Raw genomic sequence first — 124,940 nt, forward strand, 5'->3', positions numbered from 1 at the left:
GGCTCTTCTGCTATGAGCCTGCTTCTTCCTCTCCCACTCCCCCTGCTTGTGTTCCTTCTCTCTCTGGCTGTCTCTATCTCTGTCAAATAAATAAATAAAATCTTTAAAAAAAAAAATAAAAAAAATAAAAAAATAAAAAGCCACATCTGAGAGGCACTGTAATATTTACGGACAAGAGGGAGCATGCGCTGAAGGAAATCTTATTGAAATCTCAACATTTAGAGGCTTTAAAAAATGCTGATGTTCTGTCGTGTTAATCCAGTGCTGTTAAGAGCAAAATTTAAAAAATCTTGTCATTTCTATATGTTAAATGCTGGCCTCTTTCCTGAAGAAAGATTCTGGCTAAGGGGTTGTCTTTGAGTCCTGACTTATTATGGTAAGTATGTCTGGATACTGAACAAAGCAAGTTTTTTGCTTTCTCAAAAAGAGAAAAGCAGTACAATACTCAAGGTGATTAGATAAATACCTATATGAGGACAGAGAGATGGGCGGACAGAATGGCAGATGAGCGGAGAGATGAGCAGAGAGCAGTGTCAACAGCTTTTGGAGAATAACACTCTCCCACCTTCAGACTACCAGTTCAACGTGGTTTTTGCTCAGAAAAGCGCAGCCTACTAACCCCGAGAAGCATTCTTGAGTATTCTTGTCCAAGAACTCAGGGAAATGGGGCTCTATCTTACAAAAGCCTTCAGGATACTGAAGGCAGACTGTGAAAACTCCACTCATCATTCACTCAACCAGTAATTACTAGGGTGCCTGCTCTGTGCCAGGGCCAAGCAGTGGCTCTTGCAGCCATGGATTCCAAGTGGTTCATTCCACTTTCTATTTGCAAAATCTTAAATGGTACTTCCAGCTTTCGAACAAGAAAGCATAAATTCACGTATCCACCTTTTTTCTCCCAAATACAATTAAATAGCCTGGAAATAATCTGACAGAAAATGGCAAAGGGACTCTGAGAGTGGAAAAGAAGAAGGGGGACTGGTTGGGGACCACAGGTCTTCAGGTGTGGTGATGCACTGAGGTCTTTGATCTCCCATATGCCTCACATGGGTGCCAAAGAGGCCTGAAGCCTGGAACTGTCAATGGGGAGAGACAAACAAACAAGATAGGCCTGGCAGAAGAACCAGAAAAGGAGGAGCCCAACAGAGCCCAAATGGGGGCTGCTAACCAACCGTTCACAAGAGGACACAGCAGGGAGCCCGATTTGCCTTCAAAGCCCCGGTGGGCTGACCCAACCCCCACTCCGCACTTGGGAACTGCCTGGTGGGCTGATCCCCCAAGGAGGCAGCCTTGGCACAGTCCAGCAGGTCTGTGCTCTGCACCCGGTGGCAGGAGAAGACCCAGGCCCAGTGGCTTAAGCCCCTCCCACCTCCCATGGCAGAAGGTGGCCTAGCAACACAGATTGCCCAGGAGAGCAACTTCCACCCTTTAAGGCAGCAACAAGGAGGACTGAGCGAGAGCCCCAGAAGTGCCAGAAGAATGAGCCCAGCCAGTAGCACCATAAGAGCTCCAAAAACTAACCTCTCCCACAAAAAGCAGGTCAGAATCTAGACAGTAAATGTAAACGGGGACACTTGCCTGCTAAAATAGAAGATTTAAATAGCATTAAGAGTCTCCTAACACTAGAACCAAAATTTTGTCCAGGATACAATAAAAATTCACTCATCATACTAACAACCAGGAAAACTAGTTTGAGAAAAAAAAATCACCAGATGCCAATACTGAAATGAAAGGATGTTGAAAGTATTTGACAAGGATTTTAAAACTATAATTAAGAACATTTCAAGAGGGGCACCTGGTGGCTCAGTCCGTTAAGTGCCTGCCTTCAGTGCAGGTCACTCCTGGGATGGAGTCCCACATCGGGCTCCCTGCTCAGCGGGGAGCCTGCTTCTCCCTCTCCCTCGGCCTGGTATTTCCCTTGCTTGTGCTCTGTCAAGTAAATGAATAAAAGTTAAAAAAATGTCTCAATAAACAATTACAAATTCTCTTGAGAAAAATGAAAAAATAAAAAATCTCTGCAAAGAAATAGAAGTTAGAAAAACTCACTGAATGAACTCAATAGTAGAATGGAGCTGACTTTGGATAGGATCCATGAACCTGAAGACAGATCAATGGCATTTATTCAGTCTGAACAAAACAGAGAAAACAGACTGAAAAAAATGAATGGAGTCTCAGGGATCTGTGAAACAGATGTCTAACTAAGTATCCAAAATATCCAACATTTATCATCCAAGTTCCAGAAAAAAGAGAAAGAGGGTGTGGCTGAAACCGTAGTCCAAGAAACAATAGTTGACATCTTCCCAAATTTGGCAAGAGACATAAAACTACAGATTCAAGAAGCTGGGGGGAATCCAAATAGGATAAACCCAAAGAAATTCAAACAAAGACACATCATTATTAAACTTCTGAAAAACTAAAGACAAAAAAAAAAAATCTTAAAAACCAGGGACAGATGATGCATTACCTGTACTGGAAGACAGAATTAATAATACCAGATTTTGGGGCGCCTGGGTGGCTCAGTCGTTAAGCGTCTGCCTTCGGTTCAGGGCGTGATCCCGGCGTTCTGGGATCGAGCCCCACATCAGGCTCCTCCGCTAGGAGCCTGCTTCTTCCTCTCCCACTCCCCCTGCTTGTGTTCCCTCTCTCGCTGGCTGTCTCTCTCTGTCAAATGAATAAATAAAAATCTTTAAAAAAAATAATATCAGATTTTGCTTCTGTAACTTTCAAGGCCAGAAGTCAGTGGTACATTTTTCTAGAAATAAAAGAAAAGATCTGTCAACCACGAATCCTATATTCAGCAACACTATCCTTCAAACATGAAGAAGTAGACTTCTCAGATGAAGGAAAATTAAACGAATTTGGTGCTGGCAGACTTACCTTTAAAGACTGGTAAACAAAACACCCCAAACATTAAAAAAACATGTTAGGGATTGAATTGTGCCCCCTGCCCCCCCCATTCATATGTTGAAATCCAACCCCCAGTGTGACTGTATTTGGAGATAAGACCTTTAAGGAGGTAGCTAAGGTTAAGTGAGGTTCTAAGGGTGGGGTCCTAATCTGATAGAGCCAGTGGTCTTCACAAGAACAAGAAGAGGGACGCCTGGGTGACTCAGTCATTAAGTGTCTGCCTTCCGCTCAGGTCATGATCCCAGCATTCTGGGATCGAGCCCTGCATCGGGCTCCCTGCTCAGCCGGAAGCCTGCTTCTCCCTCTCCCATTCCCCCTGCTTGTGTTTCCTCTCTCGCTGCCTCTCTCTCTGTCAAATAAATAAAATCTTAACCAAAAAAAAAAAAAAAAAAAAGAGGAAGAGATTCCAGGGGTATGTGCACACTGAAGGCATGTGAGGACATAGGAGGGGGCAGCCTACAAGCCAAGGAGAGAGGCCTCAGGAGAAACAATGCCTTGCTGACACTTCACCTTGGACTTGCAGACTCCAGAACTGTGAGGGATGCACTTGGGCTGTTAAAGCCCCCAGGCTGTAGGATGAATCATGGCAGCCTGAGCCGACTAAAGCAGAAAATGACAACAGAAAGATGGTGGGACCTTCAGACAGGAAGACAAGGACAGTGGAATGAGAAGATACAGAGACAAACATAACAGACTGCTCTTCACCTCTTGAGTTTCTTTAATTATACTTTATGTTTGAAGTCAAAATTGTAACACCATTTCATGCGGTGCTCAATGCGTGCAGTGGAAACACTTAAGACAACTACATTTAAGAAGTGGGGAGGGTCGGGGCGCCCGGGTGGCTCAGTCGGTTAAGCGTCTGCCTTCAGCTCAGGTCATGATCTCAGGGTTCCTGGGATTGAGCCCCATGTAGGGCTGTCTGCTCAGCTGGGAGTCTGCATTTCCCTCTGCCCCTCCCCCACTGCTTGTGCTCTCTCACCCTGTCAAATAAATAAATAAAATCTTAAAAAAAAAAAGGACGTGGGGAGGATCAAAGATCTAAAGGGAGGTAAGGCTTCTACACTCAGAGAGTAAAACATGGAACGAGCACAGGCAGTGGTATAGCACAGAGGTATCAGGTCACAGCCAGGGAAACTGGCAGTAAAGTTACACAAAGTGGCATGTAAAAAAATATTATAAATAAAGAAGAATCTAATGCTGAAAAATGTTCAAGTAATTGACAAGAAAGCAAGCAAAAAAAACCCCTAAAAACAAAACAAAACCAACCAGAGGAATGAAAAAAGGGGACAAACAGAAAACAAAACACTAAAGCGGCAGACTTAAGCTCTAACATATGGAGGACTATTTTAAATACTAGTAGTATAAATATACCAATTAAAAGACAGAGATCAATTATTCTTCAGTAAAACTGGAAAAAATTAAGAGTGAAAAAGGTAGAGATAGAGTGGGTAACACACATGACTCAATCACTCGCAGTCTATAAGAAAAATGACTTCACAATAACGCCATAGATACGTAGGAAAGAAAAGGATGGGAAGGCTGTGTCATGCAAATATGAATTAGAAAAAAGGTAGAGTGACTATAATAACAAAAAAGGGCATCACAGAACGATAAAGGGTCAGTCAACCCACCAAGATCCAGCAATCCTAAGTTTGTGTGTAGCACACAGCAAGGTTTCAAAACACACGAAGCAAAACCTGGTGGAAAAGAAAAGACAAACACGTAAATTCACAGTTGTAGCTGAGGATTTCAAAACCCAGCTTACAGTATTTGCTAACCAGCATGGCCCACTGGATTTGCCTGACGTTATCAAATACTCCACCCGACAACAGCACAATACACACCCTGTGCAAGTCTCACCGAACACTCACTGGGAAGAAAGGCCATATCCTTGTCATATAACTAACCTTAACCAATCTAAAAGAATTTTAGTTATACAGAGTATGCTTTCTAATCACAATGGAATCAAATTAGAAATCAGTACGTTGGCTAATAGAACATAATAAAAATTTTTAAAAAATCAGTAAGTGAAAGACAATAGAACAATCTCCAAATTCTTGGAAATTCAACAACACACTTCTAAATTATCTGTGGGGCAGAGTGAAAGTCTCAAAGGAAACTTAAAAATAAAAATGAATGAAGTTGAATGAAAATTGAAATGAAATTGAAAATACAACATATCAAAGTTTGTGGGGTTCAGCTAATATGGTGTTTACATTAGAAAATAAATGTTTACATTAGAAAAGAGAAAATATATCAATCAATAATGTAAATTCCCAGCTCAAGAGGTTGGAAAAAGAAGAGAAAGGAAAAAATACAGCAACAAAAAAGGAAGGAGAAAGAAAGAAATTCTTAAAAAGGGCAGAAAGCATTGAAAATAAAAACATAAAAATGAGAGAATTAGTGAAACAAAAAACATATTTGTCAAAAAAAATCAATAAAATTAACAAACCTTTAGCTCAGCTGACAAGGATAAGAAGAGGGAGAAGACAAATCACCAGTGTCAAAAAGAGAGAAGGGCACCACAAAGGATCCTATATATAAATCCTATTATAAATCCTATTATAAATCATAAATTTGTCACACGGGTCAGAAATTTGACAACTTAGAAGAAATGGACTAATTCCTTGAAAACCACAAACTACCAAGACCCAACAAGGTAAAACAGATACATGAATAGTCCTATAACCTTTAAAAAATAGGATCTGTAATTTAAAAGTTCCTGAGAAAAGAAATTTCCAGGTTCCAGATGTTTTCAAACAGAGAATTTCTCCAGCATAAAGAATTAACACCAATTTCACAAAACGTCTGCCAGTGAAGAGAAGAGGAAGGAACACTTCCCAACTCATTTTACAAGGTCACTATTACCTTTTTTTTTTTTTTTAAAGATTTTATTTATTTATTTGACAGAGAGAGAGACAGCCAGCGAGAGAGGGAACACAAGCAGGGGGAGTGGGAGAGGAAGAAACAGGCTCATAGCAGAGGAGCCTGATGTGGGGCTCGATCCCATAATGCCGGGATCACGCCCTGAGCCGAAGGCAGACGCTTAACCGCTGTGACACCCAGGCGCCCCCACTATTACCTTGATACCAAGCGACAACAAAAAGGACCTACACATAAAGCTATACATCAACATCTCTCATGAATAGATGCGTAAATCCTCAACAAAACGGTAGCAGAATGAACCCAGCGACATATTAAAACAACTATTCACCATGATCACGTGGGCTTTGTCCCAGGGATCCAAGGCTAGTTCAACATGCAAAAACCAACCAATGTAATCCATCACATCAATAGGCCAAATCAACTTGCGTGCCTTTCTGTCTTGATGTCTGTTTCCGGGGGATCCAAATTTCATTCATTTGCTAAGGGTTATATCCCAACAATTCGGCAGCAACTTAAGTTGAGAAATGTAACAGAGAGATTTTAGATGGGTTTTCTTTATAATTCATTACAAGGTAAGGATGCCCAGTGCCGCTGCCACCATTCAACACTGTTCTGGAGATCCTGGGCAATGCTGTGTAACAAAAGAAAAGGAAGTAAGAGGTATAATGAACATCTACCTAGAAAAAACCAAAAGCAGCACCAAACTGCAGTTGACCCTTGCACAACACGAGGGTTAGGGACACTGACGCCTCTGCAGCAGAAAATCCCCATGAAACTTCAGACTCCCCCAAAATTTAACTACTAATAGCCTACTCTTGACCAGAAGCCTTACTCAACACAGCTGATTAACACATATTTTGTCTATTATGTGTATTATACACTGCATTTTGACAATAAAGTAAGCTGGAGAAAAGAAAATGTTATTAAGAAAATCATAAGAAAAATACATTTATAGTACTGTGCTGTATTTACTGGAAAAAATCTACATATCAGAGAACCCACGCATTTCAAGCCCATGTTGTTTAAAGGTCAACTGTAAACTGTACAGGAGTTCAGCAAGTTTTCGAGATCAATTTACAAAAATCAGTGGTCTTGTGCTCACTTTGGCAGCACATATACTAAAATTAGAACAATAGGGAGATTGGCATGGCCCCCACGCAAGGATGACACTCAGATTAGTGAACTGTTCCATGTTTTTCTTTTTTTTTTCTTTTTTTTTTTTTTAAAGATTTTATTTATTTATTCAACAGAGATAGAGACAGCCAGCGAGAGAGGGAACACAAGCAGGGGGAGTGGGAGAGGAAGAAGCAGGCTCATAGCAGGAGCCTGACGTGGGGCTCGATCCCATAACGCCGGGATCACGCCCTGAGCCGAAGGCAGATGCCTAACCGCTGTGCCACCCAGGGGCCCCTGTTCCATGTTTTTATTAAGGAGGGAGCTTGTGATGAGTACCGTGTTGTATGTTAAGTGCTGAACCACTAAATTCTACGCCTGAAATTAGTATTACACTGTATGTTAACTAACTGGAATTTAAATAAAAACAAGGGGGGAAAAGGAAAAGAAAAAACTGATGGTCTTTCTCTATGCCAGCAATAACTGTACTGAATATAATAAAAGACACAAATTATGATGATAAAGTATAAAATAACTAGAAATTATCCAAGAATCCAAAATCCTTCTATGGGGAAACAAAAACTCTAATACAGGAGATTGAAGATCTGAATAAATACAAAGATATCCTATGCTCTTAGATAGGCACATTTAATATTATAAGATGTTGATTCTTCCTAATTTAATCTATGAGTGAAATGCAGTATCAAGATTCCAACTATTTTCAAAGGAACTCAACAAAATTATTTAAAAATACATACAAAGACATCAAAATCTATGACTATTAAAGTGAATTTTAGAGAAAACAAAGGGTGGGTGTGTCCTGCCAGATACTGAGACATGCTACAGGGCCATATTTTATTTTATTTTTCATTTTTTAAAGATTTTATTTATTTGAGAGAGAGAGTGAGAGAGTATGGGTGGAGGTGGGCAGGGGGAGAAGCAGACTTCCTGCTGAGCAAGGAGCGGGACATGGGACTCGATCCCTGGACCCTGAGATCATGACCTGAGCTGAAGTCAGACGCTTAACCAACTGAGCCACCCAGGCACCTAAGGGCCGTATTTTAATAAAGACATACTGAAATTGACACAAGAACAGATGAATAGACCACGGGAAAAGGACAATTTGGAGATGACCCACGTTTGTGTGAGACTTGGTATAAGATAAAGTATAAAAATAGGGGCGCCTGGGTGGCTCCATCATTAAGCGTCTGCCTTTAGCTCAGGGCATGATCCCAGCGTTCTGGGATCGAGCCCCGCATCAGGCTCCTCTGCTGGGAGCCTGCTTCTTCCTCTCCCACTCCCCCTGCTTGTGTTCCCTCTCTCGCTGGCTGTCTCTCTCTCTGTCAAATAAATAAAATCTTTAAAAAAGAAGAAAAGATAAAGTATAAAAATAAATTAATGGGGAAACAACAGACTGTTTATAGAGAATGACTTGGGAATACAGAATACAGAAGAAGAAAAATAAGATTGGGTCCCTACCTAACCTTGGACCCAGGGGCAGACTCTAGATAAAATCCTGAATGTGAAAAACGAGAGACTGGAAATCAACAGAGAGCAAAGAATGCTAAAATGGGCTCAAACAAAAGCATAAACTGTAAGGAAAAAAAAATCAATGGCTCTCATTACATCAAAATTTAGGCTTCTGCTCAGTGAGAGAGATACAGCTGGCAGATCTTAAACAACATGGCTGCATGAAACTATGTGAGTTATTGCCTAGCATAAACTGGGAGCTAATAGAAAAATAAACCGGGGGGGGGGTAACTCAAATAGAAAAATGGGGAAAGGAAATGTACAAAACATTTTCAAAACAGGAGATTCTAATTATGACTTTGGGTTGGTAAATGAGGAAATGGGGGCATAGAATTATTTAGACAAATGTTTTATTCTCCAGAAGGAACAAAAGGGAAATGCTTTAAGGGGCTGCCTCCTGATAGCGTGGCTGAGCATGGGAACTGCTGGGGTGGAAATCCTTCAACACAATTTGATTTTTTTTAACCATGTGCACGTTTTACTTCGCTGACATTTTTAAATTTAATTTTAAGTAGGCTCCGCGCCCAGCATGGAGCCCGGCGCAGGGCTTGAACTCATGACCCTGAGATCAGACCGGAGCAGAGATCAAGCGTTGGATGCTTAACCCACTGAGCCACCCAGGTGCCCTGACATTTTTCTATTTTAAAATAAAAGGAACTAACAAATAGTCCATGCACATCGTTCAAAAAGTAATCTCACTCAAGAGTCTCCCTGACTGAAAACGTTGCATAAGAATGAAAATTTAAAAATATTCCCCAAACGATGGCAACATATTCTTCTTCTCAGGATTATATATAATCAACAAACAGAAGCAGCACAATGAAAATGTGATCTTGCATAAAAAGCTATGTAATTTGGTGTTTTTTTTTCACTTAGCAGAATGTTTTTATTTTTGAGATTCATCTATATTTTAACACATTAGAAGTAATTTCTTTTTAATGGCTGAATTGTATTCCACTGTATAGACATACCACCTTTTGTTTGCTCGTTCATCAGTTGGCAGACATTTGGATGGGCTCCAGTTTGGGTCTACTACGAATAACAGTGCTATGAACATTCACGTGCAGGTGTTTGTGCAAGCATGTTTTCATTTCTCTTGGGAGCAGAACTGCTGGCTCATATGGGAACGTTATGTTAACTTCTTAAAATACTGCTAAACTGTTTTTCCAAAGTAGTTGCACCATTTTACATTTTCACCAGCACAGTGTGAGGTTTTCATTTTTTCTCTATCTTGCCAATGGCTGGTATGCTCTTTTTTATTATACTCATTCTAGTGGGTGTGGTATCTAGTGGTATCTTGGTAGTTTCGTTTTGCATCTTTCTAATGATTAATGATGTTGATTAGGTTTTCATGAGCTTTTTAGATACTAAACCGCTCTTGGTGAAATGTTTTCCACCATTTTAAAATCAGGATTTTTGATTTCTTATAATTTCTTTATATACATAAATACACTCCTTGATTATGTATGATTTGCAAATTATTTTCTCACAGTCGTGGCTTATCTTCATTTCCTTCATTCTGTCCATTTGAGAGCAAATTTAAAACATTTTAAAACTTTTTTTTTTTGAGAGAGCAAGAGAGAGAGCAGGGTGGGGGGTAGAGAGGGAGAGGGAGAGAGAAGGGAGAATTTTAAGTAGGCTCTATGCCCAGCACAGGGTTTGATCTCACAACCCTGAGATCATAGCCTGAGCCAAAATCAAGAGTCCAATGCTTAACCAACTGAGCCACCTGGGCACCCCGGGAAATTTAAAAAATTTTAATGAAGATTATCGATGGTTTTTTCGACCCATGCTTTTGGTGTTCTACATAAGAAATCTTTGCCTAACCAATGATTTAAAAGGTTTTCTCCCATGCTTTCTCCTAGAAGTTTTATAGTGTAGCCTGATACTTAGGCTTCTGGTCCATTATAAGTCGATTTTTGTATATAGTGTGAGATAAGGGTCTACTTTATTTTTAAAGAATTTGAGAGAGCAAGCAGGGAGAGAGAGCGGACACGAGAGGCGGGAGGGGCAGAGGGAGAGGCCGACTCCCTGCTGAGATCCCAGACTCTCCTGGGATCATGACCCGAGCCGAAGGCAGACGCTCTACTGACTTAGGCACCCAGGCGCCCCATGAGGGTCTACTCCACATCAGGGTGTCATCAAGGCAACACTCCGTCTGATGGCTTTGAGGGGGGACTCTGTTCCTTGCCCCTTCCGGCTTCTGGTGGTTGTTGGTGTTCCTCTGTTTGTGGCCACTCACTGCAGGCTTTGCCTGTCTTCATACAGCCTTGTCCTCTGGGGTGCTTTCCTCTGTGTGTCCAAGGGTCATCTCCTTTGGCCTCTATCTTAGAAGGACACGTGTGATGGCATTGAGGGTCTTCCTCATTTCTGATACAGGCATTTAAAGCTACAAATTTCCTTCTAACCGCTGCTCTGTGTCACATAAATTTTGTTGTATTTAATCAGTTCAGAAGATTTAAGAAGCTTCCCTTGTGATTCTTCTTTGATCCATCAGTTATTTAGATACTTGGGGTTTTTCCAGTTTTGAGGCTCTCTGACTTAATTGTGTTGTGAACAGGGAACATATACTTTATGATTTCAGCCTTTGTAAATTTATTGAGATTTGTTTTACAGCCCAGCATGTGGTTTATCCTGAAAGCTTTCATGTGCAGTTGCAAAGACTATGTGTCCTGGAGCTTCTGAGTAGAATGCTCTACAAACGGAGGTAGGTTTCCTCAAGTTGGTTGATACTGCTGTCCAGGCCTTCTTTATATACTAATTTTTTTGCTGGTTGTTCTATCGGTTATGTAGGGTGGGCTTTTTCAAATCTCCGAATATTACTGTTAAATTATCTAGTCTTTCAATTATGCCAGTTTTTGCTTTATGTATTTTAGGACTCTGTTTTTAGGAGCATATATACCTGTTATATATTCACTATGCATTGACACTTCTATCATTCCAAAATGTCTGTATTTGTAGTAGTATTTCTTGTTTTAAAAACCCATTATTTTTCTAATACTGATACCGGTGACTCCAATTCTCTTAGGTTCTTGATTGCATGGCATATTTTTCATCTCCTTACTTTCTACTTATTTCTGGCTTTGAATGTGAAGTATATCTCAGCATAGTTAAAATTTTTTAAAAAAATTTAGTCTGCCAACCCCAGCCTTTTGAATGAAATGTTTTGTCCATTGACGTTCTAATGCAATTATCTATATGGTTGGTGGGGTTTTGCTATTTGTTTCGTATTGATTTTTGTACCTCTGTTCTTCCTTTTACTGCTTTCTTTTGTGTTCAATATGTTTCCGTTTACTACTTTAATTCTAACTTCCCAGTTATTTCTTGATCAGATGGGGCTGTCCCCTAACAGATTCCTCAGGAAGCCTTATGAACACAGAGCTGAGCTCTAACTTTAAATTGTTTTTCTATCAACTTCTTACTTGAAAGACTGTTCTTCTGGTTATTTGATTCACATTTCTTTTCCCCTCAAATCTCTTGATAATGTTGCTCCACTCGTTTTGCTTTGTATGTTGCTTCTCATAGGTGACTTGTTTTATGTGTGTTCCACCATCATTAAACTTTCTAGCCCATTTTCCTCTTTACAAGGCACTAGGTAGGAAAATGAAGTTTAGGTGCTCTCTACAGAATAATCCATACCAAGGGTGTGAGTTATGGATGATTTTATTTGATGTCCTCATAAGGACAGTGTTTTGGGAAGACAGAGATAACTGAGATGTAGGTGGCCATCACTGTCCTCACACATTCTGTCTTCCGGAATTCTACGGTTTTACATCCACAAGGAAAGAGGGCATCAGGCCTGCACATCCGATGATTACTGTCTTATTTCATGGATTTAAAGATGCATCTGTTCCACACATGTAATATTTCTGTTATGACTGGCATATTACATTCCAGTGGTACATAAAACAAATGCATATTGTCCCGTTTGTGGAGTTCTACCTTTGAAATACTGCTCTCTTTTCTGTCCCAACTTGTTCAGAGCCCCACATTTCCTGAGTTGGAACCTAGCTGTAGACAAAAGAAAGGGAGCAGTTATTTGGCTCTTCTCACGACTGGGCAACTGTGCCGAATGAAAATGGTCCCCAAAAGGCTTCTGCACTGCTTGCCCCAGCTGGGTCACCAACAGAGCCCTCCAGAACCTTCTCACTGTTTCTCAGAGAAATGTGTGCCCTGCTTCAGATTGGAGTTTTCTCTCAGCATTCCACCTCAGTTTTATACAACTTTATTGCTCCTAGCATATATTTTTTGTGGTGTATATAACTGGATGTTGGTCACTGTGCAGTTTTAATAGAAAGACTTCAGTTTTGTTTTTTTTGTTCAAAATGCTGATGTTCCCAGGGGCTGAGGTTCAACACCGTGTGTTGTTTCCACCACCTTTCCAGGAGCTTCTATCATTTTAAAAACGTAGCAATGAATATGTAGATGTTGATATGCTGACTCAGAAAATACGATAAAAATAGCTGAAAAGTTGCTGTCACTATCTGCTAATGCAAAGAACCGTTCAGGCATCCGTGCTGTCGTAGTGGCCCCGGCTCACACCAGTAGGAAGCTAGACAGCTCCAAACACTATATACTGAAGAAAGGCACTAAGAGATTTAATTACTATTTTCTAAACGCAGACACCGAGAATACCACCCTACACATGCAGAAAAGTTAAAATCAAGAGACTATCCTATTGAATATATTACACATGGGAAGAGAAGGATTATCAGGAATGTAGGTTTATTTCATCAAAAAATAAAGCAAAAAGATTCATCCCCCAAACAGAGTACTGTATCCTTTAAAGCAGCAGCAATCACAAGGCACATACGTATGAAATACCTCAAGCAAAATAGAAACTAAACATTAAAAAATGTGTTATTTAAAAAGATGCTGAATATCATTTGTTAATATGAACATAGACTATAAAAATGGCATTCTTATACATTTTTAAAAACAATTTTATTCCTTTACCTCTACTAAGAGAAGAAACAATGGTGTAATATGTACACACTACCCTATGTGACCCTGCACAAACATTTACACAAACGAACCTGGTCTGCTAAAGAAAAAACAGATAGCTAAAGTACAGCTTAAAAACTTTATTTTTAGTGCGTTCACATTTTCAGATATTTGAAATTCATAAGCTAAAAGGAAAAGTAATTTTCCTTAGCTTAGAAAAAAACTGTAGTTATATGTCCCTAGGCAAACCCACTTCACAAAAAAGGAATACATTCAAGATAGTCTAAAATATCAAGGGCATGATTTCTATTCTAGGAACATCGCAGTAACCCTCCTCCTAAAACAGATTAGAAGTCAACACATAATAAATGCGAAGGTCAATTATATTAAAATAAAGTAGTATTTGATTTAAATTATCGATCACTTAGGAAATACAATGACTACTCATTCTCTGGTCAGGGATGTTAAAATTAGCTATTAGAAATGGTGTAACACCAATATTTAATATATATAAAAATGCTAGGATTCAAATATATTACAATGAAAAGTTTATCATAATCGCACAGAAAGTGTTTCCTTACATATTAGCCACCACTGAGCTGCACAGGACGAAGGCTGAGAAAGATGCGGTTGAATCAGACCCCCAAGAATAGGTTCTGAGTCCTAGACGATGAAGTGTCCTTCCAAGCTCTCATGCTGCACAGACGTTATTCTAGAACAGTTAAGGGGTGCTTGTACGCTCTTTACTACCAGAGGGAGAGAAGATAAACTGAAGCTCCATTTTTAAACAACAAAAAAAGAATATAAAATACTAGTATAATAAAACATTTAAATAGTACTAAATAGCACAATTTAAATACCAGTTATACGCTGTCATTAGTTTTCTTCTTAAAAAAATCAGTTCCTGGGCTTTTAGATGTGTTTTCTTTTTAAAAATAACCAGCATCCTCCTCGTGGTTGGGCGCCGTCCACACCCATGCCGCCCGGTGGCCACCCTCCAGGTACACACAGGCTTCTCCCAGGTCACAAGGCAGTGACCAGAGGCCTGTGCGTGTGCCGCGTGGCAGCCGCCCGTCAGGCCCTAGGACCCGGCCTACAGCAGCACAGCCTGGGCCACCTCCTTGATCGTGTGCGCGGCTCTCTCCAGTTCTTCGTCTGTTTGTTCCACTGTGACCACAACCCTAATGCTGAGAAATAACGACACAGAAAATCGTCAAAGGAGAGTCTGTGGCACCTGTTCTTGTAAGTCAAGTTCTACTGGAACACGGCCCCACCCATTCGTGGTCCTACTGTTTACAGCCACTTCCTCACTACGCAGCGGAGTTGAACAGTCGTGGCAGGGGCTCTCCGTACCACAAGCCTGGACACAGACCGGCCAGTTACAGACGTCTGTCCCTCCTGGCCTCACTGGTGGTGCACCTAGTCAGGGAACCTCGTGGCGGGGCTCTGCCTGGGGGTTGCCGGGAACCCTGCCCTTTACCTCGTCTACTGCAGCATGCAGCATCAGGCCCAAGTCTGGAATTCAACATTTCTCAGATCAATGAGTGCCTGCACGCCCACCCTCACTCACAATTCAGTAAGTCATGTGGAAGCTCTGTAACACTTTGAGGAAAGGCAGAAATTTTTAGGTTTTCAGGAAAATGAAGACCAAAACTATCAGTCTGACAGGGCAGTTCAACCTCCTCTCCCCCACTTCCCTCTGCAAACATCTCTATCATCCACTGGACACTTTGACTGAGCCGTACTGTGCTGGGCAGGGAGCCCCGAGGGCCCAGAGCAAGTGCAGCTCGTTCTCCCGAAACACAGGATCACAGCTTCGCCTGGGTGTAATCAGTCATGAGAGGGCAGGATCTTTAGGGCACGTCCGAGCTGCTGCCAGTGGTCTTCCAGAATCCCAGTCTGGCCCTGTGTGTCTGCAGTGCTCGGGACTCGAGAGTCGCCCCCGACCCCCTGGGCCTTCCCCGTTCTCCAGGGCCCCCTCGCGTGTCCCTCTCACGCCTGTGCTCTAGCTCCCCAGATGCACCCAAGGGTCTCCACACCACTGCACACCTGCTAGAAGGTGGTACCGACAAGTCTGTCTGACGTACTTGACCCTTTGGGCTTGGTTTGAACATTACCTCCTCTCGGAAGCCTGAGTCCCTTCCAGGCCAGAATGAACCATGCCCTCCTCCTCTGACCTCACCGACCTCGTGCTGACCCTGAGCGCTTCGTGCTCTGGGCGTCGACCTCCTTCGGCTATACTTGAAGTGCTGATGAATGACCACCAATCTTAAATCTAGACTCCAAGGGCTCTCCTCCCACGCACAGCTTCTTGAACCTCTCTAGATCTTCCCCACTGTTGCTTTCCTTTCCCCGGGTGCTTTATATATGTTTGCCAGATGAGTACCACGCGGCGCCCCAGCCAGCAGTGGGGTCAATGCCTCCATCCGGATGTGCCCCTCCCACAGGACGGAACTCACGGCGCACATGGCCGGCACAGCACGTGCAGCTTAGGGTCATGGCAGACTGCTGCGGCTCAGAACTTCAGCTGTCCCAGATCAGCCCTGGGGCCTCAGACACTTCTCTGAGTTAAATGGAGGGTACAGTGAGTCCTGGGGGGGCTTTCCAGTTAAAAATTTAGAACGGCTAGTTTAAGAACAGGAAACATGACGTACTATACTTTAGTACACATTCTTCCTCATCCTGTGACAGTCTTTCCAACGTTTTCAGAACAAAATACATTTTATACAGAGTTCTGGAAGTAGGAAAAACAAGTCAGGTCACATTTTAACATCCACCAACCTTGGAGGAGGGAGGCACTTCTCTTCCTTCTCCAGGTAGCGTGCCTGGGTTAATGCGATGCTTCTGTCCATGCACTGTATGAAGAAGAGGGACACGTTGGCAAGCTGGGCCGCGGACACTGTGCTCATTACAACAGGAAGGTACTCTGAAATGCTATCCCTAACCACAGCGTTAATTCATTTTTCCAGTTACATCTGCGAGAAGGCAAAACGGCAATACCAGGACACCGTCCAGAGCAGCCCCAAGCGGCACGACGGTCCTGCTGCAGCGCCCTCCACTCAGGACCGCCCAGAGCACCACCGCGAGCTGTGTAGCTGTCCAGCATTGCGAGACAGGGCTCGTGCCACTGCAAGACCCAACTTTTAATTTTACTCAATTTAAATAGCCACCGTTAGCTAGGAGTTTCCATTTTAAACAAAGCAGAAGTAGGACATGTGGAAATAGTACCAGCAAAGCCCTGGAAACTAACCAAAAGTTGGACTTAATAGTAACACCAGGCGAACGGTTTGAGAGACAAACTGTTCACACTTCAGATATTAGCAATTCCTCTGATTTCCACGGGCTACCTTCGAGCTGGTGCTACCAGGCTAGAAGAGTCTGGGTCCGTTTTTTGCATAGCTTTTCCATACCTTAACCACTGTCAATATTTTTTAAAAATTCAAACATTCTCTATCAAAATAAAGAAAGTATAAAAATCAGACTGAAGTCATGGCTTATCAGGGTTTTTTTCAGGTTGATGAAAATGCTTTGGAATGAGGTGGGTGTACAACCTTGTGAGTGTACTCAAAACCACTCAACTGTATTAGTTTAAACAGGTGAAATTTTTGGGTCTCTGAATTACATTTAAAAAAGCATCAGTCAGAGCAAGGGGACGCATACAGAAAGGGACAAGCATCCCCAGGGCCGGTCAGTGAGGGTGTCTGGCTGAGGATGGGCCACGCCGTCCGCCGCCAGGCTGGCTTCCCGCTGCCAAACCCCCTTCGGCAAACACCAGCAGGGAACACGGCAGACTCCTACTGATGCTACATCTGGAGCGTACGCTTCCCGAAAACATCTGGACTGGCTCTGTTCCTAGCCCTGGCTAGCTAAGAAACATTATAAACCATCGCTCAGTTTGTAAAAACAGTGTCTTGTCAAGCAATTCAACAAGAACTTGGCAAGAGCTCTGCGTTCTGCAAAGCTCACGCGAGAGTCTGCACCACAGCCACCTCCTCTCCCCAACACGGACCAGACAGTGAAGCACAGCTCAAGAGGACGACGCAAAGACACTGCAGGACCTCTCTTTGTTACGCAAATGCAGTTTGCAGACTGTATTTTGTCCCCCGAACCCCAGGCCCTGCTCTCTGATTCAGCTCTCAGGAGGACTGCATGGAGACAGCCGGCCTCGGGCTGGGGCCTCAGATGGAGACGCATCGGTGAGCTGTGCAGACTCTCACTTTCTCTTCCATTCCAAGGACAAGTCACACAAGTGTGGCCTGCGTATTCCGATGCTTCTATCGCCTGCCCTCTTCAGTGTCTCTGGCACAAACAGAAGGAAGACCCCACTGCTAAGGTCTCTTGAGGAAGAACCGAGGGGGCTCTCATGTGGAATGAGCGCCCTGGCAGCAGGGATGGCGCACGTCCCACGGCATGGAGCAGGTGCAGAGAGCTGTCCCGAGGGGGCCGGAAGAGACTGCGGGGATGGGGCTCGAGGCTCTGGGAGGCTGCTCTGTAGCGGTCCATGTCGGGCACCCACCAGGCAATCTGCTTAGCGCGTAAGCTCAGCTGTCACACAAAGCCAGTGTGATGGCTCTTTCACTGCTGTGTCCATTTAGCTTGCATTTAATTAATAAACTATCTGGTGCCACATCTGTGTAAGAACCCTAACCACAAGGATGATGTACTTCCTTTTACATCTGCGTTTACTCACTGACATTACAGTAAAAGTGCCGAGGCGGTAAAGATTGCCTCTGGGATGTTTCTTCCCGTGAGAGGGAGTCTGGCTTTCTTCATGCTTGCAGAGCTGTACCCAAGGGGACACCTGTGGCACCTCTGCACTCAGAAGGCGAGAATCACTGCAGCCTGACTGCTCATAATCTCACACATTTCTGTAGTTAGGAATCTCAGATTCTGTGTTTGGTTTTGTTTTATAAGATGACTGACTCCAGAAGGCCACAAACTGCAGGAAGCTCTCCGCTATCCGTCCTTCCAGGTGAAGTGGTTCACGCTGTAGGACGAAGGACAGCTAAAGCAAGCTGGGAAGCAGAGGCTGGCATCACCCCTGGTCTCCATCCTGAGCAGCTATGCGACCAGGGAGAGAGGCCCGACCCCCTGGCCATGGCCGGGCAAAGGCACACAATAGAGGACAGCCATCACCCTGACACCCGGTGGCAGGCCTCGAAGCAGGAGTCCCTGGAAGGAACCGTCAGAATGAGCAGCACAGGGAGGCAGAACGAAGCCTGCGCTCATTCTCAAACGCATGCTAGCTGTACTGAAGAATCAAGTAAAGGCAGAGCCACTGTGAGGGGCAAGGAGGAGCTGCACGGAGGCAAGCGAGCGGAGCAGGGCTCCAGGAAACACAGCTCTACTGAGCACAGAAGGGCAAGTGGTCTTCCCCAGAAAGGCATTTCTCAGCTAATAACTAAGTTACAATTAGTAGTAAAATCATTTCCAGGAGAGAAAGATATTTAAATCAACCTCCAAATTAGGCCTGGTAAAGGAGTGAGTGGTCTTTCTTCCTTCCTGTTTACAAGAATACTTTGACCTGTCTCTGGGCTGTGTTGGGGGTTCAGCCCAGACAGCTGTCCAGTGCTCTGTGGGATCGTGACTCATAATGCCACCCCACCCACATGTATGAAAGCCTGGCTTTGGACGTGCTAAGCAAATGGGTTTTCTGGAAGGCCAATCATTATAGAGATTTAAACACTGCGTGGGTTCAGGGTAGAACAACTACATACTTACATGCTTTACAATCTCTTGAAGGAGTTGAACGTCTTTGTCTCGAGACCCAGTGCTGTCTGTTAGTTGTAGGTGGAATGCTGGAGAAAGTGACTCCCCCACAACTTTTAACCCAGAAATGCTGAAAGGAAACACACACGCAAGCATTAAGTCCCTTCCGGGCGCAAGGATATCCCACATCTAAGTAACTGTACAAAGTCTGCATTAATGAATGGAACAGAAGCTTGTGGCTTTTCCAGGAGCATCAGGTGGTGGCTCCACTCCCAAGAGAGACAGCTGCAATCCATGCTCTGGGCAGGGCTCTCTAGTCTAGGATCTGCCGGCAGAGCCACTCTGGAGTGTGGCTGGGAAGGCGGTTCCCTGTCCTGGCGGACACCTCTGACTCGCACCTGTGGCTCACACTTGCAGGCCCATCCCTCCTCCCGGGCCTGCAGGCCCCCTCCTCATCTGCCCCTCTCCCAGTGTCCTGCAGCTGGCCAGTAAGCCAGACCCCAGCCTGAGGACCACCTCCTGGGGCCTCCCTCCCAAATCACTCCTCTAGGGAAGCATCTACACCACTGTTTCCTATTACTGTTTCCTTCATGGCTACTTACTAATGATAATGTTCCCTTGTTCGTTATCTCAGTCTTTAGTTATTTCTTGTCTTTCATAAATTTATAGGGATGAATTCTGATATTAATAACACTGCATTTTGACCATAAGAAGTATGTTTAGATTGTATAGTTCCCCTCTTATTTGCATGTTTTCTGTTAAGTTTTACTTGAATCATGACTATTCTCTTCTTTCTTAGGATTTAACAGCACAGACATCTGCAGCTTCTCAGGGAGGGAAAGAGATTTCTTTAGGGGTGAAATTCTGTATTTTCAAATGATTATTACAGATGTCAAAAGAACTGCAGGTCAGGTTCATTTAAAGTTCATTTTTATCCGACACTAATAATAGTTTGATTTTTGACTCATCTCCTAGACTACAAACGGTGACACATGGCTATTTGAAATTGAGCTAACCATTTTTTAATTTTTTAAAATTAAAAAAAAAAGCTTATATTTATTTATTTGAGAGACAGAGAGCGCATGAACGCACATGAGCAGGGGGAGTAGCAGGCAGAGGGAGAAGCAGACTCCCTGATGAGCAAGGAGCCCGATGTGGGGCTCAATCCCAGGACCCCAGGATCATGATGTGAGCTAAAGGCAGACCCTTAACCATCTGAGCCATCCAGGTGCCCCTGAGCTAATCATTTTAGACTGCCTCCATTTAGCTAGCTTCACTTAGAAAGATTTGCTTTTCCCTTAGAATGAAATTAGCACAAAAAGCAATTCACAGCACATTTGATTCCTTAAACACATTTAGGACTCACGGAGCTTTACTGAATGACTACTGTGTGTCAAGCACCACGCGAGGTGCCAGATGCCAACTTCACCCGCCTTTCAAACCACTAATGAGCGCTATAATTTGTGTCTCTTTCCTAAAATGTAATGCATCCTACTAGGACCTCTCAATAAACCAGGCTGCAGAACAGTGCAGAAAAAAGACACTGTAATCAAATAGGGATTTACTCCAGAAGGCAAGCATGGTTTAACACCAGAATAATTAAAACAATGTAATTCAGCATAAGACAAATCTATGATTTTTTTTAAAAAGCCTCCAAATCTAGGAATAATTTAATAAATACCACTTACAAGAAACCTTATAGTATGATATTTCACACTTAATGAAGAAATGCTTTTATATTGTGAAGGACAGATATATCACTGCTGTGACAAACGCGTGTCAGGGACCTGCACCAATGCAGTAAGGGAAGAAAAAGAACTAAGATGTCTAAGAATCTGGAAGGAAGAGAGAACCATTATTCAGATAACGAACTTTTATATACATCATCCTAAACAGAATGAAACAAACCACTAGAAGGAGTTTGGAAAGACTGCTGGATATCAGGTCATGAGGACAAAGTGCAAACTCCAGCTACACGGAGAGGCAGCAACTGGCTAGCAGCTGGAGGAGAAGGCGGGGTCTTCAAGGGAAAACGGCAGTGAAGAGACAAAAGGGTGAGATGTACTCAGTGCTAATCAAATGACTCTGGAAAGGATGACAGAAGAGAGGGGACAGAAAAAGGTACTGGGCGCTTGAGGGGGCAGAGCTATGATGGCAGGAGGCAATTTCTTTTTCTTTTTTTTTTTTAAAGATTTTATTTATTTGACAGAGATAGACAGCCAGCGAGAGAGGGAACACAAGCAGGGGGAGTGGGAGGAAGAAGCAGGCTCACAGCAGAGGAGCCTGATGTGGGGCTCAATCCCAGAACGCCGGGATCACGCCCTGAGCCGAAGGCAGGCGCATAACGACTGAGCCACCGAGGCGCCCCAGGAGGCAATTTCTTCAGCTGTAACTCAAGGGAAGACTGGTTTGGATGCCTGCGTGTATAGTGATTTGTGAGGGAAGATGCGGGAGACCGAGTGACAGCAATGAAGCCAGGCTGTCTGCTGACATGGGTGGAGTACGGACAGGGGGCTGGGGACCTGGGAGGGGAGAAACGTGGGAAAGAGTGGGGACGGTGGAGGGATGGGCTTACAAGACGGACATAGTAACAGCCCCAGACAGAATGAAGGGCACCTGAGGCTGGTGCTCCTGAATTTACAGTGACCCCAACATGCTGTGCTGTGCTGGCGTATTAATATTTTATAAACCAAAGTAACTGGAACCAATACAAATAACATCTCCTAACCATAAATCATGCAAGAACTTTTGTCACTATCATGGAGACACACCCAGAACTTTAATTATTTCTGCCCCTACTTTATCTGGAACAGCTGTGATCTCATTTACTCACTGTCCTTGTCCTTTAGAGAAGCTTCGAGGTTCCACATCTGTCAATAGGCAGGACTTTCATGATTGAAAAGACATGTTTCCACCTTAGGAAAGGCAAAAGGAAATACCTCGGGCAACATGAGACCATTTTCTGTAAAACCAGGAATCTGCCTGAAGGTGTCACCAACTTGAATTTTTTCTCCATTCCAGAGGAATCTTAAAGAGCTACTCTTGTGTAGTCAAGAGAAACACAAGTAAAAACCTGTAAGGTTCATTTCAATTTCACCTGTCTTTCTTTTAGTAAATTAAAATAAAACTTAGAAATTTTCTAAAAAATATGGCCAGGATGAACCCACTGTCACCTAATTCCATAGCATATAATGGTATCATTTTATCTGTACAGATGTGGAGAGATTCTCCCATGTTTACCCGAGCTATTTCTGGTGGTAGCATGTCTGGTGGTTATTTTCATCTTTGTACTTGTATGCACTGCTATAGTATCAGTGAGCTTGTATCCTTTCTAGAAAAACAACGTCATGGTTCTTCAACCACAAAATGGATGTTCTGGCTTCAAGCCCACAGACAAATCTGACTGAACAGAGTTTCTCCTTCCTTGTTGTAATTCAGTCAAACTGATCCAAGCCTATTAAATATACTCAAAACCAAAGAGGTGACATGCAAAATTTTTCATTAATTGTTTAAATGTGGTATAGAGTTTAAGCTGGTTGAAAATACATAAAACTCACCCTTGTAAAGCTTTATGAATTCGCGCGCATTTTTCCTTCAACACTAAAAAAATACCTGTATGAAAAAAATGCACTTGTTAGTATATCTGGAAGATCTGATATTATTAAAATAAAAATATTTTTAAGATATTTAAAGTTCAAGTTCACCAATTTAAAATGTCACAAGCCCTCCTACAGACTACTAGCACACAGACAGAAATACTTCTGAAGGCCCAAGCCCCAGTTTAGCACACACGTCCTGGCAGCCCCTCACCCACTTTCTGCAGAATCTGGGATGAGGTTTTTCACAACAAAAAAATGGCTCTTGTTCTCATCGGATTCTACAAATAATCCGGCTAATAAAAGGGTACAAATATATTACTTATTGCTGGACCCTTAACAATTTGGTAAAAGACACTATAGGAATGTTTACTATCTTTTCCTTGATATTTTCACTTTATTCATGGAAAATTAGAAAACTAAAATATATAATCAAGAGGCAGGAGGGCCAGGCCTTCTGACAAGCAAGCATACGAATGTGCACCCAGAAACAGGCACATTTCCTGATTCTCTGAATTAAAACTATTAAGAATTTAGAAATTTTAAAAATTCTAAATTTAGAAATACCAGGTAAGACTTGCTTTTCATTTGTTTTAGGATTTGTGAGGAGTGGTATCACAGCCTAAAGGCACATTTGAAATTTAGTCAAATTGGCCCATTAAGGAAGCTTTAAGGGTTGGTAACTGGGTTTGGCTTTAGTACCAACTCATGAGTCAAAGGCTGAAGGAAAAAAAAAGGATAAGCTATAAATTATATGTACTGAGAATCAGTAGCACACTTCAGCTAACTTCTCCAGTGACAACTAGTCCAGAGGTGACTCCTCCTCCTGGCATTGCTGCCCATCCTGGCAGCCAGCCCCACTTTGGCTCTGGCTTGTCTCCTGGGTGGGAGAGAAGCTCTACACTGAATTCCTGAGGCAGGACGATGTCTTCACTGTCACCGTTCTATAAACCCCAGGTAACGTCATTCAGAGGCTCTGTGTGGGAAACACTTTCCCTCTAGCGAATTCCTTCAAAAGCACTCCAGCAGCCTGGCTGACGCCACCTTCGGTGCCTGGTATCCTGGGTTCAGAAGGTTATACCTGGATTTTCCTCCATGATGTTGAGAGCCTCGATCGCAGCAGCAGCCAACAGCGGGGGTAGCGAAGCTGAAAAGCAGTACCCCTGGCCAGAAAGTCGCTGAGAAGAAACGAACAAGTTAAAGACATAAACACACTTTTTTTTTTTTTTTTTGCTAAAAAATCTAAAGGCACCGGATCTGCACCAACTCCGAACGGTGTGTACCAACGGTAAGGTGCTAAGATCCACGCGTGTATACGAGTTATACGTGTAACACAAGACTTTTTTTTAAAAAGGGAGATCATTTCAAATGTAAATATTTTGAGTGATTCTACTAACAAATCAACTTTTAAATAAAAACTGTGGTAACCTAAGTCAGAATGAAACTCTGTGACTGGACGTTACATGCTGAGTAACTTCTTCGCATGACCAGTGGAACGACTAGTTTCAGTTTCTGCTTTTGGTTTTTAAAATGAACCCACCTGATGGTCAATCACAAAAGATCTGCCACAGCAGAAACCTCCGATAGAGGCGAGGGAATTCTCCATGTTGGCACTGATAAGATCAATATCATCAATCTGCCAAAGAAGTGGGACAGCAGTAGTCATTCCTCAATTTAAAGAAAAAATAAAGAACAACGTCAAGTCTGCAGACAAAATTTCAGCACCAATCATGTCAACGTTTCGGTTCAAACAAACTACCTACATGCAAATAACGGATAAACCATATAAAACTTATTGCTACAAGGACTGATGTTTCGAAGTGCACTGCTGAAAGGGTCTCACTTTACAAGTTTTGGCCATTTCGTCATGCACACACAATTTATTCATAATGGAAGAAGAGAGAGAAATTAGGAGAAGATGAAATCCAAACCTGCTTCGTACTGAAAATATTCAGAGGTACAAAATAAGACCATTTCCTTGCTTAAAGAGCGGTCCAACTGGCCTTCCCCCAGAAGGTACTTAAGATAAATACAAACAAACCTATCAGAGTTTTGAGCATTTTATCCCTACATTCAATTTACCTTTCAACTTTTCAAAATAAAATCAATTACCCTGTGCCCCGTGGGCTTCTGAGTCCCCCACCATCTTCTCAACTCAGTGACCCTCACCTTCCGCACCTGGCAGCCCGGCACACAGCAGCCATTCAAAATCACTCACTGATGGCTGTGATGACAACTGGCCCAAGCACATCTGGGCGTTTCTAAATGGTCCACAGACCCAAAAAAGAAATCTGTGCACTCTTCTTAAAAAAACCTTTTATTATGAAAAATTTCAGTCACATACAAAGGTAGAGAGAATAAAAAATTCTCATCACCAGATTCAGTAATTTTCACCTCGTGGACAATCATATCTTGTATAGCTCCCTGCTGCCCTCATTATTTCTTTGGAGCAAATGCCAGACTTCATACAGTTTCATCTACAAATATTTCAGTGTGCATTTCTAAAGGATACGGACTCTTTCAAAAACAATCACAAAACTATTACCACACCTAAAAAAATGAAAAATTTCTTAACATCAAATATTCAGTGTTCAAATACTTATCTCACGAAGCTTGCTTTCTGCAGTATTTGCTGGTCAGGATCCAAACAAGGTCCACATATTCTGCACTTTTCCTCAGTGCCTTTAATCACCAAATGTCAGTCTGTCTTTGAGGAATATGTGTCAATCTAATTTTGTGTGATATTCCTTCTGCTCTCCATTTTTCTCTGGACCATATCGGTAGTGGGATGTAGATAATCTAAGGTGATTTTCATGTTCTTTAGTTCAACTTTTTAACATTAGGTTGCAAACTTTTATGCACAGGATTTGCAGAAAAGTTCCCTTCAACTCAACCGGGTACACAGTGGTGGGTGAAGACAGGTCCTGCAGACAGGCTGACACTGTTCCTCCCTGAGGCTCCAGGGGCACAAACCATTAAGACTGGGGGCAGTTGGGGCTCATTTCCCATCAGCAATAGAACACATGACCAACTCACTCCCGTTGTCTGGAACCTTGAGGCTTTGCATAATCTGTGCCAGCACTGTTTCTGACACATTCTCTCTCTCTGTCTAAAGAAGTCAGGCTTATCTAACACCCCACACATGGAAATAACAGAGGATTCAAAATTCTAAGGACTAGAAAGAACATCTTTACACTGCCATCATAATACATTCGAAAGGACTACTTTAGGCAATTCTTACTGATTTTAAGAAAAACATGTTTCTAGAGAACAGACATTGAAAGCTAAGATCAAATGCTACCAAGTAAACGGACTGCAATTCTGTGAGTAGCCACTGTGAGTTTACAGGCTCCGTGGTCTGGCTGACCTGATTCTCTATGGGTTGAGTGAAGTGACAGACCCCAAAGCTGCATGACCTGCACGCTGATGAGGAACGCCGTCTTGTGCCCATGAAACGTGTCCAGCAGGATGGGACCGCATGTTTTCTGTACGAGGAAATGTCCTTGAGAAGGAGAACTTACACTGATTCCGAAATGTTCAGTGACTCCTCGACCATACTCCCCCAGGACTCCGAATGAAAGGCTTTCCTCCAGAAAGATTCTTGCTTTGTATTTGTATTTTAACTTAACCTAAGCGGTAAACAAAACACAACTTCAAAATACTGATTATTAGCACACTAGAGAATATTGGGAAGAACAAACCTAAACCTAAAATAAAAAGAAAAAAAAGCACATACAGCTGACCCTCAGCACTGGTGGGTCTGTACCTGTGCGTCCGCCCACTTGCTGAAGTTTCTCTGTAACCAACACACATGGCATAGAGAGGGCGGCAAAATCTCTGCACATCCCCAGCTGAGTCTGACTACTGCTTCCGCTCACACCGTAAACAAGTGTCCTTCTTCATCAGGGTTTCTTTATTGCCACATTTTTTTGCGTTTTGTGCTCTTTGCTGGCGATTTTGTTTAGGATGGCCCCGAGCACAGCGCTGAAGTGTGCTGTCCAGCGTTCTCAAGTGCCAGACGGCTACGATGTGTCTCACAGAGAAAACAGTTGTGTTAGATCAGCTGCATTTCAGGTGTAAGTTACAGTGCTGATGGCCCTGAGCTCAATGTGAATGAATCAACAATATGTTGATTTAACAATATGTTGATTAACAATATGTGTTAAACTGGGGCACCTGGGTGGCTCAGTCAGTTAAGCGGCTGCCTTCAGCTTGGGTCATGATCCCAGGGCCCTGGGATCGAGCCACACGTCTGGCTCCCTGCTCAGTGGGGAGTCTGCTTCTCCCTCTGCCTCTGTCCCTGCTTGTGATCTCTAATAAATACACAAAATCTTTAAAATATAATAATAATAAAAAAACCAACCCCCCCCAATCTGTGTGAAATAGTGTCTTTGAACAAAACCACATAAAACAAGGTTATGTACTGGGCAGCTGATGAAAATGCTGTGACCCGAGGCTTGCAGACAATGAACTACATTTGCCTGAGGAACCAGAGTTCAGTATCTGCAGCCTGTATATAGAACATAAGTATGTACGTGCACTTTCTAGAACATAACTACAGGTGGCACTTGAACAGCACAGGCTTGAACTACACAGGTCTGCTGAGATGTGGATTTTTTCAGTAAACACAGTCCAGCACTGTAAATGTATTTTCTCTTCTTATGATTTTCTTAACATCTTCTTTTCTCTAGCTTACTTTAAGGATACAGTTTAAGGAGACATATGACCTACCAAGTACGTGGTGATCAGCTGTTTATATGTTATGGAGAGGGCTTCTAGTCAACAGGAGACTACTGGTACTTAAGTTTTTGGGGAATCAAGAGTTACATGCACTTTCGACTGTGTGGAGGTCAGTGCCCCTAACGCCTGCATTTTTCAAGGGTCAACTGTACCATGATGACGAAAACAGGCTATACTTTAGATGCTCTGAATTTAACTCGATGTAGACAGCACACTGCAAATTTTTAAAGATGGAAATATTAAGATATTATGAATGAAGACATGAAATCTATCTGTTAAAACTCCTGAGGAAATGTATATCATTCTTCCCTCAGTGGCTGTGTTTTAATTTGAATTCATGGCATTTTTTTTTTAATTCAGAAAAAGCTTTCATTAATATGCTTTCAATTTGTTTTTCTCTTTGCTTTTGGTCTTAGAATAAAGTCTTTTCCCAACAAAGATTTAGATGCATATCTATCTTAGGTTCTTCTAATTATTTCATGTTACTTTTTTGTTTACACAGTGGGAAACCTATGCATGCTTGTATACAGCTTCCCCCCAATGTTTAACTAATTTACCCCTAAATGGTATGAACGTGATCAGTTTCACAAGTGAATTAAAGTACAGTGATTATCAACCACTAAATTTAGATAATTTTTATTAATAATGAATAAGCTAATTTGGGGAGAATTCTACCTTTTCAACACTGACTGTTTTCCACCTATTAATATGTATGAAACATATGAAATATTTTCTAAAAATCATGTTTTAGAAAATTTTTAACAATATTATGACAGTACTGGTACACAAATAGACAAATCAGCGAAACAAAACAGGAATCCCAAAGTCAAACCCTAATTTGCATCCCGTAATCTTTACATACTCAATGCTAACATATACTCGACCTGTTCCTACACTTTATATTTTGCTTCATGGCTTGGCTGTATTATCTACCCATCAGCCCTGCTTCACTAGTATAGTCCTAACTATGCATTTCCGCTATCTTTTGGCCCACTATCACCCCCATATGCTTCTATCAGTCTTTGACATGAAAATAAGAAGAGGAAAATGAATACATCTTTTTCAATGACATTTAAGATGTATTAAGATCCTCAAGAAACAGTGAAAAACTTTGAAAACAAGATAGGAAATCCTTATTCTGAATCCTTATTCAATTGATGGACTCAGTTTCAAGTTTCAGTGACTGAAATCAAGAGTGGTTCAACATAGGAAAAACAACTATATTAATAGGATGAAGGAAAACCACACCATCAACTCTTCAACTGATACAGAAAAAGCATTTGACAAAATCCAAACCTCTCATGGTATAAACAACTCAACATAGTAGGACGAGGGGGAACTTCCTCAACCTGATAAAGGGCATTTATGGAAAACACACAGGTAGTATCATACTCAATGTGGCAGCCTGAAAAGCTTTCCCCTCTTGCAACTCCGAGTCAACACTGTACGGGAGGTTCTAGCCAGAACAATCAGGTAAGAAGAAATAAAAGACATCCAAATTGGAAAGGAAGAAGTATAACTATCTCTATTCATAGATTACAGGAGTTTATATATAGAATATTCCATGATACAAGATCAAAACACAAAATCAGGGGTGTCTGGCTGGCTCAGTTGGTGGAGCATGCAACTGCTGACCTCCAGGTTGGGAGTCTGAGCCCCATGCTGGGTGTAGAGATTACTTTAAAAATAAAATCTTATAATAAAAATAAAATAAAACACCCTACAAATCAGTTGCATTTCCATAAACTAGCAGTTAACAACCCCTAAAACAAGTCCATTTAGAACTGCATCAAAAAGAATAAAATACTTAGGAATAAATTTAACAAAGAGATGTCAGACCTGTAGAGTGAAAAACCAGAAAACACTCCTGAAAAAAATGAAAGAAGATCTAAACAAATGGAAATATTTCTGTGTTCATGGACTCAGACTTAGCATCATTAAGATGGAACTACTTCCTAAAGCAATCCACAGACTCAACACAATCCTGATTCAATACAATCCCTACCCAAATTTCAACAGCATTTTTTTTTTTTTTACAGAAATGGAAAAGCTGATTCTAAACTAAAAATGGAATCTTCAGGGACCCCGAATAACCGAAACACTCTTAAAAAAGAACAAAGTTGGAGAAGTCATATGTCTTGATTTCAAAATTTACTATAAAGCTACAGTAATTGAGATGGTGCAATACTGGCATAATGCTAGACATACACATGGAACAGACTTGAGAGTCCTGAAATAGAGCCCATCTCTCTATGGTCAATGGACTAGGACCATTCAATGGAAAACAACAGTTTCTTCAACAAATGGTAAAGGGACAACTGGGAGCCACATGCAAAAAAATGAAAGTGGACACATTCCTCATAGCACATATAAAAATTAAGTCAAAATGGATCAGAGGGGGTGCCTGGGTGGCTCAGTCGGTTAGGTGTCTGCCTTCAGCTCAGGTCATGATCTCAAGGTCCTCGGATCGAGCCCCGCATCAGGCTCTCTGCTCAGTGGGGAGTCTCCCTCTCACTCTCCCTTTGTGCTCTCTCTCTCTCAAATAAATAAAATCTTTAAAAAAGCAAACAAAAACAAACAAAAAACCAAATGGATCATATACCTAAAACAAAGCTAAAACTATAAAACTCTTAGAAGAAAACACAGGGGTATATCTTCATGACTCTGGATTTGACAACAAATTTCTTAGCTATGACACCAAAAGCACAAGCAATGACAAAAAAACTAGATAAACTGGACTTCACCAAAATTAAAAACTTCAGTGCATCAAAGGACACTAATCAAAGAAATGACAAGGCAACCTACAGAATTGGAGAAAATATTTGCAAATCATGAATCTGGTGAGGGTCTAGTATCCAGAATATATAAAGAACTCTTATAACTTAACAAGAAAAAGACAAACAACCCAATTTAAAAATGGGCAAAGGACTTGTAAAGACATTTCTTCAAAGATATACAAATGACTTGTACAGACATTTCTTCAAAGATATACAAATGGCCAACAAACACAAGAAAAGAGGCTCAACATCATTAGTCTTTTGGGAAACGCAAATCAAAACCATGTGTTACACATCTACCAGGGTGGCAAAATTGAACAAAACAACTGAGCGTTGGTGAGGCTGTGGAGAAACTGGAATCCTCCCCCACTGCTGGTGGGAATGTAAAATGGTACAGCCACTGGGGAAAGCAGTCTGGAAGTTCCTCAGTAAATTAAACATAGAATTACCATTTGAGCCAGCAATTGTACGGCCAGGAATATACACAGAAGAACTGAAAACAGGGATTCAAACAAATACTTGTACACAAATGTTCATGGCTGCACTCACAGAAAGTGGAAACAATCCAAATCTCCATCTACAGATAATGCAACACGTCCACACAGTGGACTATGACTTGGCACTAAAAGGGAGTGAAGGATTGATACAGGCTACAAACTGGGTGAACTATGAAAATACGGGAAGTGGAAGAAACCAGGCACCACAGGTCATAGATGATATGATCCCATTTATCAGGAATATCCAGAAGAGGTAAATCCAAAGAGACAGAAAACAGACTGGTGGTTGCTAGGAGCTACAGGCAGGGGAAAATGGGGAGTGACTGGTTAGCGGGCAGAGGTCTCACTGGCAGAGAACCAGACAGTTGATGGCTGCATAACACAGTGCCTGTGCTCAATGCCAGAACTGTACTCTCCGAAATCTTTTGTGAACTTCACCTCAATGAAAAAGAAATTTCAACATTCATGGTTTCTAAAAACAGCATATTGCTTTTCCTATTAAAAAAGCTGTTTTGGGGACGCCTGGGTGGCTCCGTTGGTTAAGCGTGTGCCTTCGGCTCAGGTCACGATCTCGGGGTCCTCGGATCGAGCTGCCTGCCGGGCTCCCTGCTTCTCCCTCTCCCTCTGCCCCTCCCCACTGCTTGTGCTTTCTTTTGTTCTCAAATAAAACAAAAATCTTTAAACAACAATAAAAACTGTACACTTGAAGTAAATGTATTTTATTAGTGTATCAATTACACCTCAATAACGTTGGTTTTAAAAAGCTGAGTCCTGATTTTTCTTTAAAGACCAGGGTGAGCATGTAATGTTAATCTACTTCCCTGACACGGTCCGAATGTATCTGTGGTACCTGTTATGCAAAGCAATGCAGACGTTAGACATTAGAAGTGCTCGTAAACAAACAGCGTGACTGCTCCACAGTCCAAGTACTGAAATACTGGGTAAACGTGGTTGCTTACCAGTTCTGGAAGAGGACAAATAGTTCCAGTGTTCATATACAGCCCTTCCACTACGATGAAACGTCGTGTGACCCGAGCCTTGCGAGGATTCTTTAAAAGGAAAAAAAAAGACATTTTAAATTTCAGTAACTCCAAATGCAGAATCTGTGAGATGCTCCCTAACGCTCCACCTGACAAGATCTATTCATCTGAATAAGCAAACAAATAGTCTGGGTGAGTTTCAAGTTCAAGGTTTCATACCCTGTTACTTTGAGATGAAGAACAGTGCATTCTTCTCTCAGGTTTTTCTGTTCACACCATCAACTAGGTGACCACATGCACGCGTGCACACAATTTAGGTGCTCTGAGAATACTGAAACACAAACAAAACCCTCCAAATCCAGAATGACTGAGAAGGAGCCCAAGGGAAATTTCTGGGAAGATGGGCACATTTTAGGTCACAAGGGGGCCGTGATACCGGGGTTATTCATCGCGCAAACGCATGGCTAGGATTCTTCACTTCAGTGTCTACACTGATGGTGGCAATCATCACAGAGATGGGGAGGGAGTTCGGCAGAGGCTCGGATGACACGAGAACGGCAGAATGTTGGTAACAAAGCTGGGAGAAGGGTGTGGAGGCTTCTTGTACTACCGTGCCCTCTTGGGACGCACCTGAGATTTTCTATGATAAAAAGTTAGACATACCCTGCTCTCCTTCACCTGCCAAAGAGCAGATACAACCCTCTCCTTCCTACCTACTGGGTCAAGTAAAACTCAAGCACGACCTCATCCAGGCATGCCTGAGGTGGAGGTGGAAGGGCTGCTTCAAACAACACACCACCTTCCTGCACCCCACCGATGGCAAGTCACAAATAATAAACCGCTCACACAATGCTTCAGGCGTGCGAGGCTGAAAAAACACTGAGGTCCGCAGGTAGAGCTGGCACCATCTTCCTACTCAAAGGTTTCTTGCCTCTGGGCTTCTCGTCAGGGACATTCTAGAGCCCACAGCTGTGACACTCAGAAAAGTGTCTGTTCAAGTATGCGGAAGTACATGCCACTGAGTGTGCTTGGCCATCTTTACTGTTCTTAACCCAAACCCGACTGCCATGGGTGTGCTGGGGGTCACGGGTGAGGAAGTGAGGAGAGGTGAGCCTGTCCCTACCCTTCCAAAATGAAGTATTTTTATTATGACTTAAAAAATATTCAATGGAGGAATTTTGGGAAATGGGAAAGTACACAAATTTTTTAAACAGATTAGCTAGTTACAATTCTCATTGATAACTGCTGTCTTTTTTGTAAATATGTATCTTTATAAATGACTTTGCTCAAATCAGGATTTTACTGCAATAGTGTTAGGACCTGAGTTTAAAAAGTTATTTTAATTAATAATTACTGGAAACATGATTTCAAAGGAGATATACTATTCTACCTGTGGATATACCATATAGTAACTATTCCCCCAATGCTGGACGTAGGCTGTTTCCCTCTTTTACATCACATTGTGACCATCTTCCAATCTTTAACATCACTTCTGATTCTCTCCTAAAGACAGCATCCCAGATACAGGTGCAAGGTTATAGACGTGTCAGAATTCGGGAATATCTTTGCCCATTCACCTTCTAGAAAGGCTGTGCCAATTGGCACTCTCCCCAAAGTTACAGGAGGGGCCTGTTTCATACACAGATCAGTGCTGGCACCGGTTATTAACTGTGAAAAATGTTCCCTCATCAGACAGGTGAAACCCCCTTGCCTAATTTCACCAATTCTTAGCGAGGCCCGAGTATTTTTCACTTGCTCACATTTATTGGTATTTCTTCCAAGAACTGTTGTTTTTACCTACTGTCCTTTTTAATTTGTTTTTTTAAAAGATTTTATTTGTTAGAGAAAGAGAGAGCGCATGCAGAAGCAGGGGGAGGGGCAGGCAGAGGGAGAAGCAGACTCCCCGCTGAGCAGGGAGCCCAACACAGTGCCCGATCCCATGACCCTGAGATCATGACCTGAGCCGAAGGCAGATGCTTAACCGACTGAGCCACTAGGTAGCCCCCTACTGTCCTTTTTTATTTTTTTATTTTTTATTTTTTTAATTTTATTTTATTATATTGTGTTAATCACCATACAGTACATCCCCAGATTCCGATGTAAAGCTCGAATGCTTCATTAGTTGCGTATAACACCCAGTGCACCATGCAACACGTGCCCTCCCCACCACCCATCACCAGGCCATCCCCTTCCCCCACCCCCTCCCCTCTGAAGTCCTCAGTNTTCTCTTTACTACGTCTGTATCTTTGGGGTAAACACCCAGTAGTGCAATGGCTGGGTCATAGGGTAGTTCAATTTTTAACTTTTTAAGGGACCTCCACACTGTTTTCCAGAGTGGCTGTACCAACTTGCATTCCCACCAACAATGTAGGAGGGATCCCCTTTCTCCACATCCTCTCCAACAATTGTTGTTTCTTGTTGTCTATCTTTGCCATTCTAACTGGCGTAAGGTGGTATCTCAGTGTGGTTTTGATTTGAATTTCCCTGATGGCTACTGTCCTTTTTTAAAAGACAAATTAATATGGAACAAGAGAACCTTATATGACAGAGAATGAAAAACATCTATGAACTACTTGAAAAACTGACACCAAAAAATCTGTTCCAAACCTGGATGAAACCGCAATATTTTAATTCACTTTCAAATAAAAGGTAAGCGTCTAAGTAGAAAATATTAAAACGCTGGGCATTTAGTATTTACTTGGAAATAGAAATTGAAAAAAAAATTATTTCCAAAAACCAAAGTGTAAGGTTATTTAGAAAACCACCCCTACCAAGAAAATGTGGTATAAATTAATTAGTAAAAAGGTAAAAACTATAAAATGGAAATAAATTTAAGATAATTTTCTCATCATTCATAAAAAAAGTTCTACAGATTATAAATCTCATAAAACATGCACGCAGCGTGCACACACACACAACCTATCTTCCAAATCCGTACAAACTCCCTTGGGAAAATAAACTCTACGGAAGACTGGTTCATTGGTCACACTGTCAAGTCTGCCTTCTCCAATCTGGTAGCATTCTATGACTGAATCAGAATATGGGACATCTTTTTACAATCTGTCAAAAGAAATTACTCAGTGGAACGGTGTCAATTTTAATATTTTCCCAACAGATTTTTCTAAACGATATGACTGCGCAACGCTGGCCTCAGCACATGTAGCATCAAACAGTGAGAGTCTCTGCGTATTCATCACAAGAAAGTGTGTATTCTAAGTGCTGCTCTTGGGCTGTCACCTAAGTAAAGAGGACAGAATCTTAAACAAATAATGCATGCGTCTGGAAGAATAAAAATTACAAAATTAAGGACCATGATGAGCATTTTTCGTCAGTGACTCTGGTAATGAATGAGTTGCACTGGGAAAGCCCTCTTGCAAGTGGTGTTTGCAACGAAGGATGTAGTGCCCAGGTCCGTACGGCCCACACGCAACGGTCAGAACTGCCTTTTCCACCCGCGTGGTCAGTCAACAAGTACAAGCCCAGTGATGCTCTGGGCACCTTTCCTCCGCTGCACTCTCTCACCAGAACACCGAGGAGCTGGGGCCCCCCACTCCCCACCCCTCAGGGATGCAGGTACAGGTGCTCGGGAAGGAAATCAGGCTGGGGTCACTGCTGCCCACAGACAGCAGCTGCTCGGAGGGACAGAGTCACTTTGTTCATAAACTCATACATTAAGATCTGTTGCCACTGTTCCTTCCAGTTAATTGATACGTGATTTATTCTGACATAAACAAACTTGTCTTGAATCCACAAGGTACATCCTGTCACCACACTAATGCGCTCTGGTGTTATTTCTGGAGAGTGGCGATTACACCCCCAGCCCCCCAACACGCACACCATTTTTCTCTTTCAGAAAGCTGCCTCTGTTACCTTCCCCCAAAGCTGCCATATGTAATTATGGCAATGATGAGCAATTACAATCAGACCTGGCTCTCCAACACGGAGTGCATTTAATAAGCAGGGATGCCCTCACTTCATATCCAAATGTGATCCGCAGGCAAGTTTTCATGACAAATTACCATTTCATATATAATTTAGCTGGTTAGCAAGTACAAAAGAACTGTATAATTTTCTTCAAAAGAATCATACCTTTTGATCTTCCATCTCTTGTTCTTTCAGTAGGCGCTCCAGGTCAGCCATATCATTATGCTGAAACAACTTAATGTCACTACGTGATGCCTGTAATCCTTTCTGAATGGCAAAGCAGGCAGCTCTATCTCTGCAAGGAAGAGAGACCCACCAAATTGGGGTTTTAAAAGGCCTTGTCAACATTCTCAAAAAAGGAATGCTTGCTTTTTGTAAGCTGATCAACATCCACTTGTTAACACGGCAAATCAATTGAACACATTTGACGGCTTACACACCACTGTTTGCACTTCCCTCTGCATGTGCTTTTCACAGAGCTACCATGTTGATTCTGCTGCACGAAGCACTCCCCTGCCGCATTTCACCCTCTCAGAAGTCAGCACGCAAGTCCGCTCACCCACAGCAATCTTCTCAAGAAACACGCACAACGCCGGTGATCTCACCCTCGGTGGCGTCTCGGATTTGACCGGCACACACTCTGCCACTACTTGGCCATGACAAGTACTACTGACTGTTGACTCTGGTTCTTGCAGATGAAACTTCAGTAAGATCTTCCAAACTGAGTTAGTTAGGGAGGGAATATGTTTTTGAAATTAAGTTGTACTATTTAAAAGTATACCCAAGACTTCTTCTGCAAAGATGGAATGGTCTTATTTTCCCTGTTTTTTCTAAGTACAACCCCAAACTTTGGACGTTTCATGTAAAACAAACATAAGAAGACTCGGAAAAGTGGAGAGAAATGACAGGCTGGCTGAGGACCTAAGAAATGACGTCTCATGGACTTCCCTGACTTGGAGCTGATGAAGTTGGCCAACTCGAAGTGCCAAGGGGCCTGGCCAAAAAAGCTCACAGAAGCCTGCTCTTTGTAGCCAAAGGGAAGGAAAGGGGGCAGCCCAGCAAGTAGAAATGACTCAACTGCAGCCAAACCACAGAAAAACCTGGGCCCATCGCCTCCACACCAGCGAGGGCTGAGGGGTAGCTAGATCCTGACCCTCGCAAAGCTAAGAAGCACGCCGACAAAAGCCACGGTGGCATCAGAGAAGACAGCCAGGACTTTTATCTTCACAGGATGGGAACAAGTGGCCCTCGTTGTGGTGTCCGTGAAGACCACGTGGACAGCCCCAACCTCCACTCCCCTGCAGGGAGGGGCACCCTCCTTTTCTTGGCTCGGGCGGTGTCAGAGGAGGCTCAGGGGAGAGCAGGACTCTCATTAACACCAGCGGAAAAGAAAACACCCCCACCCTGACGTCAGTGGAGGCAGAAGGGGGACCCTGGCCTTGAACCTCTTCCTGGCAGTAATGAGGCAGCAGTGCCCCCCTGCCCCGAATGGAAGAGTGACAGAGAAAGCCAACTAAAACATAAGGTTTAAATAAAGCATAAACTATAACAGCAGAATATGAAAATGTCCCAATTTCAAATATTACTCATCATACCACGAACCAGAAAGATATCAAACGGAATGAAAGAAAATAATCAACAAATGCCAATATTGAGCTGACAGATGTCAGAGTTATCTGAAAATTTTTTAGAGCAGTCATGATAAAAATATTTCAATGAGAGTTTATGAACATGCTTGGAACAAGGAAAAAACAAAGCCTCAGCAAAGAAACAGGAGACAAAGAATCCCACGGGGAAACTAAAACTGAAAAACACAATGACTACGAAAAAAAGTACAGTGGATGGGCTGAGCAGCAGGCTGGGAGGGACGGAGGAAAGACTTGGAGAACTGACAGACCTAACAACAGAAACTAGGCAATATAAACCAGAGAGAAACACACGGCAAAGAAGGAACAGAGCTGCAGGGACCTGTGGAACTACAACAAAAGATGCCACGCTGGCCTCAACCGAGTCCTGAAGGACGAGAGAGATGGCTGGGCTGAAAAGGTACTCAAAGAGAAAAGGGCTGAAACACCTCGAATTTTGTAAGAAGCTGAAACCTATAAAGAAGCTGAGTGATACAGGTACACCCAAACAGATATACACCAAAATCACAGTAAAGCTTCTGAGAACTAATGATAACGAAAAAATCTGGGACAGCAGCCCCACTAAAATTACACCTTACACAAAAGAGAAAAATATATGAATGACCGATTTCTCATCAGAAACCACGGAGATCAGAAAGTGTTACAGTATATCCAAATACTTGGAAGAAGAGAACTCTCAACCAAGAATTCTAGAACAAGCAAAAAGATCCTTTAGGAGTAGAGAGGAAGAAACCAAACCATTCTCAGCTAAAGGAAACCCAAAAGAAGACGACCCCAACAGGCCGGGGGAAAATGAATGGCTAAAGGAAGCTCTCTACATAGAAAAAAATAAGTAAAGAAGACAAAAGAAAGAATCTTAGATTATCAGAAAGGAAGTAAGAACACAGTAAGTAAAAAGTATGACCAAACACACTAGGCTTTTCTTACCTTCCCGAGTTTTCTAAATTATTTTGGATGTTTTTTGTTTTTTTAAGATTTTATTTATTTGACAGAGAGAGACAGCCAGTAAGAGAGGGAACACAGCAGGGGGAGTGGGAGAAGGAGAAGCAGGCTTCCCACCAAGCAGGGAGCCCAATGCGGGGCTCGATCCCAGGACCCTGGGATCATGACCTGAGCCGAAGGCAGATGCTTAATGACTGAGTCACCCAGGCGCTCCTATTTTGGATGATTTAAGTAAAAATTATAACACTGTCTGATGGGGTTTTCAATGTATATGCAGGAAGTACTTAAAATAATTAAAAACAAGGAGAGTACAGAAATGTAAAAGAAGGTGGAGGCTTCTCTACCTGACTTGGTAAAATGACAAGACCAGCAGAATGCGAAAACTTAAGTGTATACATAATGTCATATTTAGAGCAATGACTAAAAACAAACAAAACTATGCAATGAGGAACACTCAAAAACACCACAGATTAAAGTAAAAATGGAATTCTAAAACATGCTCACTTAACTTCCAGAAAGGGAGGAAAAAGGAAACAGAAAAACAGAAAAGAGATATTAAGAAACAAAAAATAAAATGCCCTCACACACCCAATAATTACTTTATTTTTTATTTTAAAGGTTTTATTTATTTATTTGTCAGAGAGAGAGAGAGCACACACACGCAGTGGGAGTGGCAGGCGGAGGGAGAAGCAGGCTCCCCGCTGAGCAAGGAGCCCAATGCGGAACTCGATCCCAGGATGCTGGGATCATGACCTGAGCCCAAGGGAGACACTTAACCGACTGAGCCACCCAGGTATCTCTCCAATAATTACTTTAAATGTAAATGGCCAAAATATACAATTTAAAGACAAAGACTGGTAGAATGGATTAAACATGGCCCAACAATATAAGAAAATACACAATAAGATATAAAATAATATAGTAGTGAATGTATATGTAATATATACAATAAATAGAGCATGAAAACATTCATCAAGAGAAAACAGAAGTGCCTGTGTTAAAATCTGATAAAGTAGGGGTGTCTGGGTGGCTCAGTCGTTAAGCATCTGCCTTCAGCTCAGGTCATGATCCCAGGATCCTGGGATCAAGCCCTGCATCGGGCTCCCTGCTCACTGGGAAGCCTGCTTCTCCCTCTCCCATCCCCCCCTGCTTGTGTCCTCTCTCTCGCTGTGTCTCTCTCTGTCAAATAAATAAAATCTTTTAAAAAAATAAAATAAAATAAAAAAATAAATAAAATCTGATAAAGTAGAGACTTTGGAACAAAGAAAATGACCAGAGATGGAGAAGAACATTATATAGTGATATGATCAATTAACCAAGAAAATATGCACCGAACAATAGAGCTACAAAAGGTGAGAAGGAAAATTGAGATAAGTGAAAGGAAAAACAGATAAATCACAATTACAGTAACTGTAGGACTACAAGACAGGAAACCAGCAAGGGCAGATTAGACTTCAACACCACCATCAACTAAGAAGATCTAATTGTCACTTATAAAAGTCAACTGAGCAATGGCCGAATACTCTTTTTTACGTGACTAGAGAAATATTCCAACATAATCCACATCATGAGCCATGACACAAACTGCAACAAATTTAAAATCTCCCAACACTTGGAAATTAAACACACTTCTAAATAATTTGTGGGTCAAAGAGAGTCTAAAGGAAACGAAAATATACCAAACTAAATGAAAATAAGCAGATCAAGGTGTGAACATGTAAGTACTGCACAGCACAGCACTAACACATTAGAAAAGAGGAAAAGTCTCAAGTCAACAATCAAAATTCCCAACTAGAAAAAGAAAGAGCAAAAAGAAACCAAGAAAGAGCAGAAGGCAGGAAATAATACCAGAAAGTGACAGGACTGAAAACAAAAACAGAATGGAGAACAATCAATGAAACAAAGAGCTGATTCTTTGAAAAGATAAATAAAATTGACCACCTTAGCAAAACTGACCAGAAGGAGAGTAGACAGATTACCAGACAGAAATGAAATGTGTTATCACTTCAGGCTCTGCAGACATTAGAAGAATAAGGAAATATAAAGAACACAACATACAGAAGCTTGACAACTGAGAAGAAATGAACCAATTCCTCGAAAAACACGAACCATCTTAACTCAACAATATGACACTGATAATTTGACCAGCCTTCTAAGTACTAAGGAAATTGAATTCATAATTAAAATACTTTCAAAAAATAAATCTCCAGGCCCAGTTGGCTTTTCTGGAGAATTCTACCAAACATTTAAGGAATTAACAATAATTTTACACAACTTCTCCAGAAAATACAAGAGGGAATCCCAACAGATTTTATGGAGTGGTCTCCTAATGCCAAGACCAAAGCCCAAAAAATGTAAACATCATTTGCCTTCAGGAAAATATAAATTAAAATCACAAGAAGATGTCTCTACACACTATCAGAATGGCTAAAATTAAAAAAAAAAAAAATGACACCACCAAATGCTTCTGAGGATGTCAAGAAACTACATCACTTATATACTATTTATGGGGATGTAAACTGGTACAGCCACTCTCGAAAACAGTTTGGCAATTTCTTAAAAAACTATGCAATGCCATATGACCTAGCAACTATACTCCTTGGCATACATCCCACAGAAATGAAAAGTTAGTTTTAGAGAAAACCTGTACATAAATGTTCACAGCAGCTTTATTTGTTATAGCCCCAAACTGGAAACAACTCAGATGTCCTTCAGAGGTGAGTGGTCAACCAACAGTGGTGCTTCTGTACCATGAAATATGACCCAGCAATCAAAAGGAATGAATTCTTGATCTACATGTGCATGGATCTCCAGAGAATTAATGCTGAGTGAAAAAAGTGAATCCCCAAATATTCCTCACTGCATGACTGCACTTGTATTAACCATCCTGAAATGACAACATTACGATAGTGGTAGCTAGGGCATAAGGAGTGGGGGGGGGGGTCGACCATGGGTGTGGTAACCCAAGGGATCCTTGTGGTGATGGAAATGTTCTGTGTCCTGACTTTATCCAAGTCCATATCCCAGCTATGAAGTAACCACTGGGGGAGACTAGGCAAAGGGCACACAGAATCTCTATGACTCGTCATAAACAGCGACAGACTTAGCACATGAGCACCCACTGAGCCGAGACTACTGCTGGCAAAGCTTACTACCATCTACTAAAAGGAAGAAATTAAGCCCTGGACATACTTTCTAGGCCTAATAAATTTATCAAATAATTTATTAAACACCATCATTACCTCTGGTGTTCCTACCTCTGAATGAATTCTGGGCAGAATATTTAAAATTATGTGTCAGAGAATAATTAAGCTGCCTAACTGAACAGCAACAGAAGCTCTTGATGCAGTGAATAGCATGTGGGAGTGAGTGTGGCCCGGGCTTCCCGGCAGTTAAAACGGAGAAGACAATACCGTGCTCGTGATCTGACAAAGGAAGCAAACAAGCCCAGCGTAGGCCGTGTGTTGGTGCTCCCAGGCTGCCACGGGGCTGTGGGGCAGGACGGGCCGCACACGCACCCTGCCCCGAAGCCCAGGCAGAGCCGGTGCTGTGGCGTGAGCTCGAGCTTGCTGCACCGGCAGGAGCCCGCCAGTGAGACTGGACTCTGAAGCCCTGTCGCTCGGACCCCTGTTCTAAGTGCCAATCTCTGTTCGTTTATTCACTGAGCTGGTGTGTACTGAGCAGAGCCGAACGGCAAACGCTCTCCTAGGCAATACGCTCGTACAAACCGAGGAAAGCGCAGCGAAAGAAGAGCACGGTGAGTGTGAGGCAGGATGAGCAGAGAGCAGAGGGGCTGTGCGGCGTGTGTGCAGGCGTGTGTGCAGGCGTATGAGCGTGCGCACATGCGCGTACAGGAGGCCTGAGAAGCAGAGGGACTTTGACAGGCAGCCTGAGCACCCACGTGACCATGGATTCCTCTGGCTGTGAGATTTTCTCCACATGCGGCAGAGCTCTCAGCTTGGTCTGAAAGGTTAAGGAGGGCTTCCCTGCAGAGGCGGTACACGTGCAGGGTGAGCAGGGGTCAGGTAGGAGAGCTCTCCGCTCTTCCTCTCCAGAGAGGGGCCAACGCCACACAGCTAGTGCGCGTGTGCTCGAGTGTGCGGATTTGCTCGTGGCTTCTAAGATCCCAGCAAGCCAGAAAGCAACGTCAGCAGAGACCAGGACTCGGGGTGGGGTGGTGAGCAATGAAGACTCCACCAGGCAGTTTGAGCGACTGCGTGGGCGGTGACCATGGACTTTTGAGGACACTATGCTGTCACAGAACTGCAGAGGGAAGGGAGATGATGGGCCTCACCCAGGGTAAGTTTGGCTTTCCCGACATCAACAAAACCAATCAATAACAAAAAAAATGTTTTAGGCAGCCTTCTAGTGACGGTCTCGTCAATGCTGCACAGGTACTTCATGGAAGTTACCATGTATTTCTTTAAACAGAAAGTCAGTATTACCTAAGGCAGAAAACCTCTAACAAAGGAATTCTCCAGGAAGATCACCACTATCTCCAAAGGAATTATGATTAGAAACACAGTAAAGCTACTCACACAAACACAATGTCCCCTCTCTTAGAATAAGCAGGAATAGCACTGGCTATGGTGGCAAATCCGTACGAGTAGATAATGGCTTCTTCTGTCTTCATAAATTTTGCCAGGCGGTCTTCCAAATCCAAGTGCACATCTATAATAAGATGTTAAATGGTTAAAACATCTTCTAATGCTTTTTAAGAATAAAGAAAATAACGTAAGAAGTTTAGTTAGTAATACTGTCACTTTATGGCCAAAACGAAATTTTTTTGAGTTATAATTTAGATGAGATCAGTGTAGATAATTCTCAGCCGAAACGATTCCTAAAGCCTGTGAATGGACTCAGCTACTCCTCTGCCCTCCGTGTGTTAGTGGGGCGGCTCCAGTCCTGGGCTTGGCTTCCGCATCAGCCTAGCGCGGCAATACAAGCCCGGTGACTGTACCTGCTTTAACTTCCCTCAACCAACCGCACCGGGGCTTTCCCGACGTGTGACACATTAATTTATTAAAGGCTTTTTGCATTTTAGCAAAAGGTACCACAGCAGACATTAAGACAACTGTTAACCAACTTTTAAAAGGAAAAGAAAAAGAAGAGTAAAAGAACCCCACATACTCTGCATCAAGACAGTGCTCCCTTCTCTGACAGCCGTACCTGTATGCCCTGTGCACCTGCTCTCACTCGGCAGCACTAACTTCTCTGTCTGAATTTAAGTGTACTGGCGACTTCAAATGAACAGTACAAAGAGAAATGCAGTATTTTACAGAAGCCCCTTGAGAAGAATGCAGACGTAACAGCAGGAATGGATTGCGCCTGTTAACCTGGTACCTCTCCTTCTCCTATCGTGGTTCCTTACTACCGTTCACCTTCCCAGGCTCAGCACGAGTCTGCGCACCCTGGCATGGAGGGCCCAGCGATATCGAGAATAAACAGTGCACGGACCAGTTTTGAAACTGAAAACTTCAAAGTGGTCTTAAAACGAGGCATTACCCAGGAGAGAAGAGGACTTTTAGAACTTCCTTTAGCTCTTTTAACTACACCAGGACCCAGGCTTGAACAACAAATCAGGGTTCTGCCACATGCCCTGTCAAGGGTCAGGTAAGCGTATACATAAAGTGGGCTTTAGTTTATTTTCTGGGTATTGCTGCTCAATTTTCGGATTCCTCACTATTGGTCCTTGCCATCAAATTGGGGTTGAGCTTAGGGCACCTGCACCCTGCCTCCTCTCACTCGGTGGCTAGTTTCCACCTGCACCCCCAGTTCACAACTGAGTGCTCTCAGTCTTCGGTCAGAAATCACCATGCATGTGTCGTAGAATGGACCGAGGTACTTCAGGCCAGTAGACCGAAGGCGCGACTTGGCCTAGTCCCTTCCTCTGGGGTTGGAGCTCTGGAGTTCTCCTATGTCAGTGGCTATCTGCTTCTCTCAGCTGTGTCGCTTTGTCAGGTGGCACAAACCTGGTCTTTCTCCCTGACTCTGTGCTTATCAGTGATAGTCACTGCATGTTTGATTAATAAAGGAACTAACTGAGAACATTAATGGACTCCCCTCATCTAACTACTTTTTAAAATATATTTTTAAAAAGTCCATTCTTTTATTATTACTTGATTGGAATGGGATAAACAGTTCATTTTCACAATTCCTCCAAGACGGGTATGCACAAAAGACCAAACATGCTTCTTCCTACTTACAGTTAGAACGTACACTAACATAGTCTACTACGAAAAGCACACGAAGTGACATCTGATTCCATTCCCGGAAGGTCTTAGTCATTGTACAGAATGACATCGACATTAAATAAGTGTGGGATTTTATAGTAACAAAGTTAAGATGACTATATCCCATTTGATCAAAATGGTATCAAAGGGGTGCTTAGGTCTTCAAGCATTAGATCTGTGACATCATCAGCACAGAGGACACGACCCTGACCCTGACTCTCCCCCCTCTGCTATATGCTGCCAGTGAAAGTTTTCGGGGAAAATCGGATGAGAATGAGGAAAGCGGCCACACACCGGAGAACCGAGCACCTCCCACGCTGAGCAAGGAGCGCCAGCCTCTTCCTTAGAGTGCTCCGTGCACCCTGCCTACAGGCAAGTCCCTGTCACCCCCACTTCTGATCAGAATGAGGGCAGGTACCCTTCCTACAAATGACAATGTGGCCTCTACATCGGGACTATGTACCCCAAATCTCCATAATTCAGCTAGCAACGGACAATCCGAGCCCCAGACCTGCTCTCCTCCAGTACAGAAACAAAAAACATGCTATGAGCACAAACTATTTTTGTTAAATACAAAAAGGATTTTAAATCATTCTGTAGGCTCCACTTTAAAGGACTCATTTTTTTCACTGATGAGCCATGAGAAAGTAAAACAATCCTGGCTTAATTTCAGGCTTTAGCGTTAGTTACCCAGTTGATGAAAATTGCATGCTAGAAACATTCTCATCGTTGTACATACTCACAACTGTTTTTGTATCACTGCCATAAAGTGGTTAAGAAGAATCTACAGTAAGTCAGTGACTTACTGATTCTTGCCTTTCCCAACAGTTTAACAAAGACTGGCTTTTTTCTCCTGGTACCTGAAGACACTGGGTTTGAGCTGACCGCAGCCTTGCAAAGCAGGTTTTGTGACAGGCAGATACGGAGCGCTGCCTAACTCCTCCGGATGTGTGAGAGCTACTCCACGCAATGAAAAAACTCTCACCCCTAGGGAGGGGGAGGCAGCAAACAGGGAAAGTGCCAGGCCGCGTTCTCCTGATGTCTCTCTTCTGTGCAGATGACCCATTCCACCAACTGTTGCTACAGATCTGCAAGGAGTGCCAGCAAAGCACTACATCCTCTGATTCCTGGTAGGAACAAACACTGTAGGGAAGAGGCCATGGAGGGAAGTGCCCAGAAAGCCTCTGTGTCCCTCCCAGCACTCGCTGCCCTTTCTTGCATCTTTTCCCTAACCAGAACCTAAGAAAAGGGACTCAAGGCCAGTATAGGATGTCTGGCACCCAGGGTGGGGCCTGGCCATGGCAGTCACTGCAGAGGGTTCCAGATTTGGCCTCCTGCCTCACCGGGTGTGGACCCAGGGCAGGCTTGAAACTGCTCCGTGCCTCTCAGGTCCTTCGTCTGTCAAACAGGTAACAGTCGGACCTGCCTCAAAAGATTGTTACCAGAACGACAAGTCAATGCCTATGAAACACTCAGAGTAACGCCCGGCATGGAAAAACCAATACACCATTTAAGTGCTTGTATAATTAAATCAATATTTATGAAATAAAAGAAAAGGTTTTCTTTTAAAAGGAAAAAAGCATTTACACTATTTTCTAATTAAGTTGTCCAAATCCCAGATATTTAAGAACTTCATGTTATAGTAACTTGTTCACTCAGCTTCCCACTTATATACTGTCTCCTCTTGTATTCTGCTGAGAGGTATTTCCATTTTCTTGGTTGTCTTCCAAAGGAAAGACTATAAAACAGTCAACTTGAGAACAGTTTAAAAACAACCAACTACATTTTTTCTTAAGGCTTCTACATTTTGTGTCATACACTGTTTTCTTTTTAATCCCTTGAGACTTGGACAACTTTTCTTAAAAGTACAAATAGTATCACTTATGCACTCATTAGAACATAAATACAGGGCTGAATGTTTTCCAGAATGTTTTTATGTGCAGCATCTTATGTGATTCTTGCCAAAATGTTCTAAGCTGTGCAAACAAAGACTCTTGCCCTCCGGCACTGCAAAAACAATCCATGACCGGTTGGTAGAAAGAAGTGGCAGATCTAGGAACTTTATGACCAAATGTTCTTTCTAATAAAACATGCAGTCATGATTCAGTTGACTGCTCTAAAATAAAGAAAGAATATATTTTGAAAAATAAACAACTGAACAATTTACTTGTTTACTAACGGCTCTTGAACACAATTAAATGCCACTATCCCTCACCATGAAATCCTGCTACTGACTACATTCTGATTTAGTTTAGAACAAAGAGTCAAGTAGGCGTTGTATATGCAAAGCGGATCCTGGGGAACCAGTGACAAACCTCAAGCAAAAGAGATCTGAACGTGGTCAAAGAAAACAAAGAAGCTGGAAAAGAGAAAGTATCAAAGCACATGGGACCCGTTAGCTCTAGAGGAAAGTACGCTCTCTAACCTGACAAATCCACTCGCTCCGTTCTCAAACACACATTCAAACAATAAAATGAGAAGGTGGAAAAACTCCTAATCATATGGTCCTTATATGATTATCAGAAGAACTTGTGGAGCTCTACCTACCAAAGGCAAGAGAACATCCAGCCTAAGAAGCTAGACGAATTTTAACTCAACTGTTGTTTGATTTTTTTTCTGTATTAATCACATAATGTCATCTAATATGTTACTATGAAATAATAAAAAGAACATTTTAAAAAGGAAATTTACTTTTACTAGTGATTTACATTCATTCTTGAAAAGTTGAGAAAAGAGCTAAACAAGGAAGTATTTTCATCTTTGAAAACAGATGCCTGAATGTGTTACTTCCAGGAAAATTAAAAATAACCTTTTGGGGGGCCGTGGGTGGCTCAGTCAGTTGAGCATCTGACTTTTGATTTCGGCTCAGGTCATGAACTCAGGGTCATGAGATCGAGCCCCACGTCAGGCTCTGCGCTCAGCAAGGAGTCTGCTTAAGACCCCTGAAAATCAGCAAGGCACAGAACACATGCAGGCTATGTTACCATTTTTGTAAAAATAGAGGGAAAATGTATGTATGGAAGTGGTTTGCATTTGCTGGAAAAAGTCTCTGGAAGAATTAACATGGAATTACTGACAGTAGCTGTCTTTTTTGGGGGGAGGTGTGGGATAATGGTGGGGGAGAAGACAATTTTCACTCTCTATAAAACCTTCCGAAGCTTTTATCATGGGCTGAATTATTTAATCAAGAATATTAACTTAAAAACCATTCACTGAAGACCTCATGTCTGGAAGCACACAGCCACCTATTACTGCATATTACATTCCAGGTAATCCAAACAGAAAGCTGACTGGGCTCTCTTCTACCAGCTCTGGGAAAACTGGTTTTGAGGAGCTGAAGCCTTTCTTTTTCACGACTTAATTTAGCAATAAATCTGCTATCTGTTTTCTCAAATTAATTCCCAAGCAGAAGCCAAGGCCACACATGCAAATAAAATCCCCTAGAAAGAAAAGCTTTTAAGAAAGTAATTTTTTTAACCCCAGCAAGCAAATCATAGAAAGTCCTGTTGATCAGATTACAATGAACAACCCATAAAAAAATGTCTTTCCTAGCTTTCTAATACTACACATCTAGGAAATAATTCCTTACCGATAAAAACCAAGCAAACAATCCATGTTTGCTTTACACTGGGGCAAAAAGGGAGACTGATTGGCGCTCTGTAAGTCTTTGATCTTGCCATAAAGTCTGGCAGTCAGGATACTTGGTTTCTAGTCACAGGACTGAAATTAATGAGCTGTGTGACTGTGAGAAAGTCATGTAACGTCTCTGAACTTTCTACGCCGCTTCTGAATGGCTGGGATGCTGGAACGCAAGATATTTCAGATCCTTTACACCTTAAAAATGCACAGACACCTACTCTGTTGTCTGTTTCCAATACAAATAATTTACTAAGCTAGCTAAGGACTAAAGAAAGGTGCTCCCTTAAATAAAAGCACCTTAACTATTTAAGCAAAACACAAAGGCCTAAAGACGGCAATGCGAGAGAAGACAAAAAGACTTCCCTGGGCTCTATTTTCCCCACGTGCTGACATGTGTAAGCCAGAAAGTTATTTGCAGTAACATTCATTTGAACAATGATTTAACATTTTCTCTGAGGACTCTGAGTTAGGGACTTTGTAGTGTTTGAAACCACACTCATCCTAATACGCAGCTGGAAATCAATGACCCTTCCTCTTCATTTCAGAAAGAAAAGAGCTAATCGTCACTCCTTCACCACCCCCCCTCCTAATCTGTTCTTGCCTTCCTTCCGGCAGGAGGTGGCTGCCCAGCTGGAGCCATCTCCCAGCCCACTCAGAGGGAGGCTTGACCCAGGTTCTGGGCTCGGCAACAGAATGTGGGCAGAGTGCTGTGCAATGCCCCCTGCCTGCCTCAAGGGGTACTGCAGCCACGCAGCCTGCACCATCCCCCCCCCCCCCCCCACTTGCCACCTGGCTGCAGCCTAGCGGACAAGGACGGTGCCCTCAGTACTAGAGGAAGAGGACAGGGAGGAACCAGGTTCCATGACTATGAAGAGCAGAGCCACCTGCAATGGGACTCCCCCTTCCCCTTCCAACAGTCATGCCGGACAGAAACAAACCGGATCTCCTCATACCACCACCCTTGGGGCGCCTGCAACAGCAGCTCAGGCTCCACCCTACTGACATGGTGCCCCCAAGGCAGCAATGCCTTTCCTCTACGAGCGACATCCAGTCCCGGACCAGGGCAGCTCACACAAACAGCACTCACCCACTCGACATCACAACTCATCAAGGACATCTCTTCCAAGCAGTTTTGAAATCAAATTGAATCAATCCTTAAAAGCAGTTAGTTTGAAAAAGACAGCGGGAACATACCAAACGTGCCATAAAATCCTCTAGGTCCACAAGTCCCCACGCCGTACTTCTTGAGAGACGCCAAAGCTGCTGCCTTTGTGGGAGAAACGTCAGGTCTTAATACTTTATCTCTCAGGTTCAAAACTGACATTTCCTATTCTTTAGTCCCCCCTCCCCCGACTAGGTTCCTCCCGTTCTTAGAACCATGGCAATTCTAACAACAGGATATAAAGAGCAGACACATGTAAAGATTTAGGGACAGAACTTAAAACGTGGGAAAGTTGTATTGGTTTGATTATCCAAACGTGGTTAACTCAAGGCCTTTATAATTTTTGGCATTTCTGGGCAGAAGTCTTTCCTCAGAACGGTTCACTGGCTCACAATCCTCACAGGAGACGGAGCAGTTTCCTGGACACACCTCTGACTATTACCTGGGGCTGGCTCCCATGGGTTTCTGGATGTCACCGTCACTAAGCCACACCAGACACCCTGATTGCCCACCCTTTGTCGAAACCTCCGTCACAGCTCGGCCAAGAGGAGTCACGGCAAATGGCCAGCAGAGAGAGCCCTTTCTGATGTTCTCCATTTGTCTCTTATCTCGTGCCCAGCTTCTTACGTAATGGTGCCATCTTCCACACAGGTGCTACTTACCTTGACCCGAGGGTTATCCAACAATCCCAGAAAATTAAATGAGGCAAAGTTCACACATTTTTTTCCATTCACCACAATGTTGTGGCTGGGAGGGCTGGGGAAAGAGAGGACAGTGGTGTACTTGAGCAGGCATTCACGTTACAGGGCCCATACTGTCACATCACCCGGGGGGCACGCAAGACACAGAAGTGTTACCTTACCCTAGCTGCACACCTAGTTCTCTATTCTAACAACTGATTAATTATTTTAAAGGTTTATTTATTTCTAGAGAAATAAAAGTTTCCGTGAGTGTATGCACGGAAACGGGGAGAGACAGAATCTCAAGCAGACTCGGAACTGAGCACAGAGCCCACCATGGGGCTTGATCTCATGACCCTGAAACCGTGACCTGAGCCTTAATCAAGGGTCAGCCGCTTAACTGACGGAGGCACCCAGGCGCCCCTCTTATTTTTAAAATGTAAAATTAGAAAGTGGTGTATTACAAATCAGGCTAACTTGTAGTACTTAAAAAAAAAGTGAGCTATAATTCCAACACAGATAAATGGCAAATCTTATTGGATTTTAAAACTCATTAAGAAAGAAGTAGCTAAATGAAGTACCTTGGGAAAAAAATATGGAATAAGACAGACAAGACAGAAATATAAACACATCAAGATCAAAAGCAAGAATGGGCAGAAAAACATATGGCTTTACTGTTAAGTAGTTTAAAAATACATGTAAACTATAGAAAGACACTACAAAACTCAGTGGGCTATGTTTCCAAGTTCTACAGTTAGTGCTGGAATACTATGTAAGAGGGATTCCTCCCCTGCCCCTGGGGAGAAACAAAGACACAGTGTGGCCAGGAGCACAGGTCTCAGTTGGACTGGGAGAGGAGGCGGGCTCTTGAGATCACCAAGTGCTCTGCTGACAATACTCCCACAGGCCAGGCTTCAAAAACACAGGGCCAAACCGCAGGTCATGAGGCCAACTGGTCACAACCAGCCTCTTCTAGCTGAAGGAAGCCGTGACAAGAGTGGCACGGAACCATCAGAGCACCCGGCACAGGGCTGTGGCACGAAGCTGCTTCCCGTGTCCCCGTGTGCTGCTGTGCACGTGGGCTGCTCTGGAAGACACCCTGGGGCCAGAAAAGCCTGGGAAACCTGTTCTCAATACATGTTCACAGAACTGGTGTTCGAGAAACAGAAGATGCTGGGAAACCCGGGAAGGAAGAGAATGACCACGAGAAGCAGGTGGACCCATACAGAAGGCAGGAGGACTCCGCGAAAAGACCATGGGCTGCAGTGAGGCAGACAGCCTCCACCGGCATCACGGCTCCTCCTGGCTTCAGGAGCTCAGGGAGGCTCCCTGGCCTCTGTGAGTCTCTGCTTCTTAATCTAGGAAGTCGGGAAAGAACCCCCCTCTCAGGGTAATTGCTATAAAAGTGCCTGGTCCATAAGAGGTGCTCTCTAAATATTCCCTCCCACTTCCCTCTGGCCTCAAGGGCCCAAGCACCTGCTCTGATTCCGAACCCACCGTGTCACCTCGTTTCCTACTTCTCGGGCTTTCTCACGTTTCCCGATCCTCCTGGTGTGGAGGTGCTGGCGCTCACAAAGAGATGAAAGACAGAGCCCCTATGGAGACAATGTTATACTAAAGGCTGCTGCTGGAAAAGTCAAGGTCATTCTACAAAAACTAATAGGCTGAGAAATCAAATCATCGAGAGAAAGTACGCCCAAAGCCCGTGACCACAGCTGATAAGCTGTCAAGAGGCACCATGATGCAGGGATATAGGGATCTCGTTTCCGTCGGCACTTAGAGCAGGGGAAGAAAGCAGTTTCTAGTAAGAAACGGGAGGTTCACATCCTTGCTCCACGCAGGCTTGCAGGGATGTCACACCCGCCACTTACCACGAGAATGCTGGAGCACACAAGCCCTCAGGGTCTCTCGCAGAAGCAAATAAAGTCAACCCAGAGACAACTCCATAATCAAGGCATCAGAGGACCAGAAGGAGGAAAAATGAAACCCTTTCCAACCAAAAACCACTACCTCACTATTAGTGAGGGTCAGTAATTACAAAGTGAACTTAGAAATAAGGAGAATGGTGTTTTACCAGGAGCCTAGGATTACAGAACCCCATTAACAGTGGGTTGGCTACCAGTGTGAGAGCAGGCACCTAGAGCAATGAGAGACTCTAGAACTCAAGAGAACTGTGAGTATCCAAACACCTGGCAAATGACAGCAGTTACAGTTGCCCCACAAACTACGAAATCACACACGTTTCTTTTTCTATGGAGAAAAATAAAGTTGGATAAACATGTACAAAGGTGAATTCTAGACCTATTAAAAACCTAGAAGAGGGGCGCCTGGGTGGCACAGCGGTTGAGCGTCTGCCTTCAGCTCAGGATGAGATCCCGGCGTTCTGGGATTGAGCCCCACATCAGGCTCCTCTGCTATGAGCCTGCTTCTTCCTCTCCCACTCCCCCTGCTCGTGTTCCCTCTCTCGCTGGCTGTCTCTATCTCTGTCGAATAAATAAATAAAATCTTTAAAAAAAAACACAAAACCTAGAAGATATAACAAAAGAAAACGTTGAAGAATGTCCTTGTGACACCTTGGAGTAGAAATGATTTCTGAACAAGTCTTCCCACACACACAGAGTGAGACCAAAATGGATGAATCAGAGTCAAAATTAAGAATTTTGGTTGGGGCACCTGGGTGGCTCAGTTGGTTAAGAATCGACTCTTGATCTCAACTCAGGTCCTGATCTCAGAGTTATGAGTTCAGGCCCCGTGTTGGGCTCTATGCTGGGCGTGGAGCCTACTTAAAAAAAAAAAAAAAAAAAGAATTTTGGTTCAGTGACGACACCACAGACAGAGTTAACGGATGGATGATATTTACTGTACTTCCCTGAATCTAAGATGCCATCGCTGTTTTTTAGCTACTACTAAGGAAGGAAAACAGGAAAACACTGCTGATGAAAATGTAATGATGTTTTCTTGTGATCTTACGATTTTTGAGTTTACGTTTAATGAGAAATTCTATTCGGTATGCTTAGACACAGATTTCTGTCACACCACATCTGTACATCTAAAAGGGAAAACATAAATCAGTCAGCATATCCTTAACCTATTTAACCGAGTCCCGAAGGTTTTCTCCCCGCTGGTAAGTCATAGATTGCATATGTATTCCTACAATATTCTCCCTGCTGTGAGGAGTACCCCGTGTCGTCTAGGAGGATGCTCCCCCAACATCTCCGAGGTTACCTGACATGTTAGTGTCCCCCGTGCTTCAAATTTTGATGCTGTAATTAACCACAGGCAGAAATATGACAAAGGGAATGTTCAAAGCCTTAGTCACTGCACTGTGTTCTCTGGCTCAGAGGAGTCTGGCACTCTCTCCTGCCATCCCGATTTTCCTGCCAGCAGCATTCACAACTCAGCTGAAGCGCTGGCAGTAAGCACAGCCATGACCAAGTTTACAGATACACAAGCAAGGACACCCCACCCACCGACAAAGGCTCTCAGCAACCACAGATTCATCCCCGTTTCAGAGATCTTAAAATAGGAAAAATAAGAACGTGTGTCTTGAAATTAGCATAATGGAGTACTACACTGAAAACAGACCATAGATTAACGTCTACGTGGTACATGGGATTTTTGCTAATCAGAAAACAGGCTAGGAATTCAGGTAAGGAAAAAAAAAAAAAAGAGGTAAAAGATATGAAGAGGCATTCACAGAAGGGGAAAACCCCAGCAGCTAGTAAGCAGATGAAATGATACTCAAAGTCTCAAATACAAAATAAAGCAATGTTGCCAAACAGGGCTGTGGGGAAACCGGACCCCCGTATACTAACTCAGGGGAGCAGAGATAGGTGCGTCACCATGTAGAGAAGCCCCACAGGGAAATGAGACAGGCGTACGTCAGACCCCACTCCTGGCTCCAGAGAGACTCACACGGCTGCCCAAGGGGCCAGTAATCACCAGATGCTGGGTGGCAGTGGGGAGTGGGGGCAGCTTAGGTATCCATCATGGGGAAAGCAGCTAAGTACACAATGGAATCATACGTAGCAGTCAGAAGGAATGAGCAAGAAGTACATCTAGCCCTCCACATCTTCTGTTTGCCCTGCTTTGATATTTGTTCATTATCACTTAACACCAGCGAACATTCTATTCATTTCACTGTTGGTTTGTCTGTCCCGGAAGAACAAAGATTTTGACTTATTGTATGTGCTCAGCACATTCCTGGAACACAATGGGCACAAACACATTTTCAAAAAAAAATGAGTGTGAATAAAAAAAATCAGAATGAAGCACAAAATTAAAAACATACATTCATAAACCATTAAAATGTGGTTCCAAAGGTACTGGGAAACTGCACTGAAGTGGACTTGGGGTGCTGGAGGGGAGGCTGGAAGGGGGAGCAGCTGGGCTCTATGCCAGTCCCAGGAAGAACTGGGGATTACAGGCCCCTCCAGGAGAGACAGACACTGTGTCTCCTACAAGAGATCCACCAGCCCTGCAGCTCGGCCAGTGAGAAACCCTCACTGCCCTGGACTCTTGCTTTTCTTCAATAAACTTCCATTAAAACAGCCCTTCTCAATAGCCTCCTCCTTCTCCAGAAAATAACATTCTTCTCCGTTGTTTGCTGGACTTGCCTATGGTTTAGCCATAACCTGCAGGTCCCAAACTACAATATTTACTCCCCAATAAACCCACTTTTGTTGATAAAAATAACTATTTTTAAGGTTAACAATATATAATAAAAATAAAATGTATTATTTTTATAATTAAGAAATATATGACATCAAGTGACTCATGAAGCTCAGTGGCAGTATCTCAGGGGGGCGGCTGAGTCGGGGGTGGGGGGAGGATGAAAGGAGACAAGGGGCAAAGCACCAGCGCTGCCTTGTGCGGGCACCAACCAGAGTAGGACGGAGGACAGGGTCAGCACCTGTGTCCACAAGGCCACACGCAGAGAAACTAAGACGGAGCCTCAACCGAGTCGGGTCAGGAGACAAGCCCCCAGCAAAGCTGAGTGAGAGAGGGGGACGCACACAAACACTGCCTGCAGGGGAAACACGACCCACAGATGCGCTGTCATGCACGTCTGTACGTAAGGGTGTGTGTTTTACATCTGCAGGCTCCAGAGTCCTAGAAACTGCTTCAGGCCAATACATTCAAAAACAGCAAGAAGAAATGGACACTTACTAAATGACAGTAACCAAGACTACTCAAGAAGGAAACCCAAACAGCTTGAAGAATTCACTGAAGACATGAAGTTCAGGACTAAAAATCTAGGCTCAACAGAACCAACAACATGACAGATGCAGACTGGTTAGAAGGCGGAGGAGGGTCCGTAAAGTATCCTCCAGGCTGAGAAGGCACTTGAAGACTGAAAACTGAAGCCGGCCACCCCATCGTGTGACGGAGCTTCGCTCAGGGTAACTTACCGACGGGGGATGAGGTAGGGGGGCGGTCCGGCAGTGCAAAGCCACTCTCAGCCCCTATTCTCGGCCCAGTCCGGCGAGCCTAACCCCCGGCTTTTACAGAGAGCAGGGCATGCGGGTGAGGTCACAGGGTAGTTATCTGAAGTGGGGCCTTCTGCACGCCAGTGATCCTCACCAGGTACCTAAGGTGCCTTCTTTCGGGAAGATCAGAACAAGCCTTCCCCCTTCCCGGTCAGGGCATACATTAACCTCCACGGGGCCCCGAACATGGGAGCCCTGAGCGAGGTCATTGCACAGGCACGAAGAAGATGGAGGGCCAGAGACGGAGTCAGTGTGGTCAGCATGCCTACAATACAGTGGCTAAGAAAAGGGTAAAACCAATTATAACGGATACCTGACCTGGACAAGGCACAGTAAGGGAAAGAAGAAACAAAACTCACGTTTCAACATACAACTTAAGAATCCCAAACATGAGCAAAACAAACCAGCAATGTAGAAAAACAAACCAAACAGCCTTATTCCAGGAATGTAAGAATTATTTATTAATAGGAAAACCTACCAGTGGCTTCTGGTAAACAAAACAGAATGAAGGGAAAAACCCATCGACCTCTGGTCCCTTCTAATGGGACATAAAATGCCAAGGTGTAAACATCTGATGCTAGTAAGACCAGGATGCAAGCAGAGATGACACTCAGCAAACAGCAGGTTGTATGTGAGACGTCAGAGACCAGAGAGAGAGAGCTGCACGTCTGCTGGCCGTGAGCAGCTCAGCCACAACTCCGGGGAAATGATCCCACGCTAGGGGAACAGCTCCCTGTGAACATGGGGACTGCCTGGAAACCTTGTAAGCAGCAGCCATTCGCTCAGATCCCCTTCCTGCTCTGCAGAAAGATAGGAAACTTACTCTCTGGAAAAGCCTGAATATCAGCTCAAAGTCCTAAGGACAGCTGAGAGATGGGGCCATGCTGAAAACAGAAATTAAATATAAATCTACATAATGAAAAATGGGACACTAAGCCCTCCTCCTGGAAAACAAAGGAGTAAATCTTCATAATCTTGGATTAGGGAAGGATTTTAAGATCTAATACAAAAGCACAAGCAACAAAAGAACAAAACAGATAAATTGGACTTCATTAAAATTGGAAACACTGATGCTTCAAAGTACACTGGCAGAGAAGTGACAAACCCACAGACTGGGGGAAAATATTTGCATGTCATATATTTGATAAGGGACTGGAATCCAAAATATACAAAGAGCTCTTATAAATCAATAATAAAAAGACAAATAACCCAGTTAAAAAATGGGCAAACGACTTAAATAGGTTATTCTCCAGAAAAGACATATAAATGGCCAATTAGTGCATGAAAAGATGTTCAACATCATTAATCACAGGGAAATGCAAATCCCAGCCACAGTGGGATATCACTTCCCACCTAGCAGGATGGCTACAATGAAAGACAGTAAGTGTTGGCCAAGACAGGGAGAAATTATCACGCTCATGCACTGCTGATGGGAATGGAAAATGATTCAGCCACTTTGTTAAACATACTGATGGCTCCTCAAAGTAAGTTCCCACAAACCTCAACAATTCCATTCTCAGGTGTATACTCAGGCGAAATAAAAACATATGTCCACAGAAAAAATGTGTACAGAGGCACCTCGCTGGCTCAGTCAGTTAAGCACCTGCCTTTGGCTCAGGTCATGATCTCAGGGTCCTGGGATCGAGCCCCACATTGGGCTCCCTGCTCAGTGCGATGTCTGCTTCTCCCTCTCCTTCTGCCCTTGCTTCTGCTGTCTCTCTCTCTCATTCTCTCTCTCAAATAAATTCTTCAGGTAAAATTTTTAAAAATGTGTACACAAATATTCATGAGAGTTTATGTATGTATATAATTTTTCTCCTTTCATATACTCCCAAGTGGAAATAACCCTCAACATCCATCTACTGATGAATGTACAAACAAAATGTGATATATTCAGAGTGAAATATTTTATTAGTCAGGAACAAAACTGACACATGCTACTATGACATGGACAAACCTTGGAAATATGATGCTAAGTGAAAGAAATCAGACACAAAAGGCCACATACTGCATAATTCCTTTTATATAAAAAGTCCAGAACAGCAGCCAAAGGCATGGAAAAAGTAGATTAGTAGGTATCAGGGGAAAGTAGCTGGGGAAGGGGGAAGTGGGGAGTGAATGAGGGTGGGTGTGGGATTTCTTTTTGGGGGTGATAAAAATATTCTGAAATTAGATGGAGACAATGGTTGCACATCTCTGTGAATATACTAAAACCCACTTAATCGTGGTGAATTAAAAGAGCAAATTTCACGGTCTGTGGTTTATATGTCAATAAGGCTGTTACTGAAAGAACAAAATCTACCCAAGTTAAGTAAATTCACTTGTTTTCAGGTTAACTCAGTACTGAATGAGCAGCACTATTGCATTCACTGAAAAGTAAGTTTATCAACAACAGCAAAAATGATTCAAGATTTTTTTGTGATTTTTGCAAACTGTTTACAAAATGCTGTTAATTACAATGAAAATATTTTATAGTGAAAACCGTATAGATGCTAAGGGTCAGCAGACACTGAGGTGCCTAACAGATCAATAAGAACCCACAAAACAATCACTGGTGTAAAATAGTAAAATAAATAACAATTTTAGNTAATTACAATGAAAATATTTTATAGTGAAAACCGTATAGATGCTAAGGGTCAGCAGACACTGAGGTGCCTAAAAGATCAATAAGAACCCACAAAACAATCACTCTGGTGTAAAATAGTAAAATAAATAACAATTTTAAGATCTGAAAGGTTTAAAAAGAATGTACCTTCCATAGCCCTTCCTCAGGAAACTATGTGGACTCTAACGTGAGGGAGCAAGCCAGGACAGAGCCGGCCAAGGCAGGAGAGGGACGAAGGGAATTCCGGAGCTAGGGCGACGGGAAGGCCCGGGCCGCCCGGGGAGCCACTCGAGGTACCAAGCACCAGTCAGGCTGCAGCACGACAAAGGTTTCAGGAAGGGAGGAAATGAACCCCACAGATAACACACATGGAGACATTCTGAATGGAGACTGACGGTCCTGGAGGCAGATGACAGGATGAATTAGGTTGACTTGGGAGAGCCAAGCAAGCAAGCAGGAAACTAACGAGGAAAACAAAAGTGTACGAGGAAGACAATATAATTACAATATTCTGTGTAATAAGAAAAATGGATGCTAAGCTTACCTCCTGAATGATACTAATGTGGTCACAAAACTGTCAACACTAAGTAATCCAGGGACACAGAGTGTAACAACAAATCTGTGCCGGGGAGAAGGGAGGAAAAGGGGTCTGTGTGTGGCTCGCAGGGGGTGTCCTGTCGAGGGGACCCAGGGAGCCCCACCACAGCCAGGGGCCACAGCAGGCTGCTGCCTTTCCCGGGGCAGGGGCCTCCTTTCCTGATCACACAAAGGCAGTAGAGGGGCGACTACAGCAGGGGGAGGGCAAGTGTGGGTGTGTTTTCAGAGGGCCAGTCTCTACCTCCTGCAATGAATGGATAAAATTAAAACTGGAAAAGAAAGGATACCACCAAGAAATAATAGCATAAGCACATGCCTTAGAAAAACACAGGTCAATCCCAGAAAGAGAAAGTGACTACTTGGAGATAGTGGGAATCTGGGGTGAGGAAGGGTGGCATGGAGGGCTGCGGTCTTTCTCATAAAAACTCACATCTATGCATCATTTAAAAACACCTACCAGTATAATTTAAAATAGTAACTGACTAGAGAGGAGAGCTCATACCATCATCTCAACAGATACAGGAAAACATGGGATAGCATTTAACATTCTGATTTTAAAAACTAATGAAAAAATTCCCTTAGCAAACTGACAAGAGACAGGAAGGCCAATCACCGGTACAGGTCATCTCTCAGAAGCCACCCAGACACTGAGGCCCTGTCACCACTGCTACCCAACCGCATGGGAGGTGTCCTAGCCAGCACAGTAACACAGGAACAGAAGACGAAGATACTCCTCGTGACAGAAATGAACACACTCTGCTTCCTAGAGACGAGTCCATTAAAAGACACACAACATCCAGGTCCTGCTGGTTAAGCAGGAGTTACCGTGGGCGGAAACTGATGGAGGACAGGTGGGACCTTCCTCACTTCTCACAACTGCATAGGAATCTACCATTATTTCAATGTAAAAAGTAGGGGGAAAAAAAAAGATAAGCAGTCTTTATGAGGAAAGTGACATAACTTTACTGTAGGACGTGAAAGACCGAAGTGATACACCAGGCACACAGTGAGAAGACTCAGTATCAGCAAGATTCCAGTTAATCAAATCAGTGCACTGCTAGTCACAAACCCACACTCATTTTTTGGCCAAATGTGATCAGTTAAATTGAAACTCACACTAAAGAACAGAGTTGCAATTCTGAAGGACAAGGAGGTGAAGGGCTCACTCTAGTTAAGGCCTATTCTTAAGCTGTGCTATTTATATGAAATTCTGGCACAGGGAGAGACAAATACACTGACAGAGTGGAAATACAGCCAGAAACAGACCCGTTAGGGGGGCACGTAGTATACAAAAAAGGGAAATTTCTACTCCATAGGTCAACAATGGACAATTCAATTAAGAATGCTAGGATAGCTGACCATACAGAAACAGGCAGATATGACCTCTGGGGGCGGGGAAGGACTTGTTAACCACAGCATTAATGACAAGTAAGTCTGAGTTCAGAACGTGTAAAAATTTTGTATGACCACAGAAATCCATGGAGTGAAGAATACAAGCCTCCCTACATCAGACCAGAAGTGGAAGGATACACTCAGGAGAATATGCTGCATCACATTTTTAGACAAAATACTGAATAATTTCATGGCGTCAGGGATGCGTGTTAAAAGTAAAAATACAGGGGCCCCTGGGGGGCTCAGTCAGTTAAGTGTCCAGCTCTTGATTTTGGCTCAGGTCACGATCACAGGGTCTTTTTTTTTTTTTTTTAATGATTTTTTTTATTTATTTATTTGACAGAGAGAGAGAGAGAGACAGCCAGCGAGAGAGGGAACACAAGCAGGGGGAGTGGGAGAGGAAGAAGCAGGCTCCCAGCGTAGGAGCCTGATGTGGGGCTCGATCCCAGAATGCCGGGAGCACGCCCTGGGCCGAAGGCAGACGCTTAACGACTGCGCCCCCCAGGCGCCCCGTGATCACAGGGTCTTGAGTCCAAGCCCCGCAATCAGGCTTTGCGCTGAGTGTGGAGCCTGTTTAGGATTCTGTCTCCCTTGCCCTTTGCCCCTCCACATTCTTTCTCTCTCTAAAATAATGAGTCTTCTTTTTTTTTTTAAAGTATAAATGTAAGCGAAAGAAAGACATCCACCAACTTCGTGATAACGGTTGTCCTTTGTGGGAGATAAGAGTTAAGTGGTAGACGGGAAGGCGTTTCTTTACCTATATCTGGAATCTTTGCTTTTTTCAAAAGTAGATTTGAAATAAAGATAGCAAAATATTAATGCCTACTTATTCTGGATGGTGGGTATACATGGGTCAGATATTTCCTGTAAACTTAAAATACTTTTTAATTTAAGAAAGCATACACAGCGAAGCAAAGAAAAGCAACAGAAGAACTAAACACAAAGATCAGACCCTGGAAGCAGGGAGAGAAGCAGCACAAGGAAGGTCAAGTTTCAGAATTCCTCCTGTGAGAGTCAAGTGCTGCTGTCTATAGCTAATCACTAAGCAGAAGGGTGAGCACACTATTAATATCTGGTTACAAAGGTAACCTACAACGATCTAAAATCAGTGACAATCAAGCTGAGAAAAAAAACAGGAATGCTGCTTTTCAAGTGTGTCTCACTATCTGAAATATTATCAGGAGCATGTATTATTTTGCAAAAAAAGATTTTTTTTAATGGAACAAAGGGACAAACTGCAATGCCCAAATTGGAGACCATAAAAAATGCCCATACAGCCTTAAAAGAGAGTCATATACTGGGCACTAAAGCAGAGAGTTTCTGATCGTCAGAGATTTCTGAATATTTTATTTCTGTTAAAAAAGAAACACTACATAAACCTCTGTATGCTTTGGTCAGTATACCTATAGGAAACCAGATACAAGTCCTTTGAGAACAAACCACTTTACCCTGAAACGACGTTGTAGTTGAGAGCAGGATGGTCTTTTGAGATGGGAGGAACAAGAGGTTCTGGCTGCCACTCTTCAATCAATTCTTCCTTCTCCTATGGGAGAGAAGAAAAGAAAATACAGCAGAATGCTAGTCACTGGACAGTGACTGTTTTGTTCCCACACTGCTTTTATAAATCAACCAATAAATTCCTCATCTGTTCCTGCCAATGACCGAGTGGCAGAGAGCAGCAGCCCGGAAGGCCAGAGTACATCATGCATACTGTCCACCTGTGACTGTGGGCCAGACGTCAGAAGCATCTCAAGATCCCCTCATATTCAAGAGACTGCAGATCCGTACAACAGAAGGGCAATGCATCTGTGTTGCCAGAAGTTAAGCTTTAAAAACACAGTTTTTTTTCTTCCACGGCTTTTAGGGTAAGATGTCCATGATTACTAAATCTTGCTAAGTTCGGCTTTCAGAGGATTACTGTAAAGTTATGCCTAATCATTCTTTTAAAAAATGTATATATATGTGGATTGCCAGCTTTTTAAACAAAAACTCAAAATACTAGGAATGATCAACTGCTTAAAAAGCTGAGCTAGAAGCGAGCTACCTGATCATTCACAAGGAGTTCTGAAATGCCAAAGGAAAAAGCAGAGACGGGACCTCTGCCCTGGATGGCCCAATCTTACTGCAATGCTATCCAGAGTGTTCCATGGCACGCTAATCCCACAAGGTAGTCAGGACAAAACGGTAGGGGAGGGAAGGACCTGTGGTCAAGGTGAGGGCATCTCACCAGAGCTTCAAATATCCACTGGCCTAGTAAGGTTATATGAAATCATATAATAAGACATCCCCTACTCTGCATTAGCCAGGTTTCCAAAATGTATCTGCCCTGAGAACCATGTGCTGCATGCCCTTTGGAGGACACGCCTGATCATCCTACGATTAACATGAATGATCAGGACGGCGGCAGCCAGTCCGTGCGATGCAGGAAGTGACTGCCACACTGCTTCGTTAATTCCACCCCATCTCCATGCTGGACTCAGTGCTGCCTTGTGAACCAAAGTTGTAGTAGTGATTTTCATGGAAAAACCTTTCTCACAGTCACTGGTCTCTCTAAGCATCCTGGCCCAATGCTATAAAGGCTGGACAGGAAACAGATCCAAGCGACGGAAACCACAGTGCGATCAGAACCACTCTTCCCTCTTGCACTGGGGCACCGTTCCGAGGTGCTCCCACCGGAGTGAGAAAGATAAACTTCTTTTCCACAAGCCCCCTCGTCCTTCAGGTGAACAGGACTCCACGTGGGCAGTGCCGCAGTCCCCTAGACACTTCTGCTTCCTAAGGTTCTCCTGGCTTGGGTTTGGACTGGGTCCCTTACCACGGAGAACATATCAAAATTCAGTTTGGGGTGGGGAGGCAGGAGGATTCTTTCCAACTCCAAATTTCCTTTATGAAGAACACTGGGAAACTTTCCTTCGGGTTTAGAAACAGTGGTGCTCTTTCTGAGCAGCTCACATCACCCTGCACGTTGAAAATCGAAATCCTGTCGCTGCCCATGCTTCCTTCCTGCCGTCTATCCCTGAGACTGCTGCTTCCTCTGACGAAGTGCAGCGCTCTGTGGCAGGGTGCTCCTCTGGGTGTCTGCTTTACCCCCTGGCTTCTCCATATTTTGCTTCCCTGATATTTCCTTTCCCTTGATTTTTTACATTACAGAAATATTTTAACATACATAGGTAAACCACCACAAAAAATACTTTTTGGAAGGATGTAGCAACTGTAATCATACACTGATTAATAAAAAAGAGTTAATTTCTTACCTTGACTGTAAGATCTGATCGTTCCTGTAATTTGTAAGTTTTAGAGAACAGAAGTCTGATTATCCAGAGAATGAGAATTCCTTCCAAAATAAGATGGTAAGCAGGAGCCTAATAATGAGCCAAAAACCAAAAAAGAAATAAACACTTCCAAAATCTGCACATAAAATGTAATGCACTCGTATATACTGCCTCCCATAACCTTTAACCTATTACTTAAGATTTATTTTCAAAACTCCTTTCATTTCTACTCATTCCTTTCCCCATTTCTAACAGTCAGCAATTTCTCCTTCACATGAAAAATCTCTAATAGCACAGCTTTAAAATCTCTATAGGAAAGAAATTTAATTCCTAATAAAATAAGATGCAGAATCCCAACATGTGGAACAATATCAACTATCAGATCCTTCAGATAATGTATGTTTCTACTGGAGGGAAAGGACAGTAACCAACATTTCACAGCTTTGCTAGCCTTCTACCACCCCAGTGCACCACGGATGAGTTAGGAGAGTCATCTGAAATTCAGTTTCTACAATTCTGAGACTTTTGCACATCTTCCTATAGTTTCTGTATCCCCAGTAAGCCTCTTTAAATCCTTCCTGGAACATGGCTGAGGAAAACAAGACTTTATAAACGCCTAAAGGAATGGCAGGTTTTTTTCCTACAGCAGTTCCCCAAAAGTATGCAGTGTGTTCCAAGTCAACAGGCGTGAAGACACCTTACTGAAACTATCCATGCCAAGTCTTCTTTTCAACTGTACATTTCCAAGACAAAGGCTAGGCTGACTTTAATGTTTTGCACAACCAGACACACTAAGTGCATGTGGAAGATTCCAGATAGTGACTAACCCCATTCAATTACAGAGTGATCTACTCCAATAGACTGTCACTGGAAAGTCATTTAAAAAAGGTATTTAGAAACGTAAATACAAATTATTTGCAAACATTAGACAAAAAGAAAGTGAAGATGATTCACCATAATTTTTAAAAAAACCAGAATGTGGAGATAGGAAAACCACAGACAAATTCATAGGTATACTTCTAAGTAAATATACAATTATCTTTCTAACTACATACATATGTTACATACACACACAATTATTTCTCTTTTGGGTATAAGACTCCTCAAATTCTATAGAGTACCTGTAACAAGAATGGAACAAGAATGGAAGTCTCTCTTTAAGATGATTTTTAAATATACTGATCCCCCTTGAAAATAATCCATTTAAGAATAAGGACTCTAGTCTAAGTACTCTTTCGGTTTTCTTGGGATGCCTGGGTGGCTCAGTCGGTTGGGCGTCTGCCTTTGGCTCAGGGTCATGATCCCAGGGTCCTGGGATCCAGTCCCATATCAGGCTCCTTGCTCAGCGGGGAGCCTGCTTCTCCCTCTGTCTGCCCCTCGCACTGCTTGTGCTCTCGTGCGTGCTCTCTCTCTGACAAATAAGTAAAATCTTTAAGAAGAAAAAATATTGTTTTGGTTTTCTCAATTGTATTCTAGTAGGCAAGCATCTGCCCAAGTTACTGTGCGTCTCTCTCCACAAAGAAATCATCCTAAGAAAAACTGAGATACTAATTGTCTAGTGACTTAATCAAAATCACAAATACAGCTTCTTTTCCTGGAAATGTTACATCCAAGAAAATACCTCACTCTTGATCAGTTATGCAGCCCTCAAAAAGGAAGCAACAACATAGAACAGAAAATTGTTCATTTTTTTTTTTTACTTCAATGTCAGTGGCTCTTATCTTAGTTACTATAATTAGGCTCATACTGGCCATCATTTATACCACATCTGTTCTGTCAACTGTTTTTCAGGAAGTCCTGACAAGTCTTGCAGTGGAAGACACCACGGTCTCCCCTGCCAGTAAGCAGCAACGTTCAGTTTTTACAAAATTATCAAAAACTGAGATTCGTTCTAAATGAATACAAGCTCTATTTCTGCCCGTTTGTTCACAGCACTATCCCTAGTATCTAGATCTGTGCTGTCCCAATACCGTAGCCACCAGTCACCATGTAACTGTGTAAATATATATCTAATTTAAATTAAATGAAAAATTTAGTCCCTCACTTGCACTAGCCACGTGTGGTTGGTTAGTGGCTACTACACCGAATAGCTCAGATACAGATCATGCAGAAAGTTCTACTGGGACAGGGTAGCATAGCTCAGATACAGATCATGCAGAAAGTTCTACTGGGACAGGGCAGCGAAGCTCAGGAGGTACATATCGAGTGAATGAACGTTCTCTAAGACTGAAGTGCTATCATATCATCTAACATACCTGAAATAGCTAGCCTCTCAAAACTCTTACCTACTCTGCCTTTAAAAATCTCTAAAAAGCGTATCTTTACAAGACAGAAAATGGGACGCATGTGGGAGAATGACAAACTATTTCATATTCCCAATTCCTAAATCATTCGGCTTTCGTAACCCCTCGCCCCGACAAAAACAAACTCCAATATACAACAACTCCGTCCCCTTTACCTGCTCCACAGTTCCAAGGACCTGAATTCCCTAGGACCTTCCCAGACTGAGATCTTCCACTCTATTTTCACCACCCCGTTTTACTATCAGTTCCAACTCTGGTTTTTCAAGACCAGCCTCGCTCCTGCGCCCCCTCCCACCTGTTTCTTCCCTGAGCCCGGAAGGAGACCCTCGGTTCCGGCTCCCGCCCGTGCGTCCCCCGCGAGCCCCTCCAGCCAGAGAAGCCGAGGGTCGGGGCGTGACCCAGCCAACCCCGCCCAGGACTCAGACCACAAATCCACCAGCCCCGTCCCACCCCCGCAGGGCCTGGTGTGGTCGTGGGCCGCTCGGGCAGTCAAGCTCACCTCGTAAAGGGCCTGGACCATCTCCACCAGTACCCACTGCTCCGCGGCCGTCGCCATAGTCAGCCACCGGAGCTTCCTTCCGGAAGGCGGGTCCCAGGTACGGCAAAGAGCGCGCCGCGCAGCCCAGTGACGTCTAGCGCCTGGGGCGGGGCTGGCGAGCGCTGGGCTCCGCCTCCTGGCGCTTGAGCGCTGGAGGAAAGCGGGAAGCCGGGGCCTCAGAGGCGGGGGATGTAGGCCTTGGGGTCTCAACTGGTGGCAGGGCGGGGTGGGAACAGGTGATCTGCGGTTGAGCTGTGCCAGGGTCCATGCTGGGCTCTCCGGATGGAGGGATTAATAATAAATGGCCCCTGCTCTGGGCAGGTAGTGTTCTGAAATCACAGACAGGCGCTTTACTTTTAAATGACAGAAGTTAACCCAGGAATGTACAGAACCTTAAAAGTACAGAAATATAAATAAAAATAGCTTCTTCTTATATAGCACTTAACGATGTGTCCCGCATAGACCAACGCTTGGCAGGAATTAAGTCCTACAGCAGTTTGGTGTGGAATCTTCTAGAACGCTTGTAGGCACATGCAAAGGTGGTGTGCATACCTACTTGGATTGGATGTCTTAAATACAGCGGGGACCCTAGGGAAAATACTGATCTACAACTTGATTTTTTTCTATTTTTTTTCCTTATGGTGTTTTTCCACTTGTCTATAAATCTTGTATTTTTAATCTTAAAGAAGACCACGTCTTGGAATAATATGTTATATATACGTATCTCTTGTTCCATTTTACTTAAATATTTTCCTGTTGGTGAACACTTAGGTTGTTTTCCACTTCTATCTCTGTTACCAACAATGCTGCAACGAACATCTATGGGCATGTATCTTCCTGTTCATGTGGGAATATTTCTGAAGAGCTTTCTCAAAGTGGAGTTTTAGTCACAGAGTATGCACAGTATTAACTTTGGAAAATACCACCATAGTGTTCTCCAGAATGGCTCAGCCACTTTAAAATGTTTGAAAGTGTAGCCACACTGTAGCTCCTTGATGGATATAATCAATCTTTTTAAAACTTTTGCCAATTTAACGGAGATTAAAGGACACCTCACTGAGTTTTCTTTTTTATGCCTCTGGTTATTCATGAGGTTGAGCAACTGTTTACTGGCATTTGTAGCACTGATTCTGTGAATCACCAATTCATATTCCTTGCCCATTTTCTTTTGGTGATTTTTCATTTTCTTATGGATTTACAGGAGCTCTTTCTACATTCTGAACATGTTGTATTTTCCTCTTTCATAGGTGACGTTTTTTCCCTGTTTCTTTCTGGCTGTTTATGTTGTCTTCTGTCACACCGAGAATTTAGATTTTACGCAGTGTGTCAGACTGTTCCCTGACTGCCTGTGGATTCAGATCTTGCTCAGAAAGGGCATCTCCACCAGACGTAGGCTATCTTCCACGCTTGCACTGGTTTGTTGTTGCCTACAGTTAGCGCTTTAATTACGCTGGAAACTCTATCTTTGTAGGATGAGATGTATGGGCCTTATAATTATTTTTTCCTAAAGGAACAACAGATTTTCCCAATGCCATTTATTTGAGTAATCTTGACTTTCCCCAATACTGTGACATGGCACCAGCACCATGCACTACATTTCCACGTGGAGTTGGCACTATGTATCTGATGACATAGGCATTCCGCCGGCATCCCCTGGGATCCAGCACTGTACATGTGCACGTTGCCTCCCCTAGCTGCTTTTATTTCCAACAGCCAGCACCTGCACCTTCAGTCTCCCAGAACCCTGCTGGCATGTTGGGGTCCCCATGTTTCCTGCCCTCATGGAGGATGTGGGCACATGAATCTTCCCAGACACCCCTTAACTGCATAGATGACTCGTGGCTGCTGGGATGTAAATATTGCAGCTTCCTTGTCCCCCATAGCAAGTCAACTTCACCATCTTCTCTGGACTGAGTCGGTAGCACTATCTGCAAATTGTTTGATATACCCATTAAGAGGTGGCATCTACGCTCTCTTCCCTTGAGGCTGGGCATATCTTTGTGACAGTTCTACGGTACAGTGCAGCCGCTGTGTAGAGGGATCATGTGGGTCCACACAGAGGGAGAAAAAGATGGCCACGGGGCCCTGAGCTTCCCCAGAGCCCAGATGTTTGAGTCTTGCTAGTCCAGAGCCAGACACATGAGGAAAGATACCTTCCGGATGGTCCCAGCTCTAGCCACCCTCTGGTTACCACCACCTGAGAGACCCTGAATGAGAAATGCCTAGCTAAGCCCGGACAACCCCCAAATCTGTGAGCGAAATAAATGTTTGTTCTCATTTTTAGCCACTGCTTTGGGATTGTTATGCGGCAGTTACCTGCTACAGTAGAGAGCTGGAACAGGCGCCCTGTCAGATCTCGTGGCTTCTGCACGCTTGCTGCCAAAGGTTGCCATGAAGACAAATGATCATGAACTGGGTGGCTTGAAACAGAAATTTACTGTCTCACAATTCTGGAGGCCAGGAGTCCCAAATCAAGGTGTCGGTAGGGCTGCATTCCCTGCAAAGGCTCTGGGGAAGAACCCTTCCTTGTCTTGTCCAGCTTCCGTGGCTCTTCCTTGGCTGTGGTTGTGCAACCACACTCTCTGCCTCGCATGGCCTGCCCTTCTCTGTCTGCTCTCTGTGTGCCTTTTAACAGACATCTGTCTTTGGATTAAGGGCCCACCGTAATAATCCAGGATGCTCTCATCTCAAGGGCCTTAACTTAGTTACATCTGCAAAGAAACTTTTTCTAAATAAGGCCATATTCACAGGTCCCAGGGTTCAGGATGTAGACATGTCTTTTGGGGGGACACCACTCAACCCACTGCAGTTCAGCCTCTGGCCACCCAATTCACATCTGTCCCATGTGCAAAATACATTCACCCCATCCAACAGTTCCAAGATCGTAACCCACATTTACACATCAGTAGCCCAAAAAACCCCAAATGTCATCATCGAAGTCATGAGAATCAGATATGGATGAGTCCCAGTATCATCCATCCGGGGACAAAGTTCTTCTCCATCTATCGACCTGTGAAACTAGAAGATCCCATACAAAATGCAATGGTGAGGCAGGTATGGGATAGACGTTCCCACTCCAAAAGGGAGAAAAGGGAAGTAATAAAGGAGTCATCTGTCCCAAGCAAGTTAAGACGGCAGCAGAACAAGTTTCACTTAGTTCCAAGGTCTGAGAATTACCCCCTGTGGCTTGGAGCTGCATTGTCGGGCCCACGGCTCCACAGGCCTCTGCTCCCACACCTCCAGGTTCTACCTCTGTGTTCATGGCTCTGTCCCCAGAATCCTTCTTCCTTTTTCTGCAAGGGCAGCATATTCTTATAACTGAGTAGCTCTATCAGCCCATTTTCTGGCTATAGAACTCTGGAAATCTGACGGCCCTCTTTTACTTTGTCCTGTCTCTGTCCCTCAGGCCAACCTGGCAGTGTCCTGCTGATACAACATTCTCAAAAACTGTTGGTCTCCCACGTCTGTCATGAGGTTTCGTGCCATTAGACAAGAAGGTCCCTCACACATCCTTCCGGCAAACACCACCTCTACTCCTGGCTCTGCTGAGATAGTTGAGTGGATCCATCAGTCCCCTGCTCATGTCTTCAACAGAAGGCTGTCCAGCCACATCCTGGGTGTTCTCTCTCTCTCTCTCTCTCTCTCTTTCTTTCTCGCACTCCCTCCACAGTGAAGCTACTCATTTTTCGTCCTTTGCAACATGGATAAGCCAAGATTCTCCCAAATCATCAAGCACTGGTTTTGTTTTTGCTTAACAGTGCCTTCCTCAACTTACCACTTTCCTCTCCCATTTTATTAGAATCAGCAAGAAGGGACCAGTCCACACCTTCAACGCTTTGCTTAGAAATCTCAGCTAATTATTCAAGTTCATCATTTACAGGTTCTGCTTTCCCCGTGACTGCAGGACACGATCCAGCCAAGTTCTTTGTGCGCACACTGCAAGGATCACCTTCCCTCCAGTCCCCAATAACATGTTCCTCGTTTCCTTCTGAGCCGTCAACAGACACACCTGTCACATCCGTATTTGCTAACACGCTGTTCATAACGAGCTGTGCGTTCTCTGAGAAGGCAGAAACCTTCTCTCCGTGCTCTTCATTTCCTTCTGAGCCTTCTTCACCAGGCTGCCTTTAAAGTCCATATTTTTACTAATAGTCTCCTCAGGAAGTCCAGGCTTTACCTCTCATGCACCTCAAAATTCTTCCAACTTCTACCCAATCGCCTAATTCCAAAGCCACTTCCACAGTGTGAGGCATTTGGTACGGCAGCACTCGGCTTCCCAGGACCAAAATCTGTAGGAGTTTCCTAAGGTGGCCGTAACAAATTATCATAAACTGGGTTGCTAAAAACAAGAGAAATTTATTCTCTTAGAGTTCTGGAAGTCAGAAGTTCAAAATGCAGATGTCCGCAGGGCTGCACTCCCTCTGAAGGCTCCAGGGGAGTATCTTCCCTTGCCCCCTCAAGTCCTGGTGACTCCATGCACCCCTTGGCTTGTGGCTGCATCACTCCCGTCTCTCCCTCCACCTTGGAGGGGCCTTCTCTTTCTCTATGAGTCTCTCTTCCGTGTTTCTTATAAGGACACTTGTTGTTGGACTTAGGGCCCATGCGGATAGTCCAGGATGATCTCATCTTGGGAACTTAATTACACAACAACTTCCTTTTCTTCCTGATTTGACCACTCAACCAATATTGCATAATATTATATAATTATTGTATAATATTATATAGAATATTGTATAATACATTGTATAACCAATATTATATAACTATGTATATAATAAAGGCTGTACCCACGTACATACTATCACGTGAGTGCCTAACATTCAGTTTTTGATGGCGGAGGCATCCGTTTCGAAAGCCATCCATCCTGAATAAACACACTGCCAGCTGCATCCCATGGCTCCCAGCCAAACAGCTGGAGAGGGAAGGAGGCTGTCTCCACTGCGCAGGGTTAGGGTTTCTCTTTCAGAAAGCCCTGGGTGACCTAGACACCTGGCCACTTGAGTGACCCCGCTTCTCCCTTCCCACACCCTCATTCCCTAATATTTGCAAACTGTCTATCTGATGAGAGCTTAATATCCAGAATACATGAAGAACTGCAACTCAATAACAAAAACCCAGATAATCCAAGTAAAAAATGGGCATAGAATTCAAACAGACATTTTTTCCAAAGCAAATATGCAAATAGTCCCTACGCACATGAAAGGGTGATTAATGCTACTGAATCATACACTTGAAAGTGGTTAAAATAGATTTTATTATGTATCTGTTTTACCACAGGGAAAAAAACCCTACTTTTTCTTTATATATATACATATATATATATATATGTATATATATATTTATCTTCTATATAAATTAACTTTTTTTTTCAAAATTTCCAACTTTTGTTCTTTCATGCTTCATTGTGGTAACATTTCTGATGTCAGTATTCCAGTCCACTAATTTTACCTTCTGCCTTTGCAGCCTGTTGGATCAGTGGTTTCGACTGTGTTTCAGTGACCATTTCTAGGACTGTTAATTAGAATTCGCCTCATTCATTCACCAACGGGTATTTCCTGGGCGTTCTCTTTGGCACTGGAGTCCCAGGACCACAGACAGGTGACGTCCCCACCCTCCTGGAGTGTACCCTGTCGTGGGAAGACAGACCATAAACATGCACAACTAAAGATGTGGACTAAGGTCATGAAATGCTCTGTAGAAGAGGAAAGTATGCACAGAGATAAAGAATTACAGAGAGTGGACAAGGCAGGCCTCTCTGAAGACATATCATCTGGACAGAACTCAATAGAGCGAGGGAAGGAGACCCACGAGTGTCTTGTGAAGGAGTGACACAGGCAGAGGGAAATGATGGGGCGATGCTTGGAGGGCTCACGAAACCCCAGATTGTGGCTGGTGTGGGGTGAGCACGGCTCCTGCTTGGCCCCCAGTGGCAGGGGTGGGCGAGGTGGGAAGTCCTCATGCCTGACACACCGTTTGAAGGCGGAGCTGATAGGATATGCTGCTGTGGAGTGGGAGAGAAAGGGGATCAGGGACACCCCAAGATCTTCCACCTGAACTACACTGTGTGTAGTCACCGTTTCTAAGATGGGGAAGATGGAAGGAGAGGAAGTCTGGGAGTGGGCATCGGTCCCCCATATGGAGACGTGCCAGGGGCAGGTGGGTGTTCGGGTCTGCAGTTAGAGGAGAGGCCGGAAATAGAGGTGTACAGCTGACAGTCTGGTGGCTGGAAGAGATTCTGAAACCCCAGGGAATGAGTGTAGACACAGGACAGAAGATGGGAGGGCCTCTGCCTTGGAGATCAGGGGCTCTCTGGGGTAGGTTTTCTCAAGAAGCTCCTGGGTGATATGCAGCTCCCCAAAGAGGGAGCAGACAAGAAAGAAGCCGGCATGGGACCCCTCATTCAGAAAAGAAAGGGAGGAGATCCCGGATGGCAGCCAGGGGGCAGGCCTCCCTACCGTGTGACCAGATCACCATGGATGAGGGGGAATGGACCTGGGTGGGTCCACCACGCAACAAATTAAGAAAAAGAGGCAATTATGCACAGAGAAGCAGGGAGAAACTAGTCCCATGAGCCAGGACCCCTAACCTGTTACTGTCATTTGGGTGCCCTGTTGCAGACGATGACTTCTCTCTGGTCCTCTGCAGAGGAGGGACAGAGGGACAGGGTAGCTCTGGGGGGCCCTGGGGCAGAGGCCACCCTGGCTCTGAGGCCCCTATGCAGCCCCAGGCCAGAAGTCCCGGATCCTTAACAAATCTCTCTCTCTGTTCCCTATACTGGGCAGAATATAAAGATTCTTTCAAATGACTGCACTGGTTTTTAGTTGAGAGTCTTCTTTTCATCCGTGACCTTTAGTATTGCTACTATGCAGCCAGGGTGAGTTATCTATGAAGGGCTCCAGGGCCTGTCAGATAAGTATCTGGAATGTGGAAAATACTCCGAGCGCCTAACATCTCTTGAAGGTTCACTGAGCCACATGGGGTTCCAAGTGAGCCCTGTGTGGCCCGTGAGTGTGCTGGTGGTGGCACTGGGGGCAGCACTGGGCCTGAGTGCTGGGCCCGCGGGGGGCTCGCCGAGACGGCAGGCCAGGGATTTTCCACCTCCCCATGAAGTGCTGCCCAGGGTGGCCGCTCCTGAATCGGGCCAGGCACGGGCCTAGCACCCGCCCCAACTTCCTCCCACCTCCTGCGGACAGAATTTGACCTGCTTTACCAGGGTGGACCCTGCTCTGTTCTTCCAAAGGGAACAAAATGTAATGAAGATAGAATTTCCAAAACAAAACAATACAGAATCTGATTTCCTAATAAAGTTAAAAATGAAAAGAATTCACCTGGGGTCAGAGAAGTCAACCGAACAATGACTTGGAACTGCTAGAAAGAGAAACATGAGAGATTATGTTTGTCTGTGCAGGCTGGGACTGTCTTTGCGCTGGGCTGTGGCGGCAAGCTGTTCTAGAGGGGAGCCCCGGGAATGCTTCGGGCAGACAGACGGGATGGTGAGCTGAAAATCACCACGGACCCTGGACCTAGAGCAGAGCAGTGCTGTTTAGATGGGGACCCTCCTGTCCCTCGACGATGTGTGCATCATGTCAGGGAGAGCAGGGGGAGCAGAGTGGCTACGTGGACAGGGTCCAGCCCCACATCCCCCCTTCCTGCTGTGTGAACTCGGGCTAGTTGCCAAACCCCCGTGCCTGGTTTCCTCATCTGTCAGGCAGGGATGATGTCAGTGGTCATCTCCTCTGTGACCGTGGGGATAACAGAGCTGGCATACACTAAGTGTTCAGAACTGTGCCCTGCACGAAGCCAACACTCACTGGACATTTTACTGTGCTTGTGTCCGGAAAAAAACCTGGTGTTTTAAAATGAAAAATTTCTATCAAAAACCGTACATTTTTCCTTTTATTTTGCTTCATGTTCTATGTTATTTTCAAACCTAGTCCCACTAGTCTTCATTTCTGAGCACCCGGCATGTTTTAGATTTGGTTCCGGGAGCTTCCAGGGAGCTTATTCGTGCAGCAACTCAGAACCTCAGCGATCATGGTGGAGGGTCTGTGGAGGGTCCTGCAGGGTTTCAGACGAGGAGAGTAGAATTGTGAGCTTGTGCTGCTCAGAGAGAACCTCCTGGAAGAGAGACGTGAGCTGGGCCACTTATGGAGGTGGCGGAGGAAGCGAGAGAGGCAAGCAGGGGGTCAGGCTCTCAGGAGAGGGAACAGCGTGGGCACGGACAGGACAGCAGGGACAGACAAAGTCCTCCCAGAACACTCAGTTACCTTCCCTGGTGACATGGAGGAAGAGAAGGCAGAGCTGCTCAGATCCTGCCAGGTGGTCACCAGGTGCCCACGTGGCAGCTAGGCCCACGCTGCCAGCCGAGATGGGTCACTGGCATGTTTCATTCAGGAAGCAGCTTTTGAAATTGAGCATTGCCATCCATCTCAAAATGACTCATGACCCAGGAGTGTGCCTGTCGACGGCAGCTCGGGGTGTTGTGTGGAAGTGCTGAGTCACTAGACTGTACACCTGAAACTAATATCATTCTGTGTTAGCTAACAGGAATGAGAGCTGGCCTGATCTGTCACTCCTGGGGGAGGAGCCCAAAGGAGTGGTGGTAAAACCAGGGAAATGCTGCGGGGAGCCCGAGGGAGGGCTCTGAGTTCCTTGGAGTCCCTATCACTACCCCTCCCCACGCCCCACATTTTCTTGATTTGGAAAGTCAGCTCGGGGGCGCCTGGGTGGCACAGCGGTTAAGTGTCTGCCTTCGGCTCAGGGCGTGATCCCGGCGTTATGGGATCAAGCCCCACATCAGGCTCCTCCACTATGAGCCTGCTTCCTCTCCCACTCCCCCTGCTTGGGTTCCCTCTTTCGCTGGCTGTCTCTGTCTCTGTCAAATAAATAAATAAATAAATCTTTAAAAAAAAAAAAAAAAGNCGGGGTGTTGTGTGAAAGTCAGCTCGTTCTCCGTCTTGCACAAACTGCCTTACAAAGGCAAGGCCCAGCCCCTCCCAGATGGAGCCTTGAAGTTACTCCTTCATCCCAAATCTGGATCGAGTTGGGTTCAATTAGCTTTTTAATGTGAAACTCAGATGTGCTTTTTTTGCAATCTCAAGCTCTCAAACAGAGTCAATTTTTTTAAAATGTCACAGACTGAAGGAAATTAGTAACCACTCTTTCTTCATTCCAAACATGCGTGTGTTCAGGTGTGTGGCAATGCCATCTTGAACCCAGCGTGCATCCTGTTTGGGTGGGAAAGGGTGAAGGAGCCAAGGAAGGTGGGAGTGTCCTGTGTCTTCCTGAATATCTTGATGAGAATTAAGTGCAGGGTTTCTGGAGTCAAACATTCAGGATTCACAAGGAGCAGGACAAGTTTGACAACATCATGTTCTCCTTTGTTAGATTCCTTTGAGATGGATTTCTCAATAGCAGGTTTGCACAACAGCATTTAAGACGCCTACAGAGCTACCTGTTTTAACACTGTGTTCCTGTTTATTCCTCTGATTAAATTTGGATTTAAATCCTGGAACTGCATTTTTAGGGAGGGTAAGAGGTTTTCCCAGTCCAAACTATGGTTGTTGACACATGAGTTCTAACACCTTTTAGAATTCCTGAGGAAATTGGAAGGTGGTTAGGAATTTACTGACTAACCTACCTGAAACACTTCCTCCTCACTCCCTATAGGGAAAATCAAGAATGAAATCACCATAGAACTAATTGCAGAACAATGTTGCTCATGTCTTTGTTACTTGTGGTTATGTTTTCTTTAAATTAGTAAACTTTTTGGGAGCAGTTTTAGGTTCATGGCGAATACTGAGACGAATGTACAGATATTTCCCAGCTAGCCCTGTGTTCCCCCACTATAAACATCCCCACCAGAATGGTACGTTCATCACACTTGGTGGACCCACACTGACACATCATGATCACCCGAAGTCCACAGTTTACCTATAGGTTTAGACAAATGTACGATGACATGTTTCCACCCCTGTAGTAGTACTATGCACAACACTTTCACTGCCCTAAAAATTCTCTGGGCTCTGCCTATTCATGCCCCCATCCCCCCGGGAACCACTGATGTTCACTGTCTCCATAGTGTTGCCTTTTCCAGAATGTCACAGAGTTGGAATCATATAGTATGTCACCTTTTCCGACTGGCTTCCTTCACTTGGTGATACACGTGTAAGTTTACACATGTAAGTTTCCAACATGTGTTCTCATGGCTTGACAGCTCATTTCTTTTTAGCGCTGAGTAACATTCCATTGTCTGGATGCAACATAGCTTATCACTATCCATGCACCCAGCTGGTTGATTCCAAGTTTTGGTATTTATGAATAAAGCTGCTATAAACATCCACATGTGCGTTTTGGTGTGGTCCAAAATTTTCAAATCATCTGAGTAAATATCAAGAAGCATGATTCTCAGGTTGAATAGTAAGAGTACCTCTACTTATGCCCATCCATAAACATCCATAAATATACATATTAAATACATAGTGGCTGTTATTATTTTGAACAAACTGTTATCAGATCAATTAAGAATAAGAAAAATAAGTTTTTATTTTACCTTCACTTATTCCTTCCTTGATGCTCTTCCTTTCTCTATGTAGATCTGAGTTTGTGACCTATTTCATTTTCCTTCATCCTGAAAAACTTCTTTAAAGGTTTCTTACAAGGCAGGGCTGCTTGCAACAAATTCCAATTTTTGTTTGTTGGAGAAAGTCTTTATTTCCTCCTCACTTTTATATGCGTAAGTGTAGTTTTTTTTGACATTTATCCTACTTGTTGCTTTCTGAGCTTCCTGGACCTGTGGTTTGGAGCCTGATGTTAATTTGGGGAGTATTTCAGTCATGACTGCCTCAAATTTTGCTGCTGTTCCTTTGTCTCCTTCTTCTCTTTCTGATGCTCCTGTTACATGTATGTTACAATTTTGCAGTTGTCCTACAGTCATTGGATATTCTTTCATATTTTTCCCCGTCTTTTTTATGTTTGATTTTTGGTTTTGGAGTTGCCATGCTCACATCCCCAACTCAGAGAGAGATTCTTTCCTCAGCCATGTCCAGTCTACTAATGAGCCCATCAAAAGCGTGCCTCAGTTCTGTTAAAATGTTTTTGATCTCTGACTTTTCTTTTTTTCTTTTCTTTTTTCTTTTCCTTTTCCCTTTCCTTTTTCCTCTTTCTTTCTTTCCTTTCTTTTTCTTCCTTCCTTCCTTCCTTCTTCTTTCTTTCTTTCTTTTTCTTTCTTTCTCTCTCTCTCTCTCTCTTTCTTTTCTTTCTTTCTTCCTTTCTTTCATGTCACCATACAGTACATCATTAGTTTTTGATGTACGGCTCCGTGATTCATTGTTTGTGTATAACACCCAGTGTTCCATGCAATACATGCCCTCCTTAATACCATCACCGGCCTAGTCCATCCACCCACCCCCTCCCCTCTAAAACCCTCCGTTTGTTTCCCAGAGTCCATAATCTCTAGTGGTTCATTTCTTTTAAACCTTTCTTAGAATTTCCATCTCTGCTTACAATGCCCATATGTTCTTGCATATTGTCTACATTTTCTATTTAAGTCCTTAGCATTTAATCGGAGTTGTTTTAAATTCTCCAGTCTAATAATTCCAACAGCCCCACCATATCTGAGTCTGGTTCTGATGCCTGCTCTGTCTCTTCAAACTGTGTGTTTTGCTTTTTGGTATGGCTTGTGATTTTTTCTAGATAGCCAAGCATGATGCACTGGACAGAAGGAACTCCCAGAAACACCCTTTAGTAATGTGGTCGTGAGGTGTGGGAGGAGGGGAGGTGTTCTCTAGCCCTGTGATTAGGTCCCAGTCTTTTGGTGAGCCTGTGTCCCTGGACTATGAACTTCACCAGCTTTTATAATTGTCCATATATTTACCTTTATTGAAATCTTTATTTCTCTATGTACCTTTGAGTTACTCTTTGACCTTTAATTGCACCTTGCAGGACTCCCTTGACCTTTTTTTTTTTGAAGGGCAAGTCTAGTCACAGCTCCCTCAGCTGTTGTTTCTTTCAGAACATCTTGATTTCTCCCTCACTTACAAAGAGTGCTTTAACTAGATATGGGATTTATTGGTGACAGTTCCTGTTTGTACTTTGAATATATCAGCCAACTGTCTTCTGGCCTTCTAAGTTTCTGATGAGAAATCTGCTTGCAGCCTTACTGGGGACCCCTTGCCCTGTGTTTGTTGACTCACTTTTTGTCTTTAGCTCTTGGAAGTTTGATTATAGTGTGTCTTGTAGGTCTCTCTGAGTTCATCCTACTTGGGGTTCACTGAGCTTCTTTGATGTTTATGTTCATGTCTTTCTTCAAATTTAGAATTTTTCAGCCATTATTTCCTCAAGTATTCTCTCTGCCCCTTTCTCTGTCTCTTCTGTTTCTAGGATTCCCATGACATGTGTATTGGTCATTTTGAAGGTACCGAAGTTCTTCTGGGTTCTGCTTGCTCTTCTTCAATCTTTTCTCCTTTGTTTCTCAGCCTTTATAACATCAAGTGTTGTCTTCAATTTCATAGATTCTCTTCCTGTCTGACTAGCACTGCCTTTCAATGCTTTTCCCACGTTTACCATTTCAGTTACTGTACTTTTCAGTTCCACAGTTTCTTTCTGGTTTCTTTGTATGTTTTCTGTCTCTTTATTGATGTTTCCATTTTGTTCACACATGGTTTCCTTGACTTCCTCTAAGTCTTCTTTTAGTTCTTTGAGCAACCTTAAGAGCGTGATTTTGAAGTCTTTGTTTAATATATACTCTTTTAAGTCTTTTCAGGGACAGATTCTGTTGAATTAATTTTTCCCTTAGAATGGGCCATACTTTCCTATTTCTTTGTATGCCTGGAATTTTTTTTGTTGAAAACTAGACATTTGAATTTAATAATGTGGTAACTCTAGAAATTTGAATTTCCTCTTGCCCCAGGGTTTGCTATCTTTAATTTAAAAAAATTTTTTTTTAGACTGTGGCCTCTCTGTACCAAAGATCAGCTTGTAGGATAAACGTAATGTCTTCTTAGGACTTTTCTAAGCCTTTCCTTGGGCATACACAGTCATTTTCTGCTTTTCCCTGTATATGCAGTTGTTTTTGAATGTCCTAGTCTTTAATGTCTGGCTTCTGAAGCAGAAAAGAAAAAAAAAATGGAGGGGTAATAAAATGGAGCTGGTCCTTGAAATCTCCTGGATATCTCTTGAGCCAGGGATTCGCAACACTGGGGGAAGAACAACAACAGTTGTTTGTCTGCACCTCTGTGATCAGAAGCAGCAATCAGGGATCATGGCACAGATCCCCAATATTTGGAGGACAGAGTCCTTTTTGCCTGCTCTACGTCCTGCAAACTGTGTGTGAGCTGCTTCAGGAATACATGCACAGCTGCCTGCCACATGGCTGGGGGTAGGGAATGGGTAGCTGCTACTGTGTTAAGAGCCAAAATTGCTCAAAATTGAATGCAATTTACCACCCAAGCCTTCTCCTGGAAGTTGCAAGCCTTCGATAGACACCAGATTTCCCAAAGAGTTACACTGGACAGATTCTGCCAGTGCAACTGTCATCTAGGTGGGGAGGCAAAACTCCCGGTGCCTCCTACCCCACTGTCTTCCCAGAGACTGCTCCTGCCAGGGCTTTTTCTACAGCAATTGCTGCCTGGTGCATTCCCACCAGCAGTGTAGGAGTGTCCCAATTTCTCCACGTCCTTGCCAACATTTGTTATTATCTGTCTCAATAAATGTTCTTTCATCGATGAACAGGTGAGTAGCAGGGACGACCAGAGGAAGAGAAAAGAACTGTTCAGAAGAGAAAGGACTAATGGAAAACTCTGTGAAAAGGGAGCAGGGGGAGGTTGGGGAGGAGCGGCAGGGAGCAGAGGACCAGGGTATGAAAAGGCTGCAGAACACTAGGGCATGAACAAGGGCAAACAAATGGAAGGGGACAGACAAAAGCAAATGGGTGGGCTGGGACAAGGCCACAGACAGAGGAGCGACTGGACAGATGTGAGCATCAGGGCCTGTGGGGATGCTGGGGACTGGAGGCCAGAGCCCGGGGCTGTCAGTGAGTGTGGCTGTAGCTCCACTGACAATGGTTTGGGATTCTGTTAAGGAAACTCAAGCCTGCCTGGTGTGCAGTGGATCCATGGAAAATACTACTTTGCAGGACAGAACTTTTGGCCATTTGTGCTGTAACAATCCTTCCTTCACCATGAAAAAGGTAGATCTGATAAGCTGTCACTTGGGGAGCCCACAAAGCTGGACTATTCTCTTCCCAGGAGACAATTTATATGAGTTACAAAGGAGGGAATGAAGGTCTGGTGAAGTCTGCATGTCTGCCTTTTGATGTGAGAACTTTTAGATGCTTCCTACTTGGTGATGTTTCTCTTAGAGGTGGCTCCCCTCTCAGTCCCAAAAAAGAAGGAGTTAGGATCAGATACCATTACTCTCAGTCATCTCAGACATGAATGAGGGAGGCAGGTGCTCAGCCTCGAGGTCAGGTGTGTGGACACACACTTGCCTCTTTGTCTGCTTGTCTCAGGAGGGATGGGTGGTGGCTCTTTCTGTGAAACCACTCAAGGAAAGAAATCTCACTAGCAGAATATCTGACTATTACTTAATGTGCGTGGAAAACTGAACAAGTGTGGCTGAAAAAGTCTTCTGGCAGGGCCTGTTCCTTACTGTTCTAGGTTTTTTCATTCCCTGCCCTCCTGGGAGAAACGAGCCTCCCTTAGGCCCAGTGCATTCACCTCAGACCTTCTGGCAGTCAGGCTGCAGCAGAAGGCCCTGAGGAATGGAGCACCTTTGCTGTGGGGCTGGTCCTTCCGTAGATTTGATGATAAAATTGCTTAAAATACAGTGGGTTAGTGTGTTTCTCCTTTCTCCTTTTCCTTTGTTGTATTTGGTGATCTCTTAGAACAGTCAAAATGGAGGATAGTTGGACAAGGCTAAAGGAAATCCCCAAATAAGAATTTTCTCTCCTCTAGTGGCCAAAAAGGAGATCAGTTCATTGAGCCAGAAATGAGTCAAATGGAAAATGATTCCAAGGTCACCCACAACTGTAGGGAAAAAGAAGTTTTAAGAATTCAGAGAAACACCAGAAAAAGACACACATCAAATGAACCGTCCTTGAAGATTCCCTGTGTTTCCTGACTGCAACTTGATTTGTAGTGTTAATTGGTATAATTTAAAAATTTTAGAGACAAGGGGCACCTGGGTGGCTCTAGTCAGTCAAGTGTCCAACTCTTGATTTCGGCTCAGATCATGATCTCAAGTTTGTGAGATCCAGCCCTGTATCAGGCCACGGGGAGTCTGCTTCTCTCCATCTCCCTCCACCCCTCCCCACTCCTCGCGCTCTCTAAAATAAATAAGTATATCTTAAAAAAATAAAAATTTTACCAACAGTAAGTCAATATTCTTTTGGGTATCCAGTTGTGTGAGTCTTAACACATGTACAGATTACTGTATCAATGGAATCATACAGAAGTGCCTGAGTGGCTCAGTTGATTGCGTGTCTCTTGATTTGGCTCAGGTCATGATCTCAGGGCCGTGGATCAAGCTCCAGGTCAGGCTCTGCACTCAGTGTGAAGTTTGCTTAAGATCCTCTCTCTCCCTCTCCCTGTGCCCCCGCCCTTCCTTTCCTCTCTCTAAAATAAATAGATAGAATCGTTTTTTAAAAATGTAATTATAGGGGCGCCTGGGTGGCTCAGTCGTTAAGCATCTGCCTTCGGCTCAGGGCGTGATCCAGGGTCCTGGGATTGAGCCCCACATCAGGCTCCTCCGCTGGGAGCCTGCTTCTTCCTCTCCCACTCCCCCTGCCTGTGTTCTCTCTCTCACTGGCTGTCTCTCTCTCTGTCAAATAAATAAATAAAATCTTTAAAAAAATGGAATTATATACTACGTAACATTTTGAGAATGCACTCAGTGTAATGTCCTCAAGCTTTATCTAATTTGTGATTAATGATCACAATGTGATTATCATGATTTATGAAGAGAGCTGTGTATAAACATTTGTGTACAGGTTTTGGGTCACAGCTTTCACTTGCCCAGACTGAATACACAGAATTGGGATCAACAGGTCAAATGTTGCGTGTGTACTTAACTTCCTGAACTTGCCAAGCTATTTTCCGGAGCGGTTGTGTCATTTTACATTCCACCAACAATGTGTGAGAGTTCCAGTTACCCTGTATCCTTGCCAGACGTGGTACTGACATTTACAAAGATTTAAGCCACTCTAATAGATGGGAACTTGTATCTCATTGTAATTTAATTTGTATTTCCCAAATAACTCAAAGATTTGCCCATGAGTTGCAGGTAGTCATATTTTCTCTCTTTGTTATTGTTTCTCATTTGAATATCTCATACTTATAAAAATGTTTCCTACTTTTGATGGATGTCTGGATTGTTTCTAGTTTTTGACTATTATGGAAGAATTTGCTGTGAACATTTATGTCCACGTTTTGTCTCCAAACCTTGATGTTTGTACTGTGTTCCAAGAAGAGGCATTGCTGGATCACAAGCTGTGCGTGTCCGGCTCTAGAAGATTCTGCTGAAGCCTGTGCCAAAGTCATTTTATTTACACTCCTGCAAGCAATGTGTGAAAGTTCCCGTTCTCCCATATCTTCACGAACTCTTGGCCCATTATGTCTTTTTAATTTTAGCCATTTTGGTGGTTTTGTAGTAGTATCACACTGTTTTTAATCTGTATTTCTCTGATGAGCATGAAGTCGATGTGGTGTTGTGCTGCCTATGTTTTTCCACTGACTCTACACACATGCACACATGCATAATCTGTATTATATATTACGTGCATATAAATGATATAGGGGCATTAGGTCACAGATTATATTAACATTGGATAGGAGACCTTCAACAGATACAGCAGTTACTGATCTCTTCTACCCTGAGGCTTCCCTCTTTGCTCTCTTATTGGTGTCTTAGGATGAATGGCAATTCTTAATTTCAACATGGTCCAACTTAGCCTTTTTTTCCTTTATAGTTGGTACTTTTTGTGTAAGTCTTATTTGGGGAAACTTTGCCCACATCAATCATAATCATTTCATGATTTTTCTTTTAAATGTTTTGTTGTTTTACGTTTCACATTTGGATTCATAATCTGTATGAATTTTAGAATTTACTGACAGTGTGAGGACCCTGGAACACTAACTCCATTTAGCTCCTTTCTGCCACTCCTGGACTGTCATTTATTTTACTCCCACACATATTTTAAAGCCCATATTAGTTTTCCTGTTTAAATAGTCAGTGTTGGGATGACTGCGTGGCTCAGTCATTAAGCGTCTGCCTTCGGCTCAGGGCATGATCCCGGCATTATGGGATCGAGCCCCACATCAGGCTCCTCCAACTATGAGCCTGCTTCTTCCTCTCACTCCCCCTGCTTGTGTTCCCTCTCTCACTGGCTGTCTCTCTCCGTCAAATAAATAAATAAAATCTTTAAAAAAAATAGTCAGTGTTTACTTAGATTTATCCACATATTGACCTTTCTACTTTTCTTCTTTCCAGCATTAATTACCATGTTCCCATCTGTAATTCTTTCCCTTATGATTCAAACTTCCGCATTTCTTTCAGTGTGGATCTGTGGAAATACATTCTTTGATTTGTTTGTTTGTGTAAAACATTTAAACCGCCTTCAGCTGGTTCCCACATTTACTGAGCTACAACTGACAGACAGCACTGTCCAAGCCTCAGGTATACAGCAGGAGGACTTACAGGTAGGGTGAATGAGGACCACAGCCAGTCTAGTTAATACCCATCACATTAGATGGACAGAAAAAAAGATGTTTCTTCCTTGTGATGAGAAGTCTTGGGATCTGCTTTCTTCACAACTTTCAAATCACCACCCAGTAGTGTTGACTGCAATCGCCACGCTCTATCCCCCAGCAGAGGCACCTCCATATTGGAAGTCTGTCCCATATGGGGTATAGAATTATCAATTGGCAGTTATTTTTACCAAGCACTTCAAAGATGCTGTTCCATCATTTATTTTCTCAATTTTGTAATTTTTGTGAAAAATCTTAGTTATTCCTTTGAAAGTAAAACGTCATTTTTCCCCTCTTCGTCAGTACCTTAATCAATGGTGTGTCAATGCTGAATTTCCAGGTTTTTATCCTGGTACTGTGGTTATGCAGGAGGTGTCCTGACTTTTTTTTTTAAAGCTTATTAATTTTAGGGGCGCCTGGGTGGCACAGCGGTTAAGCGTCTGCCTTCGGCTCAGGGCGTGATCCCGGCGTTATGGGATCGAGCCCCACATCAGGCTCCTCCGCTATGAGCCTGCTTCTTCCTCTCCCACTCCCCCTGCTTGTGTTCCCTCTCTCACTGGCTGTCTCTATCTCTGTCAAATAAATAAATAAAATCTTTAAAAAAACAAGCTTATTAATTTTAGAGAGAGAGAGGGTGCATGTGAGTGAGTGGCAGTGAGGCAGGGACAGAGGGACAGGGAGAGAAAATCCTGAAGCAGACTCCCGACGAACACCAAGCCCAACGTGGGGCTCGATCCCCTGACCCTGATATCATGACCTGAGTGGAAACCAAGAGCTAGCCACTTAACTGACTGAGCCACCCAGGCAGCCCAGAGGTGCCCTTATTCTTAAGTATTTGGTGTCTGCACCTTATTTTCAAATGGTTCAGAAAAAACATGTACATATTGCATATGTGGAGAGAGAGATAAAGCAAATGGGGCAAAATGTTTAAAATGGTAAATTTGATAAAGAATTCATAGGACCTCTTTGTCTATTGTTATACTTTTCTGCAAGTTTGAAACTATGTCAAAATTAAAGGTTACCAAAAGAAAATCTCACAGTTAAGCAAAAAACTTACAAAAAAACCTTACGATTCCTATTGTCCTGTATATACACACATATTCATGTATATACATCTTCATATATACGGACCTCTATCTGGATATATATCTTCATATACATATGCATCTGGACACTCATAATTCAAAAGCTGTGACAAACAGTCCAGTATCACAATGTCATCTCCCGAGGGCCGTCCCTTATTTCTCCCACCCTACTAGCCAGGGAAGGATGAGCTCCTTCCCCCAGGCTAGACCATTACACGTGGGCGTCCATCCAGTCTGCACAGCTGAGCCACCATGGGTAACTGCCACTTGGGCAGGAGCCAGCCTCGGAACCCCCGGGGAGCAGCAGTTGGCCTGCAGGCAGTGGCTCCTTTGGGCTGTTGGAGGGCTAGGAACTAGGCTTTCAGGACTTCCTGGTCCGGCAAGATCTCCAGGAGGGAAACCCTGGAGTATTCACATCACTATGAGCAAAGAGAGAACTCCGTCCTTCTGCAGGATGAAAGGTTAGAGGCCCCTGCGGAATGCCTCAGGAAGGTACGTGGGCCCATGGCTGTAGTTCTTTCCGTGTTAATTCACCAACTATTACCTAAGCACACTTTCTTATATATCTAATAGTGTCTGTACTCAGCTGAGATCAGGGCTTGTGTTATAAAATGTGTGAAAGAATTAATAAAATTGAGAGACCACTGGCAAGACTTATCCAAAAGAATAGAGAAAGGACCCAAATTACTAGAATTATGAATGAAAAAGGAGAGGTCACAACCAACACCAATGAAATTGGAAGGATTATTAGAAACTTTTATCAACAGCTATATGCCAATAAATTAAGCAATCTGGAAGAGATGGAGGCCTTCCTGGAAACCTATAAACTACAAAGACTGAAACAGGAAGAAATTGATTTTTTTAAACAGGCCAATTAATTATGAAGAGATTGAGTCAGTGATAAACAACCTTCCAAATAACAAAACTCCAGGCCCGGATGGTTTTCCTGGGGAATTCTACCAAACATTCAAAGAAGAAATAATACCTATTCTCCTAAAGCTATTTCAAAAAATAGAAACAGAAGGAAAGCTAACAAACTCATTCTATGAGGCCAATATTACCTTGATCCCCAAACCAGGCAAAGACCCCATCAAAAAGGAGAATTACAGACCGATTTCACTAATGAATATGGACGCCAAAATCCTCAACAAGATCCTTGCTAATTGAATCCAATAGTACATTAAAAGGATTATCCATCATGTCCAAGTGGGATTCATCCCTGGGATGCAACCGTTGTTCAACATTAGCAAATCGATCAGCATGATACATCTTATCAACAAGAAAAGACTCAGGAACCATATGATCCTCTCAATTAATTGATGCAGAAAAAGCATTTGACAAAATACAGCATCCTTTCCTGATTAAAACCCTTCAGAGTGTAGGGATAGGAGGGTACATTTCTCAATCTCATAAAAGCCATCTATGAAAAGCCTACTGCAAGCATTATTCTCAATGGGGAAAAGCTGGAAGCCTTTCCCTTAAGATCAGGAACACGACAAGGATGCCCACTCTCGCCACTATTATTCAACATAGTACTAGAAGTCCTTGCAACAGCAATCAGAAGACAAAAAGGGATCAAAGGTATCCAAATCGGCAAAGAAGAAGTCAAACTGTCTCTCTTTGCAGATGACATGATACTCTATATGGAAAACCCAAAGGAATCCACTCCCAAACTATTAGAAGTTATAGAACAATTCAGTAAGGTGGCAGGATACAAAATCAATGCCCAGAAATCAGTTGCATTTCTATACACGAATAACGAGACTGAAGAAAGAGAAATTAGGGAATCCATCCCATTTACAATAACACCAAAAACCATGCGTTACCTTGGAATTAACTTAACCAGAGACGTAAAGGACCTATATGCTAGAAACTATAGATCACTTTTGAAAGATATTGAGGAAGACATAAAAAGATGGAAAAATATTCCATGCTCATGGATTGGAAGAATTAACATAGTTAAAATGTCCATACTACCCAGAGCAATCTACACTTTCAATGCTATCCCGATCAAAATACCGAGGACATTTTTCAAAGAACTGGAACAAATAGTCCTTAAATTTGTATGGAANAATGAACTTATGGGACTTTATCAGGATAAAGAGCTTCTGCACAGCCAAGGAAACAGTCAAAAAAACTAAGAGACAGCCCACGGAATGGGAGAATATATTTGCAAAGGACACCACAGATAAAGGACTGGTATCCAAGATCTACAAAGAACTTCTCAAACTCAATACACGAGAAACAAATAAACAAATCATAAAATGGGCAGAAGATATGAACAGACACTTTTCCAATGAAGACATACAAATGGCTAACAGACACATGAAAAAATGTTCAAAATCATTAGCCATCAGGGAAATTCAAATCAAAACCACACTGAGATACCACCTTACGCCAGTTAGAATGGCAAAGATAGACAAGGCAAGAAACAACAATTGTTGGAGAGGATGTGGAGAAAGGGGATCCCTCCTACATTGTTGGTGGGAATGCAAGTTGGTACAGCCACTCTGGAAAACAGTGTGGAGGTCCCTTAAAAAGTTAAAAATTGAACTACCCTATGACTCAGCCATTGCACTATTGGGTATTTACCCCAAAGATATAGACATAGTGAAGAGAAGGGCCATATGCACCCCAATGTTCATAGCTGCATTGTCCACAATAGCCAAATCGTGGAAGGAGCCGAGATGCCCTTCAACAGATGACTGGATTAAGAAGCTGTGGTCCATATATACAATGGAATATTACTCAGCTATCAGAAAGAACGAATTCTCAACATTTGCTGCAACATGGACGGCACTGGAGGAGATAATGCTAAGTGAAATAAGTCAAGCAGAGAAAGACAATTATCATATGATTTCTCTCATCTATGGAACATAAGAACTAGGAAGATTGGTAGGGGAAGAAAGGGATAAAGAAAGGGGGGTAATCAGAAGGGGAATGAAGCATGAGAGACTATGGACTCTGAGAAAAACTGAGGGCTTCAGAGGGGAGGGGGTGGGGGAATGGGATAGGCTGGTGATGGGTAGTAAGGAGGGCATGTACAGCATGGTGCACTGGGTGTTATACACAACTAATGAATCATCGAACTTTACATCAGAAACCAGGGATATACTGTATGATGACTAACATAATATAACAAAAAAAATTAAAAAAATTAAATGTGTATTTCTAAGATACATTTCTATTTGCTTCTCTTACAAATTGCAACAGGAAATCGTGCTCAGAAATGCAGGTAACCCTAAAATACATCATGAAATTAACGAATTCGGAAATTAACTTAATTTACAATTCCTAAACATTCTTCAGTTCACTTTCCTGAGTCATCAAGTCTAAGGTTTTGACTGAAACTTAAAATTAATTACAATTTCTGTAAGCTAACTGTTTTTTGGTCTGTATTTAACAATACACAGTAAAAGCTGTGTGCTCAGAATGTTCAGGCATCAGAAGATCAAAAGACGTGTGTGTGTGTGTGTCTATATTTTGGATGCTTCTAATAACAATGCCCATCATATGTGCATTAATAACCCATTTCACGCTTTCAGTTCGGAGATGTTTTGTACGTCTGGGCTGTAACTCCTTGGAGCTAGACCCGATGGGTGCTCAGGACCACATGGCCTAATGCCTTACGATTTTCACTGTTATGTTTCTTCCCTGCACAGATCTTGGTTTGTGTCTGAATTGTCTAACATCTTTTCATCGTGATTTGTTCATGGGAACTTATTTCCCGTAAGAATCTGTTCACGTGTTGTGCCCAGTTAGCTTCTCTGATTAGTAACATACAGGAAAGAAATATTTTTTCTCCTAAAAGCCTCTCCTATCATGTATCCCCTGTAATATTTGAGATGCAGCCTTGTTTCAACAAGTTCCAATACAGTTACACGTAATATAAAAGCATCGTGGTTGACCCCAACAAAGTCTCTATAGATCAGATTTGAAGAAATAAATTCTGCAAGCACATCAAGCTCAGTGATGAGAATCTGTGACATTTCCTCGTAGGGTAAGGATACAGATGCTCTTGCTCTCATTAGCAACAAAAATACTCAAAATCACGTAGCTGGTTTCTAAAGGGCACATCTTCTGCAAGGGCCTCGAGGAAGGCGCCTGTTTCCTGGTGCGCGCTGGCTGGGATCCAGAAGCAGTGATCTGTGAGGACTGCTGGCTTCCTGGAAATCACGGAGTGGCTGCACTCGGCCTGTGTCTGCTCCGCGCCAGTCCCAGCGCTGGAATCCCCCGGGGCCTCAGAGGCAGATCATCATTCACTGACAGTATTTTACACTTAACTGTAAGTGACTAGTTAGGCTGTCACTCTTCTTGGGTCCTTTGTCTCCTGCTTTCCTGAAGTCAGATTTTGTTTTGCACCAGCGAGCATCCTGGAGGAATTTCAGAAAAGTCTGTGTGTGGTAAACCTTCTCTCTCTCTGCATTGCAAACGTGTCTTTCGTTTCTTTCACACCTGGAGTGCCATGTGCCAGCCTCAGAACTTGCTGCGGAGTGACAGGCCCGTCCAGTGACGGGACGATCTTTCTGGGAACAGAGGCCTAATGCTGTGACATTACTAGGTGGTGGGCACTGTACAGACTGCTCGGCGGTCGGCTGTTCCACCGACGGGTGGACTGTAGAATTTCAATGCCTATGCCAATATTTAAGTTAATCTCTAAGAATAAAATGTTTGGAACAGTGTCCTTTCTTAATCAGGTCTGTAAAACTGTCTTTGCCTTGAAAGAAGGAATGGTTTCTCCAACCAGACGCATGATCTGAGTCCAGGAAGTAGGCTGCTCCCGCCCGATGTGTCTTAAATTGACGCGGCCACCGCACTTCCGAGGAGCTTTGTCAAAACCCAGGGCTCTACGTTTGTACTGGTAGCATCTCTAGGTTTTTACTCTTTTTTGCTGGTAGTAAAAAAAAATTCTTTAGGACTCTTTCGGTAGTCTCATGCTATGATTTACTGTCACGTATCTTGGCTTCTACCCTTACTTAACGCTGATTTTCTTTTTTCCATGTTAGCATTTCATATCTTTTACTTTCTACATTCTAGCTTCAGGGATGAAAAGGATACTCAGGGCTTGACCTTAGAAATAACTGAAGAAGTGGAGTCTTTAAGAAATTCCCACTCGGTTTCAGGAGCAAGGGTGGGTGTCACTCACAGGCCAGCAAGGCTCACAGGGTGGAAAAGACAGAAGCTGGAAACCACGATGATGAAGTGCTGCACTGTCAATATATGTGGGTCTCGACCCACAAAAAGCCTTTTCCTAAGACATCTGCCCCGCTCTTTGCTGGTGGCGGGGGGCCAGGGGGACAGCTATCATGGTGATAAGGATAAAAATGAGACTGTTCATATGACTCTTTAATACTATGCCCAAACTTAATAAAAAGTAACGGGTTTTAACAAGCAATTTTCCTGTTTACTAGTCAAGAAAAGTAACAGCCCTGAGCACCTCCTCAATCTTTCTGCATGTGATTTAAAGCATCATAAATAGAAGACAAATGAAAACCTACTTAACTGATTTTGTAGAAAACGCCAGGGCGATGGAGCGATTTGATACACTGGACACGTCGGCCTTGCTTCAGCTGGAGTCGGCTCCGGGCAGAGCGCGAGCTTCCAGACAGGTGCTGCCAGACGCTGCTCCCCGCACTCCAGACTGGTAAGCCAGCCGGCTGCGCCGTTCTCAGAACCACGTAAAGTCTGGCTGCAAAGTACTCATGGCACGGTGACAGTCTCTTCCTATGACATCAAGTTCAGTTTAAAAAAAAAAAAAGATTTCTTCTATGAATGGAAAGTTATGAAAAATTTGAAAGCAATTGGTTAATTTGAACATACATAATTTCAACAGGCTTTCGTTGATTCCACTTCTATGGAGATAGATGGCAACAGCTTCTCCTCAAAATGCTATCATCAATGCTTCTGAAAACTGATACATTTGTGAATGAGGTTTCTGTTGTTTTTTCTTCCTATTTGTAAAAGTTCCCAATTCCCAAGCACCCAAATCTTCCTGTAAGCAATGCCCTGTATATGCAGAAAAACACCTGTGAATGAAAACAGGATGAGGGAAACTAAAACTTGTTGCCTATTTCCCACAGATCTTTAATTTCTGAAGGGTCCACTGATGTTGGTTTCCACATATTTTTAATTATAGCTCATAATTTATCTTGTATACTGCAATATGTTAAAAAGTGCCTCTCCCCATTCTGCGTAGTGGAGGATTTTGTTCCCTTCTGCTGGTTACTGAAGAATTTTGTTCCCTTCTTAACACAAACATAGGGCAAATTAAGCCCCAACAAGGTGAATGACAATACAATAATCATACAGATAGACAATAATCGTAGCTAATGATACATCAGTGTAGGTGAGATGGTGTAATAGTGCAGAATAAAAGGGAAAAAAAACTAATTCAAGCCAGTGTAAAAATATCAATATGACATCAATTTCCTACACGGACGTGCTCTAAAAGAATCACTGAGCTGGAAAGAAACACGTGCCTGTGAGAACCCCCTTTGTGCCTAAAGCCGTGAGCATCTGACAGTAGTCACCAACGTCTCGATGAACTTCAGTGCAAGAAGGTGAATTACTGAAAGCCAAAAGCTTCGTATGTCACAAAGGACTCGGTTGTAAGAAGACCAGCATCCTTTATTTAAAGGTGAAAAAGAAAAGACATTTCCCAGTATGAGAATGAGACAGTGTACAGAACTATCAATAACTTCTGTTATTGATAATTATTTCTTCATTTCACAATAAACATGGTATTTCAAATTATGCCCCGGGCATCTCAATTCATACCTTCGCTCAAAAGCAGGAATGAGAATCAGATGAAAAACAGTATATATATTCACTTATTTGTTCCATTATGTATATATTCACTATTCATTTTTTGCTCCATTATTTTGGTTCCCTATTAAACCACCCTGACGCAATTGTCAAATCTCTTCTATTTGGAATGTTTTAAACACAAAATTGGGCTTGACTGAGGATCCTAACCGAATTAGCCCCACACTCCAGTTATATAGGATCCAATTACAGGTCAGTCTCCAGCACTTAGCGTTTAATGCCATCTTCCCTTCTTTCTGCCTCTTTCAGTAAAATGAAAGCCAAAGAGAAGTACCAATCTGACGTGTGGTTAGAAATTGAACACCTGAATAAGGTGTGAGGAGCTCAGATCTAAAAGGGTATGGGGCTAGTTGTTGCCTAGGTCAGGAACTATTGCCCTCCACTCCCATGGGTCCCCGAGGCCACGTGAGAGCCAGCTTACTGCTCAGGTGGGAGAACAGCAGCCTGAAATCCCAGGTTAGTGTGTGTGTGTGTGTGTGTGTGTGTGTGTGTGTGTGTCTACTCTTGATAAAATGTCGAAACAACCATTTTGTTTGCTCTAATTGAATACAATTTAGAGATTTTTCTATCACGGTAAAAGCTTTAAATGGAACGTCCTCTTCTCAGTGCCGTGAAATAGTTCACAAAATGTTTTTGTCATCGATACAACCTTTTTTATTTTGCCCAAGTCACGCCCTGTTTTTGGAACGCTGCCAAGTGTCGCAGCCTGAGGCGAGGCCGCTCTGGCCGACTGCAAGTCGGCTACGGGGGAGGCTGGGTCGGGCTGGGCGACACATGTCTGTGTGGTCCAAGCTGTGTGAGGTCGTGTGGGGAGACACCAGACTCACTCAGACTCGCATCAGGGTGTTCATAATCGTCCTCCACGTTTGATTCTTGGAATATCTGTTTCCAGCCATTTTCAACAATGTATCAACCCCCTTCTTTTTCCCCGTTAAGATTTCCTGGACATTTCCCCATGAATCCGGAAGCTAATATATGAATTCCTTAAATTTTCTTCCACTATGACAGCATTACTGATATGAGAATTTAATAAAAATAAGCAGTGAATGTTACCTTTAATGAAGAGAGATTCTGTGCTCTTAACGAGGCCATTTCTTATACACATCAGTTAGGGGGCCTTCTACGTGCCCAAGCTCTCCTTTCTGTTCACTGCATAGTTCTGTGGCTCACGCTAGACTAGATCACGGGGAGAGGGGGCTTGCACCAGTGGACGAATATTCTGGAAGGCAGAGAGCAAGCTACTAAGGAACTCGAGATGGGCAAACTCTGGAAAGCAGTGGCTGTTGAAGAAATATTTGTGGATTGGCGTTTTTGTGGACAGTAGATGGAACAGTTAAAGAGAACTCGAGTGCCCTTGTGAAAATGAGAACCAGGACAGGTTCTAATTCGAGAGAGATGTAAAGAGGCACTGAGTGTGGGATAAGAGAGCATGCGGGGGGTGGTGGCCCAGGGGCGGCTGCTCCAGCAAAGTCAAGGCCACACTCTTGCCCGCTGCAGAACACCCCTGGATGGGATATGCTGGGTGCCAAAACACTGATTGGTGGGAGTCCTGATGGGCTTGACATTTTTAAGAAGGAACCTAAAAAAGAAAGGCCGTATATTATCATCATGCTTTATGAAGTTAACATTTCCACCTCAAGTTTTATTTTTACCATTATTTTGTCTCTGACTGCCACAGAGCAATGAAATCCTTGTTCAGTGTTCTGTGACATTTCTTAGCACACCTCCTTATTTGACGATTAAGCAGTCATGTTAAGGATTTATAGCTCAAAAACACACTTCTAGCAATGTCACTTCCTAAAGGTATGCTTGCTAGAGAGTTTCAATCTGTGCTTTTCCATCTCCGATATTTAAATGGAATTATAATCATACTTCAAGACCTCATTTTGAATACAGTGTATTTAAAATTAGTACAATTGGTAGATGATAAAGTATGGAATTTCTTTAAAATTCCTTTGAGGAGGGGCGCCTGGTTGGCTCAGTTGGTAGACCATGTGACTCTTGATTTCAGTGTTGTGAGTTCAAGCCCCATGCTGGGTGTGGAGCCTACTTAAAAAAACAAAACAAAACAAAACAAAAAAAACCAAAAAACACCTTTGAGGGGGAAAAAACCTCACAGTTGGGTACTGTATTCTGTCTAAATAAAATAATATCTTGATACTATGATAGGAGTTTTAAGTATCACTAATATTTATTCTCTATATGCCTGTGTTCTTACTACAGATAACTTAGGTTAAGAAGTACACACTAGGTATGTGGAGTGTGTGGATGGGGTAATGTGAAATTGATTCCTGGATAGAGGACAAGCTGGCCCAGAAAAAGCAGCCATCCTTTGCATGACCATGTTTCCAAAATCCCCTCAGGTCTTCCAAAAATATGTTAAGTTTTGGGGCGCCTGGGTGGCACAGCAGTTAAGCGTCTGCCTTCGGCTCAGGGCGTGATCCCAACGTTACGGGATCGAGCCCCACATCAGGCTCCTCCGCTGTGAGCCTGCTTCCCTCTCCCACTCCCCCTGCTTGTGTTCCCTCTCTCGCTGGCTGTCTCTATCTCTGTCAAATAACTAAATAAAATCTTTAAAAAATATATGTTAAGTTTTGTTTAAATGTAATATTTTTGGGAAAAAGAAAGCAAAGATGTGATATACAGGAATTAAATTTGTGAAAACTTAGATAATTTATTTCTGTACTTTCACCATAATTTTCACATGAATTTGCTAAAAATTGTTACATTTGAGATGCAGAGTTCTAAGATACAGTAAATGTGCTTAATTTATATGAATAAATAGAAACACTTTGATTTAAATATGTATGCATGAGAAATCAGATCATATCTGAAAAATACAGGCTGAGAATAATTTTAAATAGATTAAGACCAAAGAAAAGGCATGACCATTAGTTTTAGTTTTCTGGCTTAAACCTGTTTGCCATTGTCTTCCAGGGACAGTGGAAGAGGACCCTAGGTCATCCTCTGTGGCGCTCCGTGGCTCAGCCACTGAGGCTGCTTGGCGTGAGGTAAGCGCGAAGCTCTCGAACGATGTTCTGCAGCCTCTTCAGAAGTTCCTGATGTTCTCAAAATCACACTTGCCTCTTGCACCAAAGCCACTGTAACATCCTTCCAAGGGAGAGGCCCAACGGCTTGACGCAAGCACACGGGAAAGACACGGGTGTGGTGGGAAATAAGGCTGCAAGTTTATGTAAGATGTAAAGTCATTTTAGTCATTTGATTACAACAACGAACAAAACGTTTTACATGGTGAACTATGACCCGCGTGCAGAGAGGTGCCTCAAACAGCCATGTGACCCGCACTTGGGGGCACGCGGAAGCTTGGCTGACGCTCCAGGGAGGCCCGCTGCTGGGCCGCAAGCCCTCCCCCTCTGCGGGGGTCTCCCTGCTGCTCAGGGCACTAGCCCCCTCACCTCTTGGTATGTGTTCACGCTCTCCACACGAGTCTACTTCAGCACACGTGTACTGGAACCACACTGTGAGCCACGGTGCAGTGTTTGTGACGTCATCCCCGTGGTATGTTCCTTCTGTGCGGTGGTCCATGATGGGACTATGGTGGAGTGGGCGTCCCCATTCTACTGCTGAAAAACTCTGGATGTGTGTCTGGCTCCAGTCAGGAAAACAGGAGCTGCACCAGTTATTTTAAAGATTTCTTTATTTATGACAGACAGAGAGTGTGCACCTGCACAGGAAGTGGGGAGGGGCAGAGCAGAGCAGAGAGAGAATCTCAAGCAGACTCCACGCCCAGTGCGGAGCCCAATGCGGGACTTGATCTCACGACCCTGAGATCATGACCTGAGCCGAAACCAACAGTCAGACACTTAACTGACTGAGCCACCTACGTGCCCATGTATCAGTTATTTTAACAGAGACATTTTATTTTATAAATTTATTTTAAACAGCTGCATTTAGGTGCAATTGATATACAGTCGACATACATGTTTAATGTATACAATTTGACACACACAACTGTGAAACCACAGTCAAGGTAACAGATGTACCCATTACCTCCAGAAGCTTCCTTATGCTCTTTCTCGTTGCTGTGGTAGGAAGAGTACACACGAGATAAACCCTCTTTGCCATTGTTGGGTGCACAATACAACATCGTTAACTATAGGCACAGTGTTGTGCAGCAAATCTCTAGAACTTATTCATCTTGCATAACTGAAACTTTATGCCTGTGGACTGACATCACCCCATTCTCCCTCCCCACCCAACCCCTGGCAAGCACATTCCACACTCTGCTTCTGTGAGTGTGACTACTTTAGATCTTTCATGTAAGTGGAATCACGCCATATTTGTCCTTCTGTGATGGGCTTATTCTATTTCGCATGTCTCTGGGTTCATCCATGTAGTAAAGACATTTTAAAACAGAGAACTGATTAAACAGGCATCAGAGGACTAACAAGGCCAAAAACAAAACAGTGAGGGAACACCAAGGCAGCAACTGCAAGGAGTAGCTACCACCTCTGGGGCTTACGAGGCAAACGGACGGGGCTGGGGTTTCAGAACTCAGAAGCCTAGAAGATAGGCTGGTTCACGTTCACAGAGTGCCGAAGGGAGCTGCAGACTGGGCCAATGACCTCTGGGAGGCAGGGCTCTGCAGGCGATTATAGAATCGCTATGCCGTGGACAAGAGGAAATACCCGAGTCAGACGCTAATTCCTTGGTCCCCCACTGTGGTCCACCAGTCAGCATGGAGCTGCGGCACACAGGGTGGCACACAGGGTGGCAAATGACATTTTGGCCGGGGACTGTCTCTCAGTGGAACCAGCGGTCCATGCCTCTGACTCACAGTGAGTTCCATAGTCATTGAACATATGATGGGAATAAACACACTCAAGACCTGATATGACCCATGCATGATCTCCATGGCCTGGGGCTGTTCCTTGTAGAATAGTCTTGTAGGCAAGATTCTACGTGATCTCCAAGATCCCTGCCACCTGCTGTACAAATGCTATAAAATTCCCTCCCCTGAGCCCGGGCAGGACGAGTAGAATGAGATAAGACTATCAACTCCCATGGTTAAGTTACTAATCAGTTGACTTTAAGTGAATTAAAGGGGAGATGACCCTCGGTGGACCTGACCTAATCAAGTGAACAAAGTGAACAAAGGAGTTTGTGTCGGAGAGACATTCTCCCATTGACCTTGAAGAGGCAGCCCCTAGGAGTTTGATAGCTGCAAGGAAAGGAATTCTGCTAACAACCATGAGAACCACTAAAAGGACACCAAGCCTCAGACAAGACCCCAGCCCTTTCCAACACCTTGATTTCAGCCTTAGGAGTCCCTCAGTGGAGGATCCCGCTCTGCCACGCCCAGACTCCTGACACGCAGAACTGCGAGATAATGGGCGGGTATTGTTCGAGGGTGCCCACTCTGTGCTGATTTGTGGAGTCGGCAAGAGGAAGCTAAGACAAGCAGTAAAGCAAGAGCTGTGCCATGTCCAGGGCCAGTTGCAGAGCGCCGTGCGAAGACCTGAAAAACGGTGGGCTACTTGTCTTCATCAATCCTCCTCCATCGCCTGTTTGTTTAGTGCAGAAGCACACAGATCTTGGAGAATGAAATCGTTTATCGAAGCTTAGTCACACGGTGACTCCAACTGCAACTCTTATTCCGTATCTGGTATCTTTACTGGAGGAAAAGATCTCTCACACCTGCCTTATACTTATCTATCTTACAAATGCTTTTTTGCCTTTTAAACCAATTTCTAACTTTCATTTTATACACATATTAATGATCTCTATGGCTTTTTGGCTGATAGTAATTATGAAACAACATTAGTTTCCATACATATATCTATTTCAGAGATGTTAAAATGTAAAAAAAAAAAAGTGCATCTTATAGTTTGTAAAATATGGCCAATGACAAACCTGAAAATAACTGCAGTGAAAGGCAATAAAATGTGGCATGCCATATTCAGAAAATAATCAAACAGATCTCCTGGAAATGAAACTTATCTGGACATAACTGGCAGGAAAAATGAACAGAAGGGAGAATTAGTGAATTGTAAGACAAATCAGAACAGGATGGAGAGAGAAAATTCTAGAAAATATAGCAGAGAGGATAAACATAGCAGGAGTGAGGTGAGAAGTTCTAACCAGCATTCGGTCCAAGCTCTGAAGGGTGAGTGGAGAGAACAGAGCAATATAAAAAGGCCAATATAAAGAGGTGATAAAAAGGACATCATATCTGAGGCACATAAAGATAATATAGTACATAATAACTTTGGACCATTTCAAAATATGAAAAAAATTTCATATCAATATGTAAGAAAAATTTGGACAAATTATTAGAATATATCACTTATTCAAATCAACTCAGGAAAAAATGTGAAAAGGCTGAATATTCCTATAGATTAAAGAAATTGAATCTGTTGTTAAATATCTTCCCACAATAAAACTCTAGGCCCAGATAGCTTCTATCAAACATTGAAGAAGAAATAATTCCAGTCTTACTGAAATCTTTCAGAGAACAGAAAAGGAAGAAACACTTCCTGTGATGATTGCTTTTGTGTGTCAACTTTACTGGGCTACAGGGTGCCCAGACAGTTAGTTAAAACATTATGTCTGTGAGTGTGTTTCTGGATGAGATGAACATTTGAATTGACTGAGTAAAGCAGATTGCCCCTCCTTGTGGGTGGGCCTCATCCAATCAGGTGAAGGCCTGAAAAGCTCACATAGGCTGACCCTCTTGTGAATAAGAGGGAACTCCTTCTGCTTGACCAAATGGGGTGGGCATTGGTCTCTTCTTGACTTTAATAGGAATGTTGTCTTTTCTTGGGTCTTAAGTCTGCTGGCTTTTGGACTGGGACTTACACCATTATAGCTCTCTCAGACCCCCAGCTTGCTGACTGCAGACCTTGGGACTTTGCAGCCTCCATAATCATGTAAGCTGATTCCTTTTAATAAATTTTATATATCGGGGCGCCTGGGTGGCTCAGTCGTTAAGTGTCTGCCTTCGGCTCAGGGTGTGATCCCGGCGTTATGGGATCGAGCCCCACATCAGGCTCCTCCCGCTGTGAGCCTGCTTCTTCCTCTCCCACTCCCCCTTTGTGTTCCCTCTCTCACTGGCTGTCTCTCTGTCAAATAAATAAATAAAATCTTTAAAAATAAATAAATAAATAAATTTTATATATCTACAAAGTTAAAATGACACATAAAAATAAAGATATGCAAATAAGTGAACATATATATGTGTATGTATGTATTAATTACAAGGAGTTGGCTCACATGATTATGGTAAAGAACCAACGAGAGGTAGACAGAACTAGATAAATGGACTTCTCCTGATGGATCTTTTCCTCTGGAAAGTCCTGACCAACAAGGATTTTGATGCCCAGAAGTAAAGTGCTGCTCCAATAAATACCTAAAAATGCAGAAATGCCTTTGGAATTGGGGGATAGGCAAGGCTGGGAGAGGCTTGAAGCACAGCTAGAAAAAGCCCAGATTGCCACGAAGGCTCTGTGAGTAGATTACAGGTGTTCTGGGTGATTCTGGCGAGAGCCGGGAGGGAAAAGTGGGGAGCTGAGGAAAAGGCCTCCATCTTCTTAGAGAGCACATAAATAATCATGACAGAGCGCTGGTGGAATATGGATGTGAAGGGCTGTTCTAGACAGTTCTCAGACAGAAATGAGCAAGAGCTTACTGGAAAGCCAAGGGAAGGCAGACTTTGTTGTAAAGTGGCAAAGAGCTTGCTTGGCTGAACTGTGTTCTAGGGTTTTATAGAGGGTAGAACTTGCCCTATTTAGCAGAGGCGAGTCCTCGTTACTGTAAGAGGAGAGAAAGGAGTTGACAGAAGGAATCGTCAAGCAGCGAGGAGCCAGAGGGGAGAATACCGTGTGGAGGGGCAGAGACCCAAAGGAAGGAAGCAGCCCAGGAAGATGGAAACAGACATTGGAGCTATGCTGCTGGGAGCGCGGGCTGCCTGGGGCCATGGTAGCTGGGATGGCAAGGAACGATCCTACCCTGAAAGCCTCCGAGGGAGCCTGGCTCTGCCTGCGTGCTTCTAGCCTCTAGAACTTCTATCATCGTCAACAGGTCGCTTCCACTTTCCCTGTAGGCTTGTCCGAGGCTCTGCCACACACTGCAGACACTGCTGAGCCTTCAACCGTGAAGGACAGTGAAGGCCTCGTGGAAGCAAAGACTGTATCAGCTGAGAAACAGATGACTCACGAGATCAGCCTGCTCTCTGCCCAAGATCCAGTGGAACGAGAATTAATTAGGAAGTGAATGAAGTGCTGAAGGAAATCTAGTTATGGTCACTTTTTATGGAAAGTAGGATGGTGTTGTTGCTACATGTTCGCTGTTCTGTTTTGATAGTAGATAGTAGATAAAAAAAAATAGTAGATAAAAAAGCCTTTTCTTCTTGATCCATTTCTAACCCTGGATTCAACACACTATGCTTTTGCAAACTGAAATAAAACATTTTTTAAATTAAAAAAAAAAGGAATGAGAAATTAGAAGTTTGGAAAATTCTCAAGCCTAACCATATTGCAAAAAAGGAGAAAGCTTTTTTTGAGGACACCAAGGGTATTGCTGAATCACCATTTGATAAAGACGTCATGGCTGTGACTCGCGAATTTAAGCAGTCCTGTCTGCAGGGGCCAGGAACAGAGATGGCATTAAAGCAGCAAGGACACTGTCAGTTTGAAGCGAAGGGGACAGAGAAGGCTGGCGGAATGAAGGACTGGATTTTACAGTGCTGGACCACAGAGCTACTAAGCTCTGAACGTGCACTATTCTTTAGAAAAGGGAAAAATGACCCTGAAGGCAGTTCAGAGACCACAAGGGCTGGGGCGCCTGGGTGGCTCAGTCAGTGAAGCGTCTGCCTTTGGCTCAGGTCATGATCTCAGGGTCCTGGAATGGAGCCCTAAGTCTGGCTCCCGCTCAGCCAGACTTCTCCCTCTTCTCCCCAGCTGGAGCTCCCTGTCACTATTTCTCTCTCTCAAATAAATAAATAAAATCTTAAAAAACAAACAAACAGAGACCATAAAGGCTGACCCTCTCACCGCAAGCTCAGGGGGCAAAACTATGTCTGTCCTCCTTGGTTTCAGAGGGCAGAGTGGCTACAGAGTACCAGGAGGGGATGCTGTCACCTCGGTGGGCCTGGATGGGAGGACATGGAGCCAAGCAGATTATTCTCGCGTCTTAAGATCTACTGGAATTTGCCTGTTTGGACTTGCCTGGGACCTGCCCCTCCTTCCTTCTCTCCTGTGTCTCCCCTTTCGGAGTGGCAAGATCTGTCTCCCCTGGGCCTGTCCCACCAGTGTATCTTGGAAGCACATAACTTATGTAGCTTCACAGACTCATGGCTGGAGAGGAATTTGCCTTGGGGTGAATCTACTTCCGGTCCCTCCCAGACCTGATTTAGGTGATACTGAGACAGGACCTTGGACTTCCGACTTAGAGGTTGTGCTGGAATGAGTAAAGGCTTTCGCGGATGTTGGGGCGAAATCCAAGAATTCTGTATGTGAGAAGGACATGAATTTGGGGGGACCAGGGTCTGTGACTATAAAATGAATTGTGTCCTCCCCCAGCCCCCAATTCTTATGTTGAAACCCTGATCCTCCATGTGACTACGTTTGGAGATAGGGTTTTTATAAGACTATTAAGGTTAAATGGGATAATAAGAATTAGGGGCTCTACTCTGATGGGATTGGAGGGCTTCTCTCCCTCCTTCCCTCCCCTCTACCTACCCCCACCCCTCAGTGAGAATGCAGCGAGAAAGCGGCCATCTGCAAACCGGGAAGAGGCTCTCACCAGCACCCCACTGTGCTGGCACCTGGTCTTGAGCAATAAATTCCTGCTGCAGAAGTCCCCCACTTTGCGGTATTTTGTTTTGGCAACCCTAGTTAACTAAAACACTCCCAGATCATTTTAAGTGGCTAATGTGACTTGATAAGGACACTACTAGAAGGAAAGATTACAGTCTAATCTTAACTATGGATAAAAAGAATTCTTTTTAAAAAAAATTGGTATTTTATTAGTTTTACATCTGCTGTGAAAAATACAAGTTTTTGTCTTAACTGAGAACAAAGCCTTAAGTTTTAGCCACAGATTTAACAGATTGTTGAGGGTAAGCCTATAATAATGATGCTCCCTTTAAAGAAAAGGGGGGTAATCAGAAGGGGGAATGAAACATGAGAGACTATGGACTATGAGAAACAAACTGAAGACTTCAGAGGGGAGGGGGTGGGGGAATGGGATAGACTGGTGATGGGTAGTAAGGAGGGCACGTATTGCATGGTGCACTGGGTGTTATACGCAACTAATGAAGCATCGAACTTTACATCGGAATCCGGGGATGTACTATACGGTGATTAACATAATATAATAAAAAAACATTATAAAAAAAATAATGATGCTCCCTTGGTTATTAAAGAAAATTGTATACAACCCAGAATTCTGGCTGAAAACACAGAAGCATCTTTGAGCTGTAGTTCTGAATTTTCACAAGGACGTGCACGGTTTCACCTGTGCTGATAGCAATGGTAGTCCTTGGAACAATTCAAAGATAATATACATTGTTTTCCATATATTTCATTGTTATCACCGAAAGGTGGAACAGCTTTGTGAAACACCAAATCTGACCTTTTGAATGATCTCAGCTATACAATGGGAATTCCCATGAAATGTTGAACATGAAGAATTCTTTTAAAAAATTGCTGAACTGAATCCAGTTATATACATTAAAAAAAAGCACAGAATGACTGATTTGGTACTATCCCAGTAAGGCAAAGTTTGACACTAGAAAATGAACCAGCATAACATATTAACAGATTTAAAAAAAAACCATGAAAATATCTGATTAAATTCAGTATCTTTTTAACATACAAAAACAAAACCCATCAACACAGCTGGATACAGAAAAGAACCCTTTTAATCTCATAGAAGTATCAGCAACAGCCACACAATCCTCAACAAACAGCCTTTTTAATATTGAAACATTTCAACTTTTTCATTTAAGAACAGGATAAAGATGCCTGTTATGACTATTTCTATTCGATAAAATATGTAGGTCCCTTTCAATATATTATTAGAATTAATAAAAAAGTTTAGCAAGATGGTTGACTTGCTAATATATATACATATACAGAAATATTTACAGAAATCAATATATGAAAATCAATATTTGAAATAAATTATACGTATAGAATATATTGTATATACAGAATATATTGATACTGCCATGTCAATATACAGATATCAAATGGATTTCTAGATGTAGTTGAGAAATATTATGTAATTACCTGTTTTTTTAAATAGACATCATTAACAATAGCATAAGAAATCGAGTATTTAGAAATAACTCTAGGGGGCGCCTGGGTGGCACAGCGGTTAAGCGTCTGCCTTCGGCTCAGGGCGTGATCCCCGGGTTAAGGGATCGGCCCCACATCAGGCTCCTCCGCTATGAGCCTGCTTCTTCCTCTCCCACTCCCCCTGCTTGTGTTCCCTCTCTCGCTGGCTGTCTCTATCTCTGTCAAATAAATAAATAAAATCTTTAAAAAAAAAAAAAAGAAAAGAAATAACTCTAATAGTAGCTAAAAGACCTCCCAGAAGAAATATTATAAAATTGTAAAGAGAGACATTTGAAAAGGAGGCCTAAATGAAACAGAGAGTAACACTATATCCCTAGACTGAAAGTCTTGGTATTGTAAAGATCTCAATTCTCCCTTAACTGATCATGTATCAGTTCAACCAACATTCTATCAAAATTGAAGATTCAATAGACTATATCAAGATTCAATATAGTCCTGATAAAAATCCCAATTTTTTCCCCATGGAACTTGAAATGTATACGGAAATGTGAAAGAGCAAGAAAGTAAGGATGTTTCTGAAGATGAAATTGGCTGAGCTTGCTCTATAAAATGTCAAGACATTAAAAAACTACAGTAATTAGGGGTGCCTGGGTGGCTCAGTGGGTTAAGTGTATGCCTTCAGCTTGGGTCATGATCTCAGCAGCCTGGGATCGAGCCCTGCATCGGGCTCCCTACTCAGCAGGGAGTCCGCTTCTCCTTCTCCCTCTGCTCCTTCCCACAGCTCCTTCTTTCTCTCATAAATAAAATCTTAAAAAAAGAACCACAGTAATTAAAACAGTACGGTATTGGCAAATGCGTAGATACATAGACCAAGGGAACAGAACACTATCCAGGAAAAAAGATACCTGTGGATACTTGACTTATTATAAAGCTAGGACTGCAGAGCAGGGGAAAGACTATGAAAACGCAAGTGTCCAAGTGGAGAAAGATACTTGGACTGCAACAACTAGCAAAGGCTCAAATGCGGAGTCTACGAAGAACCCTGTAGCAATAAGAAAAATTCAGTCAGCTCAGCAGGAAAGGGACAAGAAGCTTCACAGGCAATTCACAAAAGAGGAAATCCAAATAGACAATACACATATTAAAAGTTCTAGACCTCCTGAGATAGCACGACAGTGACTGCGGTGCAAGGCAAGCGGAATGAGGACGGCATTGCTGTACTATACACTCGAGCAATCCCGCACATCTGTGCCAGGAAATATGTCTAAGGATGTTCTTAACAGCTAAAATAGGAACAAACCCAAATGTCCATCAACCGGGGAGTGAATAAAGGAATTCCAGCGTATTCATACAATGAAATACTGCAGAGCAGTGAAGATGAGTAAGCCACAGCTACACACAACAGCATGGACGAATGTCATCAACACAATGCTGAGGGATGGGGTCACTGGGTGATGGGCATCAAGGAGACACGGGACGGAAAGAGCACTGGGTGTTATATACAACTGATGAACCTCTGAAACTAATAGTACACTATATGTTAATCAATTGAATTTAAATAAAATAAAACTTAAAAAGTCCCCACAGTGTTGAGTGAAAAACACCAGACACACAGGAGAACACAGTGGGAACAAAGTGAAACTGTGGCTGTGTCCCAGTCAGCCGATCAGCAGGGATGCTCTCTGCTACGCTGGCCTGGGGCGCTCAGCTGGGCCTGCATCACTCCTGGAGAGCCCTGCAGACATTTCCCACAGCCAGCGCTGCGGCTGGACTGGCCCTGCAGCTGGACTGGCCGTCGTGTTCTCATTATGATTGTGGTACTCATTTCAACAACAACCTTCCAGGAACTCTGAGGAGCTGAGATTGAGCACTGACAGTCCTGCAGAACACATACAGAGCAGGCCCAGGCCCACTTTCTATGGGCGAATTGAAAGTATAAGCCTAGGAATGAGGGTGTGGGAAGGGAGAAGCAGGGTCACTCAAGCGGCCAGGTGTCTAGGTCACCCAGGGCTTTCTGAAACAGAAACCCTAACCCTGCACCGCGGGGACAGCCTCCTTCCTTCTCCGGCTGTTTGGCTGGGAGCCCTGTGATGCAGCTGGCAGTGTGTTTATTCAGGATGGATGGCTTTTGAAACCGAAGCCTCTGCCATCAAAAGCTGAATGTCAACCATTTAACTTACCATCAGGCACTTACCCCGCAGGAGTGTTCAGGGATGCATACCGAATGAGGTAAACCTCTAAACAAATGCAAAGAGGTGATTATTGCACCTAGGATGGTGTCCCGTAGGGAGGAAGGAAGTTGTGCCTGGGACACAGGAGAGACTTACGCCCTTTTCCCTCTACTTGCTACATCTCATGCTGAAAAACACAGTTCACGGAACGAAGAGGGAGAAAACCAATGTCAAGGGACTAGCTGGTGTGGTAGAGGACTGTGAACCCCTGCGGCTGTGATCAGAGGTTGGGAGGGTGGAGTGTGGACAGCACAGCGAGTGAGGTGGGAAGACGTGAGATGCCGGTGTGGACCGGCACGGTGATGACAGCTGGATGAGCACAAGGCTCGAGGACCCTATGGGGGAATACATCTACCAGCAGTAAGTGACGGGCCGGCTTGCTGGTTTTTGAGTCCTAACCTTCAGTGATAGGCTTCATGACTTTGTGGGAACCTTGCTGATTTCTTAAATATTAGCCACAGAGAAAATGGAAATAATGAATAGGAATTAATCCAAAAGCGGACTTTTAAATTCTCCACACCAGAAAAGCACCAATCAAATATTACGTGAATAGTGTGTCCTATTTCACAACCGGGGTCACACAAATTTACAGTCGAAGACACTGTCACCAATTTGAGAAAAAAACCCAGGGCATTTGGTGACTTAAGCCATGTATCTGATGCCGCCCTGAACTGAAAACAAGTTCAGGAAAAAATTTACTAAGCAGCAGAGATTTTTGCTTTGCACATCATCAATTATTTCTGCTTCTAATTATTTGGCCTCTCTAAAGAGTTTGTTCTGCTGGCCCAAGAACGTGCTCATACGAAGCCTTAGGCTCTTCTTCATTAGTGAAGGCTCCAAGACAAGGGCTGCTCAGGCCATGTTTTCTGTAACATCTCCCAGCTCCCCCAGAATCCCTAAGTCCCCAGTTACAGCTGCCATCACCACCACAATCACCACAGGCATAATTTTATGTGTATTATTAAACAACGGAAATTCAACTGAGTAAATTTAAAGGTCTAATTGGCTTCACTCAACAATTTAGGAATCAGACTGCATCTCATCTAACAAACAGAAGGGAGCTCTGAGGAGTAATACAAAACAGAGGGACCGCATAGGCAGAAACAGGTGGTACAAGGACTTTATTAGCAAAAGAAAGACAGGGTGGTGTCAGGGAGGTCACCTTCTCTTAGCAGGAAGGGCATCAACAGTGTGATGAGGGAATTCCAGACTGACTGGCTTACAATTCCACTGCTGGGAGAGGCTGAGACAGCACTTAGATTAGGTGTGAAGTCTTGGGGGGGCTTAACATAAGTGACTCTATTTCGAGTATATTGTTTCTTTTTAAAAACATCAAATACTAAGTGTACGAAAATAGCAAAACTCGCTGTTTTTCTTCTCTAGTATCACACAAAACACTGTGAGCATGCAACCCCAAGAAAGCTCCCCCTTGTCTTCGGACCGATCCTCTCCTACACAGAAATCCTGCAGCTGCCTCTGCATTTTAAGACATTTTATAACTTTGGAAATGACTAAATTACGTATTATATGATCTTCCAAACTTGATTTTAAAAATTTCTTATTAACGTAAAGGGTGTCGGCCCTGAGTGCCAGTGTTTCTGTGCTGTTAAGGAAGCAGGGGTTTGTCTTTGCAGCATCTGTCATGAGGCTGACTAGTTTCCTGCACTCTCGCCTACTGCCTAACGCAGCATGGGGAGGAACAATTCTCCCCTCCTCTCTCTGTGGGTCTCTGGCTGGTCCTGAGAATTAAACTGACATAAGAGATTAACAAGAGAAAAACATACAAATTCCAACTGAATGTTGACTTGTACGTGAGAGTCTCCATAAGAGAAGCAGTGACCAGAGCAAGAAGCTCTTAGACCTTTTAGACAAATCATATACGGAGACTTGACATGATAAAGGGGTTGGGGCAATGGGCAGTGAATGCAGGAGAAGTAACTAGGAAGATACGGGCTAGTGAAACAATGTTTGTTTATACAGCCTTCCTGGTCCCAGATATCCCATCTCTGTGATAAGGATGTCTTCCCTCCTCCTGGTACAGGGAGGGCACCTTTCCCAGGGGAGATTTATCGCCGGCTTTTAGGAAGACAAAGGAGGGTCAGAGTGTCCTTCTTGCACTGTTTCTCAAGTAACTTTAATTCAAAATAATCAATATGCCGAACTGGCATACCTTCATTAGGGACCCAGCAGACAGAATTCCTCTCTTTAGTTTCTGGCTCATTTCTCTATTACCTACTCTGGGTGGAATCCACCTTTCTTTTGACATCTTAGCGCTTGCTTTCTCTTTTTCTTTTTCTTTTTCTTTTTCTTTTTCTTTTTCTCTTTCTTTCTTTCTTTCTCTCTCTCTCTCTTTCTTTCTTTCTCTTTCCTCCCTCCCTCACTCCCTTCCTTTCATTTTTTAAAATACTTTACTTATTTATTTGAGAGAGAGAACAAGCATGAGCAGGGGAGGGGCTGAGGGAGGAGGCGGAGCAGGGTCCGACGTGGGGCTCCATCCCAGGACCCCGCGATCACAACCTGAGCTGAAGGCAGACGCGTCACGGACGGAGCCGCCGGCGCCCTGTGCCTGCACTTGGCAGTGGAATGGAAGGATGCGTGTGTGCGTGCGGAGCAGTGCTCGTGCTGTGGTGGGAGCAGACTGCTCACTACTGGAGCACATGGCAGCAGCCTCTCATGTTGAAATACCGCTAACAAAAATACTCAAATTATAGTCTGTTGTTGAGAAAGACTGTAATCTTCATGACTGACCTCAAGAACTGTGAATTCTAAACAACGAGCTTCTGATTTTTTTTTTCTAGACAGATCCTGTTGAGAACATATTTGAACAGAACCTCAAGATCCAGTTTTACATCAGTTCTGGGTCCACATCTCCATCCTCACACAGTGGCGACGAAGCCGACCCAGTTAAGGTGCCTCCCTGGGGTAGCTCTGCTCCCAAACTCTTCCCATGTAGCAAAACAAAGGGAGAACGAACCCCACTGAGAAAGAGAGAGGTGTTTCTCTCTAATCAAATACACTGCTTGCTTGGCACGGTCCCTTAAAGGGTATTAAGGTTAACTGATAACACTGGAAGATTTGAAACTCACATGAGAACACTATTCCCAAAAGTCAGTAACAAATGACAAAGCTTCCACGGGTTCTTGAAGAACGGGCTTCATGACTGTGTCTACTGTGAACATTCAGGAGTCAGGATAGAGCAGGGACTTAAATATTATTACATCAAGGTTGGGGTTGTGTATAAATAGTAAGCTATAGACATTTTTTGTGACAATGCTTATTAAAATTTGAGATATTTTTTATTTCTATACAATGGTATGTAAAACAATGCTTCATTGGCCCTTCCTTCATGTTAATCAGAGACTCCGAGTCCCTGCAAAAGAAAACATTTCCTCCAGAGGTCCAAGGATCTGGTGTCTCTCAGCTCACACACTCCCTGTTCAGAAATGCCACTCCCCTCCTGCTCGGCATCTCCTTCACCCCGACTAATCCGGGCAGGGATTCTTTCCTGCTGGGCAGGGATTCTTTCCTGCTGGCCTAGGAATCCGGGGCTGGGCCGCAACTTGCAAGGGGAATGTGTAGTTTAGCTGGGAAAGCGTCAGTGTACCTTGTAGCCAGGCCAGACATTATCTGCAAATTCTGCTCAGGGCCTCTGAAATTTTGATAACAATTTTATCTTAATTTTAGTAACTGTTTTACTTACTGTTTTAAAAGTTTAATAACGAAGTATTTCCATCATAGATCTATCACGAATCCATATAGCTACTAATGGACCTATGCTCACAAATTCAGCAAAACAGGGCCGTTTACGTGTCAGATAAAAGGGGTGAAGATGAAACAGCAAGCACCGCACGCATGCACCGCACTGTCCTCCTTCCTGGGAGGTTGGTGGACACCGGCCGATGGGGGCATTCTTCCCGCCGTCTTCTTGCACTCTACATCGCGTACATGTGTCCCTCAAGTGTGGGGACTGCTGAGCTGGCTTGAAACACTCACGCAGTCTCCCCATCACTGCACAACTAGCCATGCTGAGACGCGCCATTCCTTCCGACTGCGGTGTGGTGTTCCAGCGTATCGGTACACTTAGATTCACAGGACAGTGCTCCTTCTGAGGCACATCTGGGACGACTCCATGTCTCCATTATAACGAGTCTGCCGGGTACCTGCTGTTTCTACTGTAGTCCCCTCCCCCCCAATCCGCTGTTTCAGTCATCTGCAGTCAACCAGGGTCCACAAGCAGATGACCCTCCACCTGACCCGTGCTCAGAAGGTCAGTAGTCCCCTAACACCGGGTCACAGTGCCTACAGCATTCACCTCACTTCATCTCATCATGCAGGCATTTTATCATCTCACATCATCACAAGAAGAAGGGTGAGTACAGGACAAGATGTTTGGTGGAGAGAGAGAGAGGGAGAGACCACATTCATGTAACTTTTATTACAGTATATTGTTAAAATTGTTCAATTTTGTTATTAGTTATTGTTGTTAATCTCTTACTGTTCCTAATTTATAAAGTAAACTTTTTCATAGGTATGTATGAATAGGAAAAATATAGTTTATATATATATAGGGTTTGGTACTATCTGTGGTTTCAGGCATCCACTGGGGGTCTCTATACATATGGGAGAGTCTGTTAGTAATTTTCACATATATGCATATTTTCAATGTAAAATTTTGGCAATAGAGTGTTTTAATTTGGGGGGAATAGTTACACATTTTATGGAAACTTTGCAGGTACAACATGATTTATTTTTATTAGACTACTGAAGGCTGCTATCTGATTTTCTATCACCTCGAACACTTCAGCATGTATTTCTTACAATTAAGAATATTCTCCTACACATACCATAAGAGACTCTTAATCATAGGAAACAAACTAAGGGTGGCTGGAGGGGAGGAGTTGGGGTGATGGGGTAACTGGGCATTAGGAGGGCACGTGATGGAATGAGCGCAGGGTGTTATATAAGACTGATGAATCACTGACCTCTGCCTCTGAAACCAGTAATACACTGTATGTTAATTAATTGAATTTAAATAAAAAATTAAAAAGTTAAAAAAATACTCTCCTACATATAGATACACCCACAGTACAACCACGGAGCCTCATGAGGACCCGTCCCTACCGTCTGAGCCCAAGGCCCCACTCGGGTTTCACCGCTTGTCCCCGTGGCTCCCATCACAGCAAAAGGGTCCTGTTTAAAATCCTGCTTTGTGTGTACTTGTCATCTCTGTCTCCTCCCATCTGCAACCATTTCTTAGTCTTTGTTTGATTTTGTGACCTTGACTCAAAAGCCAGAGGCCAGAGTCAAGTAGAATGCTCCTCGTTTGAAAAAACAAAAGAAGTTTCCTCATGGCTTTATGCAGGTTATGCATCGTTGGCCAGCATATTCCAGAAGTGATGTTGTGGTTTTCTCACTGTATCCTACCAAGCGGGATGTTTGCTTTGACAACTGCACTAAGGTGGGATTTTTCAGGCCTCTCTTTTCCTTTGTAATTGATAAGCATTTTGTAGAGAGGTACTTTGAAAGCATTTAAGTACCCTATTGCTCACCAAACTTTCCGTGTATTTATATCTGTATGGACTCATGGTTTCTTATTTTATTCAATGGCTTACAATCCCTTAGCATCATTGTTTATTCTGATGTTCATATGGTCGCATATGCTCTGTGTGAGCCCTCTGGTACTGTGTCCTTTTGACGTGCCTTCATCATTCATTGGGCACCTTCTTTCTAACTGGCAGAACATGATGCATCAACTCATCTATAAGATATTGCCCCAGCCCTACATTCAGCCACTTCTCCAAGGAACACCGATTGCTTTCAGTGGAGAATGGTATTTAGAAGTCTTGCTCTGAGTGTTAGGTGTGCCCACTGCTATTGGAGTATCACTATTCCAGGCCCTTTTACTAGAGAAAATTTGTACATCAGTCTAAATGTAGAAATCTTTTTTTTTCTTTTTAAGATTTATTTATTTTAAAGAGATAAAGAGTGCGTGTGCATGCGTGAGTGAGCACAAGTGTGGGGGGGGGGTGCAGAGGGAGAGGGAGAGAAAGAATCCCAAGCAGACTCCCCGCTGAGCACAGAGCCGTACTAGGGGATCGATCTCATTATCCCTGAGATCCCGACCGGAGCTGAAATCAAGAGTTGGCCACTTAACTGACTGAGCCATCCAGGTGACCCAAAATCAATCAATCTACCTACCTAAGAAAACTGAGTTCGTGCACACATAAATAACTAATTCCAATCCAACGTCATAGGGTTCATTCTAGTTTTGTCTCTTTCCACATTTCTAACTTCCTTCTGTGACCAGTCTTTCCCATCTCTGCAGATAGCCTGTCCTCACCCCACGTGGGCTCTCCATCCACACTCCAGGCCCTGCATGTGCACACTCTTCTGCCTGGACCAGAGAGTTTTTGAGAATCAACTTCCACTCTTACTTAGCAACATGTAAAAATTCTCATTTCCTTATAGCCATGTCAACACTAGACATTTGAAATTTTGTAATTCTGATGGGTATAAAATGGTATCTAACTATTGCTTTCATTTTGTCACGCAGAGGTTTTTAATTCTAACACCATAAAATTCACCAGTCCTTTCTTTTATTGCTTGCACTTTTTGAGTGTTTTCTGAGAAATCCATTTCTATCATATCCTGCTATCCCAAAAGTTCCAAAAATGTTTAAGGTTTTGCTTTTCACATTTGGGAAATCAGATCTTTGCTTGCTAGGAAATACAAATCAATTTTTGCTAGCATGATAATTGTCCAATCCCATTCATTGACTAGTCTACTATTTCCCTGGTAATTTGTACAGGTAAACCTCCTTTTACTGTGCTTTGCTGTACTGCACTGCACAGATACTGTCTTTTACAAATTGAAGGTTTGTGGCAACCCCGTGGCAAGCAAGTCTCTTGGTGCCATTTTTCCAATAGCATTTGTTGATTTCTTGTCTCTGTGTCACATATTGATAATTCTTGCAATACTTCAACTTTTTCATTATTATTATATTTGTTATGTGATCTGTGATCAGTGACTATGACTTCCTGAAAGCTCAGATGATGGCACTTTTTAGCAAGTATTTTTAAATGAAGATATGTACCTTGTTTTTTCTTTTTTTATTATTATTGAAGTATTGTTGGCGTACAATGTTATATTAGTTTCAGGTGTACAACATAGTGATTCAACAATTCTATACATTACTCAATGCTCACGGCCATAAATGTAGTCACCATACATTACTACAAAATTACTGACTATATTCCCTATGTGGTATTTTTCATCTCTATGAGTTATTTATAACTGGAAGTTTTTATTTTTTATTTTTATTACTTTTTTAAAATTTAAATTCGACATACAGTACATCATTAGCTTTTGATGTAGTGTTCAATGATTCATTAGTTGTGTATAACTGGAAGTCTGTATTTCTTGATCCCCTTCACCCACTTCATCCACACCACCACTCGTCCCCCTCCGGCAACCACCAGTTTGTTCTCTGTATTTATTAGTCGATTTCTGGGTTTTTTGTTTGTTCATTTGTTTTATTTTTTAGATTCCACATATAAGTGAAATCATATCGTATTTGTCTCGGTCTTACTTCACTAACTACTCTCTAGGTCTATCCATGTTGCTGCAAATGACAAAGATCTCATCTTTTATGTTTGAATAATAATCTGTTATATATACATATTCACATCTTCTTTATCCATTCATGTATTGATTGACACTTGTGTTGCTTCCATATCTTGGCAATCATGGATAATGCTGCAATAAACATAGTTTATCATCAAATCAGTGTTCTCATTTTCTTTGGGTAAATACCCAGCAGTGGAATTACTGGATCATATGGTATTTCTATTCTTAAATTTTGGAGAAAACTCCATATTGTTTTCCACAGTGGTTGCTCCAGTTTGTATTCCCACCAACAGTAGATCAGGGTCCCTTCTCTCCATCTGCTTGTCCACACTTTATTTCTCGTCTTCTTGATAATAGCCATTCTGACAGGTGTGAGGTGGTATCTCACTGTGGTTTTGACTTGCATGCCCCTGATGGATGAATGATGTTGAGCATCTTTTCATGTGTCTGTTGGCCATCTGCATGCCTTCTTTGGAAAAAAATGTCTATTCAGGTCCTCTGCCCATTCTAAAATCAGATTATTTGGCTTTTTGGTGTTAAGTTGCATGAGTTCTTTATATATTTTGGATATTAACCCTTACTGGAGATAGCATTTGCAAATATCCCCTCCCATTCAGTATATTGCCTTTCCATTTTGTTGATAGTTATCTTTGTTGTGCAAGTTTTTTTTAATTTATTTTTTTAAGTTTTATAATCCTACTTTTATTTTTTTTATTTTTTTTTATTATATTATGTTAGTCACCATACAGTACATCCCTGGTTTCTGATGTAAAGTTCGATGATTCATTAGTTGCGTATAACACCCAGTGCACCATGCTATACGTGCCCTCCTTACTACCCATCACCAGTCTATCCCATTCCCCCACTCCCCTCCCCTCTGAAGCCCTCAGTTTGTTTCTCATAGTCCATAGTCTCTCATGCTTCATTCCCCCTTCTGATTACCCCCCCTTTCTTTATCCCTTTCTTCCCCTACCGATCTTCCTAGTTCTTATGTTCCATAGATGAGAGAAATCATATGATAGTCCCAATAGTTTATGCTTGCTTTGTTTCTCTTCCCTGAGGAGACATGTCCACAAATATGTTGCAAAGTATGATGTCCAAGACATTACTGCCTGTATTTTTCTTCTAGGATTTTTATGGTTTCAGTTCTCACATTTAGGTCTTTAATCCATCTTGAGTTTATTTTTGTGTATGGTGTAAGAAAGTGGTCCAGTTTCATTCTTTCGCATGCAGCTGTCTAGTTTTCCCAACCCCATCTGTACCATCCTTTTTGTACTGAATGGTCTTGGCACCCTTGTTGAAAATCTGCTCATCATATAAGTGAGGGTTAATTTCTGGGCATTCCACTGGTGTATATGACTGTCTGGATGTCAGTACCACACTTAACTTTCTAAGTGTGAGACCCCCAACCCTGTTCTTCTTTTCAGTACTGTTTGGGCTATTTGGATCCCTTGAGAGTCTATATGCATTTTGGGGTAAATTTTCCTATTTCTGCAGAAATGTCTCTGAGATTTTGATAAGAATTGCACTGAATCTGTGGATCGTTTTGGTAATACGGACATTTAACAATATTAATTCTTCTAATACATGAATATGGGATATTCCATTTATTGGTGTCCTCTGGATTTCTTCACCAATGTTTTGTAGTTTACAGTGTACAGGTTGTTTGCCTCCATGGTTAAGTTTATTCCTAAGAATTTTTTTTTCCTTTCCATGCTATTACAAAGGGAGCTTTTCTTTCTTCATATATGATCATATCATCTGTGAATAAATATCCATATATCCTCTTTCCATGTAAATTTTAGAATAATATTGTTTATAACAAAGCCTTACAGTACCAGTATTTTCAAAGAACTGGCATTAAACCTGTATTTAATCTAGAGCGAATTGGCATCTTTCCTATGTTGAGTCTTCCAATTCATGAACTCAGTATGCCTCTCCACTTATTCAGATCTTCTTGGACTTTTCTCAACAGCATTTTGTGGTTTTGAGTACACAAGTCTTGGATGTGTTTTGTGAGATTTATATCTAAGGTGGGTTTTTTTTGTTTTTTGTTATTGTTTTTTTTTTAGCAATTGTAGATGGTACTATACTTTAAACTTCAATTTACATGTATTTGTTGCTAGTATTGTTGAAGTACAATTGATTTTTGTATGTTGATCTTGTAACTTGAGAACTTGCTAAGTTCATTAATTTCTGGGACGTTTTTGTTTGCGTGTGTGTATAGATTCCTTGGAATTTTCTATGATCATGTCATCTGAAAATAGATATAGCTTTGTTTTTATTCCTTCCTAATCTGTATGACTTTTATTTCCTTTTCTTGCCCTACTGCCCTGGCTAGAACTTCCACTGCTCTCTGATAAGAATGGACATCTCTTGTATTCACATTAAGAGAAATCAATTCAATCTTTCACCATTAATTATGATGGTAGCTGTCGGGTTTTTGTAGATGCTCTTTTTTTTTTTTTATCACAGATGGATGTTGTTTTGCCAAATGCTTCTTCTGCGTTAATGTATTATATCATGATTTTTTGTTCATTAGCCTATTAATATGATTGGTAACATTGATTGATTTTCAAATATGGGATCACATTTACTTTCCGGAAATAAATACAACCCTCATAAAGTATATGCTTTGTGTATACTGTGGAATTCTGTTTGCTAATATACAGGTAAGACTTTTGTATCCACGTTAATCCAGAATGTTGATCAGTAGTATACATGTGTGTGTGCTGTGCTTGTCTGATTTTGCTGTAATAGTAATACTGGCTTCCTAAAGTATGTTGGGAAGTATTCTCTTTTATTTTGTGGAAAACATTATAGAGAATTATTTTTTTTTTTAAAGATTTTTTATTTATTTATTTGACAGAGATAGAGACAGCCAGCGAGAGAGGGAACACAAGCAGGGGGAGTGGGAGAGGAAGAAGCAGGCTCATAGCAGAGGAGCCTGATGTGGGGCTCGATCCCGTAACGCCGGGATCACGCCCTGAGCCGAAGGCAGACGCTTAACCGCTGTGCCACCCAGGCGCCCCTATAGAGAATTATTGATAATAATTTTTTAAACAGTTGCTATAATTTTCCGTAAAGCTATTCTGGAGATTTCTTTTTGGGAGTTTTTAAATTACAAATTTGGTTTCTTTAATAGTTATCAGGCTCCTCAAATTACTTATTTCATTTTGGGTGAGTTGTGGTTGTTTGTACTTTTGGAGAAATTGGTTCATTTCATTTAAGAGATTTCATTATGGATACATAATTTACTACTATATTGTGTCAACAACATTTTATCTGATCAAATGAAGTGTGGCAACTTCACCTCCCTTTACATCATTTTACTCTTCCCCATTTGTAATATAATTGTGTTACATATTTCTCTCTATGCACTGAGTGATATTAGTGTTATAATGTTTGCTTCAACCATCTAACATAATTTGGAAAATCCAGCAAGACTATACTTTCAGGGATCATTTCTATAGTCTGTTACTAGAGAAGTTTCTCTGAATGTGTAGAGTACCCGAAACCACAAGAAGGAAACACAGTGTCCCTTCCTGAGGGTGAAGCCAGCTCTGTATGTTGTTTCTCCAGCTGCCCTTTGCTATTGATGATCGTTTTTCTCCTCCTTTGCGGAGTAAGAGGGAAGGGACATCCTTTGAGTGGTTTCTAAAAAAAAAAACCAAAAAACAAAACCAACTATTCTATTTACCCATATTTTCACTCTTCCCATGTTCTTCTTTCATTTTGATTCCTTCATTTCCTTTCTGTGTCGAGAACTTACTATAGCTATCCTAGGTATACTGCAGACAAGTTCTCTTAGAGTTTTTGAGACTGTTTTGATTTAAAAAATCACTTAAAAAATTAGTGGGCTTTAGGGACACCTGGCTGGCACAGTCATTAGAGCATATAACTCTTGATCTCAGGGGTGCAGGTTCAAGCCGCACACTGGGTGTAGAGATTACTTAAAAACAAAATCTTTTTAAAAAATACTTTATTTATTTGACAGAGAGAGAAAGAGAGATAGCGAAAGAAAGCACAAGCAGGGGGAGGGGCAGAGGGAGAGAGAGAAGCAGGCTCCCCGCTGAGCAAGGAGCCCAATGTGGGGCTCCTGGGGCTTGATCCCAGGACCCTGGGATCATGACCTGAGCCGAAGGCGATGCTTAACTGACTGAGCCACCCAGGCGCCTCTTAAAAATAAAGTCTTTAGAAAAAACTAATGGACTTTATTTGGTGGTGGTTTTACATTCACAGAAAAATTTAGTGGCAAATACAAAGTTCTTACTTACCTGTCTCACCATTACCCTGCAACCCCCTGCCCCAGTTTCTTCCACTATTAACAACTTACATTAGTGTGGTACATTTGTTACAGTTGTGAGCCATTATTATTAACTGAAGTCTATCGTTAAGGTTCACATTCTGGATTATACATTTCACAAAGGTACAACTGGATAAACGGCAAATGGATGATGACATGTATCTATCACTACGGTATCATAAAAGTGCAGTTTCACCGTCTTAACAATTCCTGTGCTCCACCTATTCTTCCCTTCCTTCCTCCTCCTGAAATCCTGGAAACCACTGATCTTTCTACTATCTTCATAGTTTTGCTTTTTCCACTGTCATATAGTTGGAATCATACAGCTTTTTTAGATTGGCGTCTTTGATTTAGCAATATGAATTTAATATGTTGTTTCTCTCTGGCTGCTTTATTATTATTTTTTAATTTAATTTTTTGCCTTTAGTTTCTAGAAGTTTTACTACATTGTGTCTTGCATGTATTTCTTTGGGTTTATCCTATTCGGAATTCAGTCCCCTTCTTGAATCTATTGTCTATGTCTTTACCCACACTTAGGAAATTTTCAGACATTATTTCTCTAAGTACTATCTCAGCCTCACTCTTTATACTCTCCTTCTGGGACTCTGATGTTAGATCTTTTGTCATAGTCCCATTTTCCTATCTATTTTCTCTCTGATGCTCATACAGGATAATTTACATTGTTCTACAAGTTCATGAATTCTTTCATCTGTCCTCTTCATTCTTTTATTGGGCCATCCATTGAATTTTTAATAGTGATTATTGCATTTTTTTGCATTCTCATATTCCACTGGTTCTTCTTTGTATCTTCTATTTCATTACTGAGACTTTTTACAAGTTTTTAAAAAATGCTTTTGGTATTCTGGTTTCTTTGATTCCATATAAAAATTAAAATCTACTCATCTATATCTACAAAAACTCTTTCCGGGAGTTTGATTGGTATTGCATTAAATGAACAGATTACTTTCATGAGAGTTAATATACTAACTATATGGCATCTTCCAATTCATGAACATGATATGTCATTCCATGTATTTAGGGCTTCTTTAATCTCTTTCATCAGTGCTTGGTAGTTGTCAGTCAACAGATCCTGTGCATGTTTTGTTAGGCTTATTTACATAAATATATATGTACTTATTTATTTATATATATTTAAATTTTAGAGGTACTATAAATAGTACTTCAATAGTACTTAAATCAGTTTCCTATAGATTCAATGCAATCCCAGTCAAAATTCTGGCAATGTCGAAAAATTGATTTTATAGTTTATACAGAGAGACAAAAGACCAAGAATAACCAACACAATATTGAAGGGGAACAACAAAGTTGGAGGACTGATGCTACCCAATGTCAACCCAATGTCAACACTTACTATAAAACTGTAATAATTAAGACAGTGGTATTGGTAAAAGAATAGACAAAGAGATCAATAAGACAGAACAGAAAGCCCAGAAATAGACCCACATAAATATAATCAACTGATCCCTGACAAAAGAGCAAAAGCAAAACAATGGAGCAGAGACATTCTTTCAACAAATAGTAATAGAACAACAGGACATCCACACATCCACACAGACCTTACACACTTCACAAAAATTAACTCAAAATGGATCACAGATCTAAATGTCAAATACAAAACTATAAAACTCATTGAAGATATCATAGGAGAAAATCTAAATGACCTTGAGTTTGGCAATGACTTTTTAGATACAATACCAAAAGATAAGCTGGACTCCATTAAGATTAAAAACTCCTCTGTAAAAGACAATGTCAAGAGAAGGCAAAGACAATCGACAGATTGGGAGGAAATATTTACAAAAGACAAATTTAAACTGTTATCCAAAATATACAAAGAACTCTTAAAACTCAACAATAAAAAACCAAACAATTCAATTAAAAATGAGCCAAAGACCTAAATAGGTACTTCAACAAAGATACATGGATTACAAATAAGCATATGAAAAGATGTTTCCTATCATTCATCAGCAGAGAAGTGCAAATTAAAACAATGAGATACCACTACATACCTGTCAGAATGGCCAAAATCTGGAACACTGACACCACCAAATGCCAGTGCAGCAACAGCAACTCTCATCATTGCTACTGAGAGTGCAAAATGGTACAGCCACTTTGGAAGACAGTCTGGCAGTTTCTTACAAATCTAACATACTCTTACCATACTACTCTGCAACTGCACTCCTTCATATTTACCTAAATAAAACATTATGTACATGGATGCTTATAGCAGCTTTATTCATAAATGCCACAACTTGAAAGCAACCAAGATGTCCTTCAGCAGGTGAACGGATAAATGGCACGTCCAGACAATGGAACATTATTCACTACTAAAAAGAAATGAATTATTAAGCCATGAAAAGACATGAGGAGACCTTAAATTATTAAGAAGTAAAAGATCTACTCTGAAAAGGCTACATACTGTATGATTCCAACCATACGACATTTGAAAAAGGCAAAACCACAGGTATAGTGAAAAGATCAGTGGTTTCATGGTTTGCGGGGGAAGGGATGAATAGGTGAAGAAAAGAGGATTTTCAAGGCTGTAAAAATAGTCTGTATGATACCATATTGGTGGATACGTGCCTATACATTTGTCCAAATCAACAGAATGTACAACACCAAGAATGGACCCTGATGCAAACCATAGACTTTGAATGATTATGATGTGTCAGTATTTCATTGATTCTAATTCTGGTGGGGGATGCCGATAATTGGGGAAGCTATGCATGTGAGGGGGCAGGGAATATTTGGGAAATCTCTGTACTCTCCCCTCAATTTTTCTGTGAATCTTAAACTGTTCTGAAAAATTGTCTTAGTAAAAAAAATCAGTTTCCAATTATTTACTGGTGTTATACAGAAATATGACTAATTTTGTGTTAACCTCATGTCATTATGATCTTACCAAACTTGGTAGTTCAAGATTTTTTTCCTTTGACATTCCTTGGAATTTTCATAACACAATCATGTCACCTGCAAATAGGACAGTTTGTTTTCTTCCTAACGTGTATACCTATCTTTTCCAATTCTGCCTGGCGCACTGGCTAGGATTTTCAGCTCGATGTTGAATAAAAGTGGTGGTAGTAGTCACTCTTGCCTTATTTTCATTCTTAGGTGAAAGCACTCGATTTTTCATCCTGAGTGGTAATGCTTGCTTTTGCTTTTTTTAGGTGCCTTTTATCAGATTAAGGAAGTCCTTCCTATTCTTAGTCTGTTGAGAGTTTTACCATGAATGGATGTTGAATTTGTCGAATGCTTTTGCATCAACTGGTATGATGTGGTATCTCTTCTTTAGACTGAAGACAGTCTCTTTTTAAACAAAAGAAAACTAAAACAAGGGTAATTCATCGATACATGTATCTAAGATTTTTAAGAGGGAATCTTTATCATGTTCATTTTTATAAATACATATGAAAAAGTCTATTTAATGCAATACATAGTAATTAGCACAGTGAAACATCATCAACTTTTTAAAGTATTTTTGTAAATTTGGCAAATGTCCTGAGTCTCCTGCATTTACTACCAAACTTGTATGTTTTCTCCATGGTATCTGCCATCCTGAAAGGAGGGACATTTTTCAAGTCTGTATACTTATATGTTCCGCTTAACCTTTTAACATCTTCCTTACAACTAAGCTGTACTCCCCAGTAACACCCACAAGCATCCAGTTCTTCCCATTTCAAGAAATATTTTCTATGAGTTCCCGGGAAAGAAATGTTTTATATCATATAGGCAGCAAAATTTTATAAGTTGTTGAAGCCTAACTACATAAAGGTGATCTAGATTACCTAAGAATATTTTTAGATAGATTATTAATATTCATAAAATCTTACTGAACCCTCTGTAATTGATTTTAATATATTTCTATATATGTACAGCCATACAATCCCCATTTATACTTCTTTTTTTTTTTTAAAGATTTTATTTATTTATTCGACAGAGATAGAGACAGCCAGCAAGAGAGAGAACACAAGCAGGCAGAGTGAGAGAGGAAGAAGCAGGCTCATAGCGGAGGAGCCTGATGTGGGGCTCGATCCCATAACGCTGGGATCACGCCCTGAGCCGAAGGCAGACGCTTAACCGCTGTGCCACCCAGGCGCCCCCCCATTTATACTTCTAAAACAGATATTTCCAGAAGTCTTTTGAGGATTCTGATCAGATATCTACTTATTAAAAGTCCCTTTCAAATATACTTATGATTAGTATTCTTTTAATGTAGTCTACATGCTATGACATATTATTTTAAAATAGCCATCTTGCAATAAATTGTATAAAATATACATACATTTTGTTTGTAGAAAGTGAAGGATATATCTAAATTACTTAAAATATCTTTTCACCACTGTAAGGATTTTAATTTTTCTATGTTTTTGTCTATTAACAAGTATAATTCTTTTGCCTCACTTGAGGAATTATTTAATTCTTATAATTTTGGAGATATATGTAACCTGCCCTTGTTTATTTTCATTTCCTTGATTCAGATTGTAGATTCTGCTCATCTACCGGTTCACACACCAACAATAAAGAGAAAGGAGTATCACAGTAGTATGCTCCTTCCAACTAAGGTATTTGATTTAATTATAAGCTTAGTGGTGTCCTGTCAAAATGAGAATACGTTGGTTTTGCTGTTACTGTCTTGGCATTTACCAAAATATTTTGCAGTTACATTCATCAAACCTCCAATCGAATTTAAACATTAACACAACAGAAAATTCCACTATGAAAATTTTCTTAAGATTTGAATACACCCAACACAGGGGTAAAACATTTAGTGACAATTTCAGGGAATGTCTTTTCTATTAAATGGGTTTTGCTGTGTCTGTCAAGTCTCATTTAGAAATTATAGATGATGGTAAGCTAATTAACTGAGTTTTGCCCTGAAATCCGCTCAAGGGATCCACATCCTGTATCTTATAACTTACTCCCAAATAAATTCTAAATTCAGTCGTAATTCAAATGTAAAACTGAAACCACGTAAGTACTAGAAATGTACTAGAAAGTCTTGTAATTTTGGAGGAGAGAGTCTTTGTTTTTTGAATCAATGTACTGCCTGTTTAACAAATAATTAAAAACGACCAAAACATTCAAAGCATTCCTCTTTATTAGCAATAAGGAACCAGAGGCTGTAACAAATAGCAATAAAAAGAAAATTCATAAATGCAATAAACCTGTTTCCCCAAACTGATAGCAAACACTATCATAAATGATGAGACACTAAATCTTTTCAATTAAAACCAGAAACAGTATCGAATCACCCCATATCACCATTAGTATTCAGGAGTTTCTAGGAAATACAGTAAAAATGAAAAAAAAAATGACTGGAATAAACATTGGAACATAAAAGTCTTTCATAAGATTGATATGATTCTTTGCCCACAACACCTAAGAGACTCTGGTTTAAAAAAAAAAAACTACTAAAATTAACAAGGTAATTTGAACATAAAGTAAATATAAGGTAACATGGGTTATCTCTGTTATATAATGAATACCTAGAAAAGAAATAGAAGATATTTATATGCCAAGATCAACAAAAATATATGTTAAAGAAAACTAAGAATAAAATAAATACGATGAGCATTTTGTCAAAATTAATGTATTATAAGGCAATATCAATTAGAATATCAAAAGTATTTTATTTTCTTCTTTCCTATTTTCCTTCCTTTTTTCCCCTGGGGACTTGTGGTTAATCACAGTATATTAAAGAAGGCATACATCTCTGCTTTCTAATGAGAGCCAATAAAAGGAGAAAAAAGTGCAGGCAAATAAGTTGGCATAAAGTTGGAAGATGAAAGTCTGGGTGAGGTGAGCCAGAGTTGAGAAATCTGCATGCCGAGTGATGGGGAGGGCCTGCCGAAGAATCACAAGACAGTTGGTCCCTTAGAAGCCTAGAAGGACTCAGGATTGGAGGCATCAGGTCCCGCGGGAGGCAAGGGTGATGTGCAGCTCTGCAAACAGGGGCAAACTGAAGACCTGAATAGGGAGCCCCGTCCACACACGGTGCCCGCCGCAGGGACTGTAAACTCTGCCCTTCTGTCCACTTTACGACGAGGAGAGAGATATACAAAGAAGGAGAGCAAACCTGTGGATTAGTGTCTGGAGAAGCCAGAGTTTGTTAGGATTTACATATTGCTAATTTATGATAACAGTAATTTTGAGGGCAAAGAGGCCCTTGAAGATCATGAAATGGATAATCCTCGGTGGGTGACTGATTTCTTGCCAATTCTGTGCCAGCATTTGCAGCTTTCCTTGCTGGGGCTTCAGTTAGAAATTTCAGGATGCCCTCTGTCCCAGAGAGTGACACTGCCTGCTTCACTGGACCTTCCAATTCGTGATTATTTTTTTTTATTGATAGTAGAAAATAAAACACATGATTTGCCAGGGAGAGGAAATTTTGAAATTATTCTTTCCTTCCAAAGAAGGCATAAAAACCGTGTTATTTTTTGCTTACCCTTTCTCAATAAAAGATATACACAAAGGCAATTCTCACTCCACCCATTGATAAGGAATCATTTGAAGGATCTGTCAGTTGAGAAAGCATCTCTGCAAGGTTCAGGATATATTGGCCCAAATAAAAGCCAGGCTTGATTTATTTGGTTCCAAACAGTATTAATGAATATGTGATCACCAATGAAATAATTCTCCTCCTCCTTCTCTTCCCATTCTTGGTAATTTTGGGGGGATCTCTTGCTCAACATTTTCTAATTATGAAGTAATGAGGGGACAAGAATCTTCCATTCTGGTGAGAAAGTGAGGAAGCTGCTTTTCTTGGTACAGAAAATGATATTTGGGGCAAGGATCTGTGACCAGAATCACCTCTTCACCATTATGTCACCTTCAGTGCTTGGTTGGTCTCTCTGTCTTGCAGAGCAAGAGCCACCGGTTTTTCCTCACGTCCTTCACTGTCCCCACCAAGTGTCACCAGTGCACGTCTCTGATGGTGGGTTTGATAAGACAAGGCTGTGCCTGTGACGGTAAGACCCGGGGAAGAGAGGTGCGGGGGGCCGGGGCCGGCATCTCTATACTCACGCGCCCTAGTCCGCAGGGGCTGCCGTGGCAAACACACACCCCGCGTGGCTTATAAACCAGCAGTGTATTGCTCACAGGCCAGAAGTCCCAGATGAGGGTGCCAGCGTGGTCCGGTTCTGGTGAGAGCTCCCTTCAGGGGGGCAGACTGCTGACGTCCGCTTGTACCCTCACAGGGCGAAGGGGTCAGGGAACTTTCAGGCGCCTCTTTCATGACAGCATGCATCCCGTTCGTGAGGGCTCCACCCTCAGTTCCTCAGCACCTCCTAATACCACCACATTGAGGGGTACGATGTCAACATACGAATTTTGGGGGGACACATTCAGTCCATTGCAATACGTTATTAAGCAAAAATGTTGTTGTCTTTGAATTGCAGAAGCGTGGCAGTAAAGCGATCCCTTTGCTAAAAATCTCTGAGTCTGTTTCATATTGGAAAGATTGGACCCATGGCCATTGGAAATGTTTGGGGGGGTCCCTGGCACTGCGTGACTCCAGCTTTTTCAGCCCGTGAATGCTGTCCCTGGAAGTCCTGCTGTGTGGTCTGCAGGCAGGGCCGCATCTACTGAAAACACGTATTTAGATCTACTTTGTTCTCTGTAGCACTGGTACAGCATGAGGACGAAATTCTCTAGCTAGTGCGGCAGGGAAATGGAATGCTGGCAGTGAGCGGTAATGGCTTTATCCAACTGGTTTAATTTATTGCGGTAAATATTATTTTAAGG

The 124,940-nt window shown here is 42.7% G+C and overlaps 1 protein-coding gene, 1 long non-coding RNA gene and 2 other non-coding genes across 5 annotated transcripts in view; 2 read left to right on the top strand and 2 right to left on the bottom strand.

Annotated features, from left to right (window-relative positions):
- Positions 1 to 2,616, bottom strand: part of LOC105237570 — a 30,740-nt gene extending 28,124 nt beyond the window's left edge. Inside the window, exon 1 of the long non-coding RNA XR_004621836.1 lies at positions 2,465 to 2,616. This is a non-coding gene — a long non-coding RNA (uncharacterized LOC105237570). The remainder of the gene's footprint in view (positions 1 to 2,464) is intronic.
- A 4,271-nt stretch (positions 2,617 to 6,887) lies between these two features.
- Positions 6,888 to 6,991, top strand: LOC117797040. Its single transcript, XR_004621853.1, has one exon. It is a non-coding gene; the product is annotated as a U6 spliceosomal RNA (small nuclear RNA).
- Positions 6,992 to 13,144: 6,153 nt separating this feature from the next.
- Positions 13,145 to 66,173, bottom strand: SPTLC1 (serine palmitoyltransferase long chain base subunit 1). Of its 2 annotated transcripts, none has more exons than XM_011224800.3 (15): positions 66,063 to 66,173; positions 63,243 to 63,350; positions 61,437 to 61,531; positions 49,888 to 49,981; positions 49,258 to 49,330; positions 42,730 to 42,862; positions 35,769 to 35,898; positions 31,659 to 31,748; positions 26,207 to 26,314; positions 24,226 to 24,321; positions 23,767 to 23,863; positions 22,647 to 22,701; positions 19,102 to 19,219; positions 16,162 to 16,235; positions 13,145 to 14,535 (listed from the first exon to the last, which is right to left on the bottom strand). In XM_011224800.3, exons 1-15 carry the CDS (start codon positions 66,117 to 66,119, stop codon positions 14,310 to 14,312), a joined length of 1,554 nt encoding a protein of 517 aa, XP_011223102.1. In that variant the 5' UTR covers positions 66,120 to 66,173; the 3' UTR covers positions 13,145 to 14,309. The 2 variants fall into 2 exon arrangements, with proteins under 2 accessions (XP_011223102.1, XP_002919152.1); XM_002919106.4 differs by having other exon boundaries at positions 14,334 to 14,567.
- Positions 66,174 to 116,315: 50,142 nt separating this feature from the next.
- LOC117797030 lies at positions 116,316 to 116,528 on the top strand. The gene has a single exon (XR_004621843.1). It is a non-coding gene; the product is annotated as a small nucleolar RNA U3 (small nucleolar RNA).
- The last annotated feature ends 8,412 nt before the right edge of the window (positions 116,529 to 124,940 follow it).

Source organism: Ailuropoda melanoleuca, chromosome 17 (assembly GCF_002007445.2).
Source record: "Ailuropoda melanoleuca isolate Jingjing chromosome 17, ASM200744v2, whole genome shotgun sequence".
NCBI classification, from domain to species: Eukaryota; Metazoa; Chordata; class Mammalia; order Carnivora; family Ursidae; genus Ailuropoda; species Ailuropoda melanoleuca.

Bases quoted from the DNA above. Each gene is read 5' to 3' on its own strand.
- SPTLC1 (XM_011224800.3), bottom strand. From the start codon at position 66,119: ATGGCGACGGCCGCGGAGCAGTGGGTACTGGTGGAGATGGTCCAGGCC. The intron at 31,749-35,768 runs GTATGATTCTTT...TTCCTTTTAAAG, and splicing joins AAGAGATGGAAGATCAAAAG to AATCCTCGCAAGGCTCGGGT. The intron at 16,236-19,101 runs GTAAGTATGTAG...TTCTTCATACAG, and splicing joins TTCAAGAGATTGTAAAGCAT to TGCATGGACAGAAGCATCGC.